Genomic DNA, 123,180 nt, shown 5'->3' with positions numbered 1-123,180 from the left:
TTCTTCAGTGACGTGGAAGAGCTTGATCTTTGATGGCTCCTTCGACAGGACATCGAAGAGAACTTCACCACTTGGTACATCTATTCCACGGGCAACGATAGCATCTGCATTTCTTTTTATTGCTGCCCCAACTCCATCCGCAGGTCCTTTGCCATGCCCGGCCTCCAAAAAGTTCTAGGTCACCCTGCTGAACCCAAACCTAAACGGCATTGTGGAGAGTAAATAAAAATTCTTCTTGGAGCGGTACTGGGTTGTGGGGCCGTCACTTATGACATGGAGGGTTTTTGCAGAGGGGTTCTGTTTCTTCAAGTGGGAGAGTACAGGAGAGAGATGTGCCCATATAGCTGAAGGATCATGCCTCATTGATGAGGAAACTGAACACACTGACGATATCCCTTTTCCTGTGTAGGCAACTCCAGTGTGAAGGGATGCTTGCTTGTGTCACACCGAAATGTACGGCTTGAATCTCAGATGAGTATTTGCAGAGTTAATTCTCAGCAAAATCCACTTGAAGAATAATCTCACTCTGCCCAACATTTTCTTTCAGTCGACTCAGCGTGGAGTACTGATGGCGGATGTTGAAGACATGTCTTGCAAATCTCTCTTTTAAAGCAGAGGTGAAGTCTTCCAAAAGAGATTGAAGGGTACCATATCTCCGCTCCTTTGTTGTTAAGTGTACATTGAACTTGTGTTTCGTGTAAATAGTAAATCAAGTTAATATATTCTTGTTATAAGGTAATAAACAGATAAATTGTCATTACCATCACTGACTGTCATTACCATCACAGTCACTTGTGTGATGGTAATGACACGTGATGGTAATGACAATTTTTACTCTTTGCAGAAAATGTTGGCTAAGTTTTAGACTTGCTAAGCTAATTGGCTAGCTAGCACACAATGTACACTGAATATATGTAAATAAAGTGAAGTTTTCTATCAATGAATTAAAATGCTCAAATAGTAACATGTTTGGTAATGACGTCTAATAAACATACTCTCAGATCAGGCTGTATAAAACACCAAATTACTTACATATTTGGGCATCAAAAAAGCAGGCTTCTGCCTCATGTCTGGGAATGTTCCTCTGGAGCATCTAATTTGCATACAACAATGTATGTAACTGTTTGTAAAAACTTTATTGCTCTCTAAAATGTTGAACGTGATGGTAATGACAGATGTATGAGGGACAGCGATATTTAACTATAAATAACCTGCAAATTGAACAAATATAATCTGTATGAATTTTAAAAATGTCTTTTTAAGTTGTTATGATGAAATGCAATGTAAAATTTTAATGAATTTTGAACTTTTTATTGCTTTATTATAGAGGGGATGTCAAAAAGTCTGGGTTGGGGACAAGCCCAAAACAATGAAATTCTTGCACATTTTAATTTTCAACACACTGAAAAAGTATTAAAATGTCATCATTGAGGCACAGTTATTTTTTTCATAGCTACTAGAACCTAACTCTAACAAATGCAACATTTTTTTTTTCTAAAAAACATTTTTTTCTAGAAAATCTACCCTGGGGACAGAAAAACTCCCTTAATTGAAGAATCGCCCAAATACATCTACTGTGACTTTATGCTTCTGTGGAAATCAATAATGTACAGTGTTGGTTTTGGTCTCAGATGTCTACTTATTTTGCTTAATTTTGTCTCTTAGTATTGTCAGAAGCGGGTGTTACGCCAGGTTATGCCCCACCCTTGGGTGGCCCTAAGGGACATACAACACTCCACCAGTGACCCAAATCAGACTCACAAGACACCTCTAAAACAACGAAGGCTTTATTTAACTTAAATATGCAAAACCAATAGGACACAAAAAAAAAAAACGACAAGCAAAGAAAAAAAAAAAAAACAAAAAAACCCCGACTGACAGGCAACAAGACCAGCGGTCCCCATACTGGAAGCCTTAGCCCCTTCTGATGCCGGTACCAGAGCTTTTAAACCATTCTGTCCCAGGCCAGGTGCTTCTCTTAGAGTAGTAATCAGGAACATCCTGGGCGGAGCAACAGGGGAAACAGGACAGGGAAAGGACACAAACGCCAGGAACACAGGCTGCCGTAACAAGGGTATCTCCTCTTACTTAAAGTGTTTATGAATTTTTTATTTGAACTTTGTGTTTGAATTTTTTATTTGTGTAAAATAACTACGACTGTTAAAGTTGCCATGGTAACCAATAGTTGGGCACTGGTACGTCCACAAAACCTGTTCGGCTTTCGGTCCGTTTGCTAAACTTTCCGAGGTGAAACAAGTAAGTTTTGCTCAGCTGTCATTGATCAACTGAAACGACTGGAAAATTAGCTTAATGCGAAAGTGGAAGAAGTTTCAAAATTCAGATTATCTGCTTCAGTTTTAATCGGTAACGCTACATGAACTACCATTACTAACGTTATTTAAACTGAGACAAGTAACTGACAACAGTGGCGACGTTAAGGTATCTCTTGTTCGGTCGTTTAACGAGGGTTCAACTCTGACCTCGCCTCGGCTAACTAGAACAAACTGTACATACTGTGTTTGTTGGGTTTAACCATGGATGCGGTTGTAAAATTCACAAGTCAAAGTCAAGGAAGAGACCGCATTTTAAGGTAAGTCAGAGTATTCGTGATATGAACTTAAATGTCGACAGTTAATTTTGCTAGTAGTAACATGAAGTTAGGTTACTAGGTCGGCGTGGAGCAAAGGCAGGGTGTGCTTGAGAGCTCGTCACTGAATATCAACTTTCCATTTCACATTCTCTCCGTGTTTTTTCCTTATTTCAGAGCAACCCAATATGCGTGTGCACTGTCGATATATCTACTCCGAGACAACTCGGAAAGAAAGGACCTTGTGGCAAAACTTAAAAGTCTGGAAGCCAACATGAGTGCAGGACGAAAATGTGAGTATAACAGCAACTGTGAAGTGAAGGAGGAGGGGTCACTGAGTAGTTGGACAGCGTATTAAGTGGGATTTTGTAATCCCAGGGATCACAAAGTGGTTTTATTAGGTCCCCAACAAAATATAATAATAGAATAATTTAATAAAAAAAACTAAATAATTAAAATTTATTCCAATTGACAATATTCTACAAAGGCTATTATAGGCTTTCGCATGTACTGTGTTCTAAAGTTCTAAAATTAAATATTAGAAACCGGACTGTGCTTACTATAAAGATCCTTGGTATAAATCTTTTTTTGCCAAGTAGTATTTGCAGAGGAGCAGACACACTTCACAGTAATTTTTCTGCCTTTTGCTTTCCATAAAGACATGATCCTCTGCCTCCAAGTCAACATCTCCTCTTTTAGTGTTCTGATACCTGCCTTGATTTATCACAGTTTTAAATAAAAAGAGAGGGAGTTTCTTAAATAACTCCTCACTGTTGGGCTGCACACATCACTACCTTTTTAATTCCATTTATCCCTTGATTATTATTTTGATGAATTTTTAGCCTATTGAGTGTGAAAATGCCTCTTAGAATTTCCCAGAGCCCAAGGTAGTTTTGTGTTTAGAAATATATAAAATGGAGAAAAGCAGCAAGTCCTCACATTTGAGAAGATGGAACTAGCAAACTTTTTTTATGCTTGATAAATGACTTGAACAATTAATTAATCATGAACACTGGTTTTGATGAATTTCTTGTCAATTAACTTATCATTACACTGCTAGCTTTACATTTTTGCAACATGCAATTGCAGCTTGCTCTACTACTTGCTCTTCCTTGTTTTCTCTGTGGTTTCCCTACTGCTTGCAAATATTGTTCCAAGCCAGAATATTGATTCCTAATAATGTTAGTTTAGTTATCCTTCTACATGGTTACCATTAGTTTTAGAAACTCGCATATGGAGTGAAATGAATGAATATATAATAGCACTGTGGTCGGTCTGCAGCATAATAATCTGAATTCATTTATTTTCTTCTGAAGTGACTCAGCAGCTGTTACATTGCCCTCAAAAACCCTGTCTCGCTGTTTCTCTATAAACACAATATCAACTAGGATGAACTCTTGACTGACCACTCTTTAAGGCCAACAAGACAGAAGCTGAGTCACAGGAAACAACAAGTCGTTTGACTTTCTCTGCCTTCCATCAGGCTTAGTCTGTCAATAATTCAATCATCTTAACTGTTTTAAGAAAACATTTGAAAGCACCACTTTTGTTCAAGGAAACATAGTTAGATTAGTAAAAGAATAGAATAAAACAGAGCTTCTTCCAGACATTGTCAAAACCAAGCAATTGTTCATAAGTGCCACTGATCATTTGATGGTAAAACATATAAACCTTATCTACTATTTTAGTGTGGAATAATTACACACTACACAGCACTGGGTTTCCATGGGCATTAATATCAAGAAAAGGTTATACAATATTAACACTTGTATCCAAATATGATATCACAAATCAGGAAAAGTTGTGACATATAAGATAATGACATTAAGGCAAGATGTGTATTTTCAACTAAATCACATGCATAATGTGGTAAAAAAGTGACAAAAATTAGCTAAATGAGTTGGATGCATAACCTTCTAAACTATTACTGCTGTACCAGTGTGTACCTCAGGAAATTGTTTAGCAGAGCTGGTATGCCATCCAGATTCTACACATCCTGTATTTAGTTTAATTAGTCAGTGATGGCCTAAACGTTAGCCATGTTCATTAAATATAGGGCAGTGAATAGCACCTACTTCTTTTTTACTCAACATTAATATATATTTCATAAAAGTTTTGTTACTCTTGTAAAGCTGATGAAATCTCCATTCAATTTTTCATGGTTAGGGTTGTAAACTGTCTACATACTGATTTCCTCCAAAAACACTGACACACAGCTATTTTGCAAAGATCTATTGTGACAATGAATATACACAAGCTGATGTTACACAACACATTTTTGGCTCTTCTGTGTGTCCAATCACTTTACTGTTCTCTCTAAAAGTGCATAACATTTATTTATACATTTTTTTTAAAGCTTTTTTTTGCCATCCATGTGTCTTTAACCCATGGGATTAGACAAAGTTAAAGGCTGTTGTGGCTAAATTGAAGTGTTGTAGCTTTTTCTTTTTCACCACTGAGTTGAGATTGACACTGTGTGGGTGATTGCACTGTGTGCTGAGACGTGGACCTGCAGCAACACTAATGACCCTGAGACTGGCCCAGACAGTTCATAGATCGGTTTACTATACTCATATTCTGGAACTTTTTGAACTTTGACACATTATGGTTATTGTATGAATTTTAATTTTTCAGAGCCTGACTTGATGAGCTCCACATTATGGATAAGGCACAAGTCAGGCAAGAAAGACCTTGCCCCTCTTTATCTGTTCCATTAGAGCTGTATCAGGGCTTGGGCTGGGCCAAAGAGAACAGGCCTCTCTCTGTTGGTGCACCACTTAATTATCCCTTCACTGCATCAGAGCTGCAGCCACAGGGCTCTATTGCCTCTATGTCTGGCCTGCCTGTGGCTAAAAGAAACGGGCAGGTCTCACAATTTATAAATAGAGCTTCTAGGAGGAGGATTTACTTGTAGATAATACCATAACATGCTTTCTGAAATGTTCCGAAAGCAAAATATGCAAGGAAGAGCCTCAGCCAGAATTGGTACGATTGCAATATGTAAACACACTGAGTAACCATGACCTCCTGCAATAAGATGCTGTAGTTGAGTTTAAATCACTTAACTGCTATCCGTAGCAGACTGCTCCTGTGAACTGTTGGCCTGACATTTCATATTAAATTGATTACTGCGCTAATACATTGTTCTCTTCCTCCTTTGTCAGTGTTCAGGCTGGGAAACACAGTAAATTCCATTGAGGCTGCTAAGCGAACCATGCAACTCTCTGACCGAGTGCTGTGCCTGTGCCTTACTGCGGCCAACTTCAACCGCGCCCTCTACTTTATCTGTGACAATCTACTTTGGGCCAGAGGTGTCGGTCTTATCCGCGATATCGACAAGGAACGTTGGAGCCTAAACGCCTCTCGCTGTTACTTCCTCTCGCTAGTTATGAATCTGACCAGAGACGTTTACCTGGTCCTCCAGTTAATGATGCAGAGAGCAAGAGATAAGCATTTTAGACAGAAAATGGATCAGCATCTCAGTGAGAGTCCTGAGCTGGCTGAATCTGTCATTCCTCAGCTGGATGCTTTGCTCTTTTTGCTTTTGGAGAGTCTAAAATCACACCCGGCTGTTGCTTTGGACACGGTGAAAAACATTTGTGATCTCTTCATTCCCTTAGACAGGTTGGGTATTTACCGGTCAAATGCAGGAGTGGTTGGATTTTGCGGCCTGATATCCTCACTGATTGGGATTGTAACCCTCACACAGCCCAAGTTGAGAATCAAACCATGATAAGGAAGGTGGAGATAAACCTTAATGACTAACTGCAGATCAGAAGGTTAATTATGGCAAGTGTTGAAAAGGATTTAGTGTCATTAAGCTGGAGCTGTAAAGGCGGACTGAGGTTAACCTGCTGCACAACGAGATTAGGCAACACACCACAGGCACATTTTGTAATATTTATGGTCAGCACCAAACTCATCCAGCAATAACTGAAGGGCTTACTAGTTTTTGATGGAAGTTTAAAACACTGGTTTCAAAGGGAGCAAATCAAGTTTATATAGTATCCTTGTTTATTTTTTATTTTAATTTTTAATTTAATTTTTTTTTTTTTTTTTTTAAAGAGCCAAGGCTTAACCTTTGTGCATTCCTCTCTTATTCAACTCTGCATTTCACACCAGCAATTTTGCAACTACTGTACTTGCGAAATAAGGGCTTCTTAATGATGCAAGCTTTTATATCTGCTTTTTGAATTTATCTTAAGGTGTCTTAAGGCATAAGTCTGGGTGGTGTCACTTTTAAGACCATTGTCTGTCTCTGCTCTGTATTTTGTGATAATATGCTGCTAAAAGTTTCACCCCTATCATTCTAGTGATGAATAAGCTGCTTCTCAGCCAAAAGTGCTTCTAGAGGGGATAAAGCAGCTAAGAGATTTAAGGGAGTTAACTCAGCTGTTTATTTATTTACTCTGCCATTCAAGACATAGCCTGGACTTTGGCTGTCAACAGATTATACTGTTTGTTAATTTAAAGAAAAGTATAAAGAAAATGAGTCCAAAAATATGAAAATGAAAATAGTGTTACTAATTGAAAAAATGTGTTTACAATTACATTCTTAATATATTGTGTAGGAATTGTATACATGTGTATGTATGTATTTTTAATCTTTGTGATGCAGACAAAACAAGTGTTCTGGGATTAACTAGAAAAACATAACCATAAAGTTGCAGTAGCATTTATTATCACATTTAACGGTGTCACCCACTTCAGATGACTAAATGTTTTCACTTTAATGTTGATTGAAAGGTTAATAAAACACTATATAATAAACATAACAATTAATTAAATTTGTGCTTTTTAAAAATTATTTATTTGTATTTCAATGATGTGAACAATTTATTAAGTACCTGAGTAGTGATCATTGAAAAAAGGTTTAGAAATAGAGGAACACTGCCACCTTGGGGAAACATGATGCCATGCTGAATTGAAAAGAGCTTTATTTTGCAATTTTACTGAGACAATGATACAATTCTTTTCTGAAATCTTTTCTCAAGAGGATGACATTGTGATAAAATATCCACCATCAGAAATTGCAAAAATATATTCCATTTCCCTTTCACCATACTTAGAATTTTGCCATGAAAAGAATGAACAGACTTTGCAAAGAAGAATCCCATAAAAGAACAAACACATACAAAGCAATAAATAAAGACATTTGTTCTCCTAGGTGGATAAACTGCAGCAATTCATAATTGACAAAATGTTTAATTTCACATTTTCATGGAGGCATTGTTTTCCAGTACCAACATACCAATTAAGCACACCTGTATGAAATATGTGGAAACAGTTTCCTGGGCTGAAAGTAGAAATTAACAAAAAATCCAGGCAATTCTTTCAAATATACATGTATGCAAATAGCTAACATTAGATGCAGTTTACTTGGTGTCCTGGAAAACCTTGCATTTTTTAAATGCTAAATTGACTGGAAAATGTTCTAATTAAATATATCAGTGCCAATACACATCATACATTTTACAAGGCATTTGATATCAACTTAACCAAAAAATGAATGAACGAAGCACTTTGAACAGTGGCAACAGTGTGAAACTACACATGTAAATACTGCTGGCCCAAGTTTTTTTTTTTTTCCCCCAGAATACCAATGATAATTCCAGGCAGAGTGGCTCTGCTTTCTGAATGAAAAGGCACCTTCAGTAGTTAGCTCCTGCAACAGTCAAAACATCACAGTTAGCACTTGAGAAGCCCCTTGCATAAAGGGTCTGGTTTCCCAAAAACAACAACGTTAAAATGAATGGTACGATTATCTTCATTCATACTTTGATTATTCCGATATTTTGCCCATGTAGTGCCACCCACAATGCAGTTTGTTTGATTACAATTGATCAATATGACTTTAGTGGTAAATGGGAAGCCCCTAACTTGAATTAGTTCTGATATTTATTATTAATTTCATGGTCTCTTGTTTAAATTATGTTTTGTAGACATTTTCATCCTGCTGTTATGAAAAAAAAAAAGTTTTAGTATCTTTCTGTTTTGAATTAAAACAAATCATGTGAATCACAGACCATGCATCATTGATTTCAGGCCCCAGCATTAGAACAAATCCCACAGGTGTTTTCAGTGATTTTGACTGATCAGACATTTTCTCAGGTTGGATGGAGTTATGTAGCACATTTGCTAAGCTCATCAAAATGAATATAGATAAAAGAATCAAAAAAGAGTAAAAGGTCTGTCCTGAGAAGAGATCCAAACAGCCAGAATAATGAAAACATTTCTGTAGATATGCCGGAGCTTTAAGAATCCAGAATTTTTAGCATGGATGATATTTAATGCTTCGAATTGGTAAATACTGTTTGGACTGTTTTATCATTTCTTCCAATGGTCAGTGCTAATAAATATTCCTTTCTTGGAAACTTTCATATGTGCCGAGACAGACTTGCTGTTGCTAGTCTCAAATCCTTCAAACATCCCAGAATGCCAAATGTAGAAATGAACATGTACTTGCAAAAGAGCTACTAAATATGTTAAAGTGAGTATTTGAACTGAGAAATCAAGATAAGTATTTCTGCAATGATTCTTATTTTTGATAGTGGTGCTTGATAGGATTAGACAGTGAATCAAATTCCTTTACAGTTCATGATTATTGGACAGATTATGAGACAACAAATGAAGCTAAATACAAAAAAAAATGATTAAGACGTACATCGAAAAAACAAGAACACAGATTAGACAACTGTTGCACAACAACTATCCAGTAACTGAACTTTCCTTCAAAATAAAGACATTTATAGAAATGCTTTGAACTGTGCAGAGAACACAAAACATTTCAAAACAGGGGTACCAGAATCTTAGAAATGTGTGACATACATGTTAAGGCATATATTAACTTCATTCTCTCATTTTAAGCCATCATTAAGACAACAGTTGTGAGTACAGCTACATTGGCGCAAATGTCCAGAGAACACTGAAATCTGATTACTATTCTCTACTTCAGGCCACAGCTAATAAAGGAAAAATAAAATTGCAGGTTGTGTTTATTCAAGTGTACCTGCTTTGGTGCAAAGACTTCCAAAAAGTCTAAAATGAACCAAAGTGGTTTGAACTGAGTGACCGCCCCACAGTGCCGTCCTCAACGTGCTTCACACATGGGGCTAAAAATAACATAGTCCAATATTTTTTTTTTTAAAGGCATCTCTGTCACATTCAGCAGAATAACATCACTGAATTGAAATATTGTTATTCAACCAAATCCCACATTAAACATCATCAAGACTTCAACCAAAGCAACATCATATTAAATCAAAATGTGTGGAATAGTTTGATTACCAAGTTGAAAACCCTGTAACCTTTAAAACTTTGTGTAAAGTGAAAAGTTAGGTTTCATACAGCAACTTGTAGTCATTCATCTGCAGTGTAAATACAGTATGATTACTGTATGTCACTAAACCTGTAACCAGAGGGCTTGAGAGATGTTTGAGTTAATAATATTTTTTCATTACATAGTTCAAAAGGCAGTTCATGGTACTGTAGGCTACATGTGGGTGAAATTGACACTATCTTGAAACCAGCATTACTGTACTGTGAGGAGTGAATTTGTGGCATTCCAATATTTCTTACAAATGAAACAGGGCATTGGCAGAAAGCTACTTGGTATAATTCCTTATGATCAAAGCCCAGAGAAACTGGTGCTAACAACAGATTCTGGGTGAAAACATAATGTAGCCCGCTTTTAATCTACTCATCATCTTATGCTTTAATTGTCATTGTGATCACATAGTGAATAACTGAGATAAACCTTTGTGTGGTCTTAGTCCTGCAGAAATCTAGGTATATGATGATACATTTTGATGATGAGATGAAATTTGAATAATGAATTTGTCATTTTGGATTTGGTCTGAAGAGAGATACGCTGTTTATAGCATTGACCTTGTTATTGTCATTATGTGTGTGTATTACAATCTCATTATTGTAACTAATTAATAATTAATGTCAGCAAACAGCAAATAAACTAATTCCTCTGTATGTTAAATATAAAAACTTTAGTAGCTTTTGTTTCCCCCTAAGATTGATTGTACCATCTATTTAATACTTTTTATAATTCAATGCTTTTTTAGTTAGTTACAAGATAAAAGAATAAAAATAGAATAAAAATACAATAGGCAGGAAGGATCAAATCTGTTTTGCATTTCAGGAAAATGGATTTGGCTTTCACTGTGTCATCTGACCATTTTACAGCAGAACAAAATCCAGCCATTACAGCGATAATCATAGATGAAAACCATAGTGTTAAAGGGCAACATCTGATCACGAGTCGGTGGTCTCAGCCCACTTTTGGAAAAAAAAAAAAAACCTTGCTCCTTGTTTCCATTAACAGGAGGAGTAAAGTGAAAAGTGTCTCCGTGACTCCAGGACCCAGCTGAACAGTCTTTGGGTCCACTAGGAGTCTTTTGGTCCAGTCATATTACACCCTGCTGAGGGTAGAAGCCAGTTACTAGGAAAGTTCCTGTGTTCGGTCATAATCTGTGATCAGGCCTTTGATATGCGACAGTTTCTGATGGAGGTATTCGCATCGCTTCTTCTCTTCCCGATAGCCAGGAAACTTCTAAAAAAGAGAAAAGAAAGGGGGAACCCGTGAGCTTTCGGTAACACACATTAAAAACCGGCACGATGGGCCTCGTGTAAGACCATTTTTGTATTTTCATCATAAACCTCTCTTTGTTTTGTCCCAGGAGTGTTTCAAATTGGATTCAGTAAACCCTCTTAACTGCACAAACTTGTTTATAAACAGCTTTTTTCAACCTAATGAATGCCACCTGTTGGTGGTGTAGCTGCTCATTTGTGAGATTTGGTCATTTGCATAATCACAGGCCTAGATCACTCAAGAGAAAGTTTTAAATACAAGAAAACTTGTAAATACAATACATTGTCTTAAATTCTCTTTATGTGCCACGTAAGAGTGAATATTTTCATATGAGTGGTTGTTGCATGAAGCTCAGTGCATAGTGCTTACAGCGTTACATTGATTGAGATACAACTTAAATCATTCTTACTTTCTTATACTTTCGGTATTTTTGTAGTATTTGGTCCTCCATGAGCTGAAAAGGTTATAAAAGAGAAGGTGTTAGGGCGCCATGTATCAGATCTGTTTTCTGTCTGGTGTTTTGGTAGAAACAGAGCAGCGGGATTCTGGTCCAGACAGTACCTTGTACTCTTGTGTTCCCGGGGAGAGAGTGTTGATCTTTGAGCCCAACTGAACAAACATCTCTGTGATAGCCCCAATCCGGTCATGAAGAGCTCTGTATTCATCGTACTCGGCACAGAAGTCGTCCTTATACTGTTGACGCTGCTCCAGTGCTAGTATGGTGCTGTATTTTCTGAAAAGAGAGAACATAAGCTGTTATTTAAAAGCAGAAGTGATCCTTAGAAGCCACGTTGCCTCCACAGACCTTCCACTAGATGGCACTGCAGATTGGTGGTGTGAGAGGTCTGACACGTCACTGATTTAACAGCATGATGTGTCGACCAGATGTATAAATATAAGACATAAGGTCGTTTGTTTTCAAAGTCATTCTCAGTGATGCCTTGTGACAGCTCATTTAGACATGTGTTTTATTTCCCTTCTATTTATGTGAGGGTTTTGAAGCTGAACCTAACCCTTTAGGGACAAGTTCTCTACAACAGAGGGTTGGACTCTGAAACCTAAACTCTTCAGTGACAGATGATATCAACAACAACTTATGTGGATCCACTGATGTTGTGACAATTATTTGGATTTTATTCCTGAATCAGAAATCCTTTCTGAATCTGAGAATATGACATTTGCACAGTCAGGGACATGATGTGTATTTAATCTTACATTAAATAGTCAGGCAGTTCCTCTGCTGTGGTTCGATTGACAGGTGTTTTCTCTCCCTCATGGTCTGTAGATAGGAAAAACACACGCACACACATGGGGGGAAAAAAAAGGTTAAAGCAATCAGCCAATGCAAATGTGATAATGTGCCATCATATCAAGGCTGATGGAATCATTTATCACTGTCTCCGATAAGAGATCTGATCCAAGGCAAGTAGTGACGTAAGCAGCCCAGAGTAGGAGGTAATGCTGCCTGCTGACTCGCTCGACCGTAGGTCACCCAGCTGTTCCACAGTCAATCATCAACAGACTAGAGCAGGGAGTAAGGACTTGAGGGTGGAGAAAGTGTTACAGTCCTAACAACACTCACTGCACTCTCAAATGAAAATATATGAATTGGTCTTTGTGGGCTTCCAGCAGCAACTATAACCCAGCCCTGAGGATTTTTTTTACCTTTTGCTGAATGAAAGCTAATAATCATCATGGCCTGAACAAATAATACCAAAGAAATTCATGACAGCACAATAAGACACATGAAATATGACAAAATGTTTAAGGAAAGACAGTTTTATAGTTTTAAATGTCATTTACCTTTGAGATTTTCTTGGTTCTGCTTCAGGTCTGGACTGGTCTCTATCCAGTCTGGTTTTAAGCGCTCTCGTTCCTTGTCTTTGTGCTTTTTGGACCTCTTCTTTTTATGTTGGCCGTTGGTGAACTGTTGGTCAGTGCAAATGGAGGTGTCAATGTGTGGGGGCTTGGGGCTGGGGGCAGTAAGAGCTGGCTCTGTCCTCTCCAATTTGGGAATAGCAGATGACCCGCTGAGTTTGTGTGGTGAGTGCAGACCATTTGGGCTCCCCTGGAGATGATTGTTGGTTTTGTAGAACTCCATTTTGATCTGTACACTAGAGTTTCTATGACTAGAGGAGCTACGAGCCACATTGGTGCCGTAGTCTCCATGAGAAGGCGACTGCAGAAGCAAACACTGGTCTAATAGTCTTTGTTTTTTGGGGGTTTGATAGCTGGATGGGTCAGAGGGCAATGGGCGTTTCTATAGGGGAAAAAATAGAACACAGTAATTAGCCTTCATGTTTTGGATAGCAGAGTGCAAGTCACATGAGATTTGCCAAAAGTGCCTGTGGCATATACATAAGCATTTTTACTCTAAGGCAAATATTTAACATTTTGGGAAAATGTATTTATTGGTTTTCTTGCTGAGAATTACATGAAAAGCCAAATATCACTCCTATGTCTGTAAGGAAAACATGTACTTGGAGCCAATAGCTGGTTAGCTTAGTTTAGCATAACTACTGAAAATAGGGTAAAATGATAGCCTGGTTCAGTCCAGATGTAACAAAATCCACCCGTTAACATGTTAGTTCTCATTAGTTTACTCTGTATAAAACCTAGACCTGACAAGGACAAGTAACTTCATGGAGTCTCTGTTGGTTGTTGACAGCTGGTCACTGCCAAGAAATAGTGTGACAGTTTTATGTTAAACTAAGCTAACTGGCTCCACCTACATATTTACTGCATGTGACATGAGAGTGGCAAAAGTCTTCTCATCTCACTCTCTGCAAAAAAAGCAAATAAGTGAATTTCTCTGAATGTCAAACTATTATTTTAATTCGAGCAAGACCTGTATTTAGTCTCAAGCAAGTAATTACACATAGGAGTAGCAAAAATATATTTCCTGTAATGCTTATCTGCAAAAAAAGGAAATAACTCTTTTTTTCATACTTATAAGAAGGAAGACATACAGGAAAATAGAATTCATTCAAGGTGACTAATTACCACTGAAAGATTCTTGGCAGGACTGAGTTGTGAAGGAGAGTCCCCAGGAGTTTTGTGGAATGACTGGTTGGACTGGGGACTCTTCAACTGGCTACTGTGGAGTGGCTGAAGTTTCCTGAGGAAAGATTAAGAACACAGTACCTTCAGTTCGACATGAACTGCAAGGTGAAAGGCCTATAAAGCTAAACAGGAAGAGGCAGCATGTAGGTCATAAAGCTTGCTTTGGCAGATTTGATGAGCAAGTGGATGAGCAATCATCATCTATTATGACGCAGGTTCTAGAGAAAAGACAGAGATAGCAGCTTTACTGCAGAGGAAATTCATTTATTAAGGTCTTTGACATTACAAACCAGTCAGTCTTTTTTAGATTAATCAAATGTTTTTGCATGCTTCTGCGGTATGTTTTGTTTTGTGTCTCTGGTGATACAATCTACAGGAGGCAACCATAAAGACTGAACACAGTCCAGTGAACAGAACAATAGCAGCAGATTTAACCTCTGTAGGACCAAACCCTCCTCTCTGTTAATCTGCTTCCTACAGCTCCTTCCTTAAACAGACGCCACTACAAAGAGACACTCCCCCCAGTGGATTCATGCAACCCTCTTAATCATTTGGTCAGTGTGAGTGGAGTCGAGGACCATTAAACATTACCATCAGACAGTGAATGACAGTATTAATGAAGCCTGAATAAGAAAACCCTACATCAACAAATGACTAAATAAACTACAGGAAAGAAATCTGGTTTACAGTATTTACAGGCTATCACAGTTTTATCACACTTGGCAAACAATTTCATGACTACAGTTGCATGCTTTTTACACTTAGCAGGAGTGGTGAACAGAAAGGGTTGTTCAATCGGCCAACGGGACCTTCACTTTTTCCAAAACTCTCATGAAGCACATGGCTTGTATGTTTACTGGCAGTCAGAGGAAACATATGAGGCGAGGAAGCTCACCCTGAAAAGCTCAGCCTTGCTACTCTGAACCTTCCATGCTAATGCCGTTTGGCAACACGGTGCAGGGAATATTTTCCTCTGCTTTGATGTGTCCATTAAGAGATTCATCAGTGCAGAGAAGTAGTCATTTGGAAGCTCCTCTTTCAGCATGATCACAGAGGACTTCTACATTAATTCAGTGGCCTTTCTGTATTAACGCCAGCACTGTCACAACGCATCCATCCCTTCGTTTTTTTGCATTATCTGCCCAGACAGAACTCTAAAAGAAATTTAAAGCACTAGGTTAACAATTTGGGAAATTTACTTCCTTGGTTTCTTTACAAGAGTTAGATGAAAAGATGGATACCACTCTCATTTCTTTATTGTACATATTGGGTTACAGCCAGGAGGTGATTAGTTTAATTTAGCACAAAGATGGGAAACATGGAGAAATGGCTAGCCTGGCTCTGACTGAAGGCAACAAAATCTCGTACCAGCACCTCTGAAGCTAAAGTATTAGCATCCTTAAGTTTCTGCTGATTGCCTCATGGTGATGACAGGACTTTCAGAAGCGGCTGATCCCACCCCAGAAATCACCCTGGTATTAACCCCCTGTAAAACTGCACAATGGTTTTCATGCATTAAACCAACAAGATATAATGTGTTAATTAGTGAGCTTTAGAGTTGCTGTGAGGTGGATTTTGTTACCTTTGCATGGCCAGGTTAGTTGTTTCCCCCTGTTTCCAGTCTTTATGCTAAGCTAAGCTAGCTTGCTGCTGGTGGTAGCTTTATATTTTGCTCACCTAACTCACAGGAAGGGAGCTAATATGCGTATTTCCTAAGATGAACTATAAAACTATTACTTTAAAAAAGTAAACATAAGATTTTGTTAGTCTCTCAATGGAACAAAACACAAAAGATTTTTTATTATTATGGCTAACTTACCTGATCAGGAGCCTATGGATGAGTTGCTTTTCCTCTTCTAGATATCCAGGCCAGTCTCTCTGGACGTGTCTGTAGAGCTCATCCTTCAGAGAGTAGCTATGGTCTTTAGGGTTCAGTTTACCAACCTGAAATACCAACAGCTCACATTGTAAATAAATCAACAGAAAGAGGACAGAATACAACAGGAAAAGAGGCGAGCTGAGCTAGTATATGCACCAAACTGTGTTAACCTGCAATGCCATAAGTCCACCTTATATCTAAATCAAACAAGACCTGTTTGTGACAGGTCTATATTGTTTCCATGGTAAACAGTTTAACCCTGCCATTATACAACTTAATCCTGCTGATACAAATCTCCCCAAACCAACCACTTTCAATTCTGAAAGTAGTCAGACCCCAGCTGGAGACACCCCACCCCTCTCCTGCCAAAACACAATCTTCTCCTCCAAAGATAATTAAAACACAGCCCTAATTACAGCTACCAGCGGCAGCAGTCTCCACTTGATCATTGCAGTGGGACACTCACACATTGTGAACACAGGAAGAATGCCTGAAATAAACCTTTGCAGAGAACAGTTTAGAGCTGCACAGCAATAGTTTGTACATTAGTATCGATAGGAAAACAGCATTTGGGACACATTTATGTTCGTAGTTTGAATCCTTGTACTAATATCAAGTGATGCTAAAAGCAGCTAAATTTGTATATATCATACTTAGCATTCTGGTATTTTCCTTTACATCTTTGGATCTGAGGATATTTCATCGTTAGTCAACAATGTTTTTACATAGCAATGTGCCAGATGTCTCACCTCATCCAGTACTGAGGTCAGGTCAGTCTTGTCCTTTGGACTGGCCCGCTCCCTCTCCAACCATAGTAGCAGCTCAGGTTTCCTGTAGGGCTTTAAGGCCAGGAGATGAATGATGCGATCCCTCAAGGACCGGTGTGCCACAGGGCTGGGAACCAGGCTCCTCTTGTTGTTGGGGGAGTGTTTGTTGCTGCCATCTGAGCTTGATACCAGACCCTGCTTCCTCTGGACCTTCACACACTTACCTGAGATCAAAACAAAGGGACACAGAGCAGAGTTTCAAAATGACTCTCTTGAGGGCAAGTTTCTTTGGTCAGTTAATCAAAAAGTTATCACAGCAGTAATCTAAAGCTGTTTTTGAATGGTAATACAGTTGCTACACTACACAAAACTAAAGAGGAGCAAAGAGATTATAGCTGATCTGATAACAGGATTCACATACGTTGAGAGTATCCTGTAATAGCACAGCTGACGTATCATTCCTTATCCTGTCCTCAGGCCAGTTATACAAATCACACTCTGATTTTGACAGACAGGCCTACACAGGAGAGACAACCTAATATGTTTTTATCGTCATTATATCTTCCTATTGTCATGCAATCTGCTTTATGCAAACACAACAGATGCAGTGTGTACAGCACTTTAAGCCACATCTGAAAAAGCAGTTTACACATATACAGTAAATACCTTCAACATGGTACTGTGCTAATGCACAGAGGCCATGGTGCTGCAAGTGGAAAACAGTGAAAGGAGTTGACAGTGGGGTTAGCCTACCGCTGAGTAAACAGAGGAGCATGGAAACTAAAGCAACTAACATAGAGAGGCCCTTTCTTCCTGTTGCAGCACTAATTCAGTTAGACCTGGGCAGGCAGTACTTATGGATATCTGCAGACTGTAATCTCATTACAACTTTAAGCCATACTTTGGAGGTTGCTATAGGTCGAAGACTGACAGCACTCTCACATAGACAACATGCTAGACTTATCATATGTATCTAGGGCATTTACAGTACAGTACAGTAATACTGTTAAAACTATAGATATTTTCACTTTCTAAAAGTAACATTAGATTTCAGTTTTAGCAATGTTTACAATATTCCTGGTAAGATTCAAAAGGAGTCTTGCAGGAGTCTTGCAGGAGCTTGCCTCAACATCTGCCATGAACCATTCAGATTTTTGGCAAATATCCTTCCTGCACTGAAACAATCTGGACTGCCACATTTTAAACAAGCAGCAACTAGAGTCATTTTTTGATGGTAATAAATTAGAGCAGCTTGAGGAGAGTGCAAGACTCAAGGCAGCATTTGTGGAATGCTACTTCCCATGATGACAGTGATGTCTCATTTAGGATAAGTAACTATTGTGCTTTACAGTATTGTGGGCGTATTTATGAGCCATGATCAAACACTAAAAATAGCTACTGTTGTGCAACAATGTATCAATATTACAGAGGAAACTAATTACTAAAATAAAATAATAATAATAATTCTAGAATGGACTTCACTGGAATTTATTTTCAAATGCAAGTTGTGCAACACCAGGTGAGCATAAATTGTCGCAGCCTCCTGGCCACTGAATGCAAATTAACTTTAAATCATACACTATTGTCTAAATTTCAAATTTCAAATCTGTAACCTGTAATTGTGAGTTGATATATGGACGTTTTTTAGTATAGCATTACTGTACCATAAAGAAGACAGTCAGTCACCACCAAACAACAGTGTGGTTTCCATTGCATATGGCACATACTGTGATCCATAACCCATTTATTTCACTCTCTGGTGCCCAGGAGAAGGGAAGGACAGCTTGACGACTTGAAAACAATGTTCAACTTCTGCATGTTTCTAACCAGGATCTGTCATGTCATTTCCAGCTTCTTTTAGAGGCATACACCTGCCAGATATATTAAATGAGTTTTGGGGAGAAAAAAAGCCTCTTAGAGACTATTTCTGTAGCAAAGCATGGTATGTAATGACTAGAAACAGGTTCCAACAGCTGGCGTCTGCAGCAATTATCCTAAACATTATGTCGTGGCATTTGTCTCCACAGCATGTTTCCATTCTTAAAATATAATCTACACAAGTATTTAAACCCATGGGACCTCTAAATGTCATGAAGCCTCACGGATACATCATTTATAAAGATGCAGCATGGTCAATTTAATCGACAATGACTCTAAAACCAAGGCTCAGGCAAGGAGAAGGCAGTGAATAAAGACAATTAATTGCAGGAATGAGATCCGGCATGTGAGGCCCAGATTACTCCAGGTGAAGTGTGGCCTCTTCTTTAGATGGTATTTAGAAACAATTTATCAAATGAAAAGGAATTAAATTCCAGTCAGTGCAATTATATTTTCGGCAAAACTTCTTCCGCGTGAGACTTGTTAGCGCATACTTCTGGCAAACGCAATCACATTAATGGTGCTAGCAGGCAAGCTGGCACAGTGCCTGAACAATCTGGTCAAAATGAAAGGAAAATTACAAGAAAGAGAGGCATCCCTCTCGCATGAATAATTGCAACGCAGCACTTTGATCAATTATGTGATAACTTCCACACCATATGGCAATTATCAGCAGGATGTCATGGTGAGAGGCAATGGTTTAGAAGCTTAATGGGTACGTGAAAACTCTCCATTTATCTGTCCTTGATCCCTACGTGCTTGAATGCTGCGACGAAACATTGAGACTTGAAGATACAACAGAATGTAGTTACAGCCACTAGACAACAGCTTACTTGGCCCAGGCTTGATCTCGATTGCTGAGCGGCTCCAGATGTCCTTCTCCACCTGAGACATGCGCTCCCTGGTTGTCTGGTAGGAGTCATCTGTGGCACAAACTGTGATCTTGTCCTGAATGCTGCCCTGGCCCTCCAGGTGATCCCTACCCTCCCTGTGCGGAGGACAGCGAAGAAGAGATAACACTTAAGAGTTTAAGCTTTCAAATTCTCTGGCAAGGCTCAGTTAACTGGCCATTTGTCAAACTCAAGCATTGGGGATTATTGCTGTCATGCAATGATATGTGGTGTTGTCTGACACACACATAACTGGTTCTGTGACTTGTGTCTGCATGTAAATTCTTGTCCTGTTTCATAAAACTTCATTCTTAACAAGTTTGCAGTTATACAGACTAAAAGACTCTAGTAGAAATAAAGTCACTCTAATGTGACCCTTTAACCAACCCTTTGACCCTGCGTAGCCACAAACACTACCTCTCTGTTCTCAATTATTACTGGTCACACCTCTGAGGTCAGTCATAGCATTACAGCCTTTGGGTTTTATTGTAGTCTTGTCTGAATATAGCCTGGCAGTGGTACTGTCTGTTGTTGTAGTATTGAAGAGAGAGGCCACTGTTTGGTAAGGCCCTGTGGACTCAGTCTCACACCAAATTTACAACGAGTTCCATTTGTGGTCAACTGTGGAAAGGCTTATGTGTCCTGCTTACCCTGAGACATACTGGTGAATGCAGTCGAAGCTGGACTGAGGCTTGTCTTTGCTGTCACTGGATAGGTAGAAGGAGAAGACTCTGAATCCATCGGGAGATTCAGGGGTCGGTGCTGGGATCTTTATGAACTATCCAAGACAAATAAAGAAAAGGGAAGCGTGAAATTATAAGAAACATTGTTTAAAAGTTGGAGATCTTCAGAATAAAAAGTAAAAATAAACACCAGGCCAGTTCTCCATTTGTGTTTACAAAACCCATGTCAGGCAACTTTTTAACCTTCAACAGTTTTACGGTGTTGTTACACGCTTGAATGTATCTGTTAGCACTGCTAATTTGAGTGGTGTGTTATGTAATAAGCATGTTTTATCTCTCACAGATGTAGCCTGATTCGACTCTATTTCATCTCAAAGTGGAAAAACACTGGAAATAAATAAATCAACATGACCAACGTCTTTTATTGAATCTGATGAGAGCAATCTTGACTCACTGGTTTTTGTTTTTTCATGCAATAAATGTGACCTAAATAATCTCCCACTTGGGCCAGTCACAGAGGCTACACGGGACCTCCCAGGTCAGGGATGATGACCTATAGCCAGTCATGGGAGGAGCCTGTCTGAAAGGCAAAACATAACAATAGTATAGCGAACAGCTTTTTCACTTGGGCGATAACCTCTCCTGTCACAGACTGTCCACGTCTCCCTAGCAACAAACAAGCCAACAGGGTGAAGTCTATCTCTGTCAGAAACCTGTTACATAAAATGACCCAAAAACCTACTTCGACTAAAAGGACAGTTCAACATAGAAAGTCATTAACCAACAGGTAATATGTCCTTTAAAGAATTCAGCAGCAGCTCTCCTCCTCACTGCCTGCAGCTGTGTTTCAGCCTGAAAATGGACAGTTTACTTTTGTTGATAGAATGTCCTAGATTCAGCTGAACCTCCATGATTATCCCCCCATCCTTTACAAGCATGAATACATGCTTACTGATGAGTAATACTTAATGTGAGATTGCTGCAACAGCTTAAAGTTTTCCTCTCTTTCTCTTCTTTTTGTAGCATGAGGTACCAACTCATGCCAAAGCATACAGACATTTTTAACTGCAGGTCTGAGGAAAAACAAACAGTCAGTCAGATGGACTTGAAGCTGCCTCTTTAGTTATCAGTCGTAAGTGATTGATTATAAGCTGACTGGCTGAGAGCACAGTGCCCCTGGCAGATGTGGCAGGCAGGAATATAGCTGTCACAAATGCCCAGTCATGCAGCAAAGCCATAAGCAGTTTTTTTTTTTTTTTTTTTGCAGCACAGAGCCAATGAACAGCTCTTCTCCTCGACAGCCCCCCTCCTCTTCTAAAACCCAACGCATGCCATTCACCCTACCCCCATCAGCCTCCAGCTTTCCTTCATGTGTACAAGCCCACCCATGTCAACACAAAACGCAAAGCAGCCCCACAAGGCCATGGACACTTGAGGCACACAGCTGACCATTAATTCTGCCCTATTTATGTCTGACCGTTCACATGAAGTGGTAAAGCAGAGTCCTGCATATGTCCGCTTTGGGTTTTACGCTAATTAGGAACGATCAACCAAAAAAGCATCAAAGTGAGCAGGGCCAAGAGGCGAGTCATGTCCTCAGGACCTTTTACTTTAAGAGAGTAAAGTAGTAGCCGCCTTGACCAAAATTACAAGCAACAAGTCACCAAAAGGCGGGTTATTGATGTAGCGAAAGGCATGCAGAAGAACTGCATTCAAATTTGTTTTTAAAATGAGAGTCCTGCTAAACAAAAGCTAGCATGCAATAAGATGAGAGTACACATTTACACATTTAGCATAGCAATGGTGCCACCACGTCTCCTCTTTCAGTCAATGGCAGCCGTATGAGACCCCAACAGCCATGCATTATTTTTGCCTGTCACCCCCATCCATGGCACCGTGCACACTTCACATTCGAAGATGCTGTGGTTACATGACTCCCCCATTTCTATAAGTAATCTGACAGCAACTTGGTTTTTAAGTGCATTTTTGAACCATTAGATGTTATGCTTACATTCAAATAATACTTACATCCACATCAATAATTAGATTGGGTGGCACACACATGGATGGTGATCAGGTTCTGGTACAAAATGAGACTAATCTTATGATGAATAAGCTAAGTGCTGCTAATGAAGACCCAAAAAGAAAAACATGTTAATTTAATTCCTATAGTTAATTTAAAAAAAACAAAACAAAAAAAAACAACTTTATATTTATGTTTTCAATTGTATTAAAATCTTTTCTGATGTGTACTTTGAATTTGCTATTTCTGCTATAAGAGTTATTAATAATTATGGAGATAACTATTAAATGGGTGTTATTTGTCCAGCTCTGAATGAGTGGAAGAATTCATTAAATTGCTTATGCTCCATAGTATTCTAATTATGATTGTGTGAGCCATTTAATCTAATGAGTAATTAATCAGAGAAAAGCTTAATGGGGTATTATTATTATCAGAGAGTACTATTAACACATGTCAGTTTAATGAAATTGAGCAGCTCTGTAAAAACAGCAGTGAGAGATGTGTGCAGTAATACTTCTCATTATCATGATGGGAGTAAAGCCGTTGGACGGTTACAGTCAGAGCAACCAAATGGCATCAGAACGGCAATCCTTAGCACCTTGTCAGTGCAACCCCCCCCCCCATGGAGCATACAGGCTGATACAATAACTGCCTCTGTGGCCTTGGCCCAGCCACATCTGCTACTCCAGGCCCTGTGTGTTTGGAGATGTCAAATACTTTAAAGCTGTTGTAAGGTGTGAACTGGACTGGAACAGAAAATCTCAGCAGGGGGCTCAGCATTTGAGCAAGGACAAAAGGCATTATCGGTGATGTCCTTGTAAAACTTAAAAAACTTAACTCCCTGAGCATGTTTATAACTGCTCATCTTTGATGAGGTTAAACAGACTGAACCCTGCTATTTGGTGAGGAAGGGAAAAATACCTTCACTAAAGAGATCTACTTTTTTCCTCAGTCTTGTGTGCTTTTTGCAAGCCAAACATCTGCTGGGAAAGATGAGACGATAGTTTCTCTCTTTGTCTTTCTTTCTTTGCTCTGCAGACGAAAGTGAGAAGGCAAGGTTCCCAGCTCTGGTATTTGGCATGGCAGCACCGAGATGGGAGCGGGTGCCTGGATATGTGATTTACTCTGAAGTCTTTGCCTCCTGCCCCTGTCTGTACTGACACTAGTTACCATTGTCTTCTCATCTGAGCCTACTCAGCCATAGCTGCTCTGTGAGCTGCCCGTCTTTTGTTCTAGCTTCTTCCCCCACAAAGCTGAGTGCAATGGCCTGTCGGCCCGCCTGGATTATTCATGAACAGCAGGGACGTGTGGCTGTGTGTTGTTGGGGGGTAAAGGGAGGGATTGGGGGTTTGGGTGTGTGTATATTGAGGGGAGGGGGGTTGGCGGTGGCTCCCAGTAGAGCCAGTGTATGAGGGATGGTCCTAAATAGTCTTCCTTTAGGAATGTACAGCTCAGTTGAGAAGAGGGGGTAGGATCCTGACTGGAGCAAGTGTATTAGTTCCTGATTCACTCTATTTATTTGAGCTCATACAACATACAATGGACTCGGCAAGTTGAGGCTTTGGCCTGACAGTAGAAAACATCCAACTGTCAGCCGTATGTCAGAGGCAGTAAGGCAAATGCAGTGATGTTGACAAACAGTGTCCCAGAGAAACGCAGGGGTCACATAAATTGTTCCCATTCACTGTCCTCCAGCTTTGTGCAGTATGATCTACAACTCCACTGTGACTCATTTGTTAAAAACAAAGTGCGTGACATCACCTTTTACGGTTTAAATCATGCTTTCAGTAAGCCTGGATGGATGTGGTGGTTCCTGTGCTTGAGGATCTATTCATTGAGGGGGGTTGGTAGAGACAGGAAAAGCAAAAGAAGGGGGGTGGGGACTGACGGGAGTTAGTGTGGGGATATGGGGATGGGCAACTGTCGAGCATCCCCCAAGGTACTGCCTGATATGCCAAGCAGAATCAGTCTTTTTCCAAGAAGCTGGGGCTAATCTGTCAACCTTAACAAACACTCTCCCTCTTCCCAACCCTGACACCCCCACTCCTCTTTAGTGTAGGTGCCTTCCTCTTCACAGACAGCGAGATGTAGACAACACTAAAAAGCCTACAGTTATATTAAGTGCCCTTCTTCTCTTGTTGCAATATGTAAACTAAAACTGTTTTTGTATATTTTAAATCTGTTAGACTAAATGTAAGCCTCGCGTAATTTGCAGTAGATGGTGACTGGAAGTTCGGAAATTCCCTTTACACACTAGTTATTAGACCTCAGAGTGCAGTGACACCAGTGATGTGTGTCCCTTGTTGATCCCAAGCTGTTTCACTGGAGCAGCCCCACAAACCACTTGGAGTGCTGCACTCTACTCCCATTACTGGACTTTTCTCTCCACACAAGCAAGCAGTCTGTAATCCTTTAACAATTCACAGATTGTGCATTGGAAAGTATGTCCAAACCTGATTAACTTGCAGGGAAACTTGGAGAAAGAGGGGAAAATCCAAAACATGCACTGAGATGTGAAGTGTAACATCAGGGCGCATGGACTGGGAAGACATAAGCCAAACAACACAATGAACCCGCTTGAGCTGTCAAACACATTCAACATACAGGTGTAAGAAAGGACAGAGATCATTGGTTAGGAGTTTTTATATGCGCAATAGTGTCCCTGTTGTGTATGAAAAAACATGATGAGTTAATTAAATTTGAAATTTATGCTTGCCATGTCAATATCGCAGCACGTTACTTTTGATGCCTTGGACTTGGTCATTTTATTATGAAGGAAACATAGAGAGACCTCTTCTAAAAGTTTAGTGAAAATACTTGTTTTTATCCCGTGTGTATCTTCCACCACCAAACTAATAAGGATTACATAAACCTGTTAAATCTCTCTGTCTTTAGGTTAACAATAGCTCTCTGGTATTGGTTTCAAGCTCTTGGCCTTAAGCTTTAAAGACTCCTCACTACCGTTCACAGAAACACTGCCTGTGTTTATTGGAAATGTTTGTGTTGCTCATATCCTGTTGTGCTGCATTTTTATATCCAAGAAAAAGAGATCAGACTCCTCAGAGGCCAGTGCCTCCAATATTTTCTTATTATCAGCTTTGTTCTATCTTTGCAATACCAAATTACTCATTGGATAATTTAATAATTAACAGTTGTGCACAGTATGATTGTAAGATTTATCTTAGGCCATTTAAATGTCAACTTCCTTATAATCAACTAAATCTTTAAAGATCTTAATGATGCCTGATTTGAAAATCTTTAGTTTGTGAAATGAGGCTTAATTCTCTTAAAAGATTTATAAGATTTTGCTGAAATTAAAACTGATTTTTTTAAAGGAATTGTTAGAAAATCTGAGTATGCATGACTATTATGTAGCTGCAGATTTTTCTGAGAGCCCAATAATCAAGAAAACTGACTGTACAATTTTCTTTTTGCGATCCATTGCCTTTCAGTTTTCTGCATGCTAATATTCCAGTTAATCCTTTCAGACGAACTGTTCAAGGTGTCGCTTGCTGACCTATAACTTAACAATCAGTCGGTTTTTAAATCCGCATATTACCTCAGTCTCTATTCACAGCAGCCTGTGTTGTCATTTTGGGGTTTTCTCACTGCTATTTCCAGTTTCCCAGGGTGGCGGTTACATCTTTAGTCCTAATGGCTCCACATTAGCTTGTAATGTAAATAAACAACACAAAACCACAACAAGAACAGACAACTTTGTATGTGTTTCACTGTGTTTCTAATCCTGGCAAATTCATATTTTTTATATACTTTTATACACTTGCCACCTTTGGTCATACTACCTGCCCAGTTTGTGCCATTTATCTATGATATTTTACAGCTCTCTCGTAACCGTACAATACTCTTTAAACACTGCCACAGTCACCATGGCATCCTTCGAGGTCCCTTGTTTGAAGCTATAGAACACAATAATGACAGAGGAGCTGACTAAAGAAGAGTCTTTAACCGAAGGATCTCATGAGGCTTGTTCTTAAAATATACTGTATGATCTAAAAATCCTAAGGCCAAGTGGCTCTGTATAAACACAGTGGGCCTCAGACGAGCAGAGGACACACAGACTTTTGCCTCGCTTAACACATCTGGATGAATAGGGCGGCGTGTGCCCTTTCAGAAACACGTGGGACAACTCTTCCTCTCACTGCTATGCCACTGGGAGAGGACAGCTCTCAAACCACATTCCTGTTATTGTTATTCTAATTAGCTTCCAGAGGAAAAAAAAAAAAAAGGAGGAAAAAAAAAAAAGATGTGTGCTTGGACTCATACACACTCGCACAGTGCAAAAGCTTATTTGCAGCGTGAGCGGGAGGCGAAGCAAAGCGACGTGGTGGCAGGGGGGTGGGGGGTGGAGGACAGTCAGAGCAGCCGTGTGTGAGATAGAGGCCCTGATGTCTCTGAAGGATTCAGCCAAGGCATGGGGTGAAATGGCACAATAATCAAGAGGACAGGCGGGAGGGAGCTCAGTGGAAGCTCAGCCTTCACACACAGTCGTCGTGAGCATATCTTTAAGAGCACCTCTACATTCCCCTCATCCCAACACCACTGCCTTTATGTGACAGCTGTGCACATAAAAACAGACAGAACCATAAACAAAAACAATTACACTGGCGACTGCAATTCAACATTTATGAACTGAAGAGGAAATTAAGTCACACCTGACACAGCACAGCATACAGTATTCAGATGTAATGTCCACGTTTACTATGACAATATAACACCCATAAAACTTATATTCAGTGAAACAATATATATTGTTACCACTCAATGGTATACCACAAATTTACAATGCAATAGATGAGATACAGTGTTCACTAACCACAGAGGTGCAAGTGGAACAATCAACAAATACAAGAATGTGAAGTATGTGCTTTTAAATAACAAGCAGTGTTTTAGTTAAATGGATAAAACACATTACCTAATCAATACATGCCCTACAGCATGGATCCAATGAATAAGAACTAACAAGGTTCATTTCTTACTAAATGGATATAGAGCATGCCAACAAGCAGGCGGCGCTGCCAGACCTAAAGGAAAATAAGCACTAGGATGTGAAATTCCAGGCCATGGGAACCCAGACCAACTCTAAATATATTCCTTAATCCTTTCTGATGATTTCAAAGTAATCCAGAATCTAATTTCTTTTCAGCTTGAGCTTTTATAAAACGTCAAAAGGAGTATCTCTCTACTTCTCCTGTTTCTTTATAGTTGCATCACCATTGCCACTTTTTTGAAAACATTTTCTTTCACTGCTTCAGACGGTAGTTATTGATCAAGCATCTAGGTTTACATCTCTTTTTACCCTGTTTAGATGAGTAAAATTACAGGTTAGCCAGATTAAAAAGCAGATTAAAAAAAAAAAGTAATTTATATGATTCACAGCTGTCTTGAACAGTAGTTTCACAGGGATCTGAGAGCTTGTGTCTTTTGGTGCATGATAGGAAGTTCGGCAGACAATTTACAATAGTAGGGCTAAATGCCGCAGGGTCAGAGAGAAAGGCAGCTCAAAACCTCAGCGAGCTATTTCTTGATAGGAGCCCTGGCCCCTGATACCGCTGAGCCTTGGAGTGATGCCAGGACAGTGATTTGAAGAATTCCTCTGGTTTTCGTGGCCTTGGAAGTGCCCCTTTATAGGAAACGTGACATGGAGCCAGCGAGAACAAAGATCCGACAGTAGCAGTCGTAGGTTCTGTGATCAGGCTCGACTGCTGGCAAGTGTCAGTGGACACAAACCTCCTCACTTGCTACATATGACCTCTTGAACCTCATGCTGCTTTTAGGGAAGGGATGAGTCCCATCAAGCACTTATTCAGCGAACACGGAATAGAGGAATACCGACATCTGTAACCCACCAACCTGGAGAAACAGATACTGGTTATCCTCTCGGTCTGTTTTATGCCAGACTGCCATGTTCACCAACATCCTCCCCCCACTAACGGCTTAATCTGGCCTCCCCCACCACCAATGGTTGCAGCTACCTCATTAATGCCCAATCGTCCAGCTCGGGGACTATTGTCAGAGGGGGAGGGAGCCCATGCTTGAATTCAGCAAAGCAATTTGAATATGTAATGTGCCAGCCAAGATATAATCACCAAATCCCATTCAGTGATTAAAGCACACTTAAATTGCACTCACTTAACATTGCTTCACAGAAAAACTCTTAAGCAGGTTAATCTGCTGTTTTCCACATATGTTTCATTACATGTTTACATAGATCATTTGTATTTTGGACATATTTTGCATATTTTCCTGGCTAGAAATTCCACAGCTCCTGTACCATTCCTGTATTTCAAATCTTTCATGTCTGCACAGAGACAACAGGCATGGAGAAACGGGGGCTCCCTGGGGTTCGCCAATTCCCCTTCCTCCTCCTCCCCCTCCCTGAACAAAGCCTCCCCAGTTGCGAGCCTGACCCAGTAACCTGGCTAGCAGCCTGGGGGTATAGCGTACCCTGTCTTAGGGCTTCCAGGGCCCGTGTGAGCACACAGGGCCAGCATTTGTGTACAGTCACTTTCGTCAATGCAATCGGCTCTCGCAGGGATTAGAACAGCTCCTTTTAGACAGGGCTGATTGTGTGGTAAATGTATAGTAGCCTAGCAGGCAAAGCCAGGGAGGGTGTAAAAGTGGCCAAGCTAATCATGCTGGACACAGGCATCTTTCTTTACAGCCTCTTCACAGGAATGCCATATTTGCTTTCAGTGTCAAGCGTTTTTGTAGACCATATGCCTTCGTCTCAGTGTATACATATGCAGTCCAGGCTATTTGACACAACATATAACTGAGCAAATTAATGACACCTTTCCCTCAGGATTTGAGCTCCTGCACGCTAACAGCGAGCAAGGTTCTCCATGTGGATCACTGTATCTTTCACTTTTGATGTTCTAAGGAACAAATGACTGAATGACACTAAAATCATCCCAACATTTGGAAAGGCACAAGGCCGACCTCTTTGCGGATGCATGCAAGTGCTTATTGGATGCTTAAGAATCAAATAAGATGTGCAGAGGAACTGTCACAAGTACGCTCCAAAGCATATCAGAACTAATTAGAGCATTCAATTTCTGAGGCATTAGGGAGAGTATGCAAAACATCTTACCCCCTGGCTCCCCTTGAAGCAAATCGCTGGCTGATTTGATAGTGACGCCTGAGGAGAGAGAGAGGGAGAGAGAGAGAAAAAAGAAGAAACTGGTCATTGATTCAGAAATCATGCTCGTGTTTAATCTAATGCACAGCTCATACATTACAAGTGAAAATATATTGCCATTGTTCCAGCTCGGCTCAGTGGATTTCTCTAGATAACAGTAGTCTGGCTCAATGAGACGATGCTTGGTAAACTTTCCTCATTAAATTCCCAAATGCCATAATTGCCATTTCCCATCAGGCTTTGCCCTGATGAATTACTGTCATATTTCTATATCATATGAAGTCTACAGTTCAAGGGTTTCTGGCCCTAATCTGCAGAGGAATGTGTGTGATTAATCGATCTACAACCTACAGAAAACTTTCCTCTGTCAGTCAGTTTGCTGAGCGTGTTTGTGCCAATGTGTGTTTCAGCTGATTTCTAAATAATTAAATTAATAATACCTAAACAGATCCCAGAGGAAAGACAAAGCTCCTCCTGAAACCAATTATATTTCTTTAAAAATGTAGTTTTTATAAGCCCTTGTTGCTGTGGTTTGTGAAAACTGTACTGATCTCCAAGTCCACAGTGTACCTGGCTTAAGCCCCCCCCCCCCCCCCCCCCCCACACACACACACACACACAAACACACCCTCCCCTACTGATAAAGAATTATTAAAATCATAAAAAGTGTCTGCCTTTGAGGCAACATGATACATGGTTAATAGGTAGAGACTATTATCTGTGAAGTACAGCTGTGCCTGTGATTGACAGCGCTCTTAATTTATTATTAATGGTTTTGGGAAATGTGTTCCCTATCAAGGAGTATTGTTATGATTTTCTTCATCATCCGTTAGCTTTTAATATTGAATGGAATAATAAATATTAAAGCACATAATGTTTGTTACATATTACAAACACAGCTGTAGGGCTAAATCAAACTTGTTAAAGGTCTGAATTTAGCTTGATCATTTTCAAGAGGGTTTATTAAAGTGCGGAAAAAAAGCAGCTAATTATATTTTGTATGATAATTTAAAATATGAGAATAATTATTAATATTTTGGAGCATTTACTAACGCTGAAACAATTAGTTGATTAATTTGTATCATTTCTAATAAGGCACCCTTGATGGATGCTTTAGAAACTGTAACTAACAGCTTTATAAATGTTAATAAATCTACTTTGTGAGTGATGAGCCATTAATAAGAATTTCAATTCTGGAGTTGCCAGGTTGTGAAAAATCCATTTGGCTGGTGTTCTCCAGCTGGAGCATTTTGATTTCAACCTTTTATTAACAACTAGTCAATAACTGCAGACATGAGAGCTTATTAGAGAGTAAGAAACTCGTGAGTGCTAATTAATGGATAGTTTTCTGACTACATTAGCCAACCAAAGGGATTTTTAACAACCTGGCAACCCAAACGTTGTTGTTAATGGCTAATACCTGATCTGTAAAGCATCAGTAAATGATTTATTAACCATTAACAAAGCAATTAAATACGTTAATAAATGCTTTATTAGGGGCACTTTATTGAAAGTGTAGTAAAGTAAATATCGAAAGTGGTACAGATTAACTGCTTAGTCCAGGGACACAAAATTTATATGCAGCTATTCTTTATCATCATTAAAGTAATTTTTATGCACAAGTGCCATGAATTCACTGGTTCCAAAGTCTTAAATGTGAATAATTGTTGGTTTTCTTGACATCTATGATATAAATTTACTTTCTTTGGCTTTCGACTTTTGGTTAGACAAAACAAGGCATTTGATGACATCAACTTTGGCTTTGGGAAAATGAGTTGGTGGCATTTTTCATTTTTTTCCCCCTATTGTTTAGAACTGAAACTATTAGTTGATCAACTGAGAGTTACACAGCAACTTTTCATCAACCAATTCATCATTAAAACCTTTTTTCAGGAAAACCAGCAAAGTTTCAGTGTTCCCAGCTTCTCAAATGTGAATCTTTGCTGTTTTTTTTAAGTCTTAAAAGGCTGCATTGAACAGCTCTGAGGTCTGGGAAATTGGGATTAAGGGATCTTTCAGTATTTTCTGACATTTTGTGGACTAAACAATTAGTCAATTACTTGAGAAGATAAAGCTGTAGCCTTAATATGATTAGCTATACAATTTTATGTCTAAGAATTTGTCTTTTTTTATAGGTATCCTCACCAATAACATGAAAATCATATATAAATCATATCTAATAAAGGTTGAGGTTCCTGAGGACAAACTCCTCCACACCACAGTGAGAGCCCAGCGGTCTAAAACAGTATTTTCGGGGGTGGTCTTTGACTTGGAAAACTTTTGCAGTAACCTCTTGCTGCCTGCCTGCCTGCCTGCTTTGGCCTGGAGGAAGCTGTCAGGCTGTGTGAGCTCTGGAGTTTACTCTGCTTCACAGACCAATGAGCTCCGGAGCTGGGCGGGCTTCCAGGCGTGTAAAGGGCAAAAAACAATAATACACAACAGCCGAGCAACAACTTGCCAAGCCCTGCCATTGAGCCCAGTGCTGACTATACAGCTAAACCACGGACTCCCACATCCAGATCTAGGGTCTATATGGCCCGGGACTGTGGCGAACAAGCATACTGTATCCAACTATTTGTTTTGACGGCTCAGAAAAAAAAAAACACTCAAAAATGAGCCTCCTACTGCAGTCATAACTGATGTGGGACTAACTGTCTTATCAAGCATTGCTCTGGGAAAGACATTTGGATAGACTAAATTATCTCGGTCTAATCTAATGGACCATAAAAGCAATAAAACAGTCTCCCGTTTCAGAGGAGTCGAATAATTTGCTTGATAGCTTGTTCATTAATTTATTCCCGAGAGCAAAACGAGCAGAAAAGCCAGTCTTTTTTTTTTTTTTTTTTTTTTTTTACATTTAATGACTGACAATCGTCTGTGTTCGCCAAATCTGAATAATGAATTTCAGATGTATTGTATAGAGAAACAGCAGGTTTCTTAAAGCTCAGGGCACAATCACAAACCTCTGTCATATGGGAACTTTAATGCCTTTTTGGTTTTTCAGGAAATTGAGCTTTTGGTAAACAAGCAGGCACGCACAATTTCAAAGAGCCTGAGCGTCTCCTTTTCTGCTCAAAACCAATTTGAATGAAATCCCTTCGTTCATCAGAGTCTATTGAATTGCCTATTATGATCACAATAAATTAAGCTTAGCCTGCCTTCTACTGTAACAGAGCCAAAGTAAACCAGCACAGACTACATTTATCAGCCAGCGACGCTTTTGTCGATCAGATCTGAGCAACTCCACAGTCTCCAAAAGTATTTAAACTTTACTTTTTAATTCTCCCAAAGAGGAAGAACAAGCTGCGTTTCCAGTCGAGATCGCACAGTTCCCCGGAGTTGGGAGCCGATTAAGAGAAAGGAAATATAGATGAAAAGAAAACACACACACACACACACACACACACACACACACACACACACACACACACACACACGCACACACAATCTCCAAAGTTGAACCCGATCGATTTTCCTTACCTTCAGGTTCTGGTAGGCTTCCAAGGTCCGGATGGCAGTGTCAGTGAGTTTGACGTGATATAGAGTTTGATTCGGGGTGTTTTTGTTGATTTTGCCACAGGAGAGCCCATACCGATGCTCCTGTCTCAGCGCTGCCATTTCTACAACTGAAGACTATTGGTGACATTCAGCCTGAAACGTCACGGAGGAGAGAGCGTGTGGGCGGAGCTAACAGTACAGAGACACACACACACACCCGCCACGCGCGCGCGCGCGCACGCACAAACACACACACACACACACACACACACACACACACACACACACACACACACACACACACACACACACACAGAAAGTACGGAGACTATTTTACTTTTGCTTTCCTGGTCACTATCGTTGGCCGTTTGTGCCCCCAGAGTTTCCAGCCTGTATTTATCTTTGATCTATTTTCGCTCAGGGTTAGGTCCGAGCTGCCCTCCTCCAACTGGATTTTGGGTAAATGCACTGTATGTGTTTTTGCAGCACACACAAAAGGAAGTATAAACACAGCAGCAGACGAATGAATGAAAAAATATATCGCAATCTGACAACAACCACATTCTATTTGTATGGTGTAGAATAGAAATTGTAAACAAATCAAAACTATTTTTCTGTGGTAAAGAAGTATGCAGATTATTTAAAGTACCAATACAACAATTTAAAAATAATATCTTCCACATAAATGCTCTGTATTCAGAATCTTACTCAAGTACAGAAGTATTATCAGCAAAATGAACTTTGAGTATGAAAAGTAAATTATGAGACTGTCCCTTTTCAGAATGTTGTATTATGCAACTAGCTTTTATTTTCATCATCAGTACATCTGCTGATTATTATCACAATTAATCAATTAGTTGTTTTGTCTATAAGATATTAGAAAACTGCAAAAAATGCACATCACAATTTCTCAGAGCCAAAAGTGACTTATTAAAATGACTTGATTTGTCCAACCAGCAGTCTAAAACCCAAAGATATTAAGTTTAAAAATCAAATAACACAAATATATACAGTAAATCCTCACACTTAGAAGCTGAAACCAAAGAATATTTGGCATTTTTACTCAAAATAATTAGAAAGTCTAATCGTCTGTCAAAATAGTAGATGGTTATTTTTCTAACGATTCACTGCTCAATTAATCAACTTATTACTTCAGCTCATATTATCATGTAATATATTGGAATATTATTACTGACACATTTAAGTGTAAGCTGCATTTTAATGAAGCTGATTTGATTTGAACTAGTTTCTCTGCTCTTTGGTTGTTTAAACTATAACGATTATCATATGTTTTACATGATTATATTAATCTGAAATGTAAATGATGCTATCAGATAAACATGGTATAGTAAAATGTGTGATATTTTCCATTGAAATGTAGTGGAGTAGAGGTCAAAAGTTGCATAAAATTATAGCCCTTAAAGTATATCCAAATTGTATTAAAGCAGAGCACTTGTGATAGAACAAACTCCAGTCAGAGAAATTAAAAAACAAATATGGAATTTGGATGAATTTAATCCCTGATGGAAATCATGCTTTGGCTGTAGATGAAAGCGCTGCCTCACAGTCAACAAAGCAGTGTGTATTTACAATATGGTCAGGTGGATGTTGACATCTGAGTATTATTGGTCTCACATCAGTCTAGTTCTGCTTTTGCCGTCTTACTATTTCCTTCACAAACTCTGTTTTCTTCTGGGATTACCACTATGACTCAATCTTTTTATCATGGTATCACCCTAATAAGTGGATGTTTTTAGGTAGCATATATGGTTTGGGGCCACAGGACTTCAGCCTTTAGATTAATTCATGATGCAGTGCATTGTTATGAGGTAAATCGGGTTAGGAGCTTGGAAGTGATGCAAAACCTCACCTTGTCTCCAAAATGTTAGACCTACCCCAGTTTAGCTGAGAGTCCAATTCATTTCAGTTTTTAACTATTATTGTGAATATACCCAAATTAATTATGCCAATAGGGTTTCACCATTAACACAGTATATTGTGCATAATCTGTAATCCAGTGTCAGTTTTACAGCCTGCACTCGTGATTTGTGTTGTGACACTTTTTAAAAAGTGAAAATAGAAATTTCCCAAACGTAATTCAAAGCAAAATAAATTAGAGCTTGTATCTACCGACATCTTGCTGGTAGATTGCATTCATGGAAACTGCATTATGGGGCACGACGGTGAAGTCATTAAGAAGCTTACAGACGTTCTGGCAGATTAGGTTTTTCTCTTCTAATCCTGCAGATTACCACTGCACAAGCCTTCTGGCTGAGAGTGCTTCGTTGCGCTGCACAGTTTCTTTACATTGATCATTTTTTGTTGCTGCCATATCACTGGACTATGTAGACTAAGACGGACACAAGCAGGAGAGAGAGAAGGTCAAAGTGCAACAGAATTGCCGAAACTACGTCGCTGCAGGCGGAAACAAAGCTTGAAAAAAACCGTATTGAAGCCAGGATTTAGGGATGCATTCTGAGTAGGATTTAATGAAACGAAGCATGGATTTTTGTAAATATTACGTCATGGATATTTTATTTTGTTTTGACAGATTGTATGTGGCACAAATTTGTTCACAACAGAACTACTAACTTACACCTGCGTGGAACATTGACTCAACAAGGAGGATCATCTCTTTTGGAGACTAATGCAGACGGTGTCCCTCGCTCTCTGTAGTGAAATGGAGACAGATCCATGTTGTGAAGAGCATACAGACCCAGCAGTGGAGCCTACAGAGCCTGAGCTAGGAGAGGCCATTTCCGAGTTTGCTGACAAGGACAGTCATACCGAGCTGGCCTGTGGGCCACCAGAGGAAGGAGAGGAGTTGAAAATGAAAGAGCAGGTTGAAACACAGAGCTGTGCAGGAGCAAGTAAAAGCACCGAAATAAAGAGCACCACCAATCCCGAGCGAGAAGACGGAGAGACAGAATGCAAAGAACGGAGGAAACTGAAAAAAACAAACAGCTGGAAGATGGTAAGATTTCAAGACCCATCAGAAGACGATGATGTGTTGGAGAGGGACAGCGCAGCAGAGAGTCTCTTTCCAGAATACGCAATGGAGGAGTGGACTTCCTCAACCTTTGAGGAGCTGTTTACTGCAGAAGATTGGCAGGATATCACAGGTGAGGATACATCAGTGAACAGCACATCACATGCACAGACACACATTTTAGACTTTGTAGGTAATCTTGCATCACTAATTTATGAGTGACTCATGCTTTTCATTTACTTTGCATTGATGTTTACATTTACTTTTCATTTGAAAACCTCAAAAGAAGAAACGTAACCAAAACGTTACTGAGTTCAAGCTCAGTGTGTTCATGGCTGTTTCTGAGCATGTGTTTTACTAACAACTAGCAGATTAACCCTGCTTCGTCCTGCACGACCTTTTCTTTTCTCACGCAGAGGACCGGCTGTTGAGGAAGAAGGTGCTGGAGCCTGTGGCCCCGCACTCCCTGTGCCCCACCTGGGGCCAGGAGGTTACTGTGAAGATGCAGTGTGTCCTGGAGGACCGCACTGTGGTGGAGAAGGATGGCAAGCTTGTCTTTGTTATTGGAGAGGGAGATGTAAACCAGGTGAAAGCTTTGAACCCTTCAGTTTAATCTAACAGGGTAACACACTGTGCTTCATAAGTGTCCAGTAGAGACTGTGAAAATAGGTAAACAAGACTCAGTTAGCCCACTGATCTAACATCAGCGGGTTAACATCATATTGCCAGTACAAAAGACATAGTGCAGCTATGGCTGATTGAATATTTTGTGGTATTGGAACATGAATGCATGTACCAAATATCATGACAATCATTCCAATAGTTCATGGGATATTTCACTGAAAATCAAAAATGTAAAGCCCATGGTGGCACAAGAGGAAAAGTCAAGGGATACCCAAACTGAATATGGTTAATCCCCAGGGAACAACAAACATTTGTACAAAATTTCATGGCAGTCCTTCCAGTAGTTTTTGAGATATTTCAATCCCAACCAAAGTGGAGGACCAACTGACCAACATTACCATCAGCCGTGCTCCACATGCTTGAGGAAAATGAAATGCACAATGCAAAGTGCTTATATGCATTTTGTGTAATGACGTAAAAAGCTGCAGATGCTTTAACAGTGCTTTAAATAACACGTTGTGTTTTTGACACCTGTAGGCCCTGGAGGAGTGTGTCATATCCATGCAGAAGGGGGAGATCACATTACTGCTGGCAGATTCACAGTATGCTTATGGACTTTTGGGAAGGTAAGGACTTTACAGTTAATCTTGACTAGACTTTTGAATCAAGGGCCATGTTGAAGAAGAAACCAGACTTGGCCAGTTATATTTTTTTTCTGTCCAGTTATAATCTCAGTAAGTGAGCCCTGGGCTCTTGTACCTGTTGCTGTGGGGGCAGCCTGGTTATCCAGGGGTAGCAGGGTTAATGAACCATAAACAGGAGCAGATGGCTTCCTCCTGACACCATTCAGAGGCAGCCTATCAGTGGTGTGTTTGTAACCTACCAACCTATGGGAAGACACCACTCATATTACAGCCAATGGCTTAGGTTTATAACCTTTACACTATTAAAGAGCCAGTATGAACACAACAGAGATTGGTGTGTCGCTGACAAAAACCTATTGTTTATAGTTTTAATGTTTACTTTGGACAACCTGAACACATGAGAATGGGACATAAATGCATCACAGTGATTTGATGAGATAGTGTATGAAAATATACCATTGAAAATATTTGAGGAAAAATGCCTTTTGAGGCAGGAATACAGTGTTAATAGAAAATATGACTAATGTGATTCAATTTGTTTGCAAGTTGATTATCTTGCAGCAAATTATTTTCAGTAGTTTTTACTGTAAGACTTTTTAGAAAGGCAGTAATATACTATATATTAAGCTGTTTCATAAACAGCAAAATTGGGACCATTAATGTCATTCTGAAAGTGATACTATCAAGTCTATGCCAGTGTTTATGTAAGCCCACACCCATTAGAGCAAACTAACCATTATTGGATAGTTTCAAACACTCAAACTAGAGCCACGTGTGCTCTGTGAGTGGACAGCAGTCGTGCAGTTAATATAAAAAGCTCAATAGACCCTAAATTAAAGAGTTTTCCTGCCTTTTTGTGGGTATGTGCAGCACAGTCATATCAAAATTGGCCATTCAGCTACATGTAGGACATTGTGTACCATTAGCAGAGTGGCAGTACAGAGGAGTAATGCATAAAAACATTGCTGACAACATAACATTCAGATGTACTGAAAATTGTGTTGTGAAAGCATGTTCGTTTGTTTTTTTCAGTGTGTGTACTTAACTGTTTCAGTCTCTTCTGTACGCTCCGTGTGGGGTCCTGTTTTTATTATGGGGCTCTATGAAGGTGGATGATGGGACATGGTGTGTGAGAGATGCAAGCGAGGAGTCCCTGAGGTGTTGTCTAGAGTCTCGCCCTCTGTCGTGTGTGGAGAAGGAGGCAGAGAAAAAGGGGGGAGACAGCGGGAGGTTAGTTAATGATTGTTTTGATGCAGCTGATTAGGGTTGTGTGCTGTGGAGTCAAATTTTACCGTACCATACGGTACACAATCAGCGCTTGGTGCCAGCTCTTTAAACTTGATTCACTTACTGAGGTTGCGGATTTTCTGTCGTAACTGAAGTTAAAAACATCTTTTGATGATTTGGTATGAAAGTAAAGACATTTTAAAGTGAAACACCATGTTGCAAACTTTACTAAAGGTCCTCCAGCAGCAGGGTAGTCCAATGGTTAAACAGGCCAACCAATGATGGAAAATACCACAGTCTCTGAGCTCTGAAAAATCTTCAGCTGGAGGGTCTGTAAAGGAATAGTTTGACTTTTTGGGAAAGACACTTTTTTACCCAGAGCCAGATGAGAGGATTAATACCATGCTCATATCTGCCAATGGGTAGCTAACTTAACTCAGCATAAAGGCCAGAAACAGGGGGAAACAACTAGCCTGGCTCTCCCAAGGAAAAAAAAAATCCACCTATGACAATATAACTTAACATGTTAAAGCTCATTTGTTCAATTTGTGTAAAATTTTAAAAATGAAAATGCACTGTGTAATGAAGGGTTATGTGCCGGACTAATTCTTGGCTCTGAGCTGTTACCAGATAACTAGCAGAGACTCCAGGAAATGACTGAACCTGGCAAAGAAATAGTCCAGAACAAGGCACTTCTAACCCAGGCTAGTTACTTCCAACTGTTCCCAGTCCTTGTGCTAAGCTAAGCTAACTGTCTGTTGGTTGTAGCTTCATATTTACTAAACATGAGTGGTATTAATCTTCTCATCGACCTTGTGGGCAAGAAAGGGAAGACACTCATTTTCTCAGAATGTCTTACTATTCCTTTAAGGACACTGAACACTGATAACTAACTTAGCGTTAAGGGCTTGTTGCTCTGGATGAACTGCTGAACCCGTCTGTTAAGGACTATTACAGAAGTATTCAATAAAAAGAAATATTTGAGCATAGAGGCATTCAAAAATAAGAATTACAAGCAGCGACAGACATCATGCTTCAGACTAGATTTGACAGGCTCAGCTTGTATCTGGGCTGTAAAATGACAGAGACGCAATGAGGGAAAATCTCATTAGCCTCTCTTTTTTCCGGCAGATGCATTGATTGAACTCTGTCAGTCGCCTGTTGCAAACAGTGCCGCTAAGAGCACTTCACAGTTATTTATCAGAACACTGTGCAAAGCTGGTCAGACAGTGTGATTCAACACAGCACAGTGGAGTGGTCTGTACCTTTGGTGTGTGGGTGATGGGCTCGAGATGTGATGTGATGATGATAATGAAACCAATGGAAGTATTTACCTGATTGATTACAACAGACAGGCTGGCTGGGACTAAATTGACTGTAAGAAACAGTGACATTTTTCCTGTGAGACATTAAAGCCCTGAGCCTTTGGAAGCAGAGATGTGACGCAATCTGCTCGCCTTTTCAAGGAACAGCAGCATGCGTCAGAACTATTCCCCGCTGAGACACACTGCTTAGTCAGAGACACATACTGCATCCTCTCAGTCAGCAGGTCATTATCAGAGAAGAGTGGAAACTAACATCTGTTGATCACTGGACAGGCGCAACTTTAACACTTATAAACCCTCCAGGGGCCAGAGGGAGTCAGCCTCATCAGCCCTGCACAACCCCAAAGTCAACAACATTAAATGCCATTGGCACCTACTTTATTTACATCTTAACAAAACTAAATGCAACACCGCATTGAAATGAGCCTGCAATACTTCAATTATATACAGCGTGTGCATGTATTTCTAGCTGCATGTGAAACACCATACAACACATTCAAAAGCTTCTTCAGTGTGAAATGGTAAGGTTACTTTGGCCAGCTGTCAACAAACATTAACAGAAGCTTAAGCCCCGGTGCTGGCAGCGAAGGTGCTGGTGTACTTTTACTCTTGGCACAACTGAGAACTACTTCAGTGGCACATGTTGAAGTAGAGTTAATTAGACCACTGGGATGTGTCAAAGTTAAATTAATAGTTTAATCCAAGTCCAGATGGACAATGTCAGCCAGTTAATCATTCAACTGTTACATCAATGTGTCATGTGGGGATTGTCTGCTTTTCATGATTAATACTGCAGTTCAAATAGGTTTGTACCAAAGTAATTTAGACAAAAGCAACATGTACTGGATGTATATATATATATACCTTAACCATATACAGTACATACTATACACACAGGGCTGAGGATTTTCAACACAAAGAAAAGCATTGGCTGTATTCAATGAAAACCAACCATAAATGACTTAAGGTATGTAGGGAATGATATAGGTAAAAATAAATCTACAGAAACACAATGAAAAAGGTAAAGCAGGATCAAAAATTAAATAATTTACCGTTGTATGGGGGGATAAGTAGATCTGTAACATAAACATGGAGGAAGGTCTTGAACTTGATTTGATGATGAACAGGGATCGGATGCAAGAAGATGAGGATCGGATCACCTTTTAAAACATCTCGACAGCAGTGAAGCTGCTGAAGCACTAATTGTACAAGGGAACACCAGCCTGGGAAATTCAGAAATATACAGTTTTACGTAAGAATGTCAAGACTAGTTAACCCATGTACAACTTTATTCCGGATCTAATTTTGATTGTACTTTTAAACTGGGAAAATCTAGATCTAGCACCTGAATGTATTAGTTTGACAAAATTATTTTAGTCTGTTCTACAGCTCTCACATGCTAATGCATGGGTCCTAAGTGTCGTGTTTTTTTCTGATTAGGGAAACACATCAAAATTAACGCAAGAGGAAATTATCTTATGATGCAAGCTTACATTTTGCAAATGTTACGAAATGGTCTCCAGGCTCTCAGCTACAACATCAGTTAAAGTTTGAAGACATCCAAATACCAGCATCTCCAGGGAACAATAAGGGACCAAGCGTTTCCAACATAGAATAACATGGATTATAAATTGTTAGCAGTGACTATGAACCACAATATTCAAATATAGCAGATAATCACATACTAAACAAATAGCCTTTAATGGAATAGTAGAGACACTGTGGAGACACACCAGATGGCTATCATTGTCAGTTTCTGGGGGGAGAAAAACAAACAAGTCCAACTGTAGAAGGAGAGAGAGGAATCTCCCTCTCTTTGAGCCCGGGGGAGCTTTGACTAAACCAGGCATACTGATCTGGCTTTATAGTGGCAGGGAGGAGTGGGTTGAATGAAGCTTCAGCTCATGGGAAAGTACAGTAACATTCACTGTTATCATTGAAGGTTATTGCATCATATTCATCATCATGTTGTAAGCCGTGCAGTTTAATTTGATCTTATGGTGTGTTCTGTCAGACTGCCAGGCTGTCACACTGTGAAGGTAAATAATAGCTTATGGCTGTTTAGAGTAGTTTAGAGTAGGTGTAGATACATCAAGGTGGGGAAATTCTTGGCTTTGTGATTTTAACATTTTTATAACTAATAAAATACAACATTACAGACTTACAGGGATATATATTAATAAAGAACTGGACTTAGTTCTGTTATTGTCTACCAAAAAGACTGGCACTTTACATCTGACATTTAAGGGGAACGCCACCAATTTTACATATCAAAGTCTGTTTATAGGGCTTCTGTATGTGCGAAAACTTAGTATAAAGCTTTAGTAGCTCTAGAGGTAGCATGAAATCTGAAAGATGGCCTCAAGTCATCACAGTGTCGGTTGAAGCCTAAAACTAAAAGTTCAAAAATGAAAAAGACAATCTGGTGGTGTGGAGTTACAAAGAAGTGTGGTTACTGTACCAGACCTCTGTAGCCCATTCCACATCTGTGCTGCTAGCATAACAAGCCAGAATTTCCAACTGAACTGTTGGTGGCCTACTTGCATTATGGGCAACGTAGGCACCAGGTTTTGACAACTAAGAGGAATGCTAGGAATGAATAGCATTAAACACATACCGCAGCTGAGGCTGTAGGCTCAGTTGTACTATGGGAGGCTGGGAGTGTCATTACTTTTTTTTTCATCATAATCTAAAATGTTGAGCAAAATCAAAATTGTGACCTGATGACGGCTACTGACTAACCGCCAGACTGACATCCTTAGAGCCACCCCACATTACAAGTGACAACAGCTACATAGCTATTAAAAATATATGACAATAATTCCTGCACACTAACTCCATTTCTTTTTAATCCAACCATTATATCAGACAATGTTTTCATCCATACTGGAATGTCATTAGGTCAGAATAAGGTTGAAAAGGTCGCAGTGTTGACCTGCAGATCATCCAGCCTGTATCCAATCTAATTGTTAAATACAATATTTAATTGCAGTCAGTGTGCAGGTGTTATGTTTGAAATATAATATCAAATATTTACCCAGCACTAATAGATAACATGCATTGACCAGTGAAACAACATCTTGGGAATGTGCTCAAGGGGAATCTTTGTTGACACTCTTGATGTAGTTGGCAAGTGCGGAAGCATTTCCCCGCAGCCTCTGAGGCACACCCATATCCAGCGGGGAATGTAGCTGAAAAAGGCAACAGTGACATTTCTCTGAGCAGAAAGGCACGTAGGCCGACAGATTCACAGATGAAAGTGGCAACATGAGAAGGTGTCAAGCCAGAACTCTGATCAATAGAATCCAGTCTGATGATGAGTGAGGATACATGTGGGCGTAGCCACTTTTGACAGACGTGAGAAATGTCAGCGACTTATTTGGTCTCTATATTTTTCTCTGTCCTCTTCTTTACAACAAAGATAAAGAGAAACATTAGCATATGTTCTTTGGTGTGGCATTGAATGAAATACAGGGTGTTAGGTCCACTTGTGATTATTGTGTGTGTTTCTTCCTCTTCTTGCAAGCCAATCTCTCTTCTTATCACCCAATGTAACATGACACAGCCAAGAGCTGGCAGTTCTGCTTTTCATTGCATCAGGCACTTGTTAGTAGACAGGTACAGTGACTCACGCAACACAGAGGTTGGTTGGTGTTTGTCACTTTTATGCACACCGGCCCTCCTCCCCTCTGTCTCCTGGCTCGTAAGCATGTTGCCGCGTCAGAAAATCTGTGAGGTGGAGTTCCTCTCTGCACTGAAGGTAGTGTGACTCACTCTGCAGCACCACCTGGGTCAAATGAATAATGTGACCTTTGAGACGCTCCTCTGTGGAAAACACAACGATGAATCTAAACCATTCTTCTCCACACTCATGTTTCTTCTCAGTACAAAATTACTTCTGGCATAACTGACACCAGTGTGTATAACATGTTTCTTTGTTTTACTGTTTGTGATCAATGAAGGATTACAGCAACAATTGAACTCTTGGCTTGTGCGGTCACGTGACCAAAACAAGTTTGACTGTAGCTTTTGGTCTGTGTGTGTGTGTGTGTGTGTGTGTCTCATTCCCGGCACAGACGCACGCAGCAGACTGACTAGAAACCACACCCAGACCTTACGCTGCAGGAGCAGATCAGGCAGCACCGACAGCTGTAGCACACTCCAGATAAGATCTGGGTTAGCTCTCAATCACCATCCACTCGTCTGCCTGCCATAGCAAGTGCCACATTAGTTTAAAACTGCATGTGTTGCTAAAAAAGAAAGGTATGGATTAAATCTGAACAAGAATAGACTCTTTGTTTTACCTCTGAAAACTACATGTTGGGTTGTTTTGGCGCAGCAGCAGTATTTTGCCCCTCAGACCAGTGTTTGAACTGTGCATGTCCCTCATCTAATCTCCCTGGATGTTTACCTTTTTCCCCTACTGCTAGCAAGCTTATCTCGCTCATCGGCACAGCCTTGCTTGTAATATAGAACTGCCCTCAGTTATATTTACTTCTGTTTTCCATGATTGGGAGGTGTTTAGTCGGACAGTAAATCTCCTCAATTGAAATGTGCTTTTATTGAATTGGAGGTAGATAGTCTATTTTTAGAGCAGATAATACTTAGTGGATTAAAGTTGGCTTGGTATTGTAAGAATACCACACTGGTTAGAGCTCTGTTAGTGTTGTCTAGTTTTATATTGCTTTGTTACAACCTTTTATATATTTTTACTGCTTGGTTTTGGTCCCTGCTTTCTCCCAGTTCAGCCAAAGTCACTTTGCGCTGCAGCCTCCACTGTTGGTGATGTTAACCAGGGTTAGTACAGTAGGTTTTCACAGGAGGGACGAAGTGAGACTGCAAAACAATTAAAACCCACAATATTCTCATTGAACAGAACGATCACGTAAGAGCTTTTACCACATAGCTACTGAACAACAGCTAAGAGCAAACAGGATATTGTTCAACATAAAACCAACCATTTCCTAATATCCAGTGTGATTGACGCACCAACAAAACTTATAAAGGAAAAATAAGAAACCATCACAGCTAATTTTTAACTTAAGCTATAACAGGTACAAAGTAAAAGTTGAAGGTCCCTTATTTGACACCTTTCACCAGTTTTATTTGAAGTGTTGATATCCATAAGAAGATATATTTGTGGTTTTAAGAACCAAAAACAATCTCAGTGTAGTTTTACATCTCCTCTCTCAGGCTTCTCTCTGGAGCTCTAGTAACAACAGATTGGTAAGCCAGTCATAAGAGAGGAGGCTCTGAGCCTCTCTTCTGATTGGCTGACTGTTAAAACACTCTGTGTTACTGTTAAAGCACTCAGTGAACACTCGGACAGACCAAATCCTGTAAGGTTGGATGGTGGGTCCAGGTGGGCAGGGCTTTGGGCATGGCTGAGAGCAGTGACTGCTTTGTTGTGACATCAAAAAAGTTACCAATGTCCTGACGGCTTGTTTTAAGGATCAATTTCTGAATACAGGCTCTGTGCATTTCTCTGTGGACTGAGCACTTCGATACTTTCACAGTATTAATATAGAACCTAGAGCTGCTTCATTATCAGAAAAAGACATGAAAGTCTCACTTTATTCAATATTGGACATCTAAAGGTATATTCTCTTCTATGTTTTACAGCATATTGGCTAATGTGTACTGTATGCAGTAGTTCCCACAGTGCTCCTTCTTTGTGATTTTTCATGGCATCATCAGGAGCCAGAGCGTGTCAAGTCATGTCACTCACCACAGCATAACTGCACAACATTTTAACATTTAACATGGTTTTTTATTTGGTAATTCAGATATTTACTTCTTAATTCCTATGATTGTATGTGTTTGAAACATAGTTAATATAGCCTCATTTTTTAATGTGGTGAAATGTTATTAATAATGATCAAATGTATTATAAATGGATCTGAACAACACTATGGAAACCACCACCTTACAGAGGATCCAGGCATCCTTGATCACACCTGTTGGTCTTAAAAGAAGTGTTTGTTCCCAAAACTGTAGACCAAGCAGATTTCGTCTCAAGATGTAATATAAAAATAAAAATAAATGTCACTGTGCAAAAATAGATTTTCCACTAACTTGTTAGGCTCCAAAAAGGTTTGTACCTACAGTTCTACCGTCACCTCTGATCTGTAACGCTCATAAAAGTACTGTCTGTACTGGAACACTGACACGACTGTCACGCTTCAGTGGAATTACCTGTCGTCCTTTATGGCACTAGCTGCGCTGTGTTGTTTAACCACGATTTTGCTACAGAGTCTGTTTTCCGGAGCGTGTCATGCAAGAGGGACATATGGGAGAAACACAAGTGAGATGGTACTCAGATTATCCCCACCACCAGCACCTTTCGTATCTATGCCAACTACTCTCTTTAAATCACCCATGCCTGCTGTGCACAATACACACAGCCAGAGAGGGAGAGAGAGATTAGAGGGCCATGACAAAGAATAGTTGTAACCAAACGTGCTCTTTTTTACAGCAAAGCACTTTTTTGTGCGTTATTAACTGGTTGTGTGTGTCTTGAATATGTCATTTTAAGATTAAAATATAAGAGGCACAAACAAACAAAGCTAACAAAGCTGATCATTTAAAACCATGTAACCTTATAAAGGGTGTTTGTTGAACTGTGACACACCATCTGAAATCCACACCGCTTCCCGATTAGTTAAATATTATGTAACTTTCAGACACTGGCAGTATGATAGTCACGCCAACTTCATGCAGTGATCGGCCAGTAATTTTATTCATCACACAACTGTTTCTGTCAGGTTTCATATGTACAGCGAGCGCAACAAAGAAAAGATTGTCCTCATTTGTGCCGTTATCCCAATTTGAACTTTTTTTTATGTCTCCCCCCTTCTCTATGAGAGCCGGCCTTTCACCGCGCCTTGCTCTGAATGTGGCCGTTCAGAACAGCTATAAACACGTTTGTTTATGTTGTATGCACAAGTTTGTTTTGAGCATATGCTGGCCTTTACGCTCCTGCATTATGCACCCGTTGCTTTGTATTCATAGCTGATTTTCAGTCGCCCTTGTCATTGCTCAAACACAGACGCTGCTTCTGGGATTCTTTCACTTCCAGGACCACCCTGTCCCACTTGTCATTTGTGGCTGAGAGGAGTCACTTGTTATTTTGATTTTACAATTTTAGATACACATTTCAAACGACAGAAGAATGCAACTTTCCCGGATCATAAGCTCAGACAGATTATTCGGTGATAACAGACACAGAGTTGCCAGGCAACTCATGAAGCCACTTCATACATTTTTACTCATTTGTAACCCCAGCAGAATGGAAGCAGATTGGATAGTGGAGGGGCAGGCTGTGACTCCCTGACACTGACACACTATGCACACACATGCACACTCATGCATGTATGTAGCAGGTCTGTATCTACAGGCCAACATGCTACTTGTATCATTGTATCATGTACTTTGGCAGAGACAACAGTGTACCTGAGCAAATAAGCTTGTGTGTCTGTAGAGCAGTGTCGTGCTGCTGCTGTGGGGGGATGTGAGGTGACGTGTGCTGCCTGCGAGCCCGGAGGAAAGAGACGTGTTGCAGAGTGACAAGTGGCACTGATGTGTGTTTGTATGCGTTGAGTATGTGTATGTGTGTTTGGGGGTGAAGAGGTACCGTCAGTGAGGACGTGGAGTCTGACTCATCTCTCTGAGACGTCAGTGCTCCGTCATCAGCACTCTATCACAGGCACGCGCTCGCACACACACCCATAGACTTTCAAAATATCCCTCTCAGAGTTAATGACTGGTGGCAGACTCCCACTGACATCGTCGCTACAAAATCAAAATCAGATGTGCAGTGTTTAAGCTTTAGGGATTAACTAAATCTCAAATGTTTGATAGGACTGATGGGATTAGTTGCACTGTGGTAATGTTTCATATTGTGATTCCAGATGGTGACGGACAATACAAGTGAGCTCATGTATAGAAAAACACCGCAATTTTTGAGTGCAAAGAGATAAATCAGTTTGCCAATATAACATGGGCAAAAACAGATTGGAATTCCTTGTAAATAGGCTCTCCGTGTTTCCTTTCCAAACCCTCTGTGATCACAGTGACCTATGCCATTGCCACTGGCTTTGGTCAAGAAAAGTCAAGCCCCTCCTCTTAAGAAATGTGGCTGTTTGACTCATGATGGATGCTCCAGGTTTCAGAAAGAGACTAAAGGATAGTGCTAATGGCCCTGCTACATTTGCTTTACTCAGCCAGCTGCTCCTCTGTGACAACCTGACTAATAAGTCAGGAGTTCAGTGTGCTGCTATTGATTCACAGGCTGCACAGGGAGGGAGAGCTGGCTGCTGCTGAAAGGAAGCCAGATCTTTATTTGGTTAGGTTACAGACTAACACTCACAGAGGCAGTCATATTTCTCCTGGATAGCGATACGACAGGAGGGCAACGGTGAATGATAATGATGTTTTTGTTTGATGTACACGTACACATACACACACACACACACACACACACACTGCAAAACTGGTGCAACATATACGTGACATGTATGTCCATCATTAAAGGCCTGAAGGCCTGGTGTAGCTGTTCAGGTGCACATAAGCAACAAGTGCTGCTTTAACATTACATCTCATTCAATAATCAGTCAGGGAGCCGCTTGTTATGCGCTCAATTTGCAAAATGATATTCTAGAAACTGTGACATTTTCTTAGTGGCAGTTATCTGGTTGCAGCACATGCATGTGACAGCTTGGACTTAGAAGGGAAATTAATTTCTGATCAGTATCTCTTCATGACATTTATTTCCCTACCAGAATATTATACATAAAGCAATGAGCAGCTTGTAGCCCCAAACGTTAATGCTCACAACCACAGAGGGAGGCAAACCGCAACCCTGTAGAATGGTTATTGTCTCACCCATATTTTTGTGCCCAAATTACACTCTCTGGAAAAAATAAATCTTTGAATTGTTCGACTAAACAGGAAGCATAAAATACTCTCACAGCATTCAGGGATTCGTATGTCCACTGAAGTAGGCAGGCATTTATGTGAAGTACAACAGTAATGGAAGAGGAGGACTTTCATCTTTCAAAGAGCAGGATTTTTGGCTCCTCACTCAGAATTTGTCGTAACTTAGAAAGCTTTGAAGTTCAAAAGTAAAATCCAAAACTGGCAGAGATTCGGTTTATATAATCAGTAGACATAATGTCTGTGCAAAGAAAGAGTTGAGCTGTCATTGCTATTAACTACAGCTTCACATTTACCTCTCAGAAAATCCCACTGAAACTAAACCTTACTCCCTGGGGCTGCATGAGAAATTGCCTCTTGACCGCACCATGCACACCTCAGAGACGTCTGCTTGTTCATATTGATTGATTATATATGTAGGATCAGTCCTAGGATAAGATATCTCCTACAGATAACTGCCAGGCTGATAAACTAGATAATGACCCCTTGGTGATATATTTCTGTTTAAGACAGATTGCTCTCATCCACTTTAATACAGACCAAAAGCTTTGAACTTTTTTTTTTTTTGCGAAGAATTATTCATGTGGATGCTGCCACACATCAGAGCCACAACCTGTCTGAGATTTCAGATCATTGCATAAGGTAGAAACTGAGACTTTCCCGCTTACCTGTGAGTCAGAATAAAGATATTGTTTTGTTTAAAGGCTTTGAACTTACCCTATTCATTCATTCACTCACTCACTCACTCACTCACTCACTGCAGAAAGGTGTAGCTCACAACTGATAATATGATCATTTTAATTCATAAATTCGCTCTTAGATTTTAATCTATACTTTGATTTGATAGATTAACATCTTTATCAATCATCACACTTTGCTTATTATTGAACGTGTGCAGTGCTGTTTTAGGATTTATTGTTTTAATCTCCATCAAGTGACAGCGAGAAATAACCACCAACTCTATTCAGATTTGAGCTGCTTATAGATGCTTTTAGCTCATTGTTTTGGCTCACTATCTGCACACGGATCGAATGGTCGAGTCTCACTGCTCTCATTAGGTGGTTTCCTGCTGCTATATCCATGGCAACAAGATGAAGTAAACAAATGGTTGTTGAAGAAAGTCTAACCTTTAGTAAGCTGGAGACCCAGATTTTTTCAGGAGTTGGTAGAGACAAAACCTGAGCTAAAATCTGTGTGGATTTTAGACATGAGTTAGATTTCCAAAAACATAGCTAGTCTAAGGCCACTTTCAAGCATTTGACTGAGTGATAAAGATATAACTGCCTGTGTGTTTTTGATGAAGACACTGCGTGATAGTGAAGCCATCAAAGCTGAGACACAAATGTGAAATTGAATAGGATTTAACCACTATAATGATGTATGGAACAATGTTTTGATGAGCGGATCTTTGAGTTGTTTGTCGGACTCATACGTACTCGCACAAAAACAGGGGTGACCTAATAAACAGTCCTGCTGACATTTTTATACTGTTCGATATACCGACACTTTGGCGTGGTAATGTGGCAAGAAATGTGGCAATGCAGCAGCAAAAGTTGGTAAAGAAGAAGACTGCTACCACAGATGTAAACAATGCAGGTTTAAACTATTTCTAAAAAACATGTTTGTTAGACCTCCAGGGTAAACACAAATAACTGTTTGTTTACAGGAAAAGTCTACAAGGTCAATTTTTTTATGCCTGAAACAGTCCAATGTAATCAAGGCAGTGGTGCTGGCACTCACTCGTCCTGCTGCAGATAACTACTGTATGTCCTGTCCTCTCTCTACTTAGAGCTGGTTTAATAAAGTTGTGTAACCAAATGATCCTCACGAGTTGCTCTGAAATGACCGGGCAACTGCACATCCCTGCTATTAAGAAGCTACTATTTGCCCGGCAGGTAGCCTGAGGCCGAGACTGGATTCATTTTAACAGGATAAGGAAATCTGTGGTAGATTATATGGGGACTTTTGAGGAGCTCAACAGCCAGGATGTAGGCAGTAGCTGCCCTTGATCCCTGTGAGCACAGTTTCATTGGCACATTGCTGCAGGAGGAAATAAAAACAAATAGGAGAGGAAAGCACACGCCGAGGCAGCAGCTGAAAGGCCTTACACTGTTAGTTTCTAGATCTCCGACTGCAATAGGAGGCTGTTTTGCCGCAAATTAACTAGTATGGCAGCAGGCGAGGAAAAACAGCTGTGACGTCTCACCAATGCTAGGATTAAAGCTAAGCTTCTTTGCATGGCTGTATTGGTGCCGTGTGTCCATCCAAGAGTCAAAACAGACACAACACTGAACGACAGCAGCAGTAGGTCTGTTTTCACCATTGTAAAAAATAAACAACCTCATAAATCCCCTTGGATTTTGTATTATCATACAAGCTGCACGCCACATTTACGGTATATTAGTGTACTATCTCAATTGGTAACCATAGAAATCAGTATGAGGTACAACGCTGGCCTTTCCATCATTTAATATGGAGCACATGACGTCAAAGTGGCCACTGTTTTCCCTCTGAGGGAGTTTTTCCTTTCGTTCAGGGCAGCGTGGGGTCTGCATGGCAGATAACAGGGTGAGTCAGCTGCACTATCATACACCTTAATGAGGAAGTTTATAATGAATGCATAACTTCCCGTGACACAAGAGAGAAAAGCTAATCCTCCTTATCACAACAGTCACAGGAACACAAGAAGAGTGGAAACATTCCTCTTCTAATCTGATCTGTTTACAGTCACAATATGAGAAATACACGTCACGTCACACCAACGTCACAATAAAAACCCTGCTGGTTGAGAAATGAGTGTCCTCGGTAAATGCACATTAGACAATACATTACATAAATTCGTGGTGTGTAGTTCACTGTTTGTGATTTAATGTTGCTGTAGAGGGTTAAAGCAGTAAAATTTGTAAGATGATACCTCTGAAGACAAGAGTTTTTCAACTTTTGTTTAGTCAGAAGAAAATCATATCTTATATCATATTTGATATCGTTTAATTTACTTTTTATGTCTAAGCTGGTTTCGCACCTCTTGAGACAATTTTTCAGCAAATAAAATAGGTCTGGTGCTGGCAAACAAACGCACCAACTGAGAAACATCATCTTCTACAGACCAAAAAATTACCATGAAAATGCTGACAAACAAGGTAGACTCTAAAAGGAAAGTTCAACATTTTGGGAAAGTTGTTGAGAAGATTGATGCCAATCTCAAGTCTGGTCAACTTCACAGTGACGACAGGACTTCAAGAAGTCGAGGCAGTTGGCTAAGAAAAGGTCCAGCACGTAACCACCCATAAAGTCTCAACTTGAGGTTTTTATGCAGATTAAACAAATAAGATCTAACATGTTAATGAGCTTCAGAGGGTGCTGGAAGGCAGATTTAGAGTCTGGCTAGTGGTTTCCTCCAGTTTCCAGTCTTTATGCTAAGCTAAGCTAACCGGCTGTTGGCTCTGGCTTCATATATACTGTACAGTCACAAGAGTGGTATCAATCTTCTCATTGAACTCTCAGCAAGAAAGTGAATAAGCATATTAAACAAAATGTCCTTTTAATAGGTCACCTCTAGCTGCTCTGTGCTTTCGAGACAACTGAAATATACTGAAAATGAACTGCAGAAAACATTAGTTAGAGTGAAACAACAGCTCAGACCACCATGAATATGATGTCAGACCAAATAATTAAATGAAATGAAGTCATTTCAGTTTATCAGGCCAGAGTATAAGTGAATGAATGAATGAATGAATGAATGAATGAGTAGTAGTAATAAGGAGGTACTGTAGCTGCAGTACAGATGAGCAAATAAACCAGAAACCTTCAACTCAAACAGCAGAATGACGCCAGCAGAGACAGACCACTTGCCAACAAAACACTGTAGTTTCCATTCAAAAGCATAATATATATATTCTGATTATTTTATTTACATATACTTGTATATTAATTATGATTTATTATTGTCACTGTATACACCTAGTTTTTATATTTTTTCTGAAACACTGGCAACACTACTAACCAGCTACATTACAGTATATTGTTAGATCTGGTTTTCTTGGTGACCTGCAGTAAACACGACCATAAATGTGGGCAGAGACAGTCTGTATACATGAGTCCAGCATGGCACCTGAACCTGTCTCCGTCTCTCAGTGCTGTCAGAGCTGCTGCCTCAGCAAATGTCTCATATCTTTAACCCTCAGCTCAGCACTGATCTCCTCAGGCCTCAGGCTCAGTCCTGCTGCTGCAGCCCAAACAACTACTCTCTGTCTCTCCTCACTCACCTTTGCTCTGGTTAGGGTCAGGTGGCAACTTGCAGGGTCATTTCTGGTTTGAAACAGAGGAAAGATTGAGGCGCTTTTGAACTAAACCTGCACCAAGACTTAACCCAACACTGTCATTAACAGAACATTTGATAACTTTTTTAGATCTGGGCAGGGTTGTTTGGTCCATTCACCATTTTGGGCCACACTGAAATATCTTGACGTGCGTTTGATCAATTTTTTGGAAATTTTGCACAGACATTCTTTTTCCTCAGAGGATGAATCCTGATGACTTTGGTGATTGTCTGACTTCTCATGTAGTGCCATCAGCTGGTTGACATTTTGGACTGTTGGATGAATTGCCATGAAAGTTGGTGCCCACATTCATGCTCCTCTCAATGTAATCACAGATCATCCTGACATTTTTTTCTCTAGCGCCATCATTGGGTCTAAAATTTTTTTCCAATAGGTAGCAAAATATAATTTTTTCTCTGCTTTTCACAACTTGTAACAAGGTTTTCTTTTTTCCTGCTGCTCTTATTAATTAATGCGAAGTGAACATATGTTATCATATATGCTAAATGTGAGCATGTTAGCATTTAGCTCAGAGCACCGCTGTGCCTAAAGCCACATTCACGTCATTTCATTCAGACCTTAAGCAGCAGTCGTCCTCCTAATTGGAGGTCTGAGATATAGGGAATGTCCGAGAGCTGCGACATCTGCCATTTGGTGAAAAGAACTACAGACCCATCACCGGTAGCTACACTTCAATAACAGCCATTATCCACAGTAGCAAATTTAAAAAGTAAAGCATATTAAAATGTGGTCCTTTAACTAAATTAATAGTAATGCATTAGTATGGTGCCACAGAGGTGCCACTATATCACCGTGTTTACACAGACAGCGTAGCGTGAGCAGCACGTTGGCAGTGCAGCAGAAGCATTTCCTGTACTCTGTGTGTCTTTACACAGGCACAGTGCTGAGTTGTAGGTCATCTGTGTCTGGCAGCGTTCAGAGGCCAGTGCACAGTCACTGTGATTAGGTGCGTAAAACGCAGGAAGTAGAATAATATCTCTAATTTTTTTTATCAATGCTCAAAAACTACATTAATATGACAACTATGTCTAAGCTAATGGTAGTGTTACGAACTAAAGATTCTGTTTGTGTGATGAGTCACTTCTAGAGTAGCCAAGAGAGGCTAACAGGAGCAGGCAGGGAAGCCCGCTCCACAGCTCAGTTTTAGGACGTGGACCTGCGCTAAATTTGCAGGTTTGGGTTTCACTGGGATCTTGTGGAGGGATCTCACCCCGCTGACCAGCCTCTGCTTCCTGTTTGCACTAATAAGACCCTGGGGGCTCATTGGCTGAGCTCAGTGCAGCAGCACATTGGTGTGGTGCTAATCACCAGTGACCCACATGACACCGTAAACCTTATAGATCTGTCAGCACGCTGCGTTCTCAGATTACACTCGGCAGCTTGCCAGTCATGCTGATTTTGTTTCTCATATCGGCAACAATGGAAGCTCAACTCTCAGCTATTCACATTATTCCTCAGTGTTATAGACATAAATCCATACTCTGTCCTCTTTATACTGTACTTTTATTTTGATGACAGCATTAGCTGCTGAGCTTAAAATAACATTATGCTTCAAAGGTCACCTGTTGAATCCTGCATGTGAAGGATTGCCATTTGTCAGACAGTGAGCAGTCTGTGTGTGTGTGTGTGTGTGTGTGTGTGTGTGTGTGTGTGTGTGTGTGTTGCACTGAAGCAGCTGTACCTGCATTGTTTTAGACCTTTGGACCCTATACATGATAAACAAGACTAGGTCAAAATGTAGTATACTGTATGGCTGGACTGCATATGGTCAATGTGCAAATATTGAGGATGTAGTAGAAAACTGTTGTGGAACTGCTGTAAACAACTGACATCATTGTGTACTCTCCTACTCTCTGCTCGTATATACGGTATTTTATTACAGCTGAATTCACAATGAAGCTGTTCTCATTTAAATCTCTTCCTGTTTCTGTTGTCAGACGATGGAACAAGTATGAAATATTGACTGAAACGTGGCCCCTTAAGACAATATGTTAACTTCCGAGCCATTTTCAAGCTGCTTCTCTGCACTGCTAAATCCTGTTTTTATAGCCACGATGTCGTCTGACAAAATCACCAAACGCATAAATTAAAGACAAAAACAGTGCAACAGAATACCTGTCTTATTTTGACTCTCACACAGAGCATGGCCTGCATCTGTGATCCACTACTGTTTTCAACGACTCTAGAACTCTATTTACCTCAACTGCAGATTATTATATTAGTTTCTAATTATTATCATAGGCAGCTCTTTATTTGTATTATTATTCCCTCTGTTTGATATGTATAATTGATCATAGTGGTATTTTAAGACACACAAAACATATGATGACCTTATAAAAAGTCATTTGGAAGAATATACTAATACTTATTACTTATAATGTTGTAACTTTTTTGCTTGTTTGTTCTTTGTTTTATTGTAACATATCAGTTTCTTGTAATGTGGAATAGGCGAGATGTTTGGAATGACACAGAGATAGAAATGCAAGTAAGTAACTATATAGATTAAACTATCCAAAAATATATATTGTTTATATTATATATATATATAAGATGTTTTAACTAGCTTCAGCTCTGTCAACTAAAACAGTATGATGGTACTTACAGATTAATCAGTATTGTTTCAGTATTGTTGTACTGCTGCTTTTACTTTAGTAAAGTATCAGAATATTTCCTCCATCACTGTACAGGGAATAATGAATGAGAGTGTTTGCAGACACACCAGATATCAATATTTGGGACACTAACAATGAACAGTGACATGACAAACTACTAGGACTACTAGCATTACTAAAGGTATGAACAGTTTGAACAGCTTTATGGCCTTGTATTTATTTCTTTAGCAGTGGCTTCAGAGGTGAAGTCACAGAGGTCCATTTAATCTGGATCCAGGCTCTAGTAGGGCACAGTGTGCAGGACACTGTGTGCGTTATTGTTATTCGCTGCACACCGTTACATAATACGCAGTCTTCAGAATATTGTGTAATATTTTGAGATAAGAGTAGAGAAAAGTATGCAAGAACAAAACACAGTTACAGTATGTTCATGCACTGTGCAAACTGTGCAGCAAATTGTTTGGAAATGGTTTCACATTCTTAGTTCTCTAGTAAAATGCATGACATTAGCAGGAAAGAAGGAGTCGGCTCTAATGGTAAAATGTATGAGGCCCGTTTTAGAAAAACTAACATTACCCAGTGCAACTCAAGCCATGTGGTGTAGGTTCTTCATAAATGAATCAACTGTCTTCTTCTCTGCTGCTCTTGAACGCTTGTTACACAACTCGGCTAACAAGTCTCTGATCCTCGTAAACATGCAGTAGTTATGCCAAAACAAGCTGACAGGAGTAAACGCTGCTGTCAAAAATAGTTCAGAATGGCTTCTAAAAAGACCTGCATCCACTCGTTCACAGCCCAGAACGATAACGTCTCTGAACACTACTTCCTCCAGTCTTGAACGCCGGGATCCGGCTCAGGTTTCTGAGGCTTCAGCTCAGCTGCTGGTTTCACACTCCTGTGACAGTGGAGGAGGTCTCTAGAGAGGAGAGGTGAAAGGGTAATTTGATCCCACCTGCTGACACAGCCTCACAGTAACTGGGGATACAACTAATTCTGTTTGACAGACATAAATTGTGTCATTGACACAACCAGTTTGAATAATTCATGGCCTGAGACAACTCCCTGTACTATCACTTTGCAGCAAATGGTCAGTGGGTGAGGTCTGTGGGGACGCTGTACTTACTTCTGTCTGACTAAGTTTTAGATCTTTGTTTTGTTGAGCTCATTAAACTGTCATGATCCTTCTCATAGATTAAAGTCACTTTATTTTGTGTCATTTGGGTTTTATTATAGTTAACAACAACTAATATCGTATGCATGTTTAAACAGCATGTTTTTTCCTGTATTTTCCAGTCATCTTGTTAGAAGCTGTTGAAGACTACTTCAAAATGAGCTTTTTGCAAACGTAGTCATGCAACAGTCCTGCTTTCCGTCCCTCTCTCACACCTTTGGAATCAGCCTCCACAGAGCGACTGATAATAGACCATTGTGTACTATGTGGTCACAGGAGCCAGATGATTGAAAACCAAATTAACTTTCCGTCTGAGTGACTCTTGAGTAAGATGAAGCCATCAACGGCTCACAGGCTCATACCAGTCTCATACCAGTCTCAAATTCTTGTCTGCTTAAATGAGCCAGTCACTCAGACGTCTTTAAATGTGTTGCTTTTAAGGTGTGTGAGCTGTTGGATGCAGTGAAATTTAATCTATACAGAGAACAGCTGTCAAAGCTCGTGAAAAAACCCCACAAATATATCATTAAGAACACTGTTAATCTACAGTTTGAACTGTGTATCGTGATTTCACAATTTTTTGTATTTATGTTCAAGTGTGTTTGCGTGCATTTGACCAATACCTGTGGCAGAGGCAGTGACACAAAACCTCAAGTATTCATTGGTGCTGTGGGATAAAAATGTTTCTGTTAGTCATTGGAGTTGTCTGACGGGAGATTTTCAACTCCAGATCACACTGGAAACTCATCTGTTCAGCTGACTCATCACTTCGAGGAACTCAACCTCCTCGAGGTGTTCTTAGTTTTTGATAAAACACGGTTAACTGTGAGACGTTGCAGATGTTTGGAAATGAGAGCTAACATCGAATAAAGGTGGATGTTACTTGACATAGAAAATGTGTTCTTGATAATAACATATTATAATAATATATACACGCTAATAGTCAATGTGGGTCATTGCATCCACTGAGTGTAGAAGACAAGTTAATCAAAGATAGTTGTGCATTATTCCAAACATGTTCAAATATGTCAGTATGTTTTCACTCACACTCAAACTGTTTGACCTTAAAAGTAATGAAAAGAAAATGAATCTAGCAAAACTTAAGATAGTTATGTCTAGTTACAGATGGTCTCTGGAGACTTGGATATTTCTTGTATTTGATCAGTATTAAGACTGTCATTGTTTGCGGTTTGTTTTATTCATGACATGGATTCAACCACACCAAGACAGCTTGTTCCATATTACAATCGATGTCGGAGAGAAATGGTTACAAATGTTGTAAACCAGTTGTAAAATGGTTCAGAAGCGGGAGGAGCAGTAATGTAACACATGTTTGGAGAGCAGCAGCAGCAGTAGAGCGTGAGGAGGAGCAGCACAGAGCACTTTGAGTTTGTGGGATGGCAGTGTTTTGCTGGCAGTGACGGATCATATCAGTGTTGTGTTGATCAAAGCAGAGTTTGTTGTCTAATGTGAGTCCAAGATATGACAGCCACGCTCAATATCTCTGTTGTTGTGTTTACTGGCAGTAGGCAACCACGGAGACAAAAGCACCAAAATAATAATATTTGACTTATTGTGAAAGTTGATTATTTTATTTTTTGTAAATGACAAATTGTCCAAACTAACGGTGAGTTTGGTTTTGATATATTACTGTAGTGCTTCTGGTGTCCCACCCAATGAACTTGTGCTCTTGGAGGGGAAAATAAAAATTTAAACAGAACTATCACAATCAAACTATTTTACATTATACTTTTTATAAAAGTATAAATTCAGTATACTAAACTCTGTCCTGTATTTTGAACATGACTATCAAATGACATGCATTAGCTAAAGAGCTTTGGGTTTCGTGTGAAGGATATTGACTAGCTTGTTTCTGCTTTTCTTGAAGCTGACACTTATCACTTGAAAACAGATTGATTTCCTGATTGATTTAAAGAGCCTTTAAAAGATCAGTGGGTTCTTTGGAGGATTTTAAAAGACATCTGCAGTAACTTTTAGATAAAGTACTCATAAGCTCTTTTACTGCTCGCCCTGTAATGATATTGATTATGTCTGTGTTTGTTTTTGTGTTTGTTTATGTGCAGAGAGCCTGATATTCCAGCCTGGGCTCCTTTACTCTACCAGCTACAGCTGCTGGACATTAGAGAGAAACCAGACCCATTAACTCTGCCCATCGCAGACCGCATCCGCATCGGCAACCAGAAACGAGAGCGAGGAAACTTTCATTTCCAGAGAGAAGAATACAGCATGGCTGCCAGAGCCTATTGTATGGCTCTGGATGTGCTAACAACACGCAGCCAAGGTAACCCAGTATCAAAACCTGAATTTATTCATAGAAAATATTTCCATACTGTCGACTCTATGAGGAATGTGTCATACTAGCTGATGTGAGCATTATCTGTGCAGGAAAAGGTGAAAATGGAAGTACAGCACAGATAAATGTGTGTGGGCACACACACACACACACACACACACACACACATACACACACACACACACACACACACACAAACATAAAACACAGCGTTTGATAGACCTCAGACACACTTCCACATCAATCTGAGCCCAGAATGACATAACAGCTCAGTCCTCCCCTCCAGTCTGCCGTCACACTAATCGCACCATCACGATGCAAAACCACATCCATCTGAGCCGAGGGCCACGATAAATGTTTTCTGCTTAATTCTTTTGCATAATCAAAGCTAATCAACTTTCATATCATTTCCACCTTCTTAATCACTTTAATCATTGACGAGGCAGGGTGGGCCCAAGAGGAAAATGTGACTGAACAAGTCAGTGAGGAGAAAAACATGAACTGCCTTATAATGTATCAATGATTGTGGATCAGTGAGTGGAATCACCGTGGCACTGAAGAGAGGAGTTTATCAGGGCATCGAGATCACCTAATTAGTGGATGAGAAGACGACCGGAAAAAAAAAAAAATTAAGAAGCAGAGACACCAACATGTGAACTCCTTTTGAGTCATTCTGGGCCTATCAGACTTAATTTACAAATACAATTCATGGCATGAGGGGATTATAAATCACTCTAATCGATGAAGTAGTAACCACATGCAACTAAACATGAATTCTCATTCAACATTTTGTGCAGGTTTTTAACAAGAATTTTACAAATATCTGTCTTGATGGAAGTAAATAAATGAAATTGAGTAGGGATTAAGAACAGACAAAAACAGAGAAAGAGAAAGAAGAAAGAAACTTGTTTTTTTACCATGTGGAAAGTTTTAGAAATACCGCGTGCGTGGAGTTTCAGTTTTAAGTAGCTAAAGTTCTAAATACATTTAAACAATATTAAGGAATCATTAATTGAATAATAAATAAACATAAAAATTCCAATAGTGATATTCAGAGAACTAAAACTGTAATTTTGTCGGATAAATCACATGACATCCCAAATGCTTTTTTTTTTTTTTTACTGTTTTTGTATTGTTATATGCTGAGAAAAAAGAGAGGCAGCATATTCAGTAAGAAATCTGTAGACTTGGAGTTTAAAGCTGCACTAATCAATATTTTTATATTTTAAAAATGGTCATGTGTAATGATGAACTCACGACTCTGCGGCCCCCTCCCAGTTCTACTCGGCTTGTCCACATTTTTAAGCTGTTTTTTTTTCTGGCTCACAACTCAGCTGAAAACATCTGCTGTTGCTGCAGCTGGAAATGAGGCTGATGAGACTGAACCAAATCAGCAAAGAATTCAATTCAGTTTTATTTATTTAGCAAAAAATCATATCATATGTTATCTTGAGGCACTTTACAGAGTAAGGTTAAGACCTTACACTATTATAAAGAGAAACCCAACAGTTCGGACCATGAGCAAGCAGTTGGTGCCAGTGGTGAGGGCAGGCGGCTGGCTATCTTCCTCGACAGGTCGGGTTGAAAGAGGGGAAATGGGGGAGAGAGTGGAGAGATCAGGAAGAGCTGTATATACCTGTGTATTCAAGTTTATGAAAATTTAAATATGAGGTGAGCAGACACACAACTCCACAACTTTTGGATGTGTGTAGACGTTTGCATATATATATATATATATATATATATATATAGTGATAATATGTCAGTGTTATGTTTTCCTGTTGTTCTGCTGCCCCCACGTGACAAAAAAATATAATTCGATACCACTTTAAAGACTCCAAGTTGGGACAGCATCTTTAGTGGAATCTGCTTTTGGAATTCAACAGTAAATCTGAGAAATGAAGTGTAATAAAAAGAGATGTGAACCCATGCAGATGTTGTCCCTGAGCTGCTAATATTTATTACCCATCACGGTCAGGGCCAAGAATAAAAGTGCTCCGTACTTGGCTCAACACTGTATTCATCTGGACATGTATGGGTCTAATGATGAAACCATTCAGTTGTTACAGCAGGGACAGTAATATAATACTTAGCTGAATAAAAAAACAGAAGGTGAGCTCTCCTTATAATGACACCTGATGGGAGTTTCTCCTTGGAAATCCAACTATTTTATTTAAACTCCTCTCAGATTAGGTAGCTAATCTGTGTCTCACCTTTTTTCGTAGCTATTTTGTGGTTAAATGTTCACAGCGCATCATACGTGAACAGCTGTGTGGCTCTGTCTCTGTACAGATGGTAGCAATGGCGGCGTGGAGGCAGAGGAGGAAGAGGTGCAAGACTACCGGGTGAAGTGTCTGAACAACCTGGCCACCTCTCAGCTCAAACTGGAGCAGTACGACGAGGCGCTGCACACCAGCCGCGACGTTCTGACCCTCGAGCAGAACAACGTCAAGGCCCTTTTCAGGGCGGGAAAGGTGAGGGCCCATCCTGTGATGTTATTACTGAGAGACAACATGGAGCATCTCATTTTATCTTTATCACTCCATAAATGATTATTGCAGGGAGAGTTCCTGGAAGGAAGAGGAATTTGTTTAATATGGGATTATATTTAATTATTTTTGAGGAAAAAATTGCAGCTACATTATTGCTGTCTGTTCTCTGCCTGTTTTGATTTATGGGTCCTCTAGCACTGCTCACACTGTGGGTTTTCTAATCTCTTTCAGCTCCTGTCAGACAAAGGTGAATACAAAGAGGCGATGGAGGTGCTAAAAAAGGCCTTGAAACTGGAGCCGGCCACCAAGGTGAGATTATGTGGGTGAGCAGGTTTATCCCACTCGCCATGCTTCTTCCACGTATGCCTGACAATCCCATCCATCCTTTTTATATATATATACATACATATATATATATATATGTATATGTATATATATATATATATATATACATAAAGGAAAGGTCATTCTAAAATTAGGCCATCATTATCTGAATCTACCAATCAATACAAATAAAAAATGGCTGATTAAATCTGTGCTTTCAAATATTTTACAGTAAATGGTTCAGAGTAAACAACAAACCAGCAAATATAAAATTATAAAATGTCACTTCATTTAATATATTTCAACATAGTAGTTAGTAGCTGCTTCATATTGTAATGTAGGCATTTAAAAGCTGTTAAAACAATCATTATAGGAATCATTAAAGTTAAAATTATAATTCATCCTGAGGTAGTCATGAATGTCTGATTCAAATTTCATGGCAACTGATCTTATAGTTGTTGAGGCATTTCACTTAAAACCAGAAATGCTAACAACAACAAATGCCAATGTTAGCACTAGAGGAAAAGTCAGGGGATCAACAAAGTCAGCAGGCTTCATCCTCTGGGGACCATGAATGTCTGCACAAAATTTCATAGCAATCCATCCAACAGTTGTTGAGTTGAATGACAGAATTTACTATAAAGCCATGCTGCTTAACGTGGTGAAAAAACAATGAACAAACATTGAGAAAACAAATAGTCATTCAGTTCAAGTCAGTTAACACAGTGTGTGTGATTCAGATCATCAGCTGCAGTTCTGATCAAATCTCAATCTGGAACTTCAATTTAAGAGAGTGAAGTTGAGGTTCCACCTAATTGGGCTCACAATATTCACAGTTCCTCTCATCATCATCCACACCCTTACATCTTACAACTGCTTGTTTTCATTGGACCTTGTCAGTTAACAGAAAGCAGTTATGGGAAACTGTGGCCACTACATCCTCATCTTGAAGAAAAAACCCCCCTCATATTCAGTATGAAAGTTTTGAGTTTAAAGAGACAGTTGTTCACACATTAGCCTGAAGAAAAGAGATCCCGCTCAACTACTTTCTGTACTTATGAAGGCCTGTTCCGTCTTGTTTGTGTGGTTCGTCTAATCTGCCAAATCCTCCACAGAGGATCTGTCAAACTTCACATCTGGCAGTCTACAGTTGTGACCACACTGCTCAGAGTTGTCCAGCAAACCTGGTAAAAATAACACACGCATGAGCTGAATATTGTCACTGTGAGGCCATGCACTGTAAAAGTAGTACGGGGAAGGTAAAAAAGAGACTTACTTGGTCTTTCAAGCCACAGTACAGACTTTCCACACCGTGTAATTAAGATAACTGGTCAGGAGAACTGTTCACAACCAAAATGAACAATAATCCCGGCCGGTGGGCTTTATTTTAGTTCACTTTTTTGACGCACTGCAAGCTGGGTTTGAATAAGTAAGTGCGAAGAATCTATTTCTATCAGCTGTTTACAACAACACACTGCTTCCAGTATTACAATGACCTGACCTATAGGGCACACTGCCACACAAAGACCGATCCTGTCTAGACAAAACGAAAATATCTGCTGCTTTGGTAATTACACCCTTGTCTCTATGCTGGATAAAATACTTCGGAGAAGCCTGATTTAGCTGCTCTGTGAGAAAGTTATTGTACTGCAGTCTGTAGATGATCACTAAAAAGACAAAGCACATGTAGTTACAAGCTGCAGATGCTTTCCATGACAATCTCTTAAGAGTAATCTAGTGAAAGCATTTACAAAATATGATACGAGTCCTTTGAATAGACACTTGGAATGTGCCTTTTAAAAAGGAAAATAAAAAATTAACATTATGATGATGTGTTGGCTTCTTTTTAGCATTGGTCATTAATGCTTTCTAAAGCTTTGCTTTTCAGACCTCTGCTCTCACCTGCTGGACATTTTTAATACTGCAACTTTACCTGCTCCTCAAGATTAAAACAGCTTCATGTCTCCTTCTCAACATTAGATCTACACAAAGCTGCTTTTTTTTTTTTTTTTTTTTTTTTTTTTTTTTAACAATATGCTTCAGGGTGTTTCTCTCCCTTTCTCTTCAGGCGATCCACGTTGAGTTATCTAAACTCGTCAAAAGGCAATCAGGAGGCAAAGAAACCAAGGAATGGAAAGCCAAACCTGCAGAGGTGCTTGGAGACAATATCGCACCTTTTCTGATTCCTTCGAAGAAGAAACCATCTGTAAGCCAAAACAGAAATGTCACCAGTACTGTAAATGTTTTTTTCCCGATATAGAACAGACTGGATTTTGACTGTTCCTGTTGTGTGTCTTTGCTGTGGTGTTTTAGGGAATTTCCTGGAAGTTTATACTCGGAGCTCTGGTGGTGGCCTTGGGAAGCTTAGTGACGTCAGTGATTCTGACTGCAAGACACTGAAGTCTTCTGCTGGTTGCACTTTGAACATCATCATCATCGCCATCACTGTCATCTGAAGGAGTAGAGTTCTGTCTCCAGGCCTGTTTAGTCATTACATTTGAAGAGTTTTCTACAGTAAAGGTGTGAGAAGGTACGCACCGCAGCAGCACCACAGCCTGAACTTGTATTTATGTGAGTTTCACATGGTAGAAAAATGTCCTCACTGAAAAGTGTGCAGTATTTATGAAAATGAGAATAGTGCAGCATTGGGTGAATTCACAATAGCAGCAGAGATTTTTGCTAATCGATTCAACAGAAGTTTCTTACGGCCATCTTTCCAGTTATATCTGTTTTATTTGGAAACGGGATTACATTTCTTTTTGTCATAAAAAATAGGTCCTGGAAAATGTCCTGGTATCACAGATACTCAAATAAAAAAATTCTGTGGAACTTTTGTAAAGTCTGTAACTAAACCACAAAAAGTAATTTTAGTAAATGAGTAACACTTCAACAACACAAATCTGAAATTCTGCTTCAGCAATTAAAAGTGTTAAAACTGCACTGTAATGTCTCTTACACTGATGCTTAAAATAAAATGTTTCAAAATTGTATCTGGTCTTTTTCTCTTGATTTTTCAAGAACCAATTACATCTGTCTCAGAAGTTTGATCTCAAAGGATTAAAGTGCATCAATTTAATTAGATCTGCTTATTGTTTAATTCTGCAAAAAAAAAAAAAATTTATCATAAAATGCATGATTACATTATGTACATGTGCAATTTTTAAGTAATAGAAACCTTCATTTTGATCAGAGAAATAACATTTATGAAAAAATATTTAAAGCTTGAAATTTAAAGATTTTAAAGGTTAAAACATGTAAGAAAATTAGTTCCTTCATGACAAAATAAAAATCACTTGTCCTTCATTGTTCCATGGTATCTACTGATATCTACAGTCGGCAGCAGTTGTTAAGAGTCTTCTTCGGGTTGGTTGGACTCAGTCTGACCTGAGAATCTGACTGCCGCCTCAGTTTGACATTTTTCTTTACTTCTCTGTGGAAAATGGAAAAAAGGCTGAGTGTTGCCATGGTTTGTGATGGAAAAACACTTTAAACTCTAACTCTCTCTCTCTGGCCTCCTACCTCGCTAGATGAAGCACAGCCTCGACGACGTTGGTTCCTTCTTTGGCACTCGTTTCGCAGAACAAGGCGCCGTATGCCTACGAGCAGAGCATCGACATACCTGAGTGCAGTCAGTTTGTTTAGACGCCTGGGAGGCCAGGCGTCTGTATAAACATTTTTCCATCAGGTGGAATGAAAAGTTACACACCTTGGCCAACTTCTCTCCATGCAAACTGCTCACACAGCTTCCGTCTGCGAGCTGCTCTCGGAGGTCCACCTTGTTTCCAATAACACACATGGGGATTTTCTCATCCGTTGAATCCTGTAAAAAAAACAAAAAAAACAAAGCACATAGTGAAATATATCCTCATTCATTCACTATGTGTCTGTCAGCATTTCCACAGTTACCTGAATCTGATCCACCCACGCTCTGATGTTGAGGAAGCTGCTTTCTGAAGTAACATCGTAGAGCAGCAGGACGCCATGAGCTTTACGGAAATAAGATCTGGCAATACTCCGGAACCTAAAGTATAAAGAAATACAAACCTATTTTTAGTCTAGAGCAATTTCTATTCTCCAGTTACATATTGACACATTTTTAATTGACAACACCACGATTTCCCTTGTGCTACTTCCTTGAGAAACACTGAGCCAGCGCAGTACCTCTCCTGCCCAGCTGTGTCCCATATCTGCAGGTTCGTCTTCTCTCCATCCACGAGCATCCTCTTCATTTGGAAGTCAACTCCTGAGAACCAAAAAGCAGATTTACAAAGTCTGAAATCAAGAATGCGTCAGGGGTTTATCAAATGTGACATGTTTGCTGTGGCACCCACCCAGCGTTGTCTGAATGTCTCCTCTGAACTCGTTGAGCGTCAGTCTCAGCATGAAGCTGGACTTTCCAGCTCCGGCATCTCCAGCTAAAACCAGACGGTACATCGGAGCGGGCTCCTCACCTTCTTCTATATCTGCTTCTAATGGCTGTGGAAATGAACAAAAGATAACAGACTTAAATTCATGATTTTTTATTATTTAATCATTAGTGTTAGTATTTTAGTATTTGCCAGAGTGTGAAAGTTGATTCTTGACTTTGGAAATTGTAATTTGACAAAAAAAAAAAAAAAAAAAAAAAGATAATGAATTATCAAGATAATGAATGATGTTATCTTGGTAAAATTTTATTGAAAAATTATTTGGTTGAAAAAAAACACGCTTTTTTACATATTACTATGTACCTGTAATTTTACAGCATTTCAATTACTATATTTCAAAATGTAGCTGCTTAACACTGAAATATAGTAATTTAAACGCATACATGTCTAAAAGTTTTGAACTGTAGTTTATGTCAAAAGTTTACCTACTGAAAATGTACATTTACTTATGTAATGTCTCAGTGTACTCTGAAATTAAAACATAGAACAATTAAATAACAATTTTTTAAAAAGGAATCATGGAATCTTAAATCCTAAATTTAATCTAAATCTTGACCAGCAACTGAACACATTTGTGGTGTTTGTTGCATAAATTCCCACAAACTTGTAGGTTGCTTTGTTTTCACCTTCTGTCCAGTTCATCCTAAACCAGCTCCATGGGGTTTAACTCTGGAGACTGTGGTGGCCTTGCATCGTGTGAAACCACCGTCTGGTTCTTTACTTCTGAAGTTTTGGCTCATTATTTTGATGTAGGATAAACCCCTGACTAACCGGTCTGTCTTCCTTTGTTACTGGCCTTTCTCTCACCACTCTGACAGCAATATACAAAACTACTTCCTGATGCACAGAACTGTCCTAATGATGCATCAGAGGGTGTGGTAACACAGTTTGTTCCAACACGGCCTTTGTACAGACAGAGGGTTTGTAAGTCAACAACCGTTGGGTCATCTGTAGGAATTGTTTGCATTAACTTTCTTGGCTTCATTTACTTTCCCTTTTGGTGACAAAAACTTTTGACCGAGGCTAAATCATTTTACCTTTGTGGAAAATGCAGACAAACGTCTGCGTAGGGATGATGCGATGGAGCTCGCCCTGCTGGGAGCCACCGACACTGCAGCCTCTGATTTGACTTCTGATATCTGTGACAGACGAGTCGTGGGAGCTCAGCAGCATATTGACATTTTGTGACCTATTTGAACCAAATGTGTGTTCTGACCTCCACATCAGACGGGACATAGGAGTAACTGTGGTGCACCGTTTCCACCGAGCCTCTGCTGTCCTCACTGTCATAATCACTGGCTGAGCTCTCAACTGTGTCCATCGGCAGAGAGACTCCACTGTCCAGGTACTTATCAGCCCAGGTAGCAACATGAGAGTACGTCGTTTTGCTGGGATCCAGCTCTGAGCTGCACCAAAGCACCGACAGACACACCGGCTCTTAGCTGTGACAATTTAGTTAACTGAGATTTATCCACTGATTGAAAGTATGTTAAAAAAAAAAAAAAACAACTTGATATACCTGCTGTGGTTGAGTGTGCTCTGTCGGAGGGGTTTCATCCTTCGGGCTGGGATTTCATTTTGGGGAGACAGCTGTTGAGCAGATTAGCAATGTCAGGGAGGAAATTTTTACACTTGAACTAGTGAAAACAATTTACTGTCAGCTTCTATCTGATGTAGTGCCAGTGGGTATGAGGAAATGTGTCATCAGCAAACGAGAGACTTACCCTTCTTTTAGCTGCAACCACTTCACTGGCCAAGGCAGAGCGAAGCCCGTCGTTACTGTCATACAGCTTTTTATTCATTTCCCTAATGAGGATAAGGAAATGCAAGACAGATTTACTTTCATACAACAGTTGTCTAGTAAACAAGTTGTAGTGGCAATTCAAGGGCTGAGTATAGTATAAAGTACAGCACAGAATAAAAGTATTCAGAAGTCAAATTTAGAACGTCATTGTTTTACTATGTACAGAGTATAACCCGCACGTCTTTCTTCTGGTAATAGGTTATAGGGTTGGTTCACACAAATAAAACTATAGAAATATTTTGCATTTATAATCTTTATAATTATTATTTAAACATTTAATAAATCATTTATGATCCATTACAATGTAGTTGTACAGAGATACAGAATGAGGCCATTATAATTTCTCCTAAATGAAGACATTGTATATCATTACAACTGTCCTCATCTGTTTATACACCAGCCTCCAGTTATGGTGCTCATGGAACTAATTATAGTCGGTGATATACAACTGCATTACAGTGTGTTATAAACTATTAATCATACATTTATATAGGAGCTTATAAAAGGTGAAACGGGGGGAGTTGAGGTAAAAGTGTTGCTGAAAACAGTTCACAGTAGGGTCTGTGGACATTCTCTCTCAAGAGACATATTCCTGATGTGGCTTTTAAATGCAACTTTCAGGGCAATTTTCCACTTTTAATGAACCCCATAAGCAAATTTCAGCCCACCTCCATGGTATTTTGGTAGGAGCAGAAATTTCAGAGACATCTCTTTAAAACTTGAGCAATTAAAACTCAAACTCTGTGCCTGGTTAGATGCCACTAGAGGTCAGTGAGAAAATGTGTTTTTGATGGACCAAACCTTCAATCCAAAAGTGTTGCAATTATTAACTTTTAATAGTTTCTGAAAAAAAGTTGACAGTTTGAAAACCAAGTCTAGGTCCTTAGCATTGCTTGAAACTTTATCATCTCTGCATTCTTGATTAAGACACCAAAAAAAAAAAAAGATTTACTAAATATCCAAACTAGACAGCTTTATCATGTCAAAGACAGACTTACTGGAGGATCTGAATCTGACTGGAGTACGACTGGTATTCCATAACCATCATCTTCAAATCATCAGTTTCTCTGTAAAAACATACACGCACAGTATTGGATGCCGGGTCATATATTGTGTACATCAGACATGAGCTGAGCTTGATGTTAGCACAGTGCGTCACCTTTCATGTTGAGCTTTCTGATCTGCATACATGTTCTTCAGCTTGTCCAGCTCCGAGTGCAACATGGCGATGTTCGTCTGGGCTTGTAACAGAGAGGCCCGCAGCTGCTCGTTTTCCTGTGAGGAGATTGAATGAATATCTTGGATGTTCTATACAGCATACATGTAATTTATTCATCTAATCCCATCACTTCCAACATGACTTACCTGTGAAAGATCACTGATTTTTCTGTTCAGTCTGACCACCTCCTCCTTTGAATGATTAAATTCAGAGTCCTCTTGGCTCTTGAGAAGAGACATTTACATTACAAGTGTTAAACAGTTTGAGATGCTGATAAGGACACCGGAGCCACAGTGGACGAATTTCCAGACCTGCAGTTCCATGTATTGGCAAGCAAAAATATCAATTATACCCCAACACATACTGGACGTTTGGGGCCAATATTTAAGAGTTTGAAAAAAATCTCATAACAATATTATAGCTAACAGTCTTATCTTATTTTATTTTTTCACTCATGAACACAAACCATCGTTTTGATAAGGATCCCTAAAATGCAGAGTGCAGACGCAGAATTTGGTCAAGAGGGGTCACTGGAGACACATTGGAAATGTATTTGATTCTGAGGTGGATCTTGACACATTGCAGATATACTGTTTGTGGATGAAAGATATTAGGTCTTAATAGGTCTTTAAATGTGCTGTTTCATGGGTATTAATAATTAAAAATTTAGAAAACACTTCCTCCTCTGTGCAGCGGGGGTTCTCTCAGGAATGAAGGCAGGGCTGCACATACAGGAGCTTTCATGTCGTCTTTCAGGTGCAGTGCCTTTCTTCTCTCTTTCTCATGTTGTAAGAAAACATTAAACCATGTTCGTATAATCTGTTTACCACAGAAATACAAAGCAATTGCACATTTGTGTGGCGAACGCTACCTTTAGCAGTCTGTCCACAGTTGCATGCAGGTCTGCAACCTCATTCTCATGCTTCCTTTGCATGGAGGCCATGATTCCATCCATTCTCTTACGCTCCTACAAACATGAAACCAAAGCAGTTAAGAGGCCGGCTCAGGCCTTGAAGAGCGGCTTTCATCTGTCTTTACAGAGGCTCTTTGTGAGGAGACATGTAACCTGCTGTTTGTGCGCTGCACCACAAATATGCAGGTAGCTCACAAGAACCAACAAGAAATGTGTAGAAAAGCTCACTTCACCATGGAATAAAAATACTTTCTTTTAGTCCATTTCTCTGTCCACTGTTTATTGATTAAATGCAGCTGCGTATAACAGCCAATTCATCTGGTATGATACATTTTACTTGGACTTTCTTTTTTTATAAACATTAGAGTGAATCACAGGAGCAATAGTCCACAATAAATGCTGCAGGTATCCCACTCACCTCATCTCTCACCCTCTCCTCTGCTCTGACAAGTTGTTGCTGTATATCGTCCTCCAGTTCTGCCAGCTGACTGTTGTTCATCTCCTCAGCTCTGTGTGAACAGAAATATACATTCAAGTTGATGCTGCTGACTCAAAGCAGATTCTCCAACAGCAGTCCTAGAGATTAATATAGTAGGTATTAAAACAAGAATCCATTCACCCACTATCTGGATGTCAATTGTACCTGACTGATTTGACTGAAAACGTGCTGCAGTTGTGACTGCTCTGCTCTCGTCAGACAACACAAGAACCAACCAGTGTTGAGGGAGGGAGGGACAGACAGACTTTGAAAAGCAGATTCCACAGGCACGATAAACTTTTTGAGTGGAATTTCGCAATAAAAGATCTCACAAGTTTTATTTTAGTTTAAGTTTTATGTTAAAAATGTAAAGGTCTGTTAATTTCAGCTGATAGTGGAAACAAAGGTAGAATAGATGGGAATATTCAGGTTGTAAAGTGAGTAAAAGAACAGGCAGGGCAGCACATTTAAGTCTTCCTACTTCCTTGAATAAGGAATGTCCCCTTTCTCATGCCTTGTACTTAGTGAACCACAGAAAGAGCTTAGAAACTAAACAAAAACAGCTTAGACAATTCAACAGTTAATTCAAGGTAAAACATGAGGGATCACTCCACAGATTTAAAGGAAATTATCAAAAGCTTTTACAATACAAAGTACAGTATTTACAGTATCAGCAACTATTGTGAAACATCTTAAATTGACAATATTATCTGCTGTCTACTGCTCACAACACCAGAGTGACCTCATGACAATATTCTTAAAAATATTGCATCTACAATATGAAGACACTGTGATACAATAAACGTAATAATCTTTTTATACTAAACAAGTGAGTAATACAAGACTTTTTTGACTAATCATTTAGGACATTATTTGATAATAATGATAATATGATAATTTGATACCAGGGACAAACAATGTGGTAGTGGACTTCCTCTTATGCATACCATTTATACTGGCCTACCAACAGCATTAATTTCTGTCTATGTCTGTGTCAGCATAGTGACTAGCTAGCCCGCTAACTGCTGCCTGAATGGTACAACACATAGCGTTGCTCATAGTGCCAAAATTAGGCTAACACCCAGATCATTACAGCTGAGGACACCTTTTCTCTGCAGTAGGTGGACTTTTACTTATTTTTCATCCCCAAGGTTTACAGCCACAAGAGGGCAGCCGGTCACCACAACTGTGTAGTCAAAACAAATCTACAGTTTCGCTTCTGTAAGGGTGATCATGGCTGTTCAATAAATTTTGCAAACCATCATCATCATTTACACCTATGTGATTTTACTTATTGTTTAAATAATGCCACATTCTTTCATCACCGTTATTTCTTTCTAGTTCACAGGTCAAATGTTTCCGAAGTGTAATAGGCTCCACAAAAGGAAAACTGTGACATTTGTTCTCACCTCTTTAAACTGGTCTCCAGCTGTTCACACTCCAGTCTGGTGTCCAGGCTCTGACTGATCAGAGAGTGGATAATTTCCTCATACTGCTGCAGCAGAGTCATGTTTGCAGAGGAATGAATGGCCTGGTAAAGATCAGCTAGCTGCTCCCTGAGACTACAGCAGGAGGAGAACAAATAGTTACCAACAGAAATGAACAGGTCAGTGCTGTTTTCTCAGAGTCATACTCCACCCAAAATCTATTTTTCTGGTATCAAATACTCACCTATTGTCCATCTTTATGCTCACTCACTATGTTTGAAATACTCAGGTTTTCACCACATGTAATTAACAATATGAAAACAACATATGTCAGTTAAAAGGTCATGTAGATGAAAAAAAAAAAAAAAAGTCCACTTACAAGCCTTTTTACTGGGCTTTTATTCGCATCCCACAGTCTTCTTTGTGCAGTGAGGATTGCTCAGTTGCAAGGCCTAAGCGAACTAAGTCACCGCAGTACGTCAGGCTCGTTAACTGTGTATCAGGGACAGTGATGAGCAGCACTGAGGCTCCACAGGGGACTGTTCTGGCTCTGCTCCTGTTCACCCTGTATAACATGGCCTTTAAATACAACTGAGTCCTGACACATCCAGAAATACTCGGATGACACAGCTATTGTGGCGCGTATCAGAAACGGGAGGAGTACAGGGATCTGACGATAGACTTCAGTGAATGGAGCGACAAGAACTGCCTCCTTCTGAAAACCTCCAAGACCAAGGAGACGGTCATGGACTTTCAGAGGTCTAGGCCCACCTGAAGGCCAGTCAACATTCAAGTGAAGGACATTGAGGTGGTGCACACTTATAAATACCTAGGTGTGCACCTGGACAGTAAACTGGACTGGTACCTGAACACAGATGCCATCTCCCGAAAGAGGCAGAGCCGGCTCTTTTTCCTCAGGAGGCTCAGGTCCTTTGACGTCTGCAGTGAAATGCTGCACATGTTTTATCAGTCAGTGGTGGCCAGTGTATTTTTTCATGCTGCAGTCTGCTGGTGCAGCAGCTTGTCAGACATTAACACAAGGAGACTGGAAAAGCTGGTCAAAAAGGTTGGGTTTGTGCTTAGCAGGAGTCGAGGACTGTTGTGGAGAGACGCATGCAATGTAAGATGGTGCCGTCTTAGACAACACCAACCATCCTCTCCACAACATTCTGGCAGGACAGAGAAGCAGCTACAGGTGCAGCAAACATCTCATCTCGCTGCGTTGCAGAACATGGAGGTTCAGGAGATCCTTTGTTCCTACTGCCATCATTCTATACAACAACTCAGCAAAAGGATGTGGACTAATTTAATTATCACTATTTATTTATTATTTCCAGTGACCTACTGGACACATGAATTTTCTCTAGGGGATGAGTAAAGTATATATCAATCTATACCATGACATTTTCATGTCTTACTATGACCTTTTAATGTCTGACTGTACTATTACTTTTTATGTCTTACCATACAATGTATTTTTAATGCCATACTATACTATTAGTTTTTATGCCTTATTGTACTATGACGTTTTACCTTACCCTCTTTTACATCCCGTTTAAAGACATATTTTTATGGGTGTGCTTTTTCGGGGCCTGGGGCCTAATCTACTAATGTTTTATATGTATCATTATATAAAGTCATGATCCTTTTTCTCATCAATTCATTATTTTAGACTGTTTTATCTCATTTTTCCTGAACCTCATCGTCACTTTTCTCTGCCCCCAATGTTGTAAAACTCTTAAAATTGTTTTTATGATTGATTTTTCAGTGTTCATCCTCAATTTTATCTTGTCTTGTAAAGCACTTTGTAACTGTGTTTTGAAAGGTGCTATATAAATAAAGCTGATTATAATCTTTTTTTTTTATTTTTATGCCTTACTATACTATGAAATCTTTATGCCTTACTATACTATGACCTTTTAATGCCTTAACTATGATTTTTTTCCCCCTTACTATACTATGACCTTTTAATGTCTTACTCAACTATGACAGTTTTATGCTGTTCTATACTATGATTTATGATGTTTATGACATACTTGTCCCTATATAAAGAGTGATGTTCCCATATGTGTCATCTACAAGAGGATATGTTATTATGACATACATCATCTGGATATATGAAGATATAAGTTCATAACATGAATTACTCAAAAATGCAACTTCATTAAAATAACATGCTTATTAAAATTCTATATGTTTGTATATGATTTTCTTAATAATTTCTTATTAAATTTAACCATACATGTCTATCTTTTATATTTACATATATAATGAACATATACTGACTGGCTTTGAGATAGATATATATTTATCTAGCATATGTCTATAACATAAACCTATAACATAAACAGACATACTAAAATACATGTTTATATTAGCTAGACATATATGTCAATATATGATATTGTTCCAATTACTTACAGGTTTAACATATATATATATATTTTTTTTTTTTTTTACATATGTAGGCTTTACTGCATATACATATATGATTTTACTTCGTATGTAAACCTTTCATATATTTCATATATACAAATACAAAAACACATGTACACATATTACATTTGTGAATGGGTATTGGTATTTTCTGAATGCAAATTCAGATCTTATATTGCTAATAAACCGTTTGGTTGACGGCATTAAAAAGTCAATCTCTTTTTTTATGGAGGGGTGGCAGGGTTGTTGCGTCCCTACCAATGTTGAGACCAAACCTATGCCCTTGGCCAAATTAAATTCTAAGGGCCCCATAAAGGCTTGGGCCGGCTCTGCTCAGTTGTCATGGAGATGGCACACATATGACCACCTGTTGATTACGTGACAACAAGCTAATTAATTCCACCAGCTGAGAGAAATTAGACCGTAGGATCCGACTGAATGTTCAGAAAAACGCTTGTAAGAGGGTCTTGAGTTAAAATATGTTTTTGTCATTATTTATTAATGACAGTAATAGGCTGACATGTATGCCTACGTGTAATTTAAAAAAAAAAAAAAAGTACGGAGAGGAAAGCCGGATGTGATTTTTACCTTTCAGACAGGAGAGACTCCGAGTCTATTCTGCCTACGAACTCTTCCCACGAACACCCTTGGTTTTGGGGCGACCCAGCGCCAAAAGACGCCAGGTCCAGAGTCTCTGAAACTTCATGAAACCTGGACGAAAACTTGCTGTAGTCAATGTATCCATCTTCGTCCGCGTCAAACTTGTCGAACAGAGTTTTGATCTCGGTTTCGGGGACGTTCAGCTCCCGGCAAACAACCGTGAAGTCCTCGTACTCGATCTTCCCGGACTTGTTCACATCACAAGCAGAAAACAGTCTCCGAAGACTGGGTCGGTCCATGGCCAAGAAATGAAACGCATACAAAGATTGTAAAATGTGAAGTTAAAATTTAACACCGCTTCTCTTTGTTACTGGCCTCGGTAACTACTCTCAATTAAGGTCTCCGAAGAGCCACTCATTGGTCTAGATCTCCATGTAGGCGGGTATCATCTGAATCAATGGACCCGATGCGCCACTTCCAGGTACCTGTCGACCCGCTACTGCTGCTGCTGCAGTGAGCTAAGTTTCCAATTACTTGGCTTCTTCCTCAGGTAGCAGTCATACATGTGTGCAGTGGAGCTGCAATACAATAGAAACGGAGCAAATACGCAGGTGCTTGCCTCTATTTGCCTTTCAGGTGTGTAGTGTATGTGAGAGATTTTATCAGACACTCCTCTTTGTTCTTCGGGGTTTGCAGTATGTTTCTCACCCCACCCTTAAGAGGTTAAAACTGAATCTTAAAATATTATTAAAAACCTAAAAATCTTAACATTGTGGCCAATATTCACTTGCATAAATAAGCCAAAACTTCCTCTACAGCATGCTGAGAGGAAATGTTTTAGTTAATAAAATCATGAGCCATTCAAATAAAAAATTATCCATTTGATCTTTATTTGAAAAATTAAAATAAAGTGCTTTTTATATACAGTACAAAAAAGAAAAACAAAAAACAAACAGTAGTGATGTATTGTACAAAAAAAAAATACAATTCACAATATTTTTACATTGGCAGCTGAATTTACAAAACATTTTTACATAAAAACTTTTTCTTTTTTTTTTTACTTAGAATTTTTACAATACATGTTGACAAGAGTCGGAGCAACTTGTACTGCAACAAACAGAAGGCCTGACTATAGTGGTTCATTAAGAGAGAGCAGACGACGATACTTTCACTGTGGCATTATTAGGCTTGTTTTCAAAAAGCATGTTCAGTACCTGCACATATTTTACTAAATCACTGCCACTTTATATTTGTTCTGCACTTAGCAAATTTGATATTGTTCTGATGACAGCCACTTCACCAAAAGCTGCCCTTTGTTTACAGTTAACAGTCAAAGCATGAATCTTTCATACTGCATGATTGATTATAGACGACCAGTCTTTGAAATTCATATTTGCTGTGTGCGCCATTCACAAGAAATTTAACATAATACTAATGCTTATTTATCATTTAATATTTCAAAATCAGCCAGTGGTTATTTATGTGCTACAATTTAAGAATAAAATTTAGTCCCTGACTGTGGTTGAAGCCACCGTAACAAAAAATAGAATAAACACCTCATGAGAACATACTGTACAATGGTGACAGTATTAAATTACATGTATTCACTGTTTTCACTCCTGTTTCTGAGCAATGGCCCGTCCTGTCACACCTACAGTGTAGCATTTGACTCTACAGCACTACTACCTGGTTAGATTATTATCCCAAGAGGCACATCTCTTGATTATTGTTTCAGAAGGCATTATCCGTTTTCCCCAAGGCAGATTTGTTTATCAAAACCGTAACCTGCATTGTACTAAGGCTTTTCAACATCATGTGCAAATCCTATGCATTCCTAGTCGAGCAGTATGCCTTCCTGCATTTTTGTGAAGTTTTTATTTTGCTGGCCACATTACAATTCTAGAGCCAAACTCAAGTAAGACATAATATTGTATGACAATTATGAAAAATGCTTTCAAGTTACTTTAACATCTGACTCATAAATTTGGTGGATTATATGGTTTATAATTCTGTATCTCTGAATATGGATAATCAAGATAATTAAAACACACAATTGTTATGTTTATTATTAGATGAGAGTGAAAGTTATTGCTTTTATGGTTGCCTTTAAAACCATTTAAGCAAGCAGAGGGCATTTTCTTCCATTCATTAACGCTCATCAATTAATATGTATATTAAAGTTGAGGCTATACAGATGTGTTATTTAACTCGGATTATGAATAGGTGTAGTATTTAAATATTTATTATTATTTCCCTTTGAGAATAGTGATAGATATTTAAAACATTGAAAAATGACTATGATGACTACACGTCTCTCTGTTAAAAGAAACATTTTGCCACATAGTCATAATAAATATTTATAATCATTTATCATGTTGAAATAAATCAACAGCCAGAGATTTACATTACTGTACTGTACCCTTGTCTCTTATTTGTTTTTGTGATGCCAGCCTTTCAGAGTTTCATTACTTTCCTCCGACAAGTACACCAAAATGGCTAAAATCTCTTGCATACTTAAGTTAGTGTAATGAGAGTGAGTGTGTATGTGTGTGTGTGTGTGCGCGTGTGGGGGTGTGTTTGCAGTGCCACTGATCCTAAAGTCATTAACAGTGCCAACACCTTTGTGCTTACTCAGTCTCGAGGTGAGGTTTTCTTGGTGTTTACCCCACTTCACATTATTTGCTTTGCATAGACTGCCTATCTCACGAAGAACAGCATGATAATACCTGGAATGAGCTTTTTCCCTTTATCACATTTGGTGAAAGAAATATTTGTATCCACTAATAATACCAATACTTAAAAAGCACATTTGAGTCAGTTATGACCATATAATCTTTCTTTTTTTTTTTTTGGTGTGTGATGGTTGAGGGGGTAAGGGTTTCTGCAACATTTCCACTGAGGTGATTCCTTGTTTGTGTCTTCTTTCACGTTCACAATTAATGGTCTCTTTTTGATCAAACCTTCTCAATGTCGTAGCAGACTCTTCTTCTCTGAATTCTTTCTCTGTTGCTGTGTTATTTTTTTCAGCCTAAACAATGAGTATACTTGTGTCAATGCACACAGGTTATCTTAGAAACTGTGACAGGGGAGCTTTTTTTTTTTTTTTTCATTTCTCTTGCCTGCCACTGACTTGTTAGTGTATATTCTGGTGCGAGTGTTTACCTTGCTACAGTACAGTACATAGTGCATAGCCTCAGCGAAGGGTAGGCTCTTACCAGATGACAATGAAAATAAACCAGCAAACGCTGTGTCAGCTGTTAGTGGGAACATATCTGAATATCACTCTGCCTTTCAAAGCATCACCTGTAGATTATATGGACGGACTGAGCGGCAATGCTGTGAAATTCAGACGCTGAATCATGGTTGCGATGCCACCTCTACGCTTGTTACATTCCTGTGAGCCATATGTGAAAGCATCAAGTCTGAAGGCAAACTGGAACTTCTTCAGTGTGCTTTTGAATACACTTGAATAAGGGGAGGGAAGGAGGGGAGTGGAGGGGTGATAGGAAAATAAAATGAAATGTATATGGGCCACAGGAACAGAACAAAAAAAAAAAAGAAAGTGCAAAATCTGTGTAATGAAATGTCTCTCCATGAAGAGTCTGATGTTCCTCAGTTTTCCCTCTTATAGGGTTTTGTCTTTCTCAGCAAGTGCACTCTTTCCTGTCAGTTTAAAATTAGTCACTCCACGTAACATGAAGCCAGTCTCACACTATAGAGTCTTTAATCTCAGAGCCCAGTCTGACTCGTGGCCGTGGGCATGTAGGAGAAATCTCTACGCGGCTCTCTTTCAAGTTCAGAGGCCTCTTCTCCGACTCTGAGAAGCTCTTGCTGTTGTCGGGCGACGAGCACTCGTGCGGTGGAGTGCTGCAGATGTAGTTGTCGTTAAGGGTCTGGTAGCCTTTGTGATCTGACACCGATGCTGTGACTGTGTTGCCGTTGAGCGGCAAGTTCTCAGCCGGTTTCCCCACTATTCTGGGCTTCTTCTGCTGCATGTTGGGGCACTCTCCCTCCTTGAGCATGGACTTCATGTGGTCACGGTTCCTATAAACCACAAACAGAGAGAAGACCACCAGGGAAAACACCAGGAGGGAGCAGACCACGATCAGCTCATTCCAGTAGGTCTTAGTGTTGATCTGCGGCGAGCGGGCCTTCCCTGGCAGGATGATAAACTCCTCCTGGGAGATCTGTGGTGTACGTGAACGGCCTGTCAGTGTGGTGCTCTCCTGCTTGGCCTCGCCCCTCACACAGTAGTTTGCCAGCAGCTGTCTGAAGCCTTCCTCCACAGACCAGCACTCGTAGGTTTCTTGCCTGTCAGCCTGAGCTACCACTACCAGCCCCCCTTCTGGGCTGGGGTAATGGAAGTGACCTGCGCTTTCACTGAACTCCCACCTCCTTTCAGCCAGATTAGACCGCAGTTTGCAAGGCAGTACTTTGAACGTGTTGGCTGGGATAATGATCACCTGGCATGAAGACATCCCTGTGGAACGATAAAAGGAGAGAAACAGATTGAGTCAGATACATGAAAAAAGCTGCACTGACTTATCTGCTGCAGAAGTCATAATAATATTGGTTTGACACAATTAACGCAGTTGTAATCAAGACTCAAATTGAAGTACAGAAAATGGAAAAATCCAGTGCAGAATGCTGCACTCTAAATCTCTGACTGACTAGAGAAGAGGAGTTCACTTACGTGTGGGCTGAGGTTTAGCAAGACGTGGGCTTGGCACTGTCTTGTTGCAAATAGCTGATGTGTCTGCCTCATCTACATCCTGCTGCCACGCTCTGAAACACATCCATTTCTTCAGAAAGTGTAGGCAAATGCAGTTTCTTATCACCTTGTATTCAGATATCATTAGAAAGGTCTCTCTAAAAGCTTTAGCTACAGACATGTTTGTAGACGCTTGTGCAGAGGGATACATACTTCCTTATTGAAGCCTGTCTGACATCCACACACTGCCGTCCATTCCAGGCACAGTAAGGATCCCTGGAGAGGATGCACTCCCCGCAGCTCTGATAATTAGTGCAGTTAGCTACTGGGACCTCCACCAGTTCAGAGAACGAGGAAATATAAAGCTGACCCTGTGGAGGAGAGATGACAAAGCAGGGGACGGGAAGGAAGTGCCCCAAATATAGTTAGTGGGTTACTATTTTCATCCAGCATTTTCCTTGTCTGACCGTGATCTAAATACAATACACCTAGCTTTTCTTTAAAACCACTTTTTTTTTGCCCTAAAGTACAGATCTATGAAAAGACATGCCAAGATTCAGGAAGTGTAAAACTCCAACTGTTAAAACCCCAACTGTTACCAGATCCCCTGAGAGAAAGTTGCATGTAATTAGCTCCATGAACATGAGGTCTGCTTTAGGCTGTGACTTTTCGTGGCTCATGGAATCTCTAAACTGCCCATAAATGCCTTTACCGAGCTTGTTATTAGTTCACACCATGGGAAAGCTCTGTAAAACAAACTGGGCTTGTTTTCTCTCTCAGCACTCCACTATACCTTTTCAGTATCCAGCTCAATGTGCTGCACTGGTTGGGAATCACGGAAGAGGACCATTTCCTCAATGATGTGCATCTTGTTGTTGACGTTAATGGCTTTATGAAGTCTTCCATCATCTAGAAAAGACACAATATGACTTCATGAATGTTTACGGATAACACAAGCTGATACAAACGGGTAGATGAATGTGTTTTTGTGTGATTGTGAATGTTGGTGTGGAATCCTTTACCTGTGCCAATGAAGAGCACATTATAGGCCTTTTGTGCCACCAGCACTCGATGGACAGCGATCTGGGTGTAGCGGACGTTACGTTTCAACAGGAGAGGCTGGCTGCGGATCACGCTGTCCATTAAGAAGTGGTCTTTGACAAAATTCAGCACCTTGTCCGGCATGTGCAGGGAGGAGGAGATGCCCTGCTCTCTGGCAGCATTTGTGATACACTGTGGAGGCAACATAACAAGTCACATTGTTACATATTTTCACTTACATTGGAGAATGACTTATTTTTCTTATTTTACATTTTTCTATGATTCAACTGTGATAAGCCTGCCAGGAAATGAAAGCAACAGTAGTTTGGTAGAAATCAGAAGGTAGGAGAGGAGGCAACTGACGCCAGCTTGATAGTTATCTGCTCAAGCCTTGATCGCCAGTCAAGATTGAGGACGTGACTGATGAGCAGACAGGCATGTATGAAACCCCTGATGCAGCTGACATGACATGCTGCTCAGTACTGACATGTATGTGTCTATAGGTTCTCCAGCAGAGGGCAGCAGGCAGGTACTCACCGCTCCGGGCCGAGGCTCTGGGACAGGATGGTTGTATGTGTACCACTGCTGGGTCTCTCTGTTGACCTCTCGGTATCGCCCGCTGAACGCTTTTTCCACCTGGTCCATAGTGAAGGAACACACTGCAGAGCTTCCTGAAGCGCCCTTGTACCTTAAAAGACACAGACAAGCATCTCAACAACACTTACTGTTTCAGATGTATAATCTCGAAGACAGCTGTCTTATCTGTCTTATAGAGGGGATGTTTTACATCGAAAGCATAAGCAACTCTATACAGAGACTGAATGATTTTGTAAATACTGCATTCATGTTTAACTGGCAAAGGACTGGCTTCTTCTCTCGTTTGAGACTGGTGTTTTTGTACACCATCCCTGTCAAAATAAAAGTCCAAATTCCTCCAGAAGAAGCTCTTCCACCAAAGAAATTTTAATAAGCCAGGAACCATATGATAAATGGATAAATTAATAAATAAATAATCAGAATATATATATATTAATTGAAGTGTTTAAAATGCTTTCAGCAAATTGTATCTCCCTGCATCATCAATGTAAAAGCCTTCATTAACACTGTAAGGTAGATTATTGTTGTGGAGAATATGAAATCCTTTTTATTTTTTGTTTTTAGCCTAAAAACAGTCAATTTTGAATACATTTAGTCTAAAAAACATCAGAATCGGCTTTAAAATGTGTAATGTAATATATATATATATTTTTTTTTAAACACATACCTCAGATAAAGAGAGATTTTTAATCCTCGTGTTTGCCACATCTGCACAATATATCTGAAAGTATGACTACGTTTGTTTGGTGATGTGTTAATTAAAAGAGCGAAAGTTTGTCCTCACCACTGAGATGTGAAGACTCCATAAAACACAGTGTTCTTCCAGTCCTCGGGGCTGGGTGTCAGCACAAATATGTCTTGGATTATGTTGAAGGGGAAACCATCATCAGGCAGAGAGCACAAGAGCTGAGCCTTCAGGAAAGTAGTCCATTTCTTCTGCAGAACTCTCTCGCCTCCCATGTCACCCTGCAACACAGATAATGCAGCTTTGAAGCCTTTCCAGGTGTGGCCAGTAGAGAGTGCAAGAATGTAAGATTGACACCTGTCTGCAGAGGTGACTGTTGACAATGCCTCTGAAAAACAATTTGATACACACGTGATTTGATGGGACCCGACAGGCTTATAAAACGCATGAAATAATAATGTGCAGCCATATGGTACGCTGTCATGGCATACACTAAATACCATAACATACAGTAATATTGTATGTTATATTATCTTAGGAAAATGATTGTGTCATCTTTATTTACCTTCTTTCTCTTTCTTTGTAAAAACAACAAAGAGTTGAGCCCAACAGGGAAGCTGTTTGAATTGATGTAATTAAAAAGCATTAACCTCCTATGGTAAAACCATGCTGAGCAAAATCAGTTGTAGCCTCAACACAGATATACCCCGAGGCAACAGATTTCTAGGTCATGAAAACAATACACATCATCACAACTGGCTTAGATGAAAAAAAAAAAAAAACACTCAGGGCTTTGAGGAGGACAAATGCTTTTTAAATGAAAAAGAAAAAGATACATTGCCCCCCTGACAATCCCTCTTCACTGACACTACTGCTGTGATTCGACGCCTTTGGCACTAGCCTTCAAAGTGATGTGAGTGGCACAGGACTTCCTTGGCATGCAGACTCATTTTGGGAGAACCTCCATCTTTAAACCTCAGGGTGAAGGTGATTTATAGTATGTAATGTATGAGTGTGAAACAATCTACGGGGAGTTACAGGCCTGAGAAAGGTGACTAAATGTTGTACCTACATCACCCACAACGAGGAGCTTATTTTGGTTTTGTGAAAAGACCTGGGATTTAAAGGGAGGATGATCTTCTGCACCAACCACTCTGTGTGTGTTTACATTCGGTTCATGGTATCAATTATTCCAATTTTCTCAAAGGCACAGATCTAACAGAGATGAAAGTTGGCTGTTGGGGGAAATAAGCAGTTTTCAAAATGTGCAGAGCAGAGGACCAAAGAGAAATACTAAATGATCTAAACTACATGAAACCCTTTAACATGAAGCTTCAATTGAGTCCACTTTAGTATTACATTAATCAGAGGAAATGGCAGGACTAGATGGGAAGGGAAATGGCACATGACCAATACTGAGCTTCAGAAGCAATTACTTATTGTAGTAACCCAGGCAGATAATGAGCAACATGCAGTATATTCCCTGCTCCTCCTGGCTGAACCTAGTTTTATAATTTAATGCCACTCTGTGCTTAAACTGACTTCTGAATAATTGAAGCAAATGCATCCCATTCATTAATCCCTTGTAAAAGCATCTATTGTTCAAAAGGCTGTTCAAAATGCTATGAACATGCAGGGCAGTAATGGCTTATTTCTGGGAAACCGAACAATCCGTCAAATGAGAACATGCTTTGTTTTGTTTGTTTCAAGCAAAAACATTGTTTATCATTCCATAGTTAGGCTCGATGATGTGGAACCTGTGTACTAAACACCTGAATAAACAAGGAGGGGGACTGCAGTCAAACAGGGGATTAAGAGACACAGGGATAGGACTGATAATTTATTTGAACAGGAATCACTACACAGTATTACTTAAAAGGAAGTGACACCATCTATCTTCTAAGAATTGGCCTCATTTTAAAGCTTTTTTTTTTTTTTTTTTTTTACATTTTACACTTTTTAAATACTTTTTGTTTTACTTTAGTTTGGGAAGCCAACTCCCAAAAACTGGCACATTATTACTCATTTCCTTATGGGTCTAATCTGCAGCAGGATAGTTACAATGAGCACAAAACCCCTCAACAACATGCCACATGAGTCAATATTTATATAACTATGTTAACTGGAATGATTTTTTAAATTGGATAGATGGAAACACTGAGTGGATAACTGCATGAAGATGAAGAAAATATAAGCCACGGGGCAGTGTCTGACTGTGAACAGGCCTTTGATTCACAGCTGGGCTTTCTATGGTACCACCTTGGGGATTTAAATCTAATGCACATACTGTAGATGGTGTCTTTGTATGACAGCATAATGACTATCAGGACACACACCAGGAGACAGATTACAGCTGAAAATAAGGAAGCTCTCTGTGCAGGTGCTCAGGTGATCAGCCATAATGAGCAAAAAAAAAATGGTCATGGTCTCACAGAACAAGAAATACGACAAAAGTTACAGCTCTTTTTTGTGGACAAAAAAGAGCTGTAACTTTTCATGTTTTCTCTGAGGTGGACGTCAACCTGCCAAGTAGTAGTTTTCATTCTCCTTGGACGATGATAAACATGATTGTTTTCACAGAGACAAGCAGCGGTCTGATCTGCAGAACTAGTTCATGATCTCGATGATGTTTACAGAGCAGATAAGACCCTAAAAAATATGAACAAATACTGTGTGAGGTCTGCACTTTAGCTTAAAGGGCCTCAAGTACTTCTGCAGGTGATAATCCATTTCTGCACATGGATCTTGTGCTATAGTAATCCTAAGCCATTTCGAGTTGGCTACTGAGTCCAGTCTGAGCACAAATATTTGGTGAAACATGATAAGAAAAGAGGGAGGAGAGGATCTGGAGAAAAAGAATCAAACAGAGGGAAACATGCAAGAGGAATGTTTTTCTGTAACAAGAGATCCTGCATCACTGCCCAGAAGGACTGTGAGCTACGCTAGTTGTATTAAAGCTGTAAGAAGCTTTCAGGAGCCTGGCTGTATAGGAGCATGTACTGAACACAAACACGTGAAATGCACAAACACACAACCCCCCCCCCTTCCTTATCTGATAGATTCCTATAGTGATGGGAGGGTGGGAGACAGGAGGTGTAGCTCAAGGGTAAAAAGACCCCTTAAGATGGACCGTCTGCTTTCAAGCATCACTCACCTTACACACGCGAGCAATGCGTGACACAATGGTGTTGTCAAAGAAATCAAACTCCTTTCCTGCTTCACTGAAGAAGAAGTAAATCTTATCGTCATCGCCCACTAGGTTGCCCTCGGGCAGGCTCTCCTGTATGTAGGCAGAACCAACAAAGGCCGGGTCTGAAAGAAAAGCAACGTGAACAATACTGTCAACCTACAGCATATGCAATTCTGGCATCCAGGGACAGGTGTCCCTATTCCCTCTGACATCAACGCACTGAATGGAAAATCCAGTTCCAACAGGGACTAGATTGCAGGTAAACACTTTCCATTCCATTAATCTCCATTTGTGTCAAATTCAAGATTTCTCATACAGCAACACTTTGAGAATGTCATTTATGGGATATTATGATATATGGGATTTTTCTTATAAGAAGATATAATGAAAAGCTACAGGACTGTACCTTGAAGCCAGTTGAGTGAGTTTTCTGTTTTTAAAGCAGATCCTTGGCCTAGACTCTTGTAAATGATGGGTTCATTTCCTTGGAAATTACTGACTGTACCGGAATACAGCTCTCCATCTGCAACGCAGAGAAGAAGACCAGTATAATCACAGTGTTTACCACAAGGGAATGGGCTTCTGCGTCATACGCAGTAATGAAATCCAGAGGTTGTGCCCCAATTTGTTTTGATATCGACCACCTGTATCTGGTAACTTCACTGACTTTTCTATAAATCAAAGCATTTAAACAAAGCTCGGCTTTACTGACAGCTGACAGCTTTACTCAGACCTACCAGCCATGATGGCCGTGGACTTGTATTCAGGGTTGAACGGGCAGCGGCTTCGTCCATCCTCTGTAACAATCTCACCGGTGTCACTCTTGACGAGGGAGAAGTCTGCGGTGTTCTGTAGAAAACACACCACATTAGTTGAAAAGCAGAGCTGTGACCTGCTCTGTTCATCTGTCCCACAGTAAAAAGGTGGTCAGTCAGTCTTTGGTTTAAGTTGACGCACAGCTCGTCCCTGTATGTTTGTTATGAATTGCTTTAAAAGGCTTTAAAGGATTTGGAGAAAAGGATTGAAGACTGGATCGATTCTGATATAATCTGATTACAAGCATTAAATATTTCGATCCATTTCCCTTCAGCACAGGACATAATAAAATAATGGATATATATTGTATCTAGCTGAGCAGGAGCTCAGCCAGACTGCTAAGTGAGCTGAGAGGCAGGAAGCAGCATGCTCTTCCCCTAGAACCTAATAAATAAACACCATGTAAAATGTCTTCCACAGGTATGATCGGGCTCCACATAGCTGGTCAGTGCAACAGATGTGACGGTTTCGTATAAACACTTACTATGTAAGCACAGATGGGGCTGAAGGCGTACGTCCCACAAACATACAGATGAGTGTTGTTCATACGCAGTAAAATCTTGATGTAGTTGAAGCAATCCGTCTGTATTAGAAATGAACACAAGAATTTCATTAAAAAGGCTGAAAATCAATTTACCCACTTCATTTTATTTACAGCTACTTACATACAAGGATATACAGTATCAATTTACACCAAACAATACACTGATTTTTTTTTTTTATTCATTCATCCAAGTTATTTTCCTTCCTGTCTCAAGGCACAGCAGTTTACAGAAGCTTATTAAAAGTGAAGACAAAAATGCAAAGAAAACAAAAATGATCTGCAGACTTCACCACAGTCCAGTCAAGTACTTAACAAAACACAACATCTTGTGAAACTGTGTGCTTGCATTGCAAATTGTATTATCAAATTATATGTATATTATAAAAATTTTATGCCATTTTTTCACACAGTAATTTTGAGATCATTTTCAATATTCAAAACACACGGATTCCCTTCTGCTAATCTGTTCCCTCCGAAAGAATAAGTTACAATAAATTCACAAGGTTCTAGGCCTGTATGTTTACATATAAAAGCAGTAGTGGAGCAGGCGGACAAAAAGAAAGAGTGTAACAGAGGAAAAGTTTGTTTGAAAGGAAGGGAAAATCCATTGTTGTGGGATGGAACGTTATAACTTGACAGGAAATTTACCAGGGTGCTGCCCTGGGTTTGTTTCCAAAGTGCCATGTAACAATGGTCAACTTAACCACAAAAAGCAAACCTGCAGTCGTGTAAATACTGTCTGAGCCATCGGAGTTCAGCTACTTGAGATTTTAAACCAGCAGTTGACTGACCTGTAGGTCTTTGCCTTTGAAACTGCACTCATCTCTCTTCCTCTCTGGAGTTTTCCATGTGAGCTGCAGGAGAGAAACACTGTCAAACTCAAACTGTCGGTTTAATACAGAGAGGTTTGTTATATTCACATTGGACTTCTGGGGTCGTATCATATTTATAACTATATTCATATTGAACCTCTGGGATCCTATTATAACTACATTCATATTAATACAGCGTACTATATGTATATGGTACTGCTGTTTAAAGACGCCTGCACACTGGCTCTTACATTTCTTTGGAGCGTTACTGCACTGATGTCGGAGAGGTTGAGAGCGAAGAGAACCTCCCGAGCACCAACATACAGCATGTTGTCTTCTTTACTGAGGAGGACAGAGGTGTAGTTTAAGACTCCGCCGACTGAGAAACTCCTGGTTGTCCTCTCCTTCGCATCTGGACAGAAACAGACACAAACAGAAGAGACAAAAGATGTAATTTGTGCATTAGTTGTGCTCAGCTTGAAGATTCAGGATGTTATGTCTGTTAAAAAGCATTACAAGTTGCTGAAGACATGAAAATGCATTAAGGCACCTGAAAATGCAAATTAATTTTTGTTTGTGGTCACAACATTTGACGTACTCTACAGATATTGTGTGGATGTCTTAATTAGACACAATCGCACAATGTGTAACTCCTGACAAGCCCCACCAAGTTTATGACAACTACACAGCCCAGGAGCATTTTGTGTTTTAATGCTAATGAAACTCCGTGACTTGAATTTAAATTTCATAGTAAGAAAAGAAAAGTATGCATAAATTGTCTTCACTGACATATGATCTACTTATGTACAAGCATTTGTAAAGTATTTTTTCCTGACTGTATTAGACAGCATACAGTCTCACTCTGTTATTGGACTTTGTAGGGCTACTACAGGAGATCTACAGCACAACTAAGGATCTGGGCCTCATGTAATGTTTGATGCACCTGGAAAAAAACTAAATCAGTCGGTCTACGTTTCCCTGTGCGTGTGTTTAACTTCAAGCTTCCTAATCCAGCTCCTTATCAGAGAGAGACAAAGAAGGAGAGGAGAAACAGAAAGAGAAAGTTCTTCATATTTCTACAAAAGGCGAGTGAATGGCTTTGTTCCAGCCACATTAACACCTCCTGACTGAAGCCAAGGGTTAAATCATCAACTCTCCTAATCACTGTTTTGAAGGCCTGTGTGTATCTCAGATTTGCAGCAGCCTGGAGGTATTCGCTGCCGGCCCAGCTTGAACGACTTGCCTTAATTGCATGCCAGCATAAACAGAAGCAGGGAGCTGATGGAAACCTGAAGTGACTGAAGCTCTGAAACACGACCTTTGCCCCTGTAATGTGACGAACGAGGGAAAAAATAACAGACTATTTATTTTATTGAGGAAGGCGCTCTAATATTGTTTTTGTCAATGATGCGATTTCACGTTAGTCGAGGAATGTTCTGTGTGATTTATTAAGAAATTACTCCTCTAAGCGACCATATGAAAATGTTTGTTTCACTTGTTAAAAAAAAGTTTTATAAAAAAGAGTTAATCATATTTTTTTTGGACCCTCTTCTCGACTCTGAAAACAAAAAACAAAAGAACAGCACCACCCGGCTCTCAATATCTCAAACTGAATAGGTTTGGCTAATTTAATCATTAATTTAGTGTATCCCAATTTAAACTGTGATATCTTAATGGAACAATCCTTTTCACACAGACACCAATGGAACATAAAATGTTTTTGTTAGCAAAATGCCACATTTATGGCAAACATAACAAAATTAAAATCACTTCATTCAATAAAAAGTTACCAATGGTTATCTCCAAAATGAAACTGAACTCTGACGTGGACCCAGTGTGTCATGCTGAACCTCATTTATATTATATAAAAATTAAAATATGGGGTGAGAAAACAAACAAACAAAAAATATATATAAAGGCCACAGTCTCACTTCTAATCTTCCAGCTCACAAAAACATATTCATACATATTTATAAATATGTATAAATATACAGGTCACTACCTCGACAATTCAACATTTTTTTGGCAATTTATCTTTTATCTTGCTACGTAACTTGTGTCAGTTATTTATCGTATTTTGTGCTGTAGTATATCCATCTAGCATATTTTATTTTTATTTAATCGCTTAGAGGCACCAAACATAATTTCATTGTATGCCTACAATGATAAATGAAGTGTCTTCTCTCTTATGTCTTAAACATATGATGCACTATAATATTAAGCCAAACTCAGTTGAGTTTTACTATTTCCGTTGACTTCATGATGTTACTGTATTTTCACTTTCTAGACTCATAGGAATCACAGGAACGGCAGATTCATACTGGATTAAAACCACAGGTGCTGGTGGTAATAGTTACAATTATGGCACTTCCCTGCATAAAACTAATCCAGTCCAGATAGAATAAGGTGTCATTATGTTCCACTGATAATAAGCACACTATGTGGTACGTGCCCTGCAGTACGTGTGACCTGATATAACCTCACCTCAGTGGGTAGGTACAGGAGGTTGAGAGACTTCCTCTCCCTCGGGAAAATAACACGTTAATAGCAGTCCATCGCCACGGCAACAGAGAGCCATATTGTAGTTAAATCTGTCCGTAAAACCACAAGAGGCTCTGCTCTATGTACTGTACATGGACCCATTGGGGCCGTTCACTCCCCTTTTCACTGTCATTACGGGATGAATGGAGTGCTGCTCTGTGCTGGTGCCGTGTCCTTGGGTGAATCTAACTGTTATTTACAGAGAGAGAAAGACAAAGGCCAAAGCCCGAACCGAAACAAAAGCTTTAAGGGAGGATATCTACACAAGTATTCTCTGGAGTCATATCACCACTGTCATACTTAGCGACCACAGCTGACAGAGAAAAACAATAGGGCCCCTAATTGAGTATCATTAAAGAGATCCAGGAGGGTTTGCAACCATACAAAGCTTTCCATTTATAATTTAAGGAAAACATGAATCACTTTTCAGTAAAGCACTATTGGTTTACAATTCTTTATTTCTCTGAGGGGTAGGTAATTGCTAAACACCATGCTCTCTATTAGTAAAAGGTATGTCTCAAGGTCAGCACGATGTTTAAACCTGCTGTAATCAATATTCTATATAAACAGTTACTACATTTTATCGTCTTTCCACTCAATGTTTTGAATTTCCAGTCTACAACTTAAGCTAAAGCAATAAAGAGCCAGACATTTCCCCTTAGAAAAACAGAGCAGTCATAAGCACCAACACAGTCCTGAGACCACAAAACCAGGAGAGAATAACTTCTGGAGGTCGAACAGTGTGTGCAGACTGTTACCCCCAAAACAAACTCACAAGCTAACGAGTGTATCCGACTTGAACTTGTCCTCCCCTCCATTCGGCATCCACCATAGTCTTTTAGAGAATCCCCTGTATTGTTGTTCGACTTTCTGAGGTTGACTCCTGAGGGGCCATTTCATGACAATGCAGCCCCAGCTATGTTGTGGTGTACAGCAGGAAGAGGGAAACAGACAGGACTGTTCAGAGGAAGCAGTGAAGAGGGGAAGAGGAGCTCGTATCTCCTGCAGCCACAGTGTCAGAGCCAAACGGCCATCATGTCACTGCTGAAGAGGTACAATGAAGATTGTTAGCCTTGTCCATCTTGCTTTTCTCTTGCAAGAGAACCTTTTAGAAAAAAAAAAAAATATGAAGAATACCTGGTCTCCACTTTGAAGTGCATTGCTGTATTGGAGGGATTTATTTTTAGGGTACTTATATTGAAGTGGTTATGATCAGGACGCCACATGCCTTTTCACACTGGTCCATCATTCATCCATCCCGTATAGCTCCAGAGACTTGGAATATCTACGCGAAGGCAAACTGATGCTGTTAATGGCCCAACACTTTCCTAAGACATTTTACATTCTTTTTAATTTATCACCCATCTTTTTACTTATAGTATCTAGCCATGCATATCATTTATACAGTTTGTGAGCTTTGAAGATGTCCTTTACAGACCCACACAGACCTGACTGTCAACATTTTTCACTCAAATTATTCTACAGAAGAAAAGGTCCCTAGGAAAACTAAGGTCTGTGGATTATCCTGAGTATGGGGGTTTTTTCAACTGTAATTTTAAAATCTTTTCACCACAGACAAAATGTAATTAACCTCCACAACAACTTTCAGAAGCAGATATCTTAAAATGACAATGGAACAGAAAACCCAAACAAAACAAAACCAAACCACTTCCCACTCTGCTGCACTGATGATGGAAACACTGGTCACGGGTCGAGCGGACAGACGACCACTCCAACTGAAAAGTGAAAACACGACAGAAAGAAGGAACCAGCAGGAAGAGCAGGAGGGTTTACACGTCACTGTATCTCCAAGAGTTTGATAGTGCAGCTTTCTCTGGTTCACAGCATCCATGACCCTCTACATAAGTGCATGAACACCACACTTGGTGGTTCAACCTCTGACAGCTGTAAGCAATATGAGATCATTGCCATTATTATGTAATTAAAAGTAATTTCTGCAAATGACACTGCTAAATGGACTGAAATACTCGCCTAGACTGTCTTACTAATCTATTTAGAAGGGAAATTAATTATATTGGGCTTAAAGGAATCCTTCTACATTTTGCAGCTGATTTCCTGATGGGTCTGTGTCCAAAAAAAAGTTAGACGGATAATTAAAAGCGTGGAACATCCCCTAGAGTAATAGAGAAAAGTGTAGAGTAATTTGTCCTTTGGTGCCTTCTTTTGTAGGGCAACTATAACAGGCTGATTCAATCAGTGCCCTCCCTTAAGAGGGGGCTGCCTTTATCAGCTCTTACAGCTGTATGTTCAGGAGATCAGATGATTGCATACCTCATTTAAAGCACCCGCTCTTGTTTTCTTTCTGCACAACTACAAGAAAACACTGTCGGTAACAAATACACTGGACAAGTGGCAAATTACCACCGAACTCTGCCACTTAGTCTCCATACTGCTGGTTCAGAATCTGTTTATTAGTAAACTTTTCTTGCAAACAAGGTACACTGAGAATATTAGAAGGTTATTGTCAACATTAAAAATATGGAACGGCACCTGATTTAAGTGCTGAGTCTTATCTTACCAGAACCAATCTTTTATAAAGATTGACCCGCAAAAACGGTCGCCTCTCTTTATTGAGATCAAGAGCAAGAAATAGAGTGATGATGGGTCAATCTTTAAGGGCCGTCAGACGCCCCATTTGCAGTCTTCTGACCGTAAACATGACCTACATTCTCTTCTTTGAAAGGACATGAGAAGGATGCTTGCAAGCAATAGTCATGTGAGGAAAAGACTGCACCTCGACAAGATTGAGAATTTAAAAAATGTATTAAACCAATTAAACTAAGAAGACAGTCATGAAGCTTTGTAACTAATCTAACTTTAATGACTATATCTAGTCCAGTATATAGTCATCCAGTCTATCCAGTAGGAATCTTTTGCACAGAGATTCAATCATCACTTTGCTATTGTTTAGAAAAACTCTATTAACTCGATTATAAATTGCATTCTAATATATTATATCTATGAAATACAACATATTACACTTTTTCAAGAATAGAGAGGGATTCATTACTCAGCTTTTTCTTAAAGGAACTAAAGGAAACATTTTTTTAAATTAAACCAAATAAATGATCAATAACATTATTTGAGAAAGCAGACAAAGTAACAACCATCCTTTTAGCCTTTTCCACTGCACCGACTCAACTCGCTTTTGGTACCAGGTGCTTCTTCTTCCATCCAGATAGTACCCCTCTATGCGCCGTTGTTACTATAGTGATGGTGCACAAAGCTATTGGGACAACAGAGAAACGTCTGCACTTCATCAACTGACCACAGCGTGGCTTCGCAGGTTACCATACTAAAAGTATAGTGCAATAACTAACAGCAAGTAAGAGGCTACAGTTAGTGGTGTGCTGTTGCTTGACTGTTTATAAATGGCGGGTTCCCTCAGAGCGTCCCATCTCACACAATGATGATGATGCAGTAGGGATGATTCTCTCTGACCAATCAGTAGTCTGTAGCGTTTGATCTTTGCTTTTTGGCATCGCCTCAGCTTCCTTGGAACCTTGGCGGGGGAAATACCAATATAGTATCAGGTAAAACGTACTATCCACAACTTTTTCCGGAAAACCAAAAAAGGCGAATAGAGTCGAGTTGATTCAAGCTGGTACCATGCTGGGGCAAAGGACTATTTACTTCAAGACAGGCGGATTTGACTCCTCCATAATTAAAGGAGGTGGCTAATTCCTCTCCTCCAGCCTAAAGAAAGAAATCCTTACCCATCTTATAGACATAGGGTGTCAGGTGAAAACACCAGAGAAAGGACAGGAGAACAAGATGTGGAAAACTGCAATGCAGTTTATTTAATTTGTTTGACAGTGAGGGTTGACAGATGAACTGGGACACCTCGACATTAGAATGAGCTTGTGAAGATAAAGACACAACAAATTATACTTAAGACTAATAAGGAAGAACCTACTCAGGCAGAGCGAAAAGACACCGGCACAAATCTCTTTCTTCATCTGCCTAGTGTACTTGTTCAAGGACTTTGCTCGGGATAGAACGGATGAACTCTCGTAAATCCAATTGCTTTGAGAAGAAGTGATTAAAACCCTCTATTGAGTGTGAAGCGATGACCACTGTGACAGGAAGCAGCAGTGCCAACAGGAGTCCGACTGGCTCGGTGTCAGAACAATGCCAGAACTCCCACTACTGTCACATTGTCAAGACAGAAAACAGGCCACACTGGAGCCCTAACTAAATTATCCACAGTAATTTTATACTAGCTATTAGTGCTGAATGGGTGATTGTGTGGGAGAGTAGACCTGGGAAGCTGAAGGACAGAGACCGAGGCATCTGGAATGCATCAAGACAACAGGCCAAGAGGGTCAATTCACCGGGAGATTCATTAGGCAAGCTGTGAGCCTGCTGTTTGTATTGGTAACTGGTGGGGCTGCATCTTGTTAGTGGGATATTGTCTCCGCTGTACCATGCTGATGCTGAGATTGGTGGCAATTTTGAACACAGCTTCAGGAAAAAGAGGATGGAAAGTCATTTTGTAAATGCTGCAAATACTGTAAATGCTGAGGAAACTGTAAAGTGTAGAGATGAGCATTACGTATTCACACAGCAGGGATGGGCAATAACAGGCTTTGGTCGGGCAATTTATTGGGGGATAGAAACTAATCTGTTAACATTTAAACACTCATATCTCTTAAACCTGTAGTTTGAGAGAGAACGTGCACCTCAACCCTAAAAGATCCTTTTTCCCATGAAAAATGTTGACAAGGCAATCTGTTGATCAGGGAGCAGCAAAAGCTGACCCCAGATTAGCAACAATAATGTAAACCAGCTGCTGGTTCATCAGGAACTCACCGTGACCCCTGCCTCCAGTGTGAACGGGGCTGAAGTATCAAGAACGAAAAGAGACTGTACAGGAGGTCAAGACATGTTTCTAACTGTACAGCAGCACTATGCTCTGACCAGCCGGACGCTGGGCTGTGTATTTACAGCAGGAGCAGAGACACGGTCACTGTGTCCTCACAACACCTTGAAAACGAACGAGCGAAGCAATGAGAGTGTTTTTACAGGGTCTGTTGAGTTTGATTTATGTCTCGCTCCCCGGAGGCCTCAACAGAGCGGGTGTCATAAACATCAGCAATATCAAGATCAATGATCTTGTTTTTCATGATGGATTAAAAACAATCACCAAGATGGACACTGGTCAATCACACACACAACATCATTCCAGCATCATCAAATCGTCACCTGTTGTATTCACTGCTTTACGTTTAAATTCAAATAAATCACTCATCTCATGCAGGTGAAATCTATGACACAGAACAATGTTGTGTAGTGTACCTTTTTTATTTTATTGCAATTTGATAACCTAAAATCTACATTGTACTAAAATAATTAGTTGATTAATTATTAAACGGCTGCTAAATACAGCATTGCAGAAGTGAACAGTTGCAGGTTTTTGAGTTTCATAATATAACTGAATACATAACTTTGGTTTTATGGGTAAACAAATTTTTAGGGATGAAACTATTCATTTTAATTATTAGTTAATCAGCAGATAATTTTCATCATTAATCAATTCATCATTTGGCATACATAATGTCAGAAAATAATGAAAAACCCAGAGCCCAAGGCGAGGCCTTCAAATCTGTCATTCAACAAACTAAAACCCAAAATGATTTATCATCATATAAGACAAAAAAATCTTAAAGCCGAAACCAGAGAGTTTTTCATATTTCTTTTTCTTCAGTTACTATAAATTGATTTTCAAAATTGTTGTCTTTCTCATGAAATCACTTTGGGCTCAATTAAATTTTGTTGGCCCTGATTGCCACCTCCATTAGAATACATGATTAGTTATTATTAAAGTAATAGTCATTACATTTTCTGTAACTTTCCACACCTTTTGACTGTCATGGACTTTAACAAGGCAAGCATCCACACCATTAAAATCTGCTGTTCATCTATGTGGCACCAACACCATATTGAGAAGCTGTTATCTCACTTGACACTACTGTCATTTTGAATTACTTGAGGGAAGCTGATACAGATGCTCTAGACTTGACAGCTTTTAAATAATTAAAAATGCTTCACTCTCAGTGTTGCTGTGGGCATGGCCCCTACAGAGGAATTAAAGCACAACTGTCCAAACGCATGATGTCTAACAGGGAGCTGAGCACATCAACGGGCAAAAACAGGCAGCATAAGTGGCTTATAGGTGTGCCTTTAAATAGTGTTCCAACACACTAAGCCGTTCAGCATGGTCTGCATTAAAGCCTGGAACAAATGCAGAGAGAAAAGCAGATGCAGACCCTACTCCCTGAACCCATGATCCGTCCTGATAGGCGCATAATGAGAACCAGACAAGTGTTCACACCATAACACATACAAATCCCCATTCATTATTCATGGCAGATTACCCTCTTCATTAAGGCAGAGGCGGGGACCAGGGGACACAGAGAGAGCAAGAGCGAAGAGGAGGGAAAGTCAGTCTACGAAAATGCAACCGGATGAGAAGCAGCCAAACAGGGCTCTGGCCCTCCCACACTTTGGAGGTTAAAGCAACCAAGCCGTCAAGCTAGCTGGCATCCAGATGGGATACAGAGGACCAGAAACCATGATGAGACCGGCCAGTTTCTGCTGTATGAAGTTCAGGCCCCTGAGGCCTGCAGCTCTGCATTCTGCTTTGATACTGTAAACACAATGTGACAAAGCTCTTCTGCGGGAGGCTGGAAAATGTCAGTGTAGCAGAACCGACATCAGCACAGCAAGACAACTTCCATCACCAGGCCGCGCAAACCTTCATCAGCTGGTGGAAGCTTGGTTTTTACCTTACATCAACTGGTCTTTCAAACACCATCATCTTCAGTCTTTTTAAATTTCCTTTGTCAGACCCACCTTATAACCCGGCTAGTAAATTTCGAGTCTCTATGAGCCTTTAGCCATGTCGATATAGGTCAGAAAGACCTGATAAAATCACCCCTTGTTAATTTTTACGGGGGATCGTAACTACCTCTGTCGTTAAAACTGTGTTACCCCTCATGGAAAGGTCAGTTTATCAATGTGGCAAAAGTTACAGCAACATAAATGCTAGTATAAAACAAGCTGATGACTGAGGATACGTCTGGTTAGCTCCGAATGATATTACTAAAATAGATGCAATATAAGAAGGACAACCTTCCTTGCTTTACTTCAGCTGATCTGAATGCAAAGCATATATTCAGCAGGCTTCTGACATGTGGGTTTTGCATGTTATATGGTGGAGTTTAACATTGGCTGCACGCACTAAAAACAAATCTTTCCATCAGCAGGGAGAGAGGTGTGAGGCGTCTTTAGAGCGAGTGATTGATTATGTGTGTTGTTGTGAAACGCTCCAGCAAGGCTGATCTGCGGGCTTTGTTGAGGCTGGCAGGTGAGAGATATTACCTGTTGGTATAGAGGTGCTACATGTGGGAAGGGACAGGCTCAGACAGGCACTATGGGTGACCTGCTCAGAATTACCTCCTTACTGGAAATTTTATCCATGTCTATAAGAGATGATTAAGAGCGATCTATCAACACAATCTTCTCTGGCATTAACTCTGTAATGATGCCTGAACAAGAGTCCCTAACGACAGTTCAATCACTGAAAGCCTGCGTTGATCTCATAATTCATCGTTATGATGAATTTTCCATGAGGATGCTAAGACACAATAAATGTTTAAATCCAACATGTCATCTCAAGTGCATATCATTTGGATTATTACATTGGTGATGATAAAATTACCGCTCGGCAACAGTGGCAGCCGAGCTATGAAGAGAGCATGCTGCACAAAAACCCAGCACAAAAGGTTAATTAACTATATCTGTTGTTATGACATTCTGCAAGCAAACAAAATAAATACAGATTATATAAGAGCAATAACTCTTAGTGTTTGTGAGACTATGTCGCACTCCCCTCAGTATGTTGCAGCACAATAGGCCTGTTCATTTTGTGATTATGTCTGACCTGTAGGTACTCGACAGAGCCACGCTGACGGGGCGGCCATTCACTGCAGATTTACATGGATTTTAAATCATTATGGTGAACACAAACACCGTTTCACCCATTTAAATCCTTTTAGCTCTTACAATGGACATATATGAAGTGTACTGACTTTTTTTTCAGGGGACAGAGTTACTGAACAGGGACACCACTGAGAATTACGCAATCCCTCCTGTAGGCAGGATGTGAGAGCACAAAATGTAGGTAGACTTTGTTATAATTAAGAATTACTAAATAGTAAATAGAAAACAGCTGCTGCAGTTTTACCCCTGGCCAGCTGTGATCTTGCAGCAGCTTTACAACACAGAGCAAGGGACAGTAATAGTCCTACTCTTTTTGACTGTTTATAAACAGTTTGCCAAGTGCTGCTGTTCACGCAAAAGGATCTTATGAAACCCCGGAAAAGCACCAAAGCTCACGTCATCCTTCCTTCAATGACGGGTAACAGCCCGTTGAGTCTGCTACTGACGTACATGTGACAGTGATGTGTTACTGCAACGTCATGGTTATTCTATAGTCCATAGAAGTGGATAAAACTTACTGTAGGAGAAGGTGAGGCGCGGAGTGACGTCGCTTTCCGTGACAGCTGTATGAAAGCAACCAACAAGCAGGACAGTGTAGGCTGGGAGACAGAGCCAAGCCATACTCATTGTCCACATGCCTCCTCAGGACTGCCAGCCAACTTGCACTATTTGCCTTTCAGGGTTTTGGGGAATTCATGAAGAGCGTCTTTTCTAACCCGTGTTTATTTTCTCTCCCTCTCTCTCTCTCTCGCTGCAGCTCCAGACTCCTTGAATGGAAGGCCTATGCACTGTTGTGAAGTCGGGCACTCCTTTGGGGCTGTAGACGATGAGGCTGGTTTGAAATGACGACCTGTGACCCTCAGAACAAGACGGAGAACCTCCACCGATCAGCCTCCATGCGTACACAACACCACAGTGTCTCAGCTCAGATCTGTGAAGAGGAAAAGAAACGACACGCTTATAATCAAATGATTATAAGCCTTTGTGGGGTTAAATTCTAGCGTCAGCATGCTAGCATGTTCACAATGACAGTGTTACCATGCTGATCCATTGCAAGTATAATGTTTATCATGCTCACTATTTTAATTTGGTATGTTAATATGCTTAACATTGGCTAATTAGCACTAAACCCAAAGCCCACCTACTTTCTCTATCAAGTGGGGCCAGAGCTGACCTTTTCACTACACACTACAGATCTGAGGTTGTATGGTATTGCTTCCAGTTTCTGTTCAGAGGAGTGAGAACGTGATACCACTGTGGTGATCATTAACAGAATAGTACGTGAGTCAGTGAACAATGTTCATGTCAGGTTAATTCGATAGTGTCAGCCTGCGCTACAAAAACCTTAATCTCCATATCTGAATTGCATGTGCACAGGAAAGAAAAGAAAGCAAAGATTTCTTGGAAATGCTTGTTAAAGCTTAAAGACAATGAGAAGGTGTGACACCCAAATAACAGCTCACATTACAGGAATTTCAGGAGTTTCTGGCCACAGGTTACCTAGGTGAACTTTTGTTTTATTACTGAGTGGTGAGAAATGGTGTGAATACATTATAACCAATGATACTGTAAAATGTTTTGATTCCCACAGGTCAGAGAGGGTTTTAGTTCTGCTCTCAGAGTGAGGAACTCATGGAGATAACAGTGTCCAAAGCCAAAGAAAATTGGCAAATTTGCACAGGCGTGCTGTTCAGCTCTCATCAACTCGATACAGATCCCCATTATTTAACTTTTGGTTGTTTATCTCATTTATCCACAACTTCTACAACAATACTCAGGAACACATCAGAACAAAGCCACAAGACAACTATTTTACCAGTAATGGAGTTATGAAGCAATTCAGTGATGCTGATTAACTGAACGTAGTGAGACATAAGGGGAAACTCAATACAGACATCCCAGTTCCAACTGCAAACGCTCCGTTACAGTTGCCACGGGGAGCTCCTCATTAAATGCAGCCAACGGGAGGCTCAATTTCATGTGAGGTATGGCAATCAATAGCAAAAGGTAGCGAGTGAAGCTATTCCTGGTTTCTATCAAGGGGCTCCTGACTCTTAGTCAATAAGCAGTCTGACGTTTACTGCAAACACAGACATCTCCAAATCTGAGCCGGGTGAATGACATTTGGAGGAGCAGGAAGGCTGTGATAAAGGCCAGACAACAAGACACAAAGAGGGTTATTTCAACAACAGTAGAGACCCACACAAGACTTGAATAGGAGAAATACAGACAGACAAACCCAACAATTACAATTTAGTGTAGGATACTGTTACTGAAGCAAAGCACAAATCAAGACTCTTTCCTCTGTGTTTGAAGCAGGGTGTTTCATTAAAGTCAAGTCTTTATGTCAATAGAAGCTAAAAAGAAAATCAAAATCCACCATTTCCTTTTCCACCGAAGTTACAAAAAGGAAAAATAATCAAGGGTGTCTGGACACTGAGGGTTTTCAGCCTACAGCCGAGGGACAGTGACTCTTAATGATCATAATGACAAAAGCAGATGAGGTTATGAAAGGATTCTGCTTTTCAAAAACTCCAGGCTAGGTCACTGTCTGACGGTTTTTAGACAGTGCCCCCTGCCAGCAGCCCACGTGATGTCAGTAGACTGTAACATGTAATGGACAAGGAGGGCGGCCGTAAGCATCATTAGTGTCCTTTGTGTGGAGCAATTCAAAGTGAGACGACACTCGACCACCAAGCAGTGGCGCTAACATTAATTCTAGGTTTGTGTGACAGTCGGAAAAAGAGTCCCGCATGCATCAAGCTGAATCCGACTGAGGAACGTAGAAGAGAGCTCGACTCAGCGTGAGTGAGAGAACAAGGGCCCCTCTGACAGCACAGAAATCTATATGCAACTCTGCACTTCACTGCTCTCTCCTGCATGATGCATAAACTGAATCATCCCTTTCACTCCCTACACAGACGTGACAGTGTGCTCTGCCTGTGGATGATACTCTCACATCTCTCTGTCTATGAGCTCCTCTTCAGTCTCTACCCTTTCTTTCTATATCCCCTCAAGCAACACATCAGTTTAATCAGTTTGACATAATTATTGCAACTATTGCATATGTCAAATTTTTACCACAGACTATAAAATGTTATCTAATCAAAAGCATATGTTGGGTTTTATTAATGGTCAATGGACTTGTACTTATATAACGCTTTTTTTTACTATCCCCTCAAAGCGCTTTACAATACTTGTCACATTCCCCCATTCATTCACACATTCATACATCACAATCACACACTGATGGAACAGCCATCAGTATCTTGCCCAAGGATACTTCGACACATGGACTGGAGGAACCACCGACCTTCTAATTAGCGGATGACCCGCTCTACCTCCTGAGCCACAGCTGCCCAGTTTTATTAGTGGGGTATGGGATTCTTCAACCAGACTAAGTGAATGCTATTTATTAACAGCACACACATTTATATTAACCAAGCAAATCAAACATTACGATATATTATTTTTGATCATTCCACAAATCTAGTTTTAACAATGTCTTAATGTCTCTGATTGATGCAGTCATTTTGAAAATGATATGCAGTTTCATTGACAGAGAACTGATAGTGACTGACATAATGCTGCATTTACATCTAACCACATACTTCAATAAATAAAAGGAAGTATAGAAAGATTTCAAGACAGAAATACAATTCTAGTCACTGAAAATCACGCCTTGTCCCAGGAACGCTCTTCTTTGCTGCCTTGTCTTTATATTAGAATAAATAACATCACACATTATCATGTGTAAACCAAATAAATGTAATTATTTTTTGAAAAACATGTAGAGGAGAGTGTCTTGAGCCATGGCTGCAGAGTTTTCTGTCAAGCTGTGACCAACTCCAACAAGCTACACCAGTCAAAAGGATGAGGGCAGCCTGCATGTGGCCCGAGCAACGCGACGCGGGGCTAATCCTTCTCGACACTATTACAACACTTGGACAGTAAAAGTTTACAGAGAGTCTGTTGTCCAAGTTGGGATTTGTTAAAAGGTGGCACAACCTGTCCTCGCTATGTTCCCTCTATCCCAAGTGCAAAGTAAAATATCATTTGGGGCAGAAATACATGGCACAAAGAGTTATCACTATCTGAGCCCATCATCCATTTAAATAACAATTGTTTTGACATTCCATGCAGTGAAAATAATTACTAGGAGGGGAAGAGACCATTCAATGAACCAGTAAGAAGCTGTACTGGGAACAGGGAGTGAATTCTACACAAGAAAAGATTTGAGTCATTAACACATGGTTGGCTGTCATAAGGAATAAAACTCCTGTAAATTAGGCAACTTTGTGACCGTGAAACCGAAAGCTTACAGAATACACTCAAACAGCAACACAAACTAGTATTTGCTATTTAAAACTTCCTCATAAAAAGTTATGGGTTTTTCATATACTGCAATAAACCTTTGGACATTATCTATCCTACTGTGTCAATATACTTTACAATGGAACATGTCCAATAAGAGGATATAAGTTTTATATTAACCAAACAGGGACATTCCCAGAACTCTATACCAGTCACTTCCTGTAATACAGCTAAAACTATCACTATATATCACTGAATGGCAAAGACTGACATGACAGCACTACTTATAAGACTATGTGAGTTTTATAAATAGCAGCAATGCGTATACTGCTGAAACAGGTGGCACCGCTATTAGCATATGCCATACGAGTAGAGTGGGAGGGGTCATGGCTCCCCGCATTCCACACACAGCCTGTTGACTGGAAACGTGTTGACTGATAAATACGACCTCTTGGCATCCCTGTCATCTGAACAAGCCACCTGTACACACACACACACACACACACACACATACACAAAAATACACGCTGGCCACCTACGTCACACCCCAGCGAACAACCCAGGTCACATGCTCCCAGATGTGGCCTTCAACCTGTGAGCAGCAACTCCCCTCCTGCCCCCTCGGCACCTCCACGCCCCTGAAGGACTCTCAGATGTGTGACGGAGCAGATGTGAGATGTGGAGGATATCGTCTGTCAGGACAGGCTTTAATGGAAGAGCACGCCTGCACATATGGAGAGAGTGGCTGATTCACCGGACGAGCGGCGTGGGGGTGCAGTGTTGACACAGTTCTGTACTGGACCTGCTGCCTACTCTCAGTTTATTTTATAACTACTCATCCAGATCTAAAGATACCTATCCATGAGTAAGACGTGACAGTACTTCCGTCACAAAGCTCAGGTATCAGCTCAATGGGAGTTTCAAGGTACAGTATTCTCACATTGCTCCCATTACAATGACTAATTTATTAGTTCCTGTTAAAAGATTCTCCTGGAGCCAAATTATGACGCAAGTGTAGATGGGGATAATATTCAAATGGGTTGCACCACACAAACTAGTCCTTAGGTAGAGAGTAGTTGTTCAGGTGTACCAGGTGTAAGTGTTAGCTAACTGAGCCAGCAAGGTAATGTTAGTTAAGATCTGTTTGGACTTAAGAGTAAAAGAGGAAATATGAAATACCCTCAATATGTCTGAGCTGATGCTTTATGCAAAAGCTGTTTAATAATAATGTTGTAAACTGGGAAGAGTTTTAGTTCTTTTTCACAAAAACAGCACAGCATACTTTAGATTCCAAAAACACAAGACTAAATAACCAAAACAAGATAAGCATAATCAGATTTTTCCCTACAATCTCTGAAACTCGTATTGTACTGTATGCAGATGGGAATAACGTTTCCTAGCACCGATTTGCACATGTTGTAATGGCTCACAATCCTTTAGTAAAACACCAGTTCGAAATAAGCTAGTAGTTAACTTTTAAAGGACTTCACGCACAAACTTGGTAATTAATTTTCGAATAGCTGGCGCAACCCGATCCTGTTCCCCAGTGAATGAAAATTCGGAAGTCTGTACGTGTGATTAGGTGACTGTGGAGTCTGAAGAAACACTCTCTCGTTCCTACTCGACCCATTTTAAGTCCAATCCCCAGACCTAGCTAAGAGTAATTAATGGCTCATTCATCCCTGAGTGAACCATACAGCAGTAATTATGACCATATGCTATTCCAAAGACTTTTAATTGCCTAATTAAAATCTTATTAAACTATTGAACAGAGATAGGGGACATTTTGAACTTAAGGTTCAGGGGAGTTAAATTCATCAAGCTTGCTTCTCCTCCGGGGCCTGTGACACACGGTCAGAGGTGATGAATTTTATCACAAGCGTTGACTTCCTAAAACATCCCAAATTTGAATCAGGCGTTAAGAACGTATTGATAGATTACGGTAATATATGGCTGTGAAAGTGGATGAGTATATTCCATCACCTCTGTCTTTGAAACCTATACAAGAGCCTAAATCAACCCTGTCTCAGAAGTGAAAATATTCAGAATGATATTCCATTTCATTCCATTTCCCCTCTGCGCAAATTTCCATAACAGATGTGGAGCCAGCAGAAGCAGCTTGCTGATGAAATGTAAAGTAGCAGGGCTAGGTCTGTCGCTGGGCCTGCTATCACTATCAGGGCTAAAGTGGGTGAAAGAAGAGCAGCAGGGGCTCTGCGACAGACAGAAAAGTGCATTAAAATACTGAAAGGGGGAAAAGAAAAAAAGAGAAGCAAACGAAAGGGCAAAGACACATTCTCTCTATTGTTGGTCTCCTCATCAAACTCTAATTTATATATTAGTAATTGTATGGAGATGAGGATCAACAAAGTCTCACTAATCTCACCAGACAAATACTAGCTTCAATGAGATCTTTACCACTGTGAGAGAGTCATTTGCCTATCTTGGCTCTGTGCCTTTTATTTCCCGGCACCAAATCTCCCTGTCAAAACACATCAGAGAGGGCATAAACCTGGATTAAAACTATTCATGTGTTGTAACCCTCAGACGTGGTAAATACTGAGGGATTGAGGCAAAATTGGTAGAAGTTTGTACTTCTCCCTCCCTCTCTCTCTCTCTCTCTTTACGCTCTCCTCAGTTTTCAACAATCCAGAGTAAGCTGATCCACTTTTCAGAAGCAGCCTGCCCTGTTGATCTTCCAGACATGGCCTATTTCTTTTCTACTGCTGTCACACACCCTTTGCCGAGGAAGGAAACGCCTACATCTTTGAGAGTATTCAGTTTTATCGTTTGATAAAGACATTAAGTTGGCAGCCCACTTTTACATGAAATTAATCAGTCATTGCAAACACACAAAAAAAAACCTCTATAATTTTTCTCCTCTTCTTTATCTATATGTCTCTTTAAGCTTTTTGATCGCTCGGTCTACTAACCCATTTCATGATCCCCTAGCATATGCAGTGCATGATAAGCTGTCCAGATATTCTACAAATTCAGTGGTGAAAAGTTTAAATGATTCTGATGCTGACATTCAAACTGCATCACTCCCTTAGGAAAGACTTTTGTCTTTCGTAAGCCGCACAGTATTGTGTATCCTGCCATACAAGAGGACACTGCTGCTGCTTACACCACAATTGTTTATACTATTGTTTCTTCTATAATAAATATTTATACCACAATAAATAATGGTTATAAAAGGATGAACACAAGTGCTCTTTAAGCAATGCTAGTGCTTGAGTCTTTTTAATTACTTCTGGATTTGTATTTACTAACAATATTTCACCGATATATAAGCTGAGGTTTGAAGGTTGTGGCTCCATCTTCTCGTTGCAGTTTGTATCCAGAGACTTGTTAAACAGCATAGTTTGGGCATTAGTAAATGTATTTATTTTCCTAATCCCCATCCAAGTACATGCAAAAAAAAGTGCGGCACTATTTGTTGGTGAATCTCATATCCCCTTTAAATTGATGCAGGTTAAATCTCTCACACTCTCATTATCTCATTGCTGCTGGAAAATTCAAATCACCTACATTAGCAGAACTCAACAGAGTCTCTCTGCTCTCGACACGATAATGCAGGATTAGGATGAGGGTGACATTCTTGAGGGCTTTCCAATGTCAAAGACCTATGCTGAAAACTAATACTACATTTACGATGGGTAGTGATGAGATGCACATATGAAGCCTCACAATAAAATTACAGTATGGAACAAGTATTTCCATTCCTCTTTCCTATTACACACACGTGCCACGGCTTTAAGAGAGGATAACAGGTTCACTGACTGTACCCTGTCCTTCAAGAAGAAACTTTTATAATATATACAAGGTAGCATTTTGTTGTTAAAGTCCAGAGCTGATACTAAATTATTAAGTAACAGAAAATAGCTTTTTAACAGTGAAATTCAGAAAACTGGTAACCAGCAATAACCTCAGTCCTGGTCCTCAGATAAAGTCTGGGTATAATCCTTCTGCAACTCAGTTACTGCACAGATACTTTCTGCTTTTCAGACAGTATGTGCCATCAGTGGAAACTTAGTAAGGGCTTTGGTGTCACATACAGAAGTCACTTGATATTAACTTGTGTAACAGTTTGGAACAGCCAAAGAAAGTGTGACCATATGCAGCACAGTCCAGCAAAAGCAGTGAATTCGTCAAGGACCTTTTTATGAGAGATGTAAAAATATACAGTATTATATTGTTCACTGCACTGTTTTAGATATTCAGGGCCTGTGTTTTTATGAGAGGTGCTGGCGTCTGCTAGACACAGGTAAGGAGCAGTTTCAGCCCTGGCTGCTGTAAGTAGGTCAGGCCTGTTGAAACACTCACTCCCATTCTAGATGATGTCTACACTTGTTTGCCATATACTTCTGTCTGCACTTACAGGAGTGAAATATTGACCCTGATAGGGCAAGTGCTGATAACACGGCATTGACTTCAGGTGCTTTATCTTGCCCGTTCTTGTTTACCCTCACATGCACAACTATAGTATGCTGAGGATGTTGTTTAAATGCAAATATGAATATGTTAATGTGTAAATATTAAACACTAAAATTATTGTATAATTAGTGTGTGCTTAAATGAACAACAACTGAAGCTTCTGAAACAGAAATTAATCACTTTGCAGTATGTGAGGATTTTTGAAACACAAAATATGACTTCTGATTTAATAACAATTAAATAAAAAACAACATTACACTTTGCTGAGTAAGTCTGTGGAATATGAAAAGCTCCAGCAGCCAAGTGGATCTTAGAGAATTTCATCATAAACACGAACTCTATCTTATGGACAGTTCAACAGAAAGAAGAAATAACGTGCTGCATTAATATTTGCTGCCCATGTAAATTCATGGACCATTCAATCACCAACAGTGCATTGAAATATTTATCCTCTCTGAAATTGATTAGGCTGGTGTGGCATCCATGAAAGGCTGTAAACAAAGCGGCATGACTGTTCCCCCTTGATGTCCACAGCACGTAGCTGCACGCATTCCAGTAGCTTAGAGGCTTAGACAGAAGCTCAGGCTATAGGCCATTGGGCAAAGAGCTGAACACATCCATCACTGTGAGCGACCGATAAAAGGCTCAGAAGGTCCACTTCTCCACATGCTCATCAACGACACCAACCACAGACCCACCTTCAACACAACCAAAGAGTTTTTCTGAGTCTACGAAGCACATCGTAACCCTCGGGATCGGACCAGTAGGTGATACGCTGCTTGAGGTCTCACACATCGACTTCACTGCTTTCTATACAGGGACTGATCCGCTTCTCAATTTGCTAACTATACATTTGGTAAAGTGTCATCGACTAACTTTCTGTCTAATGACTAACCAATTAATGAACACATTGTTTCTACACTGCTAGTGATCTTGCTAAGCCTCACAAAAGTAGGTTTCATTTCCTGAGCTGAATTTTTCAATATGAGATATGACCATGGGGAGAACTATGGGGAGTGGTTTACATATTGCTGATGATGTATTTAACTGCCTCTTGAAACCACTTAAACATTGTGAACGGCTACTTAAACAAGGTGTTACATGTACAAGTGAAACACCGTGAAACACAATACTGTATATTATACGAAGATAATTAAGAAAAAAATGAGAAGTTTTCAGAGCAGCTGTCATGTTGTTTAACCTTAAAGATCAATGACAGCCCAGGGAGTGCTGCGTTCAACCAAGCAGTTGTAATCAGGTTCATGTTCACTCTTCAATCAACAGCCAATTTAAAATGACCCCTGCGAGAACTGCTTAAAGGCTAATCCAGTTGTGTGCAAAGTAGTTCCGATTTACGATGTTTTGAGCTCAAGCAAACCATGCCAGACTAAAAGGAGCAAAGTGAAATTCATACACCTTGTTTGTGTTACTTATAACAATTAATACATTCTTGGTTTGAAATTTACATACTTCTCAAATTTCATTTAAGTTTTCACAACTCTTAAAATGCTATTAAATGTAGTAGATTTCTCCTTTATAGTCACATTCTACTCAGTAGGATAAAAGACAAGGAGGGATGCAGTTGGTATGTAGTCCTCTGTGAACACGTTCGAGAGTCTGTTGACAATGCAAAGACTGGCTGTCTGATACTCTCTAAATCAAGTTCAAGAGATAAAGTACACAAATGGTAAACAACTGATCCTGAGGCAACAAACATGTTGTAGACACTCAGCTTTGTTATGCCTGCGGTTGTACCAGTGTATCTGCTTCTCATCTCTGGCTACAACACGTCTTAAAAGTTGATATCAAGCACCAGTCAAATCCTCTATATTTGACCCCTCTATTTGGCAGATAGACCACATTAAAATATCTTTGTGGGGGGAGGTTGTCCCCTTTATGTGGGGTCTGAGAGTGGGGCAGCTGCCCCCCACATGCAGTGACCTCACTTAGTAAAGATCAATAGTAGGCTGCACATTCCTCATTCCAAGTCCTCAGGAGTCACTTAGGTCCTGGTATCCCAGCCATCCAAGCCATCTTGTGAATCCTTTAGCACCCCGATATTTGGGGTAAATTCCAGTCATTGACATCCAACATCCTAGACGACCAGATTTGACCTATGAGGGCAGCGTATTTGGTAAGCCATATGGGGGAGATGAGTTCTTGTCACTCAAGAGTATCACCCTATGGGCCATGCTAATGCAGTCCCTCAAGGGCAAATTTGTCAAGTTAGCATTGCTCAGCTTAGGTCTAATTTTACATGTTTATACTTCGCATTTTTCCCTGCGCCCTTATTCCCTTTCAGTCTCACTGTACACAGCCTAGCACAGAGCAAAATTATGGGGCCCACGCTGAACCCTAGGCTAGATGATTTAATGGCTGACTGACTGTTCTATTTAGTCAGACAAGCATAATAAGGGGATTAGCAACCTATCAGATGACAGAGTTCAGTGTGCTTGGCTGCAGGTATACAGGCAGATATCCTATATCATATGATTTGTTAATCACTGTGCAGATGGTATAAATTAGTTCATTCTTGATTAAGTTAAATGTTTGAAAAAATAATAACAAAGACTAACAGTTTACCAAAATTGCACCACACTTCTTGACAAGCTGTGTGTAAGCCAAACTGCTGCCACCAGTTAGTCAAGGTAGAATGGTGTTTTGAACTTAAAAAGGACCCTTGAAGTTCATGTACCTCTTTGTTTGCGGTGAAAACCCACACTAGTGTGCGTCTGAGATGAAATCAGAGTCCTGACACGTCCATACAGCACCCTGGCCCCCACAGCTGGATGCGTGTAGGAGGGAGCTGATGTCATGGAGAGATGGAGGTGAAATGATCTGTTACTAGAAAGCTGAGCCTCTTCCCTGAGATATCAGAGCACGTAACACGTCCTAAGACATCTTCACCTTCTTTCACAACTAAGTAAGGTAAGGGTTGGTCAACTGTGTTGCAACCACACGGACAAAATGGTAAAAGTACAAAATTATGAAATGCTACAGTTAATGAGAATCTCTTTCACTTTCAGACTGAGCTGTGGGTGGAAGAAAAAAACTCTGTTAACAAGAAGGGTGAGGCATATTCCTTGTAAACAAGAAAATGTCAGTCTCATTTAGGGTTACTAACATCAGTATAAAATAGTGAATAAGTGGTTCAAGAAAACATTCAAGTCTCATGTTACCAAACATCTACTCTACTTAAGCAAGCCCAAGAGGCTGTTCTGCAGCTTACCCTGTGCTCTGATGTTACCATGGGGAAAGCAAGTGATTCATCACATTATTTATAAACTATGAGAGGTGAAGATGTAAGGTCAGTGATTTGATCCATGAGCAGGAACAACATAAATAGGGTTGTTTTGCTTCTATCACTTGCTCGACATAAGGAGAAGCAGACAAACAGAGCAGCCGGAATTCAGAGCAGAATACATTTCTCTTTATCGGCAGCAAATTTGAATATGATGCTATTTCACAAAGTAAGCTTTATGTAGTATTGTTTAACAAACTGAAAGACGGTAAGATTACCAAGAGTGTTGTGTCTCGCCAAGAAATAATGAGTATTACTTGGAGGGAAACTTCTGGGTATTTCTGCAGAGAAATAACCCCTTGACTGAACAAGGGCTGACTACTCACAGAAAACAATCAAGTCCAGTTGACCCTGATTCAACCCTTCTTGGATAACCATGACCTGGAAAACTGAGAATCTTCACAGACACAACAATAACAACAACAGAAAAAAGTACTGTCGTATACAGCACATATCCCTGTCAAAGTAGACAAGATAACATGTATTCTGTGTTACTGGGAAGCATTTACTGATTCTCTGTCACCTAAGCCAGTAAGACCCACTGACCACAGCAGAAAAAAATAGTCATATCAGGAAGGGGAAAAAAAGCATCAACAGTGTTAGTTCCTGTGAGCTTAAACTGCACCTGCATGCTGAACAGCTTCATCCCCTCCAGATGTCTGGAGGCCTCGCTAGACCCAGAGCCAGCACATCTATAACTGTCTCCTCGACTGCCCAGACTCTGGTGGATAACTGCCAGAAAGAAAGCAGAACTGCAGGGGGATCTGAGCCCTGCAGCCACTCACACTGCACAAAAAGTGCTGAAAGAGGCCATAAGATGGCTGTGTGTAGTGTCTTTATATATCACATCTTCAATCCAATCTGATGAATTATTCAGACGGCGCTATCTACATTGCCTCTCACCTAAAACATCTGCCCTGCCAGCCTGTCTGCCAGGTCTGGCTTACACTCTGTCCTGCCACAGGAAGCTTTTAGTCTGCTGCTGTCCTGTGGTCTCTGTTCCATTTAACCCCCTTCCTCTATCTCTATTTCCATCTCACGGACTAGAGGCATAAAGCACTGAGGGAAAGAGATTATGTTACTGTGCCAAAAAAAAAGGCATCTGTCTGTACAAGATTTTAAAAAGAAAATAGTATCATTTTGCTACTACTGTGCAAACATCTTGGATGTCAAGGCTGCGGTATGCTCGTTACAAACTAGCTTGTGCGATGTGTTGTCCGACCATATCTGAAGGCAGAAGCCTTTTTCTAGCTGCCAGGCTCGAATGCTACGAGAAAGAGACACGACAATCATATGAATGGGGAATTTGTGATGTTACGTTAGTTTGTGCACAGGTGAGAGAGAAGTTCAAACCCCTCAGCACAACTGACCAATCGCTGCATGAAGTGGGTTTAATTGTCAGATAGTTGGTTTTCAGAAAGTTACACCGTTCCAACACCAGAGAGGCGTGGGGCGGAGGGGAGTTTCAGACACTGTTGGGCAACCTGTCAGGCATGTCAGATTCTGTAGTATCCTGACCCTTTGCCCTAAAGACAAGTGTATAACATTCAAGCTCTGGGCTACATCACACACACGAGAGGGGGACACCAAGCAGAAAACAGAGCAGGCTGCATTACACGCTTCCAGACCATTAAAGTGAGGAGTGTTCGTGAGGAATAAAAGGTGCACACTCACCCCCCCCCCCCCCCCCCCACCCCCTGCACTGTTTATGGTTCTTAGTGGAGCATGAAATGACTAAATACCAGCATCACTTCTCCTCTCTGTCATCCTTCTTTGCAAATTTCTCATTCATAACTTTCAGGAAAGGATGAATGACTGAGGAACACTATTTGTATCCAAGGTTAGAGAAGAATAACTTTGTCTGTCATTCAGAAGAATGAAAAGTGCGCTTATAATCCAGTGATGTGCATCATCAATAAATCAGATGAACCGACCACAAGCATAAATATCTTACTGCGCCCTACTTAAAGAAGGGTACTGTATATTAATATTTAAAAAAAAAGTAAAGCTTGTTTACAGTGAGGCAATTAGACGCCTGTGATCAGAGAGTTACGGCAGGAATGTCTGAAAGGGTCAGCGGCACCATTACCAGAGTAAAGGGCACAACCTGGAACGCCCAGAGATATCAAATCACAGCGGTGGGGGAGGGACAGTCTGCTAAACAAGGCTCGGTTGGAGGCTGCTTCCATTAATCAGGCCTACTCTCATACTCATGTCAGGAAGCGCACAAACATATACGACCGCTAACAACCTGATGCACGTTTGCTGTATGCGACGCCTCACAGTCACCCCTTAGCTCCAGTGTCAGGAGTGTAGATGTACACATAGCTTTGAGTATTAAAATAGAACTTTATTATTAAACATGTAACATGCGAGGAGAACAGGTGTGCGTTGAAGGGTGAAGGAAACACACCCTGAAAAGGCAATTTCGCCATTCTCACACCAGCACATATGAAACGCTGGCATACGTGTGAACATACTCCGCTTGGTCTCCCAGAGCAGTTTCACAGGGTTGTGTACAATTAAAATAAGGCACTGGGTGAACAAGGCGACGCCCCCGGAGTTCCTCATACATACATGATGTTTCTTGGTGCATGTTTCATACGGGTTAAAAGGCAGATCTGCGGCTCTCTATACACTGCAGCGAATACAGGGATCTGGCCACGTTCCATGTCCACAGTCATTTCCCACATCGTGGCACAGTGCTGGACTGGGAATAAACAGAGGAGCCTGCTGTGCTCTCAGAATGCATGTTTGCAGAGTTCCCATCAGTGAGTACACAGTAATAGGACTCCCTGAAGGCCTGTGTTTAACCTTTAGATTACAAGTGGCTGGCCACTCCACAGCCCACCCCTCCTCTTCCTCAGCTATTAACCCTTTTCTCGCTCACTTTAGTCAACACAAACAGACTTCATAAAGGAAGCAGGATCAAATCACAAGACCTGAGGATCATGTGATATGATTGAAAGATCCGAAACAGCTACTAAATGTTTGTGGTGAGCTTATTTTGTCAACTACTTTTTCCAAGGTCATAAATTAACTTGTGGTTGCAAATTCCGTAAAGTGCCTTAAAGTCAGAAAAACAGAGATATTCAATAATCTATGATTGCATGACGACTGGGCAAACTCAAAGATCATATTTTATGTTTGAAAGATCCAGGACAAGACTATGTGGTGAGATTGTTTAGTCAAAGAAACAAAAAAGCATTCTCCAGCGTCACTCAAAACCATCCCGAAATTTAAAGTTCATCTAAAGCCACAATTTGAAAAAAAAAAAAACCTTTCTGTTCTTTATTTTTCAAATGTACCAGTTTGATCGCAACTTAATATGGTGAGCAGGTCTCCACAGAAACTCTCCAAACCCAAAACCCTCTATCTGTATCATTTTTCTGTTCTGCAGAGTAATTAAGGGAGCCAACACTGTATTTTAGTACCAGCTGTTTTTATTTGGTCAATGTTGTGTTACTGCAGTAAGCATAGCTCTTGTCTTAGAAGACAGCACACAATATTTTGGCTGAAGTTTAAAAACATATCTTGAATTTTGTGAAAGAAAGAACCATATGATCCGAACTGTGATCTAACTCCGGGCCATGCATTGAGCCTGTAACTGCACGCATGCTTTGTTTAAACTTGTGTTATAGGTGTGAAATCTAAACAAGATTTGTTTTGAGCGGAAAACAGTGAAAAAAAAAAAAAAATCAGATTAGTGGGGAAAATCTTTCCCTCTCTCTCTTTCAAACACACAAACACAGAAAGACAGGGAGAGAGTCGACCTGACTATATAAACGGATGAAGAAGGATCAGAGTAGCCTAATGCTGAGAAAATACCCTTGGGATATGCTGACAAAATGGAAACGTGTGCATATGGGGACAGCATAGGGGATTAAGCTGTGATAAAACAGTGTGATGCAGTGTGATTTATTTTTTCTTTGTCTTTCCTCCTCTGAACAGATTTAGTAATCTGCAACAGGTTGCTACCTGTTTTGAGCTGCTTCACGACACAGAAGCATAATTTTATCCTTTCGCTTATATTCCTTTCAGCAGCCTTAATGTAGAACAGCCCTGCACATCAAATAAATGTTCAGTCTGCAAAGGAATGCTCCCGCGTCCCAGTCAAACTTCGCAACAGTGATATTCTGGCGTTCACTGCAAGTAACTATCACCATGTTATAAAATATATCTTTGTGGAGAGGTCTGGATTTGAGGTATTGATATAACAGGCACCATGCTTTACCAACGAGCCAAAGCTTTTCTGACAGCATCATACAGGCGGTTCATTGTCAAGGCCGCTGGTATCCAGAATGCAACTGCCAGCTGTTTTCTTTGTGGATCAAACCAAAAGAAAACAGCAGACCAAGGTCAGCACAGACAGGCTTTTCTCCTATGGCAGACAGATGAATCTCCATATACGAGGCCGTATAAAACAAAAACTCTCTGTCACAAATTAGAGAGCACAGCTGATTATATTCCACCCTCTTGTGGAATAATCAGCCAGTCTCAAAAATTCCTGAAACCTCCTATTTATTCCAGTACCGCTGGGTGTTTGCTGATCATTTGAGGATCTGTGTCCATGTGAGAGCTTGGTTGGGAGGGTTATCTCTCATGTCCAGCTGCCTTGTTAGTACATACTAGACAGACTCAGATGGACTGGCTTTTGAGAGAAATATCAAGCTGTCCTGGGGCCGTATAAGATGCCAGTGATGCTGATGCTGAAACTGAAAGGACATAATAAAGTTACAGTCCCCCTCCGCTCCAAAATGTGTTTTGCTGTTTTGTTTCTTTACTTGGACGTTTGACCATCATTATGCAGAACGATATACATTTGCAGAGTTTGACAAGGTTGTTTTTAAATTCATTAGCTGGAGCGAGAAAGTCTCTCTGTGTTTACATTAAATCAAAGTTTTAAGATGTGTAAATATAAGCATTAGTTTGTGACGTCAAATCTGATCTGGAAGTTGTGGTCCAGCATGCAATTTATACATGTGAAAACTTGAAGCCTCCAGTGCACATACATTGAGACATGTTTTGACTTTACAATGAAGCTGGACGCATGTTGGATTAAGTCTAGTGGTTAATATTCTGAAATGAACAATACTTTAATATTCATAGATTCAGTTTTTTTTACTGAGAGAGAGAGAGAGTAAAGCAATGCAAGAGTTTTTCTGAAACTGTATCAGATGCAATTCCAAGCAAAGTATTTTTTTACTGTCTTAAAAGATGTCATCTGGGGCAATCCATACATTTCTTGCTGCTTCACAAAACTGTTTGCTTTGTCAAACTCTTATGACACAGGAGAGAAAGAGTGAGAGCTTTTCAAGTAAAAGGTACTTGGCAGTGCACACTCAAAAGCAAGCATTAAGAGTAAATACAAATCTTAGGTTGACCTACTCATTGACTTTTGACAATCTTTTCCATTTATGGTTCCTATCCATTAACTACCCCCCACATGTCTAACCATTTGGCATTAGTCTCAACTGTGCTGCCAGCAGCATGTGGGTGAGAGATTTGAGTTTCACACAATAACACCTGATGCTCCCTGTGTTGTAGCTGCCAGCAATCACATCACGAACCCCTAACCAGTGTCATAACACAAAAACTCCTCAGCTATTTGAGCGTGCTCACTCGCAACTATCACAGCCAAACACACCAAGACAATTAAGACTTTGTGTTGATATTTATGTTCTGGTTCTCGCCCATCGGCTTTTCCAAACTCCTCTGGGTTCACGCAAAGTTTGCAGGCTGGGTTGAGGATCTGTGTGCACTGGCTGCCACATTCACTAACTCCTATCAGTGGAAAAGAGGCCCCACACCCAGTCACAGGCTCAATGCTCATGAGTTGTGCCTCCGCGTAAAGAGTCAGAGCCATCCCCTGTTTTTTCCAGCATTACTAGAGACACTCACACGCAAGCCAGCAAGCCTTAAAATACAAACACACCCAGGTAAATAACTGTGTTTTCAAAGAAAATAAGTCCAACATCTCTTAATGCAAGGGTAGCTCTTACACACACACACACACACACACACACACACACACACACACACACACACACACACACAGACTAGGTCTTTAATGACCCCCTTGCCCTGCTATCACCTTGCGATAAAGACCTACTGGGGAGGGAGGAGGGCTGTTTCGTGTCAGCTCACACCCACTTTTCCCTTTAAAAGAGAGAACCTAACAACAAACTCTGCACAGGCTCAGTCATAAAAAGTTTATAATTCTCTAACAGGGAAATAACAGGTTATTCCTGGCATCATATCAATAGGTAACCAGAACTGCAGCGTATTCACATCAATGATTCATGAAGCACCACACGGTTAATGAACACAAGGGTATAATCTGTATAAGAGCCGTACTTACGCTCTGTCCCACTCAGCTGTGGCACAAAAACTTCCTTCAGATCTAAAAAAGGTTTCCTTTAGGTGTCACAGACAGATAGATTCCTCCCCCAGGAAGTGTCAGAAGAAAATCCACACAAACAACAGAGTTTTAACGCACTAGTAGATGACAGCTCCGTGTCCGCAGGTCCACACACTCCCTCTCTCTGACACAGTGTCGTACTACAGCCTGCCTCTGGCCACTCAACACACTGGAGCTCCTCCCATCACACACTGTCAGAGAGGGAGAGAGAGGGAGAAAAGGGAGGGAGACATGAGGGAGTAGAAGGGAGGTGCACTGCTACAGGATGATCTTGACTCATGTTTTACTTAAAGGTGCTGATGTAAATGTTGCATACTTTAGTATTTTTTTAGGAGCAGATCTATTATTACATCTCAGAGACCGTTTTACTCAGTATAATTAGGAAACTATTAGAGAGGGCTCATGGCAGAGGAGCAATAAAGGCCGAGTGTTTTACAGAAGTATCTGTATGTTATTTGCTTGATTTGAACCTGTGCAGGAAAAAAAACAAAACTCCAATGTGTCCTGTGATTTTCTGGTCCCAAGACTGTTGACTGTCCACTTTTTGGGAAATTAGTGCCTCCTCATTCAAAAGCAATATACTAAAGTTACACAAGGAAAACATTTACGCAGTGTACCATGATGTGGCTGAATTTATGTGAGCGGCCATTAAATGAGACAGAGGCCTAATTGCACCGATTGTAGCCTTGGAGCTTTTTTTTTTTTTTTTTTAAGCTCTCCTGGGAGTTGGTTCCCTTGTTATGGACTGCAGATGTTAGCCTCTCAGCCAGCTGCTTGCACCCATATAAAGACTGCCTTTAATGATTGCAATTACCAGTAACTTCAAGCTACCGGAAGATAACCCAAATCTATCTGTTCTAAATCAACACAGATGCAACAATCTTAAACACATGTATTTCTCCAGACAATATCAAATTAACTTAATGATAAAATTTACAAAATATGGCTTGCGCTATGATATAGTTTAATGGCCAATGTCATATCTTGCTGAGATCTGGATTCAGGATTCATCAAAGGCACGTGAAGAAAATGCTTAGAGCCGATGTATGGTGTTCTGCCACGAAGCACTTCTAAAATAATTCACACAACACCGGCAAGGACGAAGTTTTCAGGCCATGACACTGAAAGTGCAACAGAAGTGATGCAGCAAAGTCTCAGAAGAGGCCATTTCATGAATTGTAATGGGGACACTCAGCTCTAGTGAACCACATACTGCCCTTTATGTTTTATAAACAGAGCTTGGATTTATTTAAATCTCAACAAAATGTATAATAAAACTATCTTAAGTCTGTTAATAAACCTCCAACATGTCATATGAATGTGTTCTAATATGACTGTAGGAAGAGAAGCAATTGTACAGTACCAGTCAAAAGTTTAGACACACTTTCCCATTCATTTGAATAGGAAAGTGTGGTGTGTGTAGATGTTTGATGATATGCCAATGAATGTACACCAAAGTATTTTGAAAGTCCTTTAAGTTAAAGCGAAGTGTTACCAAATAACTTCACATGCCTTCTCCAAAAATATTTCCAGGGTAAATAGAGAGAAGTGTAAGATAGCGGGGTGTTGAGACGGGGACGCCTGTTTCTAAAATAGCAGATGCTAATTATACACTTTAGGCAACAGCTAAGGAGGGTGACGCGATGCCAAGTTTGAGGTGTTGGGATTCTGAATGTCAGCTCAGTGTTTCTGTGCAGAGTCAAGATTCCACGTGGTCACCTGAGATGTACTTAGGCCACAGCTAGGATACTCACTGGATGTCTTATTTACAGCCTATGTCAGTCATACAACCCCCCCCCCCCCCCCCCCCCCCCCTCCCTTACTGGACTGGTAACTCACCTCTTGTTGAGTTGGACCACCTGCCACTGCCATGCAGGCGACCTTTTGTAAACAATCCATAGAATATAAAGGACACCGCCAGCAGACGTCTAAACACGTGGCTCAGACCAGTCAAACAGAGGAAGACTGGCCTTTTTCATTGCTTGTGACCCTGTTAATGTGGCTGTTCTCAAAATGTCTCTTTTCATTGCCTCCACTCTGTGTGACTACTACACAAAGTGCACCCCACCAGTTACAATTAGAAAACTCAGAAATACTCAGTGGTTGGTAACGGTCGAAAATTACTGCACATTAGGTTTTTGGTGAGAATGGGATATTTAGTAGATGGCTGGATATCACCCATACACTGAACATGTACAGAATTTGTTGCTTTTTACTGGAAAATGAAATACAACCCTTGCACCTATTGATGGGTGCCTCTTAAAGGTTGTAGAATATTGTGAAAATGTTTCTAATATATGTTTTGTATTAATGGTAATTTGTATTTCTCTTGTAAACTTTGGTATCATCTAGAACTACTGTAAAAAGTGATTTGAAAAAAATGTGTTGTGTTTTTAAAATCCATGGGGATCTATAAGTCACAAGGTGATCAATAGACTGTGTATAAGGAATGAATGGTGCAACAAATTTTAAATTTGATAATTTTTTCAAAAAGTGACTATGAGCTTCTGTGATTCCAGTGGACCGCATGAAAATGTAAGTTTGATCCTTCTTCTCAGCATGCTTCACACACAGCTGGCAGAAGTGCTGACAGGTCAATCTATATGAATGAATAACAATCGAGGAATTACAGCGTCGCGATAAGCCCTCATGTTTCACATATTAGCTTAATGGAAACCCGCCAGATAGCAGCAGTAGGCTACTTAAGAGTCACGGAGGCTGACAGAAGCGCTGAAGACAACTGAGCGACCCTGGGACCGAACTCTCGGCTTCATGTTATCACCTCGACATTCAGGGGTTACACTGTTTGACTGTGTCGTGGAGATGAATCTGAGTTTTACTGCAGGGATGTGTTTGTTAACACAACACTGTCCAATGTGTTGAAACGCTGTAATTTTGTGATGCATTTGTCAGATGACAACCAACTTTGTTCACTTCCTCTTTCTTGTTTGCCTTTATCTTAGCTGCTATATATCATAAGAGCAGTATAAAAAACATCCTCTCTACCTTTCTCTGCCGAGGCTGCCGAGGATACCTATGGCCTCGTGAGAGTAAAGTGCTTCCCTCTGGAGGACCAACCTCTTTCTTATTTTTTACACTAAGAGGACAGCACAACACCACTGAGACCTTTACAGTTCTAAATTGACTGTGAACAAGAAGTGAAAAATATTTCACCTTTTAGCAAAAACACTGCTGTGCATCTTACAGGTTGTCAGTAGTTGCGTAGTAACGGCAGGGTCATGGTCAACACTTATTTCAAGCATCTGTTCAGTGCTAGCAGCTAAAGGGAAAATCCCAGTAAACAAACTAAATGAGTTCTAAAGCAAAACAGCGACCAGAGTCACAACTAAGGCGTTAAGGCCTTTCTTTGTCCACACACCACTTACAGTTACCCTTTGGCCTGATTTTTCAGCTCCAGTCTAAACGTAAAACCAGGTCACTGTAAAAAACCGAGGCTGAAGTGTCGTTATTTGTACATGGGATGGAAGTAGGGTACAGTTCATCCTCTCAAGTAGCTTAAAGGTTGTTAAAATCATCTCATACCACACTGTCTGACAGTATCAGCTTGTTCCAACTCTTCATGAAATCTATATGATATTTACACTGAGAGAAACACAGCTTCAGTCGGCTGCCACCTTTTTCTCCTTTGATGACAGATTCAAATTTTCACACTAGAACACTCGTTTTCTCCGTCTGCAATACACACCGTTACTTTTTTGGATTTAAACCCAACACCCTCTGTCTATTATCCATTAAAAATATTCTCTTCTATTCTATTCTTATTTCACCGTCATTCAGCCTGACATATTTAGTACCTTTGGAAACACTGGGTTCTGCACTTGAATTCAAAATGAAGTTTTGTGAGGTTTGGATGTAAAGAGTAAGTTTGTAATGATTGACCCACTGTCGAGCCACTGCTTGTGATAAAAGTCACAAATATATAACATTTGTTTTTGCCTATTTTACCCTTTGGGGGACCTTAACCATCTTGGATTATCTTTAAACTATAGCTTTAAACTACAGGTTATTAGTCAATAGATAGACAAATTTTGACAATCAACTCATCGTTTATGTAAATTTTCAAGAAAATATACAAAACAGATTTTCATTCCAGATTCTTGATTGTGAGGATTTGTTGCTTTATTTTGGCTTATGTGATGGTAAACTAAAAATCTTTTAGGTTTTGGAGAGACAGTCGGTCAAAGACAATGGAGGGCATCACCTTCAGTTTAAGAAATTGTCATGGGAATTTTTCACCATTTTATAAACAAAGTGATAAATAAAGTGGTCAGGGAGATAACTGGGAAATGACTTGCTAATGAAAATAATCATTACTTGCAGCCCTACTTTAAATCTGAATTAAATCACGGTTTGTTTTATAATTCTTTTGAACAAAGACCTCATTTTAAACTCAATGGGACACAATTATAAGCTTTCCTATTTGGAGTAAAGGTGAATGAGCTGTCCGGAAAAGCACCAGCTGAGATGGCACAGTGTGACCCACAACTGAGGTGAGTGACTCATTCTGGCATTGAGTTTTAACTGGTTCAGCACATAGGATGGTGTGTAATATACCTAGCATATGATCAATCATGCTCTTCTCAGATGGTCTGGTGTATGTGGGAGGTTGGGACTTTTCATCTTGTGCTTTGTCTGTTTGGCAAAAAAAAAAAAAAAAAATGGAGCTGCGATGGCTCTGCATGACAACCAAAGGCATTACTCCAACACCTCTGACGCCGTAGCTCTCCAGCAGAGACGGTTTGTGGGATGAGTGCCCTCTGGCAGGGAGGTGATGCCAGTGAACAATCCCTAGGGTGTGTGTGTGAGAGCTTTTCAGCCATCTACGTGACTCACTGCTGGTCCTTTCATTAGACTGTTGCATACATGCTCATTTTCTCTATGTCACCATCCTATCTATTAGTCACTTGTCTGAAACCGCGACTGGAGTTCCCAGCATTACCAGTCACATGTCCACTAAATCATCACACTGTATGTGTGACTTTCATATCATGCTCTCTTTCAGGAGTTTGCACTGCACATGGATCATTTTCCCGCAATCCTTTTTTTTATCATGATAAAAAGAGAAATATGTTTGTAGTTTGCAGTTTTGACTGCCAAACTATTTACTGGATTAACAATTTGTCAAACCAGAGCCAATGGCACAGCTCCAAAGCAAGTAAAGCCTGCACGAAATTCAACAGACAGAGCAAGAGGAACAGCTCGGATGCTCCTCAGGTGGCCCTCCATGTCCGTGGCAGCAGCTCAGCTTTCCTGTATTTTCTACCTCAGGACCCCCTCCCCCACACATGCACACCCCCACACCCACATACAGTAATCACCATGTCCTGCTCAATTCAACAGAGGGGGCATTTAATCAAGCAATTTTCCCCTTCTCACTGCAAGGAATTTAGACTCACTAGTCCAACAACATCTATATGATTCTCAAAGCTCATGTCAGAGTACAGGGGTGGGCAATGCCACTTAATATATATGAAGTTATAGAAATTTGTCAGCCATAAGAGATTTTTCTGTTTTTAACTCACAGAATAATATATATAGATATATTATCCATTTATCTAATCTATCGTCATGGTCATGGGAAAACCAACTCCAATAATGTCAAATTTTCGTGAGTTAAGAAAACAGCCCTGTTTTCGGCTTTATGGTGGTCCATCTTTCAGATAATTAAATGGTTTTTAGCATGACAAGGAGGAGAACTTTCTCAACCCATAAAGGTTTCAAGTTTATCTAATGAATTCAAAATCACCAAAAGTGTAGATAAGATGGTTTTCATTGGTAGGTGACATACAGTTTCTCAATTGAATATATCCCAATGTTGCATGAATCAGTTGAATAATCACTTTTATCATCTTATAACCTTTTTGATAATCAAAAGAGTCTCTGGTTTGGGCTTCTCATGTGATTTTTCTGGTCTTATATTATAGTTAATTGAATATCTCTTAGTTTTGGACACCTTTGGCTCTAGGAATTGTGACACACATTATTAAAAATAAACATTAGTTGCAACTGTCTCAGTCTTTTGGACCCCACTGTATATACATATATAATAAACAAATACATACCTAAACATATTGCCCAACGCTACTGAAAAGGTCCAAGCTGATCAAAGAGCAAATTCACCACTTTACATGTCATATTTATGTTACACAGACATGAGCAAAAATATTTATATAGACAACCCGAGAAAAGAAGCCAGTTTGTAATTGTTTTAGATTCCATCGCACATTTAACATCTGAACTAAAAAATCTGACCTAATGGGTATTTTCAGTCCGATACAACACTCCACTGACGTAGTGACGTCGACTTGTCTCTCAGGCGACACTGACGAAGGTGAAAATGGCAAGTGGAACAGACTGCTTTCAGTTTCTGCTGTGTATTATTTACATTCATACTC

The 123,180-nt window shown here is 40.0% G+C and overlaps 5 protein-coding genes across 5 annotated transcripts; 2 read left to right on the top strand and 3 right to left on the bottom strand.

Annotated features, from left to right (window-relative positions):
- Positions 1–2,092: 2,092 nt before the first annotated feature.
- pex11a (peroxisomal biogenesis factor 11 alpha) lies at positions 2,093–7,391 on the top strand. Its single transcript, XM_023422372.2, has 3 exons — positions 2,093–2,590; positions 2,765–2,880; positions 5,752–7,391. The coding sequence occupies exons 1-3, from the start codon at positions 2,535–2,537 to the stop codon at positions 6,318–6,320; spliced, it is 741 nt and encodes a 246-aa protein (XP_023278140.1). The 5' UTR covers positions 2,093–2,534; the 3' UTR covers positions 6,321–7,391.
- A 116-nt stretch (positions 7,392–7,507) lies between these two features.
- LOC111666869 (RNA polymerase II elongation factor ELL) lies at positions 7,508–33,170 on the bottom strand. The gene is made up of 12 exons (XM_023422368.2): positions 33,012–33,170; positions 29,484–29,531; positions 20,317–20,444; positions 19,610–19,764; positions 16,881–17,122; positions 16,072–16,196; positions 14,193–14,307; positions 12,993–13,449; positions 12,405–12,468; positions 11,751–11,922; positions 11,599–11,643; positions 7,508–11,150 (listed from the first exon to the last, which is right to left on the bottom strand). The coding sequence occupies exons 1-12, from the start codon at positions 33,147–33,149 to the stop codon at positions 11,040–11,042; spliced, it is 1,800 nt and encodes a 599-aa protein (XP_023278136.1). The 5' UTR covers positions 33,150–33,170; the 3' UTR covers positions 7,508–11,039.
- Positions 33,171–33,302: 132 nt separating this feature from the next.
- fkbp16 (FKBP prolyl isomerase 16) lies at positions 33,303–65,015 on the top strand. The gene is made up of 8 exons (XM_023422369.2): positions 33,303–36,151; positions 36,435–36,604; positions 37,180–37,268; positions 58,980–59,197; positions 61,502–61,683; positions 61,933–62,010; positions 64,094–64,231; positions 64,339–65,015. Exons 1-8 carry the CDS (start codon positions 35,677–35,679, stop codon positions 64,423–64,425), a joined length of 1,437 nt encoding a protein of 478 aa, XP_023278137.1. The 5' UTR covers positions 33,303–35,676; the 3' UTR covers positions 64,426–65,015.
- rasef2 (RAS and EF-hand domain containing 2) lies at positions 64,735–75,848 on the bottom strand. Its single transcript, XM_023422366.2, has 17 exons — positions 75,318–75,848; positions 72,276–72,428; positions 70,807–70,897; positions 70,347–70,442; positions 69,622–69,699; positions 69,416–69,531; positions 69,255–69,323; positions 68,177–68,258; positions 67,972–68,042; positions 67,669–67,858; positions 67,490–67,591; positions 66,357–66,501; positions 66,187–66,268; positions 65,932–66,046; positions 65,732–65,845; positions 65,545–65,621; positions 64,735–65,455 (listed from the first exon to the last, which is right to left on the bottom strand). The coding sequence occupies exons 1-17, from the start codon at positions 75,626–75,628 to the stop codon at positions 65,353–65,355; spliced, it is 1,995 nt and encodes a 664-aa protein (XP_023278134.1). The 5' UTR covers positions 75,629–75,848; the 3' UTR covers positions 64,735–65,352.
- A 352-nt stretch (positions 75,849–76,200) lies between these two features.
- Positions 76,201–116,906, bottom strand: sema4ba (sema domain, immunoglobulin domain (Ig), transmembrane domain (TM) and short cytoplasmic domain, (semaphorin) 4Ba). Its single transcript, XM_023422572.2, has 15 exons — positions 116,705–116,906; positions 98,810–99,222; positions 87,977–88,137; positions 87,705–87,767; positions 86,854–86,952; positions 86,291–86,402; positions 85,960–86,076; positions 85,518–85,675; positions 82,463–82,644; positions 81,619–81,769; positions 81,063–81,273; positions 80,834–80,949; positions 80,254–80,411; positions 80,023–80,114; positions 76,201–79,809 (listed from the first exon to the last, which is right to left on the bottom strand). Exons 2-15 carry the CDS (start codon positions 98,925–98,927, stop codon positions 79,037–79,039), a joined length of 2,511 nt encoding a protein of 836 aa, XP_023278340.1. The 5' UTR covers positions 98,928–99,222; positions 116,705–116,906; the 3' UTR covers positions 76,201–79,036.
- Positions 116,907–123,180: the final 6,274 nt, after the last annotated feature.

This window comes from Seriola lalandi, unplaced genomic scaffold (genome assembly GCF_002814215.2).
Source record: "Seriola lalandi dorsalis isolate HSWRI2012SDOR001 ecotype SW California unplaced genomic scaffold, Sedor1 jcf7180002054682, whole genome shotgun sequence".
NCBI lineage: Eukaryota > Metazoa > Chordata > Actinopteri > Carangiformes > Carangidae > Seriola > Seriola lalandi.
The sequence above is the reverse complement of the archived record's forward strand: the minus strand, read 5'-3'. Positions and strand labels throughout refer to the sequence as shown.

Bases quoted from the DNA above. Each gene is read 5' to 3' on its own strand.
- sema4ba (XM_023422572.2), bottom strand. From the start codon at position 98,927: ATGTGGACAATGAGTATGGCTTGGCTCTGTCTCCCAGCCTACACTGTC. The intron at 87,768-87,976 runs GTAAGAGCCAGT...TCTCTCCTGCAG, and splicing joins CAGTAACGCTCCAAAGAAAT to CTCACATGGAAAACTCCAGA. The intron at 81,770-82,462 runs GTGAGGACAAAC...GTGTCTTTTAAG, and splicing joins GGAGTCTTCACATCTCAGTG to GTACAAGGGCGCTTCAGGAA.
- pex11a (XM_023422372.2), top strand. From the start codon at position 2,535: ATGGATGCGGTTGTAAAATTCACAAGTCAAAGTCAAGGAAGAGACCGC. The intron at 2,591-2,764 runs GTAAGTCAGAGT...TCCTTATTTCAG, and splicing joins GGAAGAGACCGCATTTTAAG to AGCAACCCAATATGCGTGTG. The intron at 2,881-5,751 runs GTGAGTATAACA...CTCCTTTGTCAG, and splicing joins CATGAGTGCAGGACGAAAAT to TGTTCAGGCTGGGAAACACA.
- LOC111666869 (XM_023422368.2), bottom strand. From the start codon at position 33,149: ATGGCAGCGCTGAGACAGGAGCATCGGTATGGGCTCTCCTGTGGCAAA. The intron at 19,765-20,316 runs GTAAGCAGGACA...TCCTCCGCACAG, and splicing joins ATTCACCAGTATGTCTCAGG to GGAGGGTAGGGATCACCTGG. The intron at 17,123-19,609 runs GTAAGCTGTTGT...TTTTGATCTCAG, and splicing joins CGAGATCAAGCCTGGGCCAA to GTAAGTGTGTGAAGGTCCAG.
- rasef2 (XM_023422366.2), bottom strand. From the start codon at position 75,628: ATGGACCGACCCAGTCTTCGGAGACTGTTTTCTGCTTGTGATGTGAAC. The intron at 68,259-69,254 runs GTAAGTCTGTCT...TATCCTCATTAG, and splicing joins AGTCAGATTCAGATCCTCCA to GGAAATGAATAAAAAGCTGT. The intron at 65,622-65,731 runs GTGTGTAACTTT...CTCTGCTCGTAG, and splicing joins ATGGAGAGAAGTTGGCCAAG to GCATACGGCGCCTTGTTCTG.
- fkbp16 (XM_023422369.2), top strand. From the start codon at position 35,677: ATGCAGACGGTGTCCCTCGCTCTCTGTAGTGAAATGGAGACAGATCCA. The intron at 36,152-36,434 runs GTGAGGATACAT...TTTCTCACGCAG, and splicing joins AGATTGGCAGGATATCACAG to AGGACCGGCTGTTGAGGAAG. The intron at 62,011-64,093 runs GTGAGATTATGT...CTTTCTCTTCAG, and splicing joins AACTGGAGCCGGCCACCAAG to GCGATCCACGTTGAGTTATC.